Here is a 115,199-nt window from a genome sequence, read left to right as displayed (position 1 = left end):
TGTGCTATCCACTTCATACCAGGAGCTAAAAGGCCGAAATATTGTATGTTTAACCCCTTCCAGGGAGGGAGGCCTTGAAAGACTATATTCAGAAGAGTCCGGCTGAGGGCAGAGACAGACGGCCGTACTTCTCCTGCGAGGATCACATCATAAATCTCGTACTGGCCGACACCTCTCCTGACCTGAGCTTGACAGCTACATAGAAATACATCACGCTGTCATGTTCAGGTCAGGAGAGGTGCGGGCCAGTCCATTCAGTGCGATGCGATCCTCGCACAAGTTATATGGCCTTGTGTGTCTCTGCCCTAAGTGTCATATACGTCCATCCACCTCGCCGTGAGGGTTTGTCTTGTTAAAAAAAGGATGGAGAGTTGCATCCGTACTTGGATTTTAGAGAGATTAATAAAATCACGGCTCACAATTCCTATCATTTACCCCTTATACCGGACCTGTTTAAGCAATTATCTGGAGCTAAATGGTTTTCCAAACTTGACTTGAGAGGGGCATATAACCTTATACACATACATCAGGGTGACGAATGGAAGACCGCATTCATTACCCCTCAGTGCCATTTTGAAAATTTGGTGATGCCATTTGGGTTAACCAATGCACCTTCAGTCTTTTAAAATATCATAATATTTTTTGCTCACTAGTGGGTAGACTTGTGGTGATTTACCTGTATGACATATTGATTTATTCACATACTCTGGAGGAGCATCACGAGCATGTCAGAGAGTTTCTTCAGGCTCTACGTGACAACCATTTATTTGCAAAACTGGAGAAATGTCAATTTGAGGTCCAGCAGATAAGGTGACTGTCTTGACCGATCATAAGAACCTGTTGTATGTTGACGATGCTAAGTGCTTAACCCCTTAACCCCCGAGGGTGGTTTGCACGTTAATGACCAGGCCAATTTTTACAATTCTGACCACTGTCACTTTATGAGGTAATTACTCTGGAACGCTTCAACGGATCCCCCTGATTCTAAGAATGTTTTTTCGTGACATATTGTACTTCATGATTGTGGTAAAATTTCTTCGATATCATTTGCGTTTATTTGTGAAAAAAACAGAAATTTGGCAAAAATTTTGAAGATTTTGCAATTTTCAAAATTGGAATTTTTATGCTCTTAAATCAGAGAGATATGTCACACAAAAGAGTTAATAAATAACATTTCCCACATGTCTATTTTACATCAGCACAATTTTGGAACCAAAATTTTCTTTTGTTAGGGAGCTATAAGGGTTAAAAGTTGACCAGCGATTTCTCATTTTTCCAACAAAATTTACAAAACCATTTTTTTAGGGACCACATCATATTTGAAGTCACTTTGAGAGGTCTTTATGACAGAAAATACCAAAAAGTGACACCATTCTAAAAACTGCACCCCTCAAGGTGCTCAAAACCACATTCAAGAACTTTATTAACCCTTCAGGTGCTTCACAGGAATTTTTGGAATGTGGAAGAAAAAAATGAACATTTAACTTTTTTCACAAAAATGTTACTTTAGACCCAATTTTTTTTATTTTCACTGGGGTAACAAGAAAAAATAGACCCCAAAATTTGTTGTGCAATTTCCCCTGGGCACGCAGATACCCCATATGTGGGGAAAAAACACTGTTTGGGCGCACGGCAGGGCTCGGAAGGAGCGCCATTTGACTTTTTGATTGTAAAATTTGCTTGAATAATTAGCGGACGCCATGTTGAGTTTGGAGAGACCCTGTGTGCCCAAACATTGGAGCTCCCCCACAAGTGACCCCATTTTGGAAACTAGACCCCCCAAGGCACCTATCTAGATGCATAGTGCGCACTTGGAACCCCCAGGTGCTTCACAAATTGATTTGTAAAAATGAAAAAGTGAAAAAAAAAACACTTTTTCATTTTTATGAATCAATTTGTGAAGCACCTGGGGGTTCCAAGTGCTCACTATGCATCTAGATAGGTGACTTGGGGGGTCTAGTTTCCAAAATGTGGTCACTTGTGGGGGAGCTCCAATGTTTAGGCACACAGGGGCTCTCCAAACGCGACATGGTGTCCACTAACAAATTGAATGGAAAATCGGCTCAAATTGTTAGCGGACACCATGTTGCGTTTGGAGAGCCCCTGTATGCCCAAACATTGGAGCTCCCCCACAAGTGACCCCATTTTGGAAACTAGACCCCCCAATGCACCTATCTAGATGCATAGTGAGCACTTGGGACCCCCTGGTGCTTCACAAATTGATTTGTAAAAATGAAAAAGTGAAAAAAAAAAAAACACTTTTTCATTTTTATGAATCAATTTGTGAAGCACCTGGGGGTTCCACGTGCTCACTATGCATCTAAATAGGTGACTTGGGGGGTCTAGTTTCCAAAATGGGGTCACTTGTGGGGGAGCTCCAATGTTTGGGCACACAGGGACTCTTCAAATGCAACATGGTATCCGCTAACAAATTGTCAGCTCAAATTGTTAGCGGACACCATGTTGCGTTTGGAGAGCCCCTGTGTGCCCAAACATTGGAGCTCCACCACAAGTGACCCCATTTTGAAAACTAGACCCCACAAGGCACCTATCTAGATGCATAGTGAGCACTTGGAACCCTCAGGTGCTTCACAAATTGATTCATAAAAATGAAAAATGTTTTTTTTTTCACTTTTTCATTTTTACTAATCAATTTGTGAAGCACCTGGGGGTTCCAAGTGCTCACTATGCATCTAGATAGGTGCCTTGGGGGGTATAGTTTCCAAAATGGGGTCACTTGTGGGGGAGCTCCAATGTTTGGGCACACAGGGACTCTCCAAATGCAACATGGTATCCGCTAACAAATTGTCAGCTCAAATTGTTAGCGGACACCATGTCGCGTTTGGAGAGCCCCTGATGTACCTAAACAGTGGAACTCCCCCACAAGTGACCCCATTTTGGAAACTATACCCCTCAAGGATTTTATTAAGGTGTATAGTGAACATTTTGAACCCAGAGGTACGACACAGAATTTTCTAACATTTGGTCATCATATTGAATAAGTTGTCATTAGTCTTGAGCGCAAGTGCTCGCTACTTGAGTTTCCATTGGGTACTCAGGTATGCACCATGTACAGCGTGTGCTCGATTGACATGCTCGAGTCCCTGCTCCGCATGTTTCATGGTTATTAGACACCCAAAAAAAAACATGCGGGGATCGCTCGTGCATGGCAGGCAATCCCCGCAAAGTTTTTTTGGCCGCGAAGCATATGGGGCGGAGACTCGTGCATGTCACTCAAATACCCACGATACTCAATGCATACCAGAGCACCCGATGCAAACTCAAGTAGCGAGCACTTGCGCTCAACACTAGTCGCCATATCGTCATCTTTTTTTCTTACTTTTGAAAAAAATCCCAACCCCATCACAACCCTAACCCCAAACCCAGCCCTAACTCTAGGCCAACCCTAGCACAACCCTAACCTGAGAGTTTATTTTTTACGCCGTTCCTCATGCGGTATAAGTGATTAGACGACTTTATTCTTCTGGTCGGTGTGATTACAGCAATACCAGAATCATATGGGGTTTTTATGACTGACAGCTGTCACACACTAAAAGACGCATTTTTTGTAAAATCTAGTTTTTGCATAGCCATATTTTGAGAGCTATAATTTTTCCAGATTTTGGCAGACAGTCATGTGACGGCTTGTTTTTTGCGGGATGAGTTGACGTTGTTATTGGTGCCATTTTCAGGCACGTGACATTTTTTGATCGCTTTCTATTCTGATTTCTGGAAGGCAGAATAAACAAAAAACAACAATTCAGGAATTGTTTTTTTTGTTTTTTTTTATTCTGTTCCGCGTATGGTAAAATTGATAAGGCAGGTTTATTCTTCGGGTCAGTACGTTTACAGCGGTACCACATTTATATAGTTTTTCTATGTTTTGCACTTTTACATAATAAAAGCAATTTTATAGAAAAAATTATTTTTTAGCATAGCTTTATTCTGAGAGCTATAACTTTTTTATTTTTTGGCTGATGGAGCTGTATGGTGGCTTGTTTTTTGTGGGACGAGATGACGTTTTCAGCGGTACCATTTTTATTTATATTTGTCTTTTTGATTGCGTGTTATTCCATTTTTTGTTTGGCAGTATGGTGATAAAGCATTGCTTTTTGCTTCATTTTTTATTTTTATTTTTACCGTGTTCACTGAAGGGGTTAACTAGAGGGACAGTTTTATAGGTCAGGTTGTTCCGGATGTGGCAACACCAAATATGTGTACTTTTATTGTTTTTTTTTTTTTTTAATAATAATATATATTGATGGGTACATTATATTTTTATTTTTGGTGGATTATTTTTTTTATATTTTTGCAATATTTTTTTATATTTTTTTTCTCACTTTCTGATAGTTTTTATACTTTATTACTTTGTCCCACTCTGGGACTTTTTTTTCTCTGATCGCCTGCATGGCACAGGAATGCAGCACCATCCCTGTGCCATGCAGGCTTTCAGCGCTGGACAGGGAGAAGATTGTTTGGAGGTTCACTGCGCATGTCCAAAAAATCTTCCTGCTGTCTGGTGACCCGGATGTTGTCATGACGACATCGGGTCGTCATGGCAACATCCTGGAAGCCACGGCAGACAGCGCTGGAAGCCGGAAGAGGAGGTGAGTATCTGCGATCACCTCCCCTGGCCTCCGCAATGCTGCGATCGACTTCGATCGCAGCATCGCGGGGGTTAATGTGCTGGGAGCGGTGCGTGACCGCTCCCTGCACATAGTACCGGGTGTCAGCTGTGACAATCAGCTGACACCCGGCGGCGATCGCGCCCGCACAGCCTGTGTGCGCGTGCGATCGCCATGACGTACTAATACGGGTCTGGCTCTTAAGTCCCAGGGCACAGACGCGTATTAGTATGTCAATTGTTCTTAAGGGCTTAAACACCAGACGGGCTTGGTGGGCCTTGTATTTTTTGCCCGGTTTGATTTTGCCATTACTTATCTTCCCGGCTCTACGAATGTCAACACGAAATTCAAGTCAAGATTCTTAGTGAAGGGGTGGGGAAGATCTCAGGCAGCACATTCAGGATGCTCAGGACAGTGCGCAGGAAGGTTTACCTATAAATAAGCTTTATGTACTGCCCTCTTTAGTCATAGATCTTCTTAATGAAGTACATGATTCCTTTTTCGCTGGCCATGTGGGTTCTTCTGCCTCTTCAAGATCACTTTCTGGGTCTTTTTAGTGGCAGAATGCTCTTAAGGATATTGAAGAGTATGTCTGAAAATGCAAAGTCTGAAAGTCTGTGCCAGGGCTAAAGCCTCTAGTTGTCTCTTCCCTAACGATGTTCCATTACAAACCTGGACCCACTTGTCTATGGACTTTGTCACTGATTCGCTTAACTGGTGGTATTACTGTCATGTGGGTGGTGGTAGACCGTTTTAGCAAAATTGTTCTTTTGGTCCCACTTCAAAACATGTCAACTGCTAGGATCTTAGCAACTTTGTTAATTTCTCAAATCGTTAAATTTCATGGTGTTCCCAAAAACATAATTTTCGTTTGAGGAGTTAAATTTCTGGCTAGTTTTTGGCTTAGTTTTTGCTCCAGATTGGGTATCAATCTGTTTTTTCTCTTAGTGTATCATCCCGAGACTAACAGTCAAACAGAAAAGGATGAACCAGGAAATAGAGCAGTATTAGGGATGTTTTGTCTCCTCTAATCAGGAAGACCGGGTGGAATTTCTGTCCCATACCAAGTGTGCTCTAAATAACCATTCCTCTAAGACTACCGGGACCTTGCTTTTTTTAGCTGCTGTAGTTTGTAGTGTTTGGGAATTTTTCAGAATTACAATCCTCCATGTCAGAGGAAGAGAGATTTTGTCCCCAATTAATTAAGGTCTGGAGGGAGGTCAAAAGGGATCTTTTGGTAGCTAGTGACCAGGCCAAAAGTGGTGCTAACCACAGAGGTAGGAAGGCTTCTATCTTTAGGGAGGGAGATTTTGTGTGGTTGTCTTCAAAATATCTGCACTTAAAGATCACATCTAGAAAGTTTGTGCCTAAATTTGTAGGTCCTTATAAAATTATAAAAATTTTAAATCCTGCAAGTTAAGTTGCAACTTCCTATTGCCTGGAAAATCATAATTCTTTCTATTCTTCTCTTTTAAAAAAAAAATTGATGGGGCCTCAAGACATAATTGAGGTGGATTTGGAAGGGTGTAAGTAGTATGAGGTAGGGCGAGTGCTTTGTTCCATGTGGGTCAGGTGCCGTCCACATTGTCTCGTTAAGTGGAAAGATTATGGTCCTTAAGATAGCTCTTAAGTTAATTTGGGGATCTTCATGTGATCAGATAGACAGATTATTGGGTGGGGCTGGGGAAAATCCAGCAGTCATGGTACGCATGGGTACCAATGACAAAGTTAGAGGGAGGTGGAGGGTCTTTGAAAATGATTACAGGGAATTAGGAGAGAAGCTGAAGTACAGGGCCTCCAAGGAAGTATCTTCAGAAATACTTCAGATTCCACTATCATCACTAGAAAGTTAACTGGATCTTAAAGAGTTAAATAAGTGTCAGGAAGAAAGGGTTTGGATTCATGGAAAACTGGGCCAGCTTCTCTGTCAGCTACAGGCGCTACGATAGGGACAGGCTGCACCTTAACGGGGAGGGTGCAGCTGTGCTGCGGGAAAAAATGGTCAGATGGATGAAGGAGCTTTTAAACTAGGATCTGGGGGGAGGGAGGGTGCTTGTGCAAATAAGGGGATACAGTAGACAGAGAGACAGTAGGGGTCAATGAGGATTTTTGGGGGCTAGGACATTCAAGTAAATTAAGTAGGCGAGTAGGAGTAATAAATGTCTGCTGGCAAATGCAAGAGGTCTTGCAAACAAAATGAATGAATTAGAGGCTCTTGTGTCAGTCACAGATTACAATGTGGTGGGCATTAGGGAAACCTGGCTAGAAAGCCATGACTGGGTGACAAACAGAGGGTTACACTACACTTAAAAAGTTAGGAAAGAAACAAAAGATAGAGGGATGGGTATTTTCGTTAAATCCAATTTATAACCTGTGCTCAATGACGACAATGTAGAGCCAGTATGGGTAAATCTACATGGAAATGGCAATAATGGAAAGCTGCTAATTTGCGATTGCTACAAGCCTCCTAATATAGCTGAACATGAAAAGGATGATATGCTGCAACACATTTAAAAGGCAACAAAAACAAGTCATGGCCATAGTGTTGGCTCCCTTGAAATTGTTCCAGAAAATTATTACAATTACACATGTTTTGTTATACCCGTATATTTCCTTTGTGTGTATTGGAACAACACAATAAAAAAGAGAAAAAAAGGCAAATTGAACATAATTTCACATAAAACCACCAAAAATGCGCCGGACAAAATTGTTGTCACCTTGTCAAAATTGCATCTAGATAGGTGACTTGGGGGGTCTAGTTTCCAAAATGGGGTCACTTGTGGGGGAGCTCCAATGTTTGGGCACACAGGGACTCTCCAAATGCAACATGGTATCCGCTAACAAATTGTCGGCTCAATTTTGCATTTGAAGAGTCCCTGTGTGCCCAAACATTGGAGCTCCCCCACAAGTGACCCCATTTTGGAAACTAGACCCCACAAGGCACCTATCTAGATGCATAGTGAGCACTTGGAGCCCCCAGGTGCTTCACAAATTAATCCGTAAAAATAAAAAAGTGTTTTTTTTTCCACTTTTTCATTTTTACGGATTAATTTGTGAAGCACCTGGGGGTTCCAAGTGCTCACTATGCATCTAGATAGGTGCCTTGGGGGGTCTAGTTTCCAAAATGTGGTCACTTGTGGGGGAGCTCCAATGTTTAGGCACACAGGGGCTCTCCAAACGCGACATGGTGTCCACTAACAAATTGAATGGAAAATCGGCTCAAATTGTTAGCGGACACCATGTTGCGTTTGGAGAGCCCCTGTATGCCCAAACATTGGAGCTCCCCCACAAGTGACCCCATTTTGGAAACTAGACCCCCCAATGCACCTATCTAGATGCATAGTGAGCACTTGGAACCCCCTGGTGCTTCACAAATTGATTTGTAAAAATGAAAAAGTGAAAAAAAAAAAAACACTTTTTCATTTTTATGAATCAATTTGTGAAGCACCTGGGGGTTCCACGTGCTCACTATGCATCTAAATAGGTGACTTGGGGGGTCTAGTTTCCAAAATGGGGTCACTTGTGGGGGAGCTCCAATGTTTGGGCACACAGGGACTCTTCAAATGCAACATGGTATCCGCTAACAAATTGTCAGCTCAAATTGTTAGCGGACACCATGTTGCGTTTGGAGAGCCCCTGTGTGCCCAAACATTGGAGCTCCACCACAAGTGACCCCATTTTGAAAACTAGACCCCACAAGGCACCTATCTAGATGCATAGTGAGCACTTGGAACCCTCAGGTGCTTCACAAATTGATTCATAAAAATGAAAAATGTTTTTTTTTTCACTTTTTCATTTTTACTAATCAATTTGTGAAGCACCTGGGGGTTCCAAGTGCTCACTATGCATCTAGATAGGTGCCTTGGGGGGTATAGTTTCCAAAATGGGGTCACTTGTGGGGGAGCTCCAATGTTTGGGCACACAGGGACTCTCCAAATGCAACATGGTATCCGCTAACAAATTGTCAGCTCAAATTGTTAGCGGACACCATGTCGCGTTTGGAGAGCCCCTGATGTGCCTAAACAGTGGAACTCCCCCACAAGTGACCCCATTTTGGAAACTATACCCCTCAAGGATTTTATTAAGGTGTATAGTGAACATTTTGAACCCAGAGGTACGACACAGAATTTTCTAACATTTGGTCATCATATTGAATAAGTTGTCATTAGTCTTGAGCGCAAGTGCTCGCTACTTGAGTTTCCATTGGGTACTCAGGTATGCACCATGTACAGCGTGTGCTCGATTGACATGCTCGAGTCCCTGCTCCGCATGTTTCATGGTTATTAGACACCCAAAAAAAAAAATGCGGGGATCGCTCGTGCATGGCAGGCAATCCCCGCAAAGTTTTTTTGGCCGCGAAGCATATGGGGCGGAGACTCGTGCATGTCACTCAAATACCCACGATACTCAATGCATACCAGAGCACCCGATTCAAACTCAAGTAGCGAGCACTTGCGCTCAACACTAGTCGCCATATCGTCATCTTTTTTTCTTACTTTTGAAAAAAATCCCAACCCCATCACAACCCTAACCCCAAACCCAGCCCTAACTCTAGGCCAACCCTAGCACAACCCTAACCTGAGAGTTTATTTTTTACGCCGTTCCTCATGCGGTATAAGTGATTAGACGACTTTATTCTTCTGGTCGGTGTGATTACAGCAATACCAGAATCATATGGGGTTTTTATGACTGACAGCTGTCACACACTAAAAGACGCATTTTTTGTAAAATCTAGTTTTTGCATAGCCATATTTTGAGAGCTATAATTTTTCCAAATTTTGGCAGACAGTCATGTGACGGCTTGTTTTTTGCGGGATGAGTTGACGTTGTTATTGGTGCCATTTTCAGGCACGTGACATTTTTTGATCGCTTTCTATTCTGATTTCTGGAAGGCAGAATAAACAAAAAACAACAATTCAGGAATTGTTTTTTTTGTTTTTTTTTATTCTGTTCCGCGTATGGTAAAATTGATAAGGCAGGTTTATTCTTCGGGTCAGTACGTTTACAGCGGTACCACATTTATATAGTTTTTCTATGTTTTGCACTTTTACATAATAAAAGCAATTTTATAGAAAAAATTATTTTTTAGCATAGCTTTATTCTGAGAGCTATAACTTTTTTATTTTTTGGCTGATGGAGCTGTATGGTGGCTTGTTTTTTGTGGGACGAGATGACGTTTTCAGCGGTACCATTTTTATTTATATTTGTCTTTTTGATTGCGTGTTATTCCATTTTTTGTTTGGCAGTATGGTGATAAAGCATTGCTTTTTGCTTCATTTTTTATTTTTATTTTTACCGTGTTCACTGAAGGGGTTAACTAGAGGGACAGTTTTATAGGTCAGGTTGTTCCGGATGTGGCAACACCAAATATGTGTACTTTTATTATTTTTTTTTTTTTTTAATAATAATATATATTGATGGGTACATTATATTTTTATTTTTGGTGGATTATTTTTTTTATATTTTTGCAATATTTTTTTATATTTTTTTTCTCACTTTCTGATAGTTTTTATACTTTATTACTTTGTCCCACTCTGGGACTTTTTTTTCTCTGATCGCCTGCATGGCACAGGAATGCAGCACCATCCCTGTGCCATGCAGGCTTTCAGCGCTGGACAGGGAGAAGATTGTTTGGAGGTTCACTGCGCATGTCCAAAAAATCTTCCTGCTGTCTGGTGACCCGGATGTTGTCATGACGACATCGGGTCGTCATGGCAACATCCTGGAAGCCACGGCAGACAGCGCTGGAAGCCGGAAGAGGAGGTGAGTATCTGCGATCACCTCCCCTGGCCTCCGCAATGCTGCGATCGACTTCGATCGCAGCATCGCGGGGGTTAATGTGCTGGGAGCGGTGCGTGACCGCTCCCTGCACATAGTACCGGGTGTCAGCTGTGACAATCAGCTGACACCCGGCGGCGATCGCGCCCGCACAGCCTGTGTGCGCGTGCGATCGCCATGACGTACTAATACGGGTCTGGCTCTTAAGTCCCAGGGCACAGACGCGTATTAGTATGTCAATTGTTCTTAAGGGCTTAAACACCAGACGGGCTTGGTGGGCCTTGTATTTTTTGCCCGGTTTGATTTTGCCATTACTTATCTTCCCGGCTCTACGAATGTCAACACGAAATTCAAGTCAAGATTCTTAGTGAAGGGGTGGGGAAGATCTCAGGCAGCACATTCAGGATGCTCAGGACAGTGCGCAGGAAGGTTTACCTATAAATAAGCTTTATGTACTGCCCTCTTTAGTCATAGATCTTCTTAATGAAGTACATGATTCCTTTTTCGCTGGCCATGTGGGTTCTTCTGCCTCTTCAAGATCACTTTCTGGGTCTTTTTAGTGGCAGAATGCTCTTAAGGATATTGAAGAGTATGTCTGAAAATGCAAAGTCTGAAAGTCTGTGCCAGGGCTAAAGCCTCTAGTTGTCTCTTCCCTAACGATGTTCCATTACAAACCTGGACCCACTTGTCTATGGACTTTGTCACTGATTCGCTTAACTGGTGGTATTACTGTCATGTGGGTGGTGGTAGACCGTTTTAGCAAAATTGTTCTTTTGGTCCCACTTCAAAACATGTCAACTGCTAGGATCTTAGCAACTTTGTTAATTTCTCAAATCGTTAAATTTCATGGTGTTCCCAAAAACATAATTTTCGTTTGAGGAGTTAAATTTCTGGCTAGTTTTTGGCTTAGTTTTTGCTCCAGATTGGGTATCAATCTGTTTTTTCTCTTAGTGTATCATCCCGAGACTAACAGTCAAACAGAAAAGGATGAACCAGGAAATAGAGCAGTATTAGGGATGTTTTGTCTCCTCTAATCAGGAAGACCGGGTGGAATTTCTGTCCCATACCAAGTGTGCTCTAAATAACCATTCCTCTAAGACTACCGGGACCTTGCTTTTTTTAGCTGCTGTAGTTTGTAGTGTTTGGGAATTTTTCAGAATTACAATCCTCCATGTCAGAGGAAGAGAGATTTTGTCCCCAATTAATTAAGGTCTGGAGGGAGGTCAAAAGGGATCTTTTGGTAGCTAGTGACCAGGCCAAAAGTGGTGCTAACCACAGAGGTAGGAAGGCTTCTATCTTTAGGGAGGGAGATTTTGTGTGGTTGTCTTCAAAATATCTGCACTTAAAGATCACATCTAGAAAGTTTGTGCCTAAATTTGTAGGTCCTTATAAAATTATAAAAATTTTAAATCCTGCAAGTTAAGTTGCAACTTCCTATTGCCTGGAAAATCATAATTCTTTCTATTCTTCTCTTTTAAAAAAAAAATTGATGGGGCCTCAAGACATAATTGAGGTGGATTTGGAAGGGTGTAAGTAGTATGAGGTAGGGCGAGTGCTTTGTTCCATGTGGGTCAGGTGCCGTCCACATTGTCTCGTTAAGTGGAAAGATTATGGTCCTTAAGATAGCTCTTAAGTTAATTTGGGGATCTTCATGTGATCAGATAGACAGATTATTGGGTGGGGCTGGGGAAAATCCAGCAGTCATGGTACGCATGGGTACCAATGACAAAGTTAGAGGGAGGTGGAGGGTCTTTGAAAATGATTACAGGGAATTAGGAGAGAAGCTGAAGTACAGGGCCTCCAAGGAAGTATCTTCAGAAATACTTCAGATTCCACTATCATCACTAGAAAGTTAACTGGATCTTAAAGAGTTAAATAAGTGTCAGGAAGAAAGGGTTTGGATTCATGGAAAACTGGGCCAGCTTCTCTGTCAGCTACAGGCGCTACGATAGGGACAGGCTGCACCTTAACGGGGAGGGTGCAGCTGTGCTGCGGGAAAAAATGGTCAGATGGATGAAGGAGCTTTTAAACTAGGATCTGGGGGGAGGGAGGGTGCTTGTGCAAATAAGGGGATACAGTAGACAGAGAGACAGTAGGGGTCAATGAGGATTTTTGGGGGCTAGGACATTCAAGTAAATTAAGTAGGCGAGTAGGAGTAATAAATGTCTGCTGGCAAATGCAAGAGGTCTTGCAAACAAAATGAATGAATTAGAGGCTCTTGTGTCAGTCACAGATTACAATGTGGTGGGCATTAGGGAAACCTGGCTAGAAAGCCATGACTGGGTGACAAACAGAGGGTTACACTACACTTAAAAAGTTAGGAAAGAAACAAAAGATAGAGGGATGGGTATTTTCGTTAAATCCAATTTATAACCTGTGCTCAATGACGACAATGTAGAGCCAGTATGGGTAAATCTACATGGAAATGGCAATAATGGAAAGCTGCTAATTTGCGATTGCTACAAGCCTCCTAATATAGCTGAACATGAAAAGGATGATATGCTGCAACACATTTAAAAGGCAACAAAAACAAGTCATGGCCATAGTGTTGGCTCCCTTGAAATTGTTCCAGAAAATTATTACAATTACACATGTTTTGTTATACCCGTATATTTCCTTTGTGTGTATTGGAACAACACAATAAAAAAGAGAAAAAAAGGCAAATTGAACATAATTTCACATAAAACCACCAAAAATGCGCCGGACAACATTGTTGTCACCTTGTCAAAATTGTGGGGTGTGGGTAAACAACTTTATTTCAAGCACGTGAAGCTCGTTCAAACTCAATTGTGGCAACATGAAAATCACACCTGAAATCAGATAAAAAAGGGAGAAGTTCATTCAATCTTTGCATTGTGTGCATGTGTGTGCCACACTAAGTATGGAGAACGAAAGAGAAGAAGAGAACTGTTTGAGGACTTGAGAACCAAAATTGTTGTAACCTTGAAATTGTTGATATTTTTCAAGTCCATCTCCAGAGATCTGGATGTTCCTTTGTCCATGGTGCGCAACATAATCAACACATTTACAACCCATGGAACTGTAGCTAATCTCTCTGGATGTGGACAGAAGAGAGAAACTGACGAAAGGTTGCAACGCAGGATAGTCCAGATGGTGGATAAGCAGCCCCACTAAAGTTCCAAATAAATTCAAGCCATCTTGCATGCTCAGGGTGCATCAGTGCCAGTGTGAACTATCAGTCAACATTTGAATTAAATGAAACGCTATGGCAGGAGACCCAGGAGGACCTCACTGCTGACACAGAGGCATAAAGAAGCTACACTGCAGTTGGCCAAAATGTACATGAATAAGCCAAAATCCTTCTGGGGAAGCGTCTTGTGGACAGATGAGACCAATATAGAGTTTTTGGTAAAGCACATCATTCTACTGTTTAAACAAAATGAAGCCTACAAAGAAAAGAACAGAACACAGTAACTACAGTCAAATATGGTGGAGGTTCAAATATGTTTTTGAGTTCTTTTGCTGCCTCTGGCACTGGGTGCCTTGACTGTGTGCAAGGCATCCTGAAATCTGAAGATTAAGAAAGGATTTTGTGTGGCAATGTAGTGCCTAGTGTCAAAAAGCTGGGTTTATGTTCTAGGTAATGAGTCTTCCAGAATGACAATGACCCCAAGCATACATCAAGAAGCACCCAGAAATGGATGGAAACAAAGTGCTGTAGAGTTGTGAAGTGACCAGCAATGAGTCCGGATCTAAATCCCATTGAACACCTGTGTACAGATCTTAAAATTGCTGTTTGGAAAAAAATATTAAAATTTGAGAGTCTTCAGTGGTTGATACCTTTGTTTAACTGAAAAGATGGTAACAAATTACAAGCTTTCGAGACTACTCAGATCTCTTCAGTAGACATAGTATAACACAAAATCTGAAGAGTCACATATTTATACACAACAGGGCACAGGAATAATGCAATAGATAAGACAAGTGACGTGAAACAGAACTATCAGTATGGGAGAGGGAGAAGCAGTTGTGGCTGTGAATATTGGAACAGTTCATTGAGAAGGAGTATAAAAGTTTTATTGCCCTGTGATTGAGGTCTGGTCCATGATTGTGATGCCCCCAAACAGTCTGAGGAGCACATTCCTTAGTTGATGTAGAAAGACATATATCCATGCGACACATTCATTCCTGCTCTGTGAGTGTGTCAAAGATTGTCATAAGTTTGTAATTCCACATTTTTCCGTCTGAGATTTGAAGTTACCTTTTAAAACAAGTAATTTCATGTCCATGATGCTGTGATCAGGGATAAAAAAATGTTAGGCCACAGGTAGATCTAATCTTTTTTCTTTTATTGTGTGGCGATAAGAATTCATCCTTGTTCTAAGTTTTTGCCCTGTCTCCCCTACATACAGACCCCTATCTGGACATTTGGTACATATAATTAAGCACGCTACATTAGATGTGATGCAGCTGAAAGTACTTGGGATCTTGTGGTTGTCTCCTGATTTGAGTTGGGAATCTTTATCTTGTCTGTGTTCATTATAAATAGACAGATTTTACATTTGTTTCTGGTTGCAGGGAAAAGTTCCTGTAGCTGTTGGTGAGGACATGGAGCTTCTGAAATGATGCTTTTTAGTTTTGGGGGCTGCCTAAAACACAGAAGTGGGGGATCTGGAAATATAGATTGTAAGCGGGCATCTTTTTGTAATAATGGTTGTAATTTCCATGTAGCTCTACTTAGCACCCCCAGAATTGGATTTTAGGGGACTATTAGAGGCACCAGATTGCTTTCTTGTTTAGTTTTGTAATGTAGGAGATGATTCCTTGATATTCTGGTGGCTCTTGCAATCTGGTTTTCAATTCTTCTTGTATGGTATCCCTCGTTCAAAAAAGTCCTTCTGAGGCCACCAAGGTGTTGTCTCTGTCCATAGGGTTGGAACATATCCGATTGTATCTTGTCACGGGGTCCTTCTCCAACATCACACAATCAACAGAGCAAGAGAAGATTGAACAATTCCAAGACCTTTATTATAGGCAATACTGAAAGATCCATATACAATCCACCACACAGAGGATAAAAATAGTCCAGAAACATGAATGCAGTCCGGTAATGGTACTAACGCCCTGGGAGATGAGAGTCCAACAATCCAGCAGACAGAGGATAAAATAGTCCATATGTTTCTCCATATATATTCCTTCAAGAAATATTTCCAAAGTCATCCAGGCTTCTCCCATTCTCTCTGGCATGCTGTCCTCACATCCTCGTCCCATACAGAATCCCACCAGTGTCTCTCCTGGCTGTGATATTTAAAAGTCCCTTCTCCTCATTCACAGGTCAGGGAGGGAGGTCCCATTGCTGGTATTTCCATTACATTGCAAAATCAACAAGCTAGCCTGGTTCAATATGTCATTAGCATATTAGCAAACAGCATTATTCACTGACCCTGGGCAAAGATAACAGTATAATAAACTGTGGGAGCTGATATCAGATGATAAATACCAGCTATTCATCAATTAACAAATATCAACTCATCCTACAAGAGAAGTCAACATTAGAGGGACACAGAGCAACAAGAGAACACTATGAAAATCAGTAAAATATAACTATACACAAAAAGATACCCACATATCATATCACACCATCACATATCTAATGGGTTGGTTGTAGACAATAGAGTTTTATTATGTGTTTTGGATGGAGACTGACCCAAGTAGAGGGACAGGGACATCTCTATTTCATTGTTCAATAGCTTGAAGGTGTCTAAAAAGTTAAATTCAGTACAGGAGTGAATAGTTGCGTGATGAGTTGATGGTGGGATGAAATATATTAAAGTGTTGTGAGGAGTCTGCTCTGTGGTAGGCGCTGGTTCATACAGGGATGCAGTGCGCAGGTTCAAACAAACTGGTGGTTTATTAAATGTCCATAAACCAGGCGGGAAACAAAACATAACAGCCTATTTTAGGTTCCAAAAAGGTATAACAGAACAAAACACAAAATATCTAGTCCATACAGCGCGGCCTCAGTCGTTTAAATGCAGATGCCTTTCTCTGCCTTCAGCAAGGTCTGAGCAGCACATGCAAGGTCTGCTCACTTTGCACAACACACACACACAGACTGAGACAAGCTCAGCTGTCTTAAATCAGGCCTTCCAAGACCTGGACTGGAGGTAAGTGAGCAGCTGATCACCCCAGCTCTTTTAGATGCCCGTAAAACACGGCCCTATAATCCGAGCCCATTAAATACCTCTCAGCACTATGTGTGCTGCAGCCTACTTTTCCGAGTCCTACATTATTATTATTATTTATTATTATAGCTCTATTTATTCCATGGCGCTTTACATGTGAAAAAGGGGTATACATACATGAACTATTACAAAGATCTTTAACAAAACGTGACAACAACTGGTACAGGAGGAACGAGGACCCTGCCCGCGAGGGCTCACAATCTACAAGGGATATCAACAAAAAGCAAGGATCCAACAACAAACATCCAAATAGGAATCTGAATGTGTGTTAAAACTTCATGTTTATTAGAATTCCTTTAAAATCATGCTGTTAAAATTATAAATCCAGGGGATATCTACAAGGGATAGTTCAGCATACAGTAAGTGAGGGTAGAGCTAGTCGTGCACCAGTATGGTGGAGCAATGGTTACTGCAGATTGTAGGCTTGTCGGAAGAGGTGAGTCTTCAGGTTCCTTTTGAAGGTTTCCATGGTAGGTGAGAGTCTGATATGTTGGGGTAGAGAATTCCAGAGTAGGGGGGATGCACGGGAGAAATCTTGTACGCGATTGTGGGAAGAGGAGATAAGAGGGGAGTAGAGAAGGAGATCTTGTGAGGATCGGAGGTTGCGTGCGGGTATGTACCAGGAGACTAGGTCAGAGATATAAGGAGACAGGTTGTGGATGGCTTTGTAGGCCAGGGTTAGGGTTTTGAACTGGATTCTCTGGGCAACGGGGAGCCAGTGAAGGGATTGACAGAGGGGAGAGGCCAGGGAATAGCGTGGGGACAGGTGGATTAATCGGGCAGTGAGCTTGAGGGACTGGGTAGAGTGGGCAGCCATTGACGTTGATAGATAGGTCAGGCGGGGGGATGAATGAGATGGCGGAAAGACCATGAATTCTGTTTTATCCATGTTAAGTTTTAGAAATCTGTCAGAGAAGAAGGATGAGATGGCGGACAGACATTGTGGGATTTTGGTTAGTAGGGAGGAGATATCGGGTCCAGAGAGGTAGATCTGTGTGCCGTCAGCATAGAGGTGGTACTGAAAGCCATGAGACTCTATGAGTTGTCCTAGCCAATGGTGTAGATGGAGAAGAGCAGGGGTCTTAGGACTGAACCTTGGGGGACATCGACAGATAGGGGGTGAGATGAGGAGGTGGTGTGTTAGTGGGAGACACTGAATGTCCTGTCTGTTAAGTATGAGGAGATCCAAGATACGGCCAAGTCTTTGATGCCAAGAGATGAGAGAATTTGTAGTAAGAGGGTATGGTTCACTGTGTCGAAGGCAGATGACAGGTCTAGGAGGAGGAAGACAGAGTAGTGTCGCTTGGATTTGGTGGTTAGTTGGTTGTTGGTGACTTTAGTCAGGGCAGTCTCAGTAGAATGGTGCGGTCGAAAGCCAGATTGGAGGCGGTCAAAGAGAGAGCAGGAGAAGAGGTGGGAAGACAGTTCAGAATGGATGTGTTGTTCCAGTAGTTTTGAGACGTAAGGGAGAAGTGATATGGGGCAATAGCTAGTCAGAGAGGATGGGTCAAGGGAGGGCTTTTTGAGGATGGGTGTGATCGAGGCATGTTTGAAGCATGAGGGGAAAATACCAGTTGTTATTGACAGGTTGAAAAGGTGGGTAAGGGTTGGGATGAAGACTGTGGTAAGGTTGGGGATGAGATGGGACGGGATTGGGTCAAGTTCACAGGTGGTGAGGTGTGATTTGGAGAGTAAAGAGGAAAATTGGTCTTCCGTACATCACCAAGGCTTGGCACCTTGAGGACACTTACCTCCCGTCCACGACATGTCCAGCTGCAACCTTACAATCCCTCCCCCATCTGCCCACCTTTGGCACCTTCTGCCACCATACAAAGACCCTTGATAAGGTATCATCATTCCCATGTTTTTTCCCAGGCCTATGCTCCACCTGGAAACTAAAAATAAATAAAAAGGGAGCGCAAATTGCGCTGTTACCAGATTAAGTTGTGAGAAAACAGAAATTTCTCACCTTTCTGGGTTGTGAAATGCATAACACATGTGGTATGTATAATGGAGGGCTGCAGGCAGCACTGAATCCACAGAGGGATAAACAACAGAAAGCCAGAATAGTAATGATGCCAAATAAATCTGCACTCCTACACACATGGATAAGGAATCAAAGGTTCAATTAAAGTAAAAAATAAATAAACCCTTAAATAAAAGATGGACTTTAATTGAACCTTTGATTCTTTATCCATGTGTGGAGGAGTGCGGATTTAATTAGCACGACTCCTATCCTTTCTGGCTACCTGGAAACTAAAATCTTGTAGGGCTAGAAACCACCTAGTTACTCGGGCATTGTTTCCCTTCTTTTCTCGCATCCACCTGAACCTTCTACCTAACAGATAATACCTCAGAGAGTCTAAAGCCCACTTGATGGCTAAACATTCTTTTTCTACTATGGAGTAGTTCTTCTTACACATGCACAGTTTCCGACTGAGGTACATTATTGGGTGTTCCTCTTCATTAATATCCTGGGACAAGACTGCTCCCAGTCCGACATCCAATGCGTCTGTCTGGACCACAGACTCTTTGAAGAAGTTGGGCGCCACCAAGACTGGCTGTTTAAATCCTGGAAGGCCGCTTCAGCTTCCGGGGACCACTTAGCCATAGCCGACTTCATCCCTTACAGAAGATCCATCAGCAGGGCTGCTATCAGGGCAAAGTTATGAACAAATCTTCGATAGTCGCCACAATGCCTGACCTGCTTCTTCGTGAGGGGCTGTGGCCAGTTCAGAATCGCCTCAATGTTATTTATTTGTGGTTTTATTTCCCCTCTACCAACCACATAGTCCAGATACTTGGCTTCCTCCATCCCCATAGCACATTTCTTCAGGTTGATGGTAAAGCCCACCTTCCTTAGGGCGTCAAGTATTGCTTAAACTTTGCCAAGATTACTTTCCCAGTCCAGGCTGAATATGACGATGTCAACTATGAAGGCCGCTGCGTACTTATTATGGGGTGCTAAGATCCGGTCCATGGCTCTCTGGAAAGTGGCCGGATCTCCCTGCAACCCAAACGGCATCCTGACATACTGATAACATCCGTCTGGCGTCGAGAAGGCCGTCTTCTCCTTGGGCTCTTTGGACAGGGGAATTTGCCAGTATCCTTTGGTGAGGTCCAGGGTGGTGATGTACCGAGTGGGTCCTAGCCTTTTGATAAGCTCATCTACCCTAGGCATTGGGTAGGCGTCGAACTTCGAGACCTCGTTCAGCCTCCTATAGTCATTGCAAATATCTCATTATTTCTCTGTAGCACCCAGGCCAGCAGAATCTCTAGAGAATCCGTTCCTAAGTCTTATCTGCGCCAGGTGACCACCCGACACATGGGAATGAGCCATGTCAAGTACCTTGCGTCTATAGGGCCCTGGCACTAGCAACTGCTTTATTACCTCACCCCTTGGCTTGGTTACTATGTACAGCAATTCCCCATTCACAGCAAAATGAGGGAACCCACTGTCGGCCACTGGCTCCTGAGGCACTCCATTTAACAGGTAACATTTTTGAACGCCACTTTCAAAGTTAAATCCCTGAGTTGGGCAGTTCCAAAGTTTCCCTCAGACACCCCCAGCTCAGAGATTTTGGCCTCAGGGGATGCTACCTCATTCTCATCGCCCACATACACATGGGAAACTGGTCCATTACAGCCTGCGGCGAGGTGTCTTCGGGGATGATCTGGCTGACGTCCAAGCAACTAGGTGTCCCTGCTTTTCCCCACATATCCCAGAATAAAGCAAAGTCCCGTCTGATTGTTATCGGGTGCATCAAGTCTTTAACGACCCCCACTTCCTGATATGAGGTGCCACAGTCCATGTTTACATCCACCCAGGCCATAGGATACTTTTTAGCATCCCCATGGATACACCGGACACCCACCACCTTCCCAGAAACCAGCTGATGAGGGAGTTTGGCACTTATCAGGGTTACCAAACTTCCTGAGTCCAACAGTCCAGGCACTTGCACCCCGTTTATGGACACTGAGCACACCTGAGCGCCCTCGCCATGTTGAGGAACCGCGCTACAGGCGGGGTAGGCAAAATAAGAGCAACGCTGGCCTACGTTGCAGTCCATTTGCTCAGAGTTCATGGGACACCGAGTGGCTATATGGCCAGGGGCATGACACCTCCAGCAGAGGATGGAATGGGACTGATTACCCAGCTGCGATTCAGCTGCCTCCTGGGACTTTGGATGCCAACCCAGTGAAGATTTAGTCCTCTTCTTCTGGGAGCCCTAGAAAGGTGATCTAACCCCTGCTTGACCACCCAGGAAACCCTCTACCGCCTGGTACCTCTCTACTAGGCCCACTGGGTATTCTGCATTTTGGAGATCTCCCTGGGCAACCCAGGACTAAATCGGCTTGGGCAGTGAGTGGATAAAGCGATCCATGACCACTCTCTCGACCATCTGGGCTAGGGAACAAGTCTGCAGCCACTTCTGTACCAGGTGCAAAAGATCAAACATTTGTGACCAAGGAGGTTTGTCCCTGTAGAAGTTCCAGAGGTGAACTTGTTGTGCCCTGACTGCCAGGGTTACGCCCAGTTGCGCCAGGCTCTCAGACTTAAGCTTGCTATACTCCTTAGTGTCCTATAGGGCCAGATCAAAATACGCCTTCTGTAGTTTCACCCGTCAGATATGGAGCTAGAACCTCTGCCCACTGCTCCGGTAGTAGTCTCTCACAGTCCGCCTCCTTCTGAAACACGGCCAGGAACATCTCGACGTCATCCCCTTGAGTCATCTTTTGCAACACTCATGGTTTTCCTCACCTGGGTCTTGTCACTTCGGCCTGGAGGTGGTGCGGCTTCTCTGATATGGACGGCCTCCGCCAGGAGCGTCATGTGTTCCTGCTGCTGTCTCTGCTGCATCTGTTGCTATTGAAGCTGGAATTGCTGTATCAACAATTTGTTGGTCTCCTGCTGAGCTTGCTGCTGATGCATATTTGCCTGCACCAGTTGCTTAATCAGCTCCTCTATGCTGCCAGACGAAACTTGCTGGCTGGCAGCCTTCACCCAGGACATATGCAGTTTTCTATAGCAGTCACACTGCCCCCCTTGGGATTCATGCCCACACTTCTAGCACCAATTTGTGAGGGGTCAACTCTGTGGTAGGCGCTGGTTCACACAGGGATGCAGTCCACAGGTTCAAACAAACTGGTGGTTTATTAAATGTCCATAAACCAGGTAGGAAACAAAAATATCTCAGCCTCTTTCAGGTTCCAAACAGAACAAAACATAAAATAACCAGTCCCTACAGCACGCCCTCAATCGTTTAAATGCAGATGCCTTTCTCTGCCTTCAGCAAGATCTGAGCAGCACATGCAAGCCTGCTCACCTTGCACAACACACACAGACAGACAGACTGAGACAGGCGCAGCCGTCTTAAATCAGGCCTTCCAAGACCTGAACTGGAGGTAAGTGAGCAGCTGATCCCACCTAGCTCTTTCAGCTGTTCCGGGTACATTAAATACCTTTCAGCACTATGTGTGCTGGAGCCTGCTTTTCCGAGTCCTACATCACCAAGGCTTGGCACCTTGGGGACACATACCTCCCGTCCAAGACCTGTTCGGCTGCAACCTTACAGTATTCATGGAACGTCTTAAGCTGTTGCTCAGATTCCATCCAGATGATTAAAATATCGTCAATGTAATGGTAGTAGGCAAGAGGCCTGATGGTACATGAGGACAAGAAGTCACTTTCAAGCTTGGCCATGAAAAGATTTGCGCACTGTGGAGCCATTTTACTTCCCATTGCTGTACCAGTCTCCTGTAGATAAATGTTGTTATGAAATTCAAATAATTGTGAGTGAGGATGAATTTTGTAAGTTTCACCACAAAGGTGAAACAATCCTCCTTCTCTGTTTGCTTTCCCTCCCAGTACCTTTTCTTTCTACCACGGTTAGGTTTCTGGAAAGTTATACTTATTCCTTTTATTTTTGGTTCTCATTAGCTTGTCTTCTTTGCCCTATATGAATGGGTTTCTCACTCAGGGTTTTTCATATCTTACTTCACACTTTTCTTTCCCTTTATTGACAGTGTGTTGCGGCCTCCTCTCTGATACGAGAAACTCCTCAAATGCCTATTTAAGGGTTAGGTCCTAGGTTGTGTTTTTAGTTGTGCAGCTATGGCCTTTCTAATCTGTACAGAGACCAGTAGGGTGCAGTCGCGGCATTCTCCTCTGTGTGGGTTCTCCCGTGGCTATCAAGATGCACTTTCTAGTTAAAACATTTCCCACATTTTGAACCTGAAAAAAGCTTCTCCTCTGTGTGACTTTTCTGATGTTTCTTAAGAGATGATTCCCATGTAAAATATTTCCCACACTCTGAACATGAAAAAGTTTCACCCCTGTGTGACTTTTCTGATGTGTATTAAGAGTTGATTTCCGTGTAAAATAATGTGAGTCACAACACTGCTGGAACAGCACCAACACGGGACCCGAGTATGAGTTTTTTTATTTTATCAAGGCCAAACATGAAAAAAGGGTTGTCTTAGTAGTGAACAACCCCTTTAAGAAGATCCAATTTTCGGTTAAAACGTTTTCAACATTCTGAACATGAAAAAGGCTTCTCCTCTGTGTGATTTCTTTGAAGTTTATTAAGAATTGATTTCCAAGTAAAACATTTCCCACATTAAGAACAGGAAAAAAGCTTCTCACCTGTGTGACTGCTCAGTCTGGTGCTTAACAAAATTTGATTTCTGTATGAAATATTTCCTACATTCTGAACAATAACGGACGGACGGGCTTCAGCACATAACATTGATTCAGGTAATGCCATTCATTAGCTTTTATCCCTTTGTCCACGTGACATAGTGATTGCGCTTCATACTTTTTGACAGCTGTTTCTGTTCCCTATGGGCACCTTTCTACACTATTAACAATATTGGTTGTAGTTTTAAGTTCTCCATAAGGTGGCAGCATGGTCATTACACAGCACCATACAAATTAATAGTGACAATTGCTTCACAGACATAGGTATGTTTCAATGCTATTATTAGATTCATTTTTACTTTTACATGTCATGAGATAGCAATATAGTCACATTTGTGAATAACATTGTAAACTAGTGATTCATGATTTTTGGTGACATTGGGATATAAAAAGTTTACACATATACTGTTTAAATTGCATATTTATTAGCCCGTCCATATTTGTGAAGCACTGTGATTAGTTTTATGATGTTTTAAATAATGATTTTTTTCCAATAAAATTTGATTTTATGGTTCAAATACTCGTTTAAAGACTTTTCTTAAGGGGCTTACGTCCCGTCTGAGAAGAGGAAATGTATTCTGAACAATAAAAATATAATTTAAGAAAATAAAAAAGGCTTTTACCCTGTGTGACTTCTCTGGTGACTAAGAAGAGATGATTTATCTACAAAACATTTCCCACATTCTGAACATGAAAAAGACTTCTCCCCTGTGTGACGTCTCTGATGTTTCTTAAGAGATGATTTCCGTGTAAAATATATCCCACATTCTGAACATGAAAAAGGCTTCTCCCCTGTGTGAGTTCTCTGATGCATATTAAGATGTGATTTCTGTACAAAACTTTTCCCACAATCTGAACATGAAAAAGGCTTCTCCCCTGTGTGGGTTCTCTGGTGCTTAACAAAATCTGATTTCTGGCGAAAACATTTCCCACATTCTGAACATGAAAAAGGCTTCTCCCCTGTGTGGATTCTCTGGTGCTTAACAAAATCTGATTTCTGGTTAAAACATTTCCCACATTCTGAACATGAAAAAGGCTTCTCCCCTGTGTGAGTTCTTTGATGTGTAAAAAGAGTTGATTTATCTAGAAAACATTTTCCACATTCTGAACATGAAAAAGGCATCTTCCCTGTGTGAGTTATCTGATGTCTGATAAGCTTTGATTTCTCTATAAAACATTTTCCACATTCTGAACATGAAAATGGCTTCTCCCCTGTGTGAGTTCTCTGATGTGTATTAAGAGTTGATTTCTTTGCAAAACATTTCCCACATTCTGAACATGAAAAAGGCTTCTCCCCTGTGTGAGTTCTCTGATGTGTGATGAGATGTGTTTTCTCTGTAAAAGATTTCTCACATTCTGAACATGAAAATGGCTTCTCGCTTCTGTGGATTCTCTGGTGGCTATCAAGATTTGTTTTCCATTTAAAACATTTCCCACATTCTGAACATGAAAAAGGCTTTTCCCCTGTGTGGACTCTCTGGTGATTGAGAAGAGATATATTCTTCACAAAACATTTCCCACATTCTGAACATGAAAATGGCTTCTCCCCTGTGTGAACTCTCTGGTGACTAACAAGATCTGATTTCTGGTTAAAACAACTCCCACACGAAAATCTATTATCTGCTGTGTGAATTTTTTGATGTTTAAGAAAAGACGTTTCAAGCGGAAAATGATTTCCATATTCTGAATGTGAAAATGGCTTTTTTGCTTTAGAAGCAATTCGTTTTTTAATGCTTATTTTGTGACTTTGATTTTCCTTAGTAGTCGGTAATGAATCAGAAGATAGAACCTGTTTCAAAGGATCAGATGACAGATCTTTGCTGTGAAGGAATGATGGTATATCTGGAATAATGGCATTCGCTTCAATTGTATCCTGTGAGATCTCAAAATTATTTGATTTGAAAATTGAAGACGTCAGCTGTTCCTCTGATCTCCTGGTACAGTCATCTGCCAAGAAGAAAGCAAATTATTATTTTTTTTAATAAAGTATCCTTGAATTTTATATTTTTGAACATTTCTACTTAAACTGTCAGTAAAAATGGCAAGTTATGCAAAAAAATTGAATTATTCACCAAGACACTGATAGTTCACAGTGTAATAGAAAACCTCATAGCATGAAGCAGTAGACCGTGGTGTTCAACCGATTGTTCATTCTGCCTCCCAAATATGGAATAAAAAGCCACAAAAGAATATTATGCAGTCAAAAATAATACCAATAAAAACTTCTATTCATCCCACAAAAAACAAGTCCCCACTCAGGTCCATCATATGTCAATGGAAAACCAGAGGTTTCCACATTATTAGTGGCTCAAAGGCTTTTGAAAAGCAACATGGCATCCATAAACCAATCCAGCAATATCCACTCCCCCAAAGTCAGATCTCCCCCTCGCTTCTGAGCCTTGCAGTGCCCCCAAGCCACATTTAGCCTCCATGTATTTGACATTACTATAGTGAGAAGAACCCACTTAATTGATGTTGTGTGTCTCCTTTAGCACAATATGGGCACTATGTGTTGGGTAATGAAATTATATATTTGCAATTTTCAATCTACAACATCCAGTGTGTGTTAATCTCAGGAAAGTGCCTGTGGAGTCAAAATACTCACTACTCCTATAGATTATTTCACTGAGAATTATAATTTCCAAAATTGAGTCACTTTATGGGGATTTCTACTGCTCTGGTTTTCTGCCATTTTGTTATATTAGGGCTTCTGTAATTGTGTCCCATCTCCTCCGGGATCTGCTCCTGTGACGTCACTAGGAGCCGCCTTATTCATCCTGCAGGTGGCGCTGGTGATGGAGGAGACGTCAGAACCAGAAGTTCTGGGTGGTGCAGGCTCTGTCCAGCCAGTAAGATTAGGGTGCCTGGGACCAGTAGTACCATCCAGTCTAGCAGTATGGGTGTGTGTGCTGTCCAGCTGGAGTAATCTGCTCCCTGCTTCAGCCAACTGGAAAGCACCGCACCCTACTAAAGCTGGAAGCATATTGCTGGAAGCTGCCAGATACAGCCTTGTTCTCCTCTGGTTCAGTCCTCTGTGCTCAGCTCCCGGCTTGTGTATTTGTTTCTGTTGTGACCTCGGCCCGTTTACTGACTACTGGTGTCTTCTGATTTTGTATTTTCTCAGCCCTGCTGGTTCTGACCCGGCTACCTGACTATTCTTCTTGCCGTCTCACTCCACAGAACTGCAGGTAAGGCCACAGCCCCACTATCAGTATTTGTTCAGGATTCGGTCAGTATTTTCTCTCCGGAGTGGGAGCCAAAACCAGGTGAGGAACAATCAGAGAAAAAGGTATAATAGAAACAAGTCACCAATTCTGCATTTATCACCCACTCCTGGTTTTGGCTACCATTCCTGAGAAAATACTGACCAAATACTGATAGTGGGGCCGTGGCCTTACACCCTGGCCCAAGCCTTGAGGTCTCTGTGTAAGTCCAGATATATGTGTAGGGGTTAACTCCTTTACCCCCCCAAAGCCTGTTTTCACCTTCATGACCAGTCCAAATTTTACAATTCTGACAAGTATCACTTTATGAGGTAATATCTGTGGAACTGACAAATAAAAACTGGAAAATGCCACTGCTCCTTCACACGCGGCAAGTTCAGCCGCAGGCAAGCCACCGGCCGGGGCTCCCTGCGTGCTCATGCCGCCAGCTCCACATCCAAGTAATCAGCACTGACAGCTTCAAGCATCGGACATCAAAACGCCGACGCAACGAGTTATTGCGGACCTTCTCACATAGGTCCCGCTGCTCGTCTCTCGTGGACTGTCATTCAGGAATGTTAATGGACAGTAATTAACTTCTAACTTGCATACAAGCATCGGGCAATAAAACGCCGACACAGTGAGTTATTGGGGACCTTCTTACATAGGTCCCGCTGCTCGTCTCTCGTGGACTGTCAGTCAGGAATGTTACTGGACGGTAAGTAACTTCTAACTTGCATACAAGCTCTAAACACATGGTGTGTATGGTGTATATGCAAAATCGTGCAGGTCCATGTAAACCTCATTGGTTGTATATATATATATATATATATATTTTTTTTTATCGGTTTATATGCAAATTTTTCTTCATTTGTGCGGTCATTGGATTGATTATATATGATATAGCATAACCAGTGAGGTATTGTTTTTTGATATACAGATTGCTATTATATGGCTATTAAACTGCATTGATGTCATTTATACAGTCTAGATTGACCAATAAGGATCAGACTGCAGGATCCTCCACAACATATACAGTACAGACCAAAAGTTTGGACACACCTTCTCATTTAAAGATTTTTCTGTATTTTCATGATTATGAAAATTGTACATTCACACTGAAGGCATCAAAACTATGAATTAACACATGTGGAATTATATACTTAAAAAAAAAGTGTGAAACAACTGAAAATATGTCTTATATTCTAGGTTCTTCAAAGTAGCCACCTTTTGCTTTGATGACTGCTTTGCACACTCTTGGCATTCTCTTGATGAGCTTCAAGAGGTAGTCACCGGAAATGGTCTTCCAACAATCTTGGAGGAGTTCCCAGAGCTGCTTAGCACTTGTTGGCCCTTTTGCCTTCACTCTGCGGTCCAGCTCACACCAAACCATTCAGGTCTGGTGACTGTGGAGGCCAGGTCATCTGGCGTAGCACCCCATCACTCTCCTTCTTGGTCAAATAGCCCTTACACAGCCTGGAGGTGTGTTTGGGGTCATTGTCCTGTTGAAAAATAAATGATGGTCCAACTAAACGCAAACCGGATGGAATAGCATGTTGCTGCAAGATGCTGTGGTAGCCATGCTGGTTCAGTATGCCTTCAATTTTGAATAAATTCCCAACAGTGTCACCAGCAAAGCACCCCCACACCATCACACCTCCTCCTCCATGCTTCACGGTGGGAACCAGGCATGTAGAGTCCATCCGTTCACCTTTTCTGCGTCGCACAAAGACACGGTGGTTGGAACTAAAGATCTCAAATTTGGACTCATCAGACCAAAGCACAGATTTCCACTGGTCTAATGTCCATTCCTTGTGTTCTTTAGCCCAAACAAGTCTCTTCTGCTTGTTGCCTGTCCTTAGCAGTGGTTTCCTAGCAGCTATTTTACCATGAAGGCCTGCTGCACAAAGTCTCCTCTTAACAGTTGTTGTAGAGATGTGTCTGCTGCTAGAACTCTGTGTGGCATTGACCTGGTCTCTAATCTGAGCTGCTGTTGACCTGCGATTTCTGAGGCTGGTGACTCGGATAAACTTATCCTCAGAAGCAGAGGTGACTCTTGGTCTTCCTTTCCTGGGGTGGTCCTCATGTGAGCCAGTTTCTTTGTAGCGCTTGATGATTTTTGCAACTGCACTTGGGGACACATTCAAAGTTTTCCCAATTTTTCGCACTGACTGACCTTCATTTCTTAAAGTAATGATGGCCACTCGTTTTTCTTTACTTAGAATTTGTATTATGGCAAGAAAAAAGCAGCTAACAGTCTATTCAGTAGGACTATCAGCTGTGTATCCACCTGACTTCTGCACAACACAACTGATGGTCCCAACCCCATTTATAAGGCAAGAAATCCCACTTATTAAACCTGACAGGGCACACCTGTGAAGTGAAAACCATTTCCGGTGACTACCTATTGAAGCTCATCAAGAGAATGCCAAGAGCGTGCAAAGCAGTCATCAAAGCAAAAGGTGGCTACTTTGAAGAACCTAGAATATAAGACATATTTTCAGTTGTTTCACACTTTTTTGTTAAGTATATAATTCCACATGTGTTAATTCATAGTTTTGATGCCTTCAGTGTGAATGTACAATTTTCATAGTCATGAAAATACAGAAAAATCTTTAAATGAGGTGTGTCCAAACTTTTGGTTTGTACAAACTTTTGGTCTGTACTGTATACAGTGCCTACAAGTAGTATTCAACCCCCTGCAGATTTAGCTGGTTGACACATGCAGAATTAACTTGGCATTGTGATATTTGTACTGTAGATCAGCCTGGAAGTGGGAAATGCACTGCAGCAACTTTTTTTTTTTTTTTTAAATGTTAAAAGTTAATTCAGAGTGTCATTTATTATTCAACCCCTCAAACCACAAGAATTCTGTTTGGTCCCCCTAAAGTATTAAGAAGTAGTTCAGGCACCAAGAATAATGAGCTTCACATGTGTGGATTAAAGATATCTTTTGCCAGCCTTTTCTGACTATTTAAGACCCTCCCCAAACTTGTGAACAGCACTCAGACATGGTCAACATGGGAAAGCCAAAGGAGCATTCCAAGGCCATCAGAGACAAGATCGTGGAGGGTCACAAGGCAGGCAAGGGGTACAAAACCCTTTCCAAGGAGTTGGGCCTACCTGTCTCCACTGTTGGGAGCATCAGCCGTAAGTGGAAGGCTTATGAAACTACTGTTAGCCTTCCACGGCCTGGACAGCCTTTGAAAGTGTTCTCCCGTGCCGAGGCCAGGCTTGTCCGAAGAGTCAAGGCTAACTCAAGGACAACAAGGAAGGAGCTCCGGGAAGATCTCATGGCAGTGGGGACAATGGTTTCAGTCAATACCATAAGTAACGTACTCCACCGCAATGGTCTCCGTTCCAGACGAGCCCGTAAGGTACCTTTACTTTCAAAACGTCATGTCAAGGCTCGTCTACAGTTTGCTCATGATCACTTGGAGGACTCTGAGACAGACTGGTTCAAGGTTCTATGGTCTGATGAGACCAAGATCGAGATCTTTGGTGTCAACCACACACGTGACGTTTGGAGACTGGATGGCACTGCATACGACCCCAAGAATACCATCCCTACAGTCAAGCATGGTGGTGGCAGCATCATGCTGTGGGGCTGTTTCTCTGCCAAGGGGCCTGGCCATCTGGTCCGCATCCATGGGAAGATGGATAGCACGGCCTACCTGGAGATTTTGGCCAAGAACCTCCGCTCCTCCATCAAGGATCTTAAGATGGGTCGTAATTTCATCTTCCAACAAGACAACGACCCAAAGCACACAGCCAAGAAAACCAAGGCCTGGTTCAAGAGGGAAAAAGTCAAGGTGTTGGAGTGGCCTAGTCAGTCTCCTGACCTTAACCCAATTGAAAACTTGTGGAAGGAGCTCAAGAATAAAGTCCACATGAGACACCCAAAGAACCTAGATAACTTGGAGAAGATCTGCTTGGAGGAGTGGGCCAAGATAACTCCACAGACCTTTGCCGGCCTGATCAGGTCTTATAAAAGACGATTATTAGCTGTAATTGCAAACAAGGGTTATTCCACAAAATATTAAACATAGGGGTTGTATAATAATTGACCCACACTTTTATGTTTAAAATTTAATAAAATTCAACTGAGCAGCATAACTTTTTGGTTTGTAAGATTTATGCTTCTGTTCATAAAACCTACTCTCGTTTGCAGTTTGAAGGCTCTAACTTATTTGCATCTTATCAAACCAGCTAAATCTGCAGGGGGTTGAATACTACTTGTAGGCACTGTATATAGTGCATGTGGTTTACTTTGTTTTTTTCATAACAATATTTACGGGTACATATATATATATATATATATATATATATATACATACACACACACACACACACACACAGTGGGTGCGGAAAGTGTTCAGACCCTTTGCTCAGTATTGAGTAGAAGCCCCCTTTTGATGTAGTACAGCAATGAGTCTTCTCAGGAATGACGCAACAAGTTTTTCACACTTGGATTTGGGGATCCTCTGCCATTCTTCCTTGCAGATCTTCTCCAGTTCCGTCAGGTTGGATGGTGTACATTGGTGGACAGTCATTTTCAGGTCTCTCCAGGGATGCTCAATTGGATTTAGGTCAGGGCTCTGGCTGAGCCAGTCAAGAATGGTCACAGAGTTGTTCTGAAGCCACTCCTTTGTTATTTTAGCTGTGTACTTAGGGTAATTGTCTTGTTGGAAGGGGAACCTTCGGCCAAGTCTGGAAGAGGTTTTCATCCAGGATATCTCTGTACTTGGCCGCATTCATGTTTCCTTCAATTGCAACCAGTCGTCCTGTCCCTGCAGCTGGAAAAACACCCCCATAACATGATGCTGCGACCACCATGTTTCACTGTTGGGATTGTATTGGGCAGGTGATGAGCAGTGCCTGGTTTTCTCCACACATACCGCTTAGAATTATCACCAAAAAGTTCTACCTTCGCCTCATCAGACCATAGAATCTTATTTCTCATAGTCTGGGATTCCTTCATGTGTTTTTGAGCAAACTCAATGCAGGATTTCATGTCTTGCACTGAGGAGAGACTTACAGTGCCTACAAGTAGTATTCAACCCCCTGCAGATTTAGCTGGTTGACACATGCAGAATTAACTTGGCATTGTGACATTTGTACTGTAGATCAGCCTGGAAGTGGGAAATGCACTGCAGCAAATATTGCTTTTTTTTTTTTTTTTTTTTAACGTTAAAAGTTAATTCAGAGTGTCATTTATTATTCAACCCCTCAAACCACAAGAATTCTGTTTGGTCCCCCTAAAGTATTAAGAAGTAGTTCAGGCACCAAGAATAATGAGCTTCAAATGTGTAGATTAAAGATCTCTTTTGCCAGCCTTTTGTGACTATTTAAGACCCTCCCCAAACTTGTGAACAGCACTCAGACATGGTCAACATGGGAAAGACAAAGGAGCATTCCAAGGCCATCAGAGACAAGATCGTGGAGGGTCACAAGGCTGGCAAGGGGTACAAAACCCTTTCCAAGGAGTTGGGCCTACCTGTCTCCACTGTTGGGAGCATCATCCGTAAGTGGAAGGCTTATGGTACTACTGTTAGCCTTCCACGGCCTGGACAGCCTTTGAAAGTGTCCTCCCGTGCCGAGGCCAGGCTTGTCCAAAGAGTCAAGGCTAACCCAAGGACAACAAGGAAGGAGCTCCGGGAAGATCTCATGGCAGTGGGGACATTGGTTTCAGTCAATACCATAAGTAACGTACTCCACCGCAATGGTCTCCGTTCCAGACGAGCCCGTAAGGTACCTTTACTTTCAAAGCGTCATGTCAAGGCTCGTCTACAGTTTGCTCATGATCACTTGGAGGACTCTGAGACAGACTGGTTCAAGGTTCTATGGTCAGATGAGACCAAGATCGAGATCTTTGGTGCCAACCACACACGTGACGTTTGGAGACTGGATGGCACTGCATACGACCCCAAGAATACCATCCCTACAGTCAAGCATGGTGGTGGCAGCATCATGCTGTGGGGCTGTTTCTCAGCCAAGGGGCCTGGCCATCTGGTCCGCATCCATGGGAAGATGGATAGCACGGCCTACCTGGAGATTTTGGCCAAGAACCTCCGCTCCTCCATCAAGGATCTTAAGATGGGTCGTAATTTCATCTTCCAACAAGACAACGACCCAAAGCACACAGCCAAGAAAACCAAATCCTGGTTCAAGAGGGAAAAAGTCAAGGTGTTGGAGTGGCCTAGTCAGTCTCCTGACCTTAACCCAATTGAAAACTTGTGGAAGGAGCTCAAGAATAAAGTCCACATGAGACACCCAAAGAACCTAGATAACTTGGAGAAGATCTGCATGGAGGAGTGGGCCAAGATAACTCCACAGACCTGTGTCGGCCTGATCAGGTCTTATAAAAGACGATTATTAGCTGTAATTGCAAACAAGGGTTATTCCACAAAATATTAAACATAGGGGTTGTATAATAATTGACCCACACTTTTATGTTTAAAATTTAATAAAATTCAACTGAGCAACATAACTTTTTGGTTTGTAAGATTTATGCTTCTGTTCATAAATCCTACTCTCGTTTGCAGTTTGAAGGCTCTAACTTATTTGCATCTTATCAAACCAGCTAAATCTGCAGGGGGTTGAATACTACTTGTAGGCACTGTATGTCGGTCCACTGGTGGAAGACTGCAGTGACTTTGTGAAACTTTCTCCCATCTCCCTGCTGCATCTCTGGATCTCAGACACAGTGATCTTGGGGTTTTTCTTTACCTCTCTCACCAAGGTTCTTCTCCCACGATTGCTCAGTTTGGCTGGACGGTCAGGTCTAGGAAGGCTTCTGGTGGTCCCAAACTTCTTCCATTTAAGGATTATGGAGGACATTGTGCTCTTAAGAACCTTGAGTAATGCAGAAATTCTTTCGTAACCTTGGCCAGATCTGTGCCTGCCTTGCCACGCTTCAGTATAAACAACCAAAGGTTTAGCTTTGCTTAACATGAACATCACAGCTCCAGAGCTCGTGCCTCCAGGCCCTCTCCACACCAAATGCTCTGAAAGGCCGGGAGCCCACTAGCATAAGGTATCTGATCCGATATGCTAATGACATTCAGCTCATGCTCGCTGCGAGCGGGAGTCGAATGTCAGTGCTCTGATCCTCTAGCACAGAGAGGATCGCAGCACAGCTGCGGAGGGAATGGAGAAATCAATTTCTCCAACTCCTCTGTTGCTGGTGTCGAAGGGAATCGAACTGCGCTCGGGTGATATCCGAGTGCAGTGCGATGTTTCACACGCACCCAAAGTCTTATATATGTGTGTGTGATCTGAATCCAGCATGCTGCGATTTTTTTTCAGCGCGATCGTAATCTAATCGGTGCTGGAAAAAAAAACGCCACTGAGCCCACCACCGATTTTTGCAATCCGATCGGATGGCAGAGGGGGCTCTGTCCCTCTGCCTGTCTTCTAAATGCTGCGATGGATGTCAATCACAGTAATTCGGGGGTTAAAGTGCTGGGAGCGGTGCCCTGAGTGTTGGGTGTCAGCTATCATATCAGCTGACAGCCAGTGGCGATTGTGTGTGCATAGCTCCTGGGCACACAAAATCGCCTGGACGTATACATAAGTCAAGGTCATGAAGGTGTTAAAGGGTGATGAGCAAGACAATCCCTGGGATTTGGAAAACGGAATAGATAGAGCCAAGCCTGTTTGTGGTGGCCATCTTTTGAGCTGCCAGGTGACCACGAACAGTGACCCCAATACATTGTGTCTGCAAACTATTCCAGCAAGATCTGCATTCAAATAGCTAAATGGCGCTCCTTCCCTTCTTAACCTGCCATGTGCCAGACAGTAGGGTACAACCGTATATAAGGTATTGTCAGATTCAAGAGAAGTTGGAAAATAATTTGTAAGGTCCATTTGTTTCCTATTATCCTTTGTGAAGAATTCCAAAGTTATCACCACATAAAGTGACACATGTCAGATTTGAAAAATGGGGCCTAATTAGGAAAACAAAACTGGCTGCAGGAAGGGGTTAAATCAGAGTATTTTGGACACTAACTACTATAGTCAAAACTGTGAGTATAGACAACAACACATCTACTGAAATGATCAAACTCAACAGTCTTCATCAGTAATAAATAAGTAACTAGTGGTGAAACCTCTCTGGGGTAATTGGAGTATGGGGCTCAATGGCTCTTGGCAATCTAAAATTTCTATTTATTTTTCAATTGATTTTCTCACTTGTCAGCACGTTCTACGTACGCTGTCATTTGGCTTTGTAGTTTACAGATCTGGGCAGGTAATGGTCAGCGTCTTCTAATCCCAGGGGGTCAGTGGACCTCCCAGGTTGCAAGTTCTCTAGAAAAGGGCTTTCACTGCCCTAAGCCAAACCTGGGCAAAGTGCGGCCCGCACATCCGGCCCTCTGGCTGCTCGAGTCCAGCCCACGGACTGAAATGGCCGAGGGGCTGGAAAACAGTGGCCTACGGGACGCACCACGCCCTCCCCCACCGCCTGCTCGCCGGCCGTCTGCTGTCTCCAAACTCTCCATCCGCGCCGACTACATTGGTGGAGGAGGGGCCTTTGGCCCCTTCCTCCACAAATCAGTATGTGAAGCAGCGGAGAGGGCAACAGAGGCAGAGCGTCGGGTGAAGCGAGGTGAGCATGGGCTCTCATGCCGAGCATGGGGCAGGCCATTGGGCTCTCATGCCGAGCATGGGGAAGGCCATGGGGCTCTCATGCTGAGCATGGGGCAGGACATGGGGCTCTCATGCCGAGCATGGGGCAGGCCATGGGGCTCTCATGCCGAGCATGGGGCTCATGCTGCATATGGGCAGGCTGTGTGGAGCTCATGCTGTATATGGGGAGGCTGTGTGGGGCTCATGCTGAATATGGGCTGTGTGGGGGCTCATGCTGTATATGGGGAGGCTGTGTGGGGGCTCATGCTGTATATGGGGAGGCTGTGAGGGGGCTCATGCTGTATATGGGGAGGCTGTGAGGGGGCTCATGCTGTATATGGGGAGGCTGTGTGGGGGCTCATGTTGTATATGGGGAGGCTGTGTGGGGGCTCATGCTGTATATGGGGAGGCTGTGTGGGGGCTCATGCTGTATATGGGGAGGCTGTGTGGGGGCTCATGCTGTATATGGGGAGGCTGTGTGGGGCTCATGCCGTATATGGGGAGGTTGGGTGGGGGCTCATGCTGTATATGGGGAAGCTGTGCGGGGGCTCATGTTGTATATGGGGAGGCTGTGTTGAACTCATGCTGTGTATGGGGAGGCTGGGTGGGGGCTCATGCTGTATATGGGGAAGCTGTGTTGAACTCATGCTGTATATGGGGAGGCTGTGTGGGGCTCATACTGCATATGAGCAGGCTGTGTGGGGCTCATACTGCATATGAGCAGGCTGTGTGGGGCTCATGCTGTATATGGGGTGGCTGTGTGGGGCACATACTGCATATGAGCAGGCTGTGTGGGGCTCATGCTTTATTTGAGGAGGCTGTGTGGGGGCTCATGCTGTATATGGGGAGGCTGTGTGGGGGCTCATGCTGTATATGGGGAGGCTGTGTGGGGGCTCATGCTGTATATGGGGAGGCTGTGTGGGGGCTCATACGATATATAGAAGGGGCTGTATTCAGGTTTAAGTGGTATATAGTTAGAGGTCAGCATGCTTAATTCAGCTCCATATTAATGTAATTAATTGATGCAATTAATTATTAATTATATTAATATTATCATTAATATATTGATATTAATATTGAGCAGAATTAATTTCAGCCAATTGGTTCGGCCCTTCACAACAGTCACGATCTCTAATGTGGCCCCTCGGGAAAATGAATTGCCCACCCTTGCCCTAACAGTTTTTGGGTGGAGGAGAATGTTGTGGTCTAGCGGCAAAATGGTGATCACACGATTGTGATACGTCCGGACTACACCACCGATAAAGCAGCCACAGCCGCTGACTGAGAAGAATCTGTGACTTCTCTGCATTTATTGGTTACTACTCACCTGGGTAGTCATATGTAGGAATCTCCTCTTTACACCGCTCATCACCCCTCACATATGTCTCTGTAGTATTAATATGGCTCAGATCTTCACCCTGAAACAAATATTGTAAAAGTCACAGACAGATGGAGAAGTCACATCTATGATCGGCTCTAATCCTGCCATCTCCACCGTTCTCATTACACAAGTATAAAACATATAATACTGGTGGATAAAACAAGACTGAACACAAGACCTTCACAGCTGTCTACACATCATAGGGGAAATCTCATGACACCTTCTCTCCATCTACCTGATGATCCTGAGGAATATTGGGATCTTCTTGTTTACAGTCCTGTGGAAGAAGAGGACGGGGACATCTCTCTGGTGTTGTCCTCTTACTGGATAGATCTGGAGGAAACACATACAGGGACTGAATCCATTCTTTACATACAGATAATTATAGGCCGTGTGTATTTAGTCCTGTCTATTACCTGGAGATGTGAGGGGCTGAGGAACCGCCATCATGATGTCCTTGTACAGATCTTTGTGTCCTTCTAAATATTCCCACTCCTCCATGGAAAAATAGACAGCGACATCCTGACACCTTATAGGAACCTGACACATACAATGATACTGTCATCCCCCTGATACCTTCATAGCGTTACTGTATAATGTGCCAGCATTCCCAGCAGTGTCACCTCTCCAGTCAGCAGCTCAATCATCTTGTAGGTGAGTTCTAGGATCTTCTGGTCATTGATGTCTTCATGTATCAGGGGGTGAGGTGGAGGTCCCGTGATTGGGCTCAGGGGTCTTCCCCATCCCTCAGACACAGGGTCCTGACAGCGCTCACTAGAGGTCTTCTTCACTATTCTGTAATCCTGGTTATAGAGAGACACATTAATAAATCTCCCTCCAGACTTTTCCAGAGTCCTCACCTCTCAAGTTCTGTCCATCTGTTATTCCCATAGATAAGAATGATGTAATGTGACGTCATCAGAATCTCTCACCTCTCCAGTAACCCGGAAGAGGATCTCTAGGGTGAGGTGTAATATCCTCTCCGTCATCTTGTCTCTATCCATATCCATCCTTGATGAGTAAATCAGGAAATTCTCTTATATAGATCTTCACTGAGAGGATCTGATATTGTAGAGACCTGAATGAGAAGATGATGAGCCGATGTAACATCATAAAAATCCTGTGTAATAATACAATTACTGGAGATAATAAGGGAAACATATGAGGAGATTTATTATTTTACAGTATTTAGTTTTCTTCTTTACATCTACTAATAAAACCTATATATTTTAGGCCACAGACAACAAGCAGTTTCTTCCTTGGAGTTTGCATCTGAATACGTTTCTCATAGACTCATCTTCCATAAAGCTAAATGAAAAATAATTACTTCATGATGAGGACGACATCTTCATCTTCTACTATGTCTCTAGAGACATATTTAGCCAGAGTCGGTCACTGACTACATCTCCTCCGGTCGTCTATATGAATGTTTCCCGTCTTCACTGGACTGTAATTTTCTATCACGTTAGATCTCATGTTTGATTCACACTCAGAAGTTTGAGGCTTTTATAAAAGTTTGTTTGAAAAAGCATGGAGACAAGAGATATTTAATGCCAAATTCTCCATATGTATTTTTCTTTCTCTGGATATGATGGGATATTTTTTAACATTTTCATGCAGGTTTCCCTACATTGCATGAAAAACACCCCAAAAAAATAAAATTGGGGATGGAGGTACTGGGGGAACATTATACTGTGTGTGGGAACCAAGAAAGGGGCACTGTACTATGGGAGCAATACATGATTCCTGCACAAAAAATCACCTCACAATTTGTCTATCTTCAGGGTAAATCACTATCTAACCATGTGATTAGAGCTGATACTATTAAGCTAAAGTTTCTAAACAGACTTTCTTCAAATCCATAAAGTGGCACTTTTCCGTGTTTTTCATGCCAGAACTGTTGGAGGATTATTAAAGGTGATAGTTTTCCCACCAATTAGTCCCCAGCGCGACTTTTGATCACCCAGGGCAGCGCGCCGTCATCTGTGCGTCCTGCTCATCTCTTGTTGGGACCTGTAGATTATTTTTTTGCTCCTTCATTCACAGTCGGAGCCGGCAGAACTTTCTCATTTCTTTGTAGCTTCACTATACGACATCCGGCTTTTCTGTAAGGCCGTGTTCATACAGTGCAGAAATACTGTGTTTTTGGCTTTCTGCAAGATTCGCACCAAACTACAGAATAACAATCTTCTCTAATTAATGCCGCATTTTTTAGGCCTTTTCCTCCTTATTTATCACAAGGGGGCACAATTCTCATGAAATCACATCCACTTTGCTTGGACAGTTAGGCCGGTTTCACACGTCCGGATATTTCCGGTACAGGAAAAACCAGTACCGGAGATATCCGCAGCCGTGTGTGGCACACGTGTGGCAACCATGTGCTGCCCGTGTGCCGCATCAGGAGCACACATATCGGCGCTTAGGAATCAGTGTACAGTTAGCGCTGTTCCTCATCATTGTTTCCTGCTGGCGCTGTGATCAGCACCAGCAGGGACAATGATGAGAGTAGTAGCTGTAATCCATGGGACAGATCACTCGTGCAGCAAGCGGGCCCCAGAGCTGCCCTCAGCAAGTGACAGGAAACCGCTCATGAGCTCAGCGCAGCTCTGGGGCCCGCTCGCTGCAGGAGTCATTCTCTTCAGTTCCTCGGTGTGATCGGTCGCATGGATTACAGCAGGTGACACTTAGGTGAGAATATGGATTTTTTTTTTTCTATTTTTACAGGTGTAGAAACCGGGAGCAGACTACTACTCTCATCATTGTCCCTGCTGGTGTTGATCGCAGCGCCAGCAGGGACCAATGATGAGGGCAACGTCCAGCACCCCCTGGCGCTTGGGAACAGCGCTAACTGTACACTAATTCCCAACTGCCGGTATGTGTCACATGGATGGCATCCGGGTGCGTTATGTGTTTATATGGATCCTTTGACTTGAATGGAGCTGTGTGGTCCGTGCTGACGGCCAAAAACGGATATGTCTACACGTGGATCACACGGACACACGCTCCGGAATGTGATTCCATGAAATATCAGCCCTCTGTGGTCTGAAGACGCTGCAGAAATCTGCGGTTTTGGTGTATTTTTTCTCTATAGGCTTCTTCTGAAAAAAAAAAGCATGAAGAAAAAAACACTGTAGCATTTTTAAGTGCAGAATCAAAGCTTTTCTGTACTAATAAAAAAGCATTAAAAACGCATCTTCACATCTGCACCAAAATTGCATCAAATAAGCAGGAAAACGCATAAAAGAAACGCAGGAAATACCAATAGTCAGAGAAGATTGTTACTGCGTCGTGTGCTGCAGACATCTACAGAAAATGTGCAGAAAAGAAGCATTAAAGAAAACGCCGCACTTAATCTACATGTGAACACGGCCACAGCGTTACGCTGTTAATACATTTCTTATAAGTTTAATAGAGAAAAAATATCAATCACGGCATTTACAGATTCCCATAAAGTGAAGTGAATATTATAAGTGTAATTTATGCGCTTCACAGGGAGGAGCTACGAAGATGTCCGAGAGGGGAGTATGAGCCGGAGAACAGCGGAGACGGGACGGGACAGTGCCACAGAATACGGGACGGGACAGTCCCATAGAGTACGGGACGCTGGGAGCTGTGCCACAGAAACCGCTGAGAAATAATCATCTAATGCTGCGATTCCAGGATTATTCTAGAGGGAATCGGCTGCGATATCCCCTGTGCAATATATATCTAGTATTAATGCTCCAGTAATGGGGGATCTCCACATACCTCCACCTGCAGAGCCGCCACCACATATATGGCTGCTCTGTGCGCACAGGAGCTGTGATGAGGTCACAGGAGGGGAGGAGTCAGGGGTCACATGATCAGGGGCCTCAGTGGATGCAGGACTCTGCTGTGCTGGTTGTCATGGTGCTGGATGAGCTGAAGTTTATGTGTGGGGTCAGGAGGGGTTTACAGTGTGGATGTAGCAGAGCCGCGTGTGTACGAGGTGTATGGAGCGGAGCCGTGTGTGTACGAGGCGTACGGAGCAGAGCCGCGTGTGTACGAGGTGTACGGAGCGGAGCCGCGTGTGTACGAGGTGTACGGAGCGGAGCCGCGCGTGTACAAGGCGTACGGAGCGGAGCCGCGCGTGTACGAGGCGTACGGAGCGGAACCGCGCGTGTACGAGGCGTACGGAGCGGAGCCGCGCGTGTACGAGGCGTACGGAGCGGAGCCGCGCGTGTACGAGGCGTACGGAGTGGAGCCGCGCGTGTACGAGGCGTACGAAGCGGAGCCGCGCGTGTACGAGGCGTACGGAGCGGAGCCGCGCGTGTACGAGGCGTACGGAGCGGAACCGCGTGTGTACGATGCTTACAGAGCGGAACCGTGCGTATACGAGGAGTACGGAGCGGAACCGTGCGTGTACGAGGCGCACGGAGCGGAACCGTGTGTGTACGAGGCGTACGGAGCAGAGCCGCGTGTGTACGAGGTGTACGGAGCGGAGCCGCGTGTGTACGAGGTGTACGGAGCGGAGCCGCGCGTGTACAAGGCGTACGGAGCGGAGCCGCGCGTGTACGAGGCGTACGGAGCGGAACCGCGCGTGTACGAGGCGTACGGAGCGGAGCCGCGCGTGTACGAGGCGTACGGAGCGGAGCCGCGCGTGTACGAGGCGTACGGAGTGGAGCCGCGCGTGTACGAGGCGTACGAAGCGGAGCCGCGCGTGTACGAGGCGTACGGAGCGGAGCCGCGTGTGTACGAGGCGTACGGAGCGGAACCGCGTGTGTACGATGCTTACAGAGCGGAACCGTGCGTATACGAGGAGTACGGAGCGGAACCGTGCGTGTACGAGGCGCACGGAGCGGAACTGTGTGTGTACGAGGCATACGGAGCAGAACCGTGTGTGTACGAGGTGTTCAGAGCGGAACCGTGTGTGTACGAGGTGTACGGAGCGGAACCGTGTGTGTACGAGGTGTACTGAGCGGAACCGTGTGTGTACGAGGTGTACTGAGCGGAACCGTGTGTGTACGAGGTGTACTGAGCGAAGCCGGGCCTGTACGAGGTGTACTGAGCGGAGCAGCGCGTGTACGAGGTGTACTGAGCGGAGCCGCGCGTTTACGAGGTGTACTGAGCGGAGCCGCGCGTGTACGAGGCGTACGGAGAGGAGCCGAGTGTTCGAGGCATTCGGAGCGGAGCCGCGTGTGTACGAGGTGTACGGAGCGAAACTGCGTGTGTACGAGGCGTGCGGAGCGGAACCGTGTGCGTATGAGGTGTACGGAGCGGAGCCACGCGTGTCCCCGCTTTCCCCCACATTTCCCAGAATAATGCAAAGTCACGTCCAATTATTATGGGATTCAATAGGTCCTTAACGACCGCCACTTCATGAGATGTGGTGCCACAGTCCGTGTTTACATCCACCGGGGCCATTGGCCCAGGAATCAGTCCATGAGGGAGTGTGGCCCTTATCAGGGTCTCCAAACTTCCTGAGTCCAATAGTCCAGAGACTTGTGCCCCCTTTACTGACACTGAGCATGCCTGAGGGCCCTTGCCATGTTGAGAAAACGCGTCGCAGGCAGGGTAGGCAAAATAAGAGCAACGTCAGCCCATGTTGCAGTCCATTGGCTCAGAGTTTACGGAACACCGGGCGGCAGTATGGCCAGGGGTATGACATCTCCAACACACTATATTATGAGGTGGGACGTTGGGCAGCAACTCAGACCCCTCCTGAACTCTATGACGCCCCCCAGGTGTGGCGCTAGCTACCTTCTTTTGGTTGTCCGCTGCCTTTTGAGAACCCCAGTATTGAGAGACTACGACCCCTTGTTTTTCCAACGGACTCTCAACCGCCTGGTATCTTTCCACCAACCCCACCAAGTCATCGGCATTATGGGGATCTCCCTGAGCAACCCAGGATTTCACCAACTTCGGAAGAGAGTGTATAAAACTGTCTATAATGACCTTCTCCACCATCTGTGCTGGGGAAGAAGATTCAGGTTGCAACCACTTTTGGACCAGGTGTAGGAGGTCGAACATCTGGGACCGGGGAGGTTTGTCACTGCAATAGGCCCAGTAGTGCACCCATTGCGCCCTGACAGTCAGAGTCACTGCTAAGCGTGCCAAAATCTCAGTTTTCAACTTAGCGTACTCTTTCGCGTCCTGCAAGGCCAAGTCATAGGCCTTCTGCGGCTCACCTGTCAAATGTGGCGCCAGCACCTCCGCCTACTGCTCCGGAGACAATTTTTCCCGCTCTGCCACCCTCTCAAAGACAGTCAAGAACGCCTCAACGTCATCACCCGGGGTCTTCTTTTGTAATGCTCTTCTTACCGTCTTCCTGACGTATGAGTCATCACCTGGATCTGAGGATGTGGCGGTCGTCCTGCCATGGATCTGCTCTGCCAAGATTTTCATTTGTCTTTGCTGCTGTTGGATCTGCTGCATCAGAAGTTTATTTGTTTCCTGCTGCAGCATGCTCTGCTGGTACTGCTGCTGGTGTTGCGCTTGTTGCGCCTGCTGTGCCTGCAACAAATGTTTAAGCAGGTACTCCATTTTGTCTGGCGACACTTGCTGGCTTATGGCGGACTTCACCCAGGACATATACGTCTTCTTGCAGCAGTCACACTGCTGCTTGGGATCTGTGCCCGTGCTTCTAGCACCAATTGTAGGGATTTGTACTCACTGAGCCACGTTGGAGGTAGGCACAGATTCACACAGTGATGCAGTCCGCGGGTTCAAACAAACTGGTGGTTTATTTAGTCTCCATACAACAGTGAGGAAACAAAAGTAACAGCCTTTTCCTGGCACAAAAAGGAATAACAGAACAAAGCTCAAAATAACAAGTCCATGCAGCACGGCTTCAGCCGTTTAAACAAAGTGCCTTCCTCTGCCTCCTGCAGAGTCTAAGGAGCACATGCAAGGTCTGCTCACCTTGCCCAACACACACAGACTGATAGAGACAGGCGCCGTTGTCTTAAATCAGCCTTCCAAGACCTGGACTGGAGGTAAGTGAGCAGCTGTTTCCCCACCCCCCAGCTCTTTCAGCTGCTCGTAAAACCGGCCCTGTAATCCGGGCCAATTAAATTCCTCTCAGTACTATGTGTGCTGGAGCCGGCTTCTCCCAGTCCTATATCACCGAAGCTTGGTACTTCGGGGACACATACCTCCCGTCCACGACCTGTCCGGCAGCCACCTTACAATATATATATATATATATATATATATATATATATATATATATATATAGTACAGACCAAAAGTTTGAACACACCTTCTCTCTTAAAGATTATTCTGTATTTTCATGACTATGAAAATTATACATTCACCCTAAAGGCATCAAAACTATGAATTAACACATGTGGAATTATATACTTAACAAAAAAGTGTGAAACAACTGGTGCGGGGGTGCTTTGCTGGTGACACTGTTGGGGATTTATTCAAAATTGAAGGCATACTGAACCAGCATGGCTACCACAGCATCTTGCAGCGGCATGCTATTCCATACGGTTTGCGTTTAGCTGGATCATCATTTATTTTTCAACAGGACAATGACCCCAAACACACCTCCAGGCTGTTTAAGGGCTATTTGACCAAGAAGGAGAGTGATTGGGTGCTACGCCAGATGACCTGGCCTCCACAGTCACCAGACCTGAACCCAATCGAGATGGTTTGGGGTGAGCTGGACCGCAGAGTGAAGGCAAAAGGGCCAACAAGTGCTAAGCATCTCTGGGAACTCCTTCAAGATTGTTGGAAGGCAAGAAGTCCCACTTATTAAACCTGACAGGGCACACCTGTGAAGTGAAAACCATTTCTGGTGACTACCTCTTGAAGCTCATCAAGAGAATGCCAAGAGTTTTGCAAAGCAGTCATCAAAGCAAAAGGTGGCTCCTTTGAAGAACCTAGAATATAAGACATATTTTCAGTTGTTTCACACTTTTTTGTTAAGTATATAATTCCACATGTGTTAATTCATAGTTTTGATGCCTTCAGTGTGAATGTACAATTTTCAAAGTCATGAAAATACAGAAAAATCTTTAAATGAGAAGGTGTGTCCAAACTTTTGGTCTGTACTGTATGTGTATAGGGTCAGTATGTATATATTCTGTACTGCATGTGTAGATTTATAAAGATAAGTGATATAGTGATCGTACACCTCGTACACACACCGCTCTGCTCCGTACACCTTGTACACGCGTGGCTCCGCTCCGTACACCTCGTACAAACGCGGATCCGCTCCATACATCTCGTACACACGCGGCTCCGCTCCGTACACCTCGTACATGTGCGGCTCCGCTCCGTACACCTCGTACATGCACGGCTCCGCTCCGTGCACCTAGTACATGTGCGGCTCCGCTCCGTACACCTCGTACACTCGTGCCTCCGCTCCGTACATCTCGTACACACACGGATCTGCTCCGTACACCTCGTAAACACGCGGCTCCGCTCCATACATCTCGTAAACACGCGGCTCCGCTCCGTACTCCTCGTACACACGCGGCTCCGCCCCGTACATCTCGTACACACGTGCGGCTCCGCTCCGTACACCTCGTACACATGCGGCTCCGCTCTGTACACCTCGTACACACGCGGCTCCACTCCGTACACCTCGTACACACTCGGCTCCGCTCCGTACACCTCGTACACGCGCGGCTCCGCTCCGTACACCTCGTACACGCGTGGCTCCGTACACCTCGTACACGTGCGGCTCCGCTCCGTACACCTCGTACACGCGCGGCTCTGCTCCGTACACCTCGTACACGCGCGGCTCTGCTCCGTACACCTCGTACACACACGGCTCCGCTCCGTACACCTCGTACACACGCGGCTCTGCTCCGTACACCTCGTACACACACGGCTCCGCTCCGTACACCTCGTACACACGCGGCTCCGCTCCGTACACCTTGTACACACACGGCTCCGCTTCGTACACCTCGTACACACGCGGCTCTGCTCCGTACACCTCGTACACACGCGGCTCTGCTACATCCACACTGTAAACCCCTCCTGACCCCACACATAAACTTCAGCTCATCCAGCACCATGACAACCAGCACAGCAGAGTCCTGCATCCACTGAGGCCCCTGATCATGTGACCCCTGACTCCTCCCCTCCTGTGACCTCATCACAGCTCCTGTGCGCACAGAGCAGCCATATATGTGGTGGCGGCTCTGCAGGTGGAGGTATGTGGAGACCCCATTACTGGGCGCAGGGGGTATTAACCCCTTCAGCACCGAGACTCTTTTGGGGTCTTGTGTTGCCCCTTTATAAGAATCATAAGGTCTTTGTTCTGTTTCCTGTAATGGATACATACGACCCAACTATGGAGACAGGAAGGAAGGAAACGTATTGTTCTCATAGTACAGGACCCCTTTACTGGCCCCACAGTGTAATGCCCCCATTATACCCCTTATCCAGGATGTTGATGCCCCCACACAGTGTAATGCCCCCATTATGCCCCTTATGCAGGATGTATGATGCCCCCACACAGTGTAATGCCCCCATTATGCCCCTTATACAGGATGTATGATGCCCCCACACAGTATTATGCCCGTTATGCAGTTTGTATGATGCCCCCACACAGTGTAATGCCCCCATTATGCCCCTTATGCAGGATGTATGATGCCCCCACACAGTGTAATGCCCCTTATGCAGGATGTATGATGCCCCCACACAGTGTAATGTCCCCGTTATGTCCCTTATGCAGTATGTATGATGCCCCCCACACAGTGTAATGCCCCCATTATGCCCCTTATGCAGTGTGTATGATGCCCCCCACACAGTATAATGTTCCCATAGTACCACCTGAGGTTTTACAGTTGGAATAATCCCTCTGGAGTTGGTTTTCCCTTTGCCTGCTCCCCTACATGTAGACCCTCGAGCATGTATACATGCATGTAGGGGAGCAGGCCTTACTAGATATCGAGGCTTTGTACAGTAATATACCGCATGAGGATGGTATCAGAGGAGTAAGACGTTTCTTGAAATCGAGATCGATAGAGTGTAGCAGACATAATGACTTCATGGAGGATCTTCTAAAATTCACTCTTACTCATAACTCCTTTGTTTTTGACAGGAAGTACTTCCACCAGCTCAGGGGTACTGCGATGGGTAGCCTCTGTGCCCCCTCATATGCTAACTTATCCCTGGACTGGTGGGAGGAATCCACAATATTCAGGGATGATGATAAGTGATGGCATCCATATATTGGGGTATGGTACAAATATCTTGATGACATTTTTATCACCTGGTCAGGGACGAGTGAACAATCTTTTGAATTTGTCGGGGAACTCAACATCAATAGAGTGGGCCTGAGATTTACATCTGAATTTATTATAATAATAATTTTTATTTTTATAGCGACAACATATTCCACAGCACTTTACAATTTTAGGGGGGACTTATACAGACAATACAGACTTTACAGAATAAGCATAACTCAGAAATTAAAAGGAGTGAGGGCCCTGCTCGCAAGCTTACAGTCTGTAAGGAAATAGGGGAGACACAAAAGGTAAAATGTACATATATTGTATAATACAGCCTTAATATACTAAATAGGGTAAGTACATAACACCACATGAACTGGTCGCCAGCCAGTATGTGCCAGTATTTTTGAAGAAAATTTTAATATGGGCCAAACTGGGACAGTTAGATAAGTGTGTTGAGGTGATAGGCCAATCTAAAGAAATGGGTTTTTACGGCACGCTTAAAACTGTGAGTATTGGGAATTAATCAAATTGTCCTGGGTAATGCATTCCAAAGAATTGGTGCAGCATGCGAGAAAACTTGGAGACGGGAGTGAGAGGTTCAGATTATGGAAGATTTTAGTTTTAAGTCATTAGCAGAACGGAGGGCACGGGTAGGGTGATAGACTGACACGAGGGAGGTGATGTAGGGCGGTGCAGAATCGTCAAGAGCTTTGTGGGTAAGAGCAATAAGTTTATATTGAACTCTGTATTGGATGGGCAATCAGTGCAATGACTGGCACAGGGAAGAGGCATTGTTGTATCGGTTGGTGAGGAATATGACCCTGACTGCTGCGTTCAGGACGGATTGGAGAGGGGAATGTTTAGAAAGAGGGAGACCGATAAGTAAAGAGTTGCAATAGTCCAGACGAGAATGAATAAGAGCTACAGTAAGAGTTTTTACAGAGTCAAAGGTAAGAAAATTTCTGATTCTAGAGATGTTTTGGAGGTGTAGATGACACGAGCGAGCGATTTGATGTGAGGAGTGAAGGAAAGATCTGAATCAAGTATGACCCCAAGACAGCGGGCATTTTGCTGGCGAGTAATGATGGAGCCACAAACGGAGATGGCAATATTGGGCATAGGTAGGTTAGTGGAGGGAGGAAATACGAGTAGTTCAGTTTTTGACAGATTCAATTTTAGATAGAGGGAGGACATAGTGTTAGAGTCAGCGGAAAGACAATCACTGGTATTTTGTAATAATGCAGGGGTGATGTCCGAAGAAGAGGTGTATAATTGGGTGTCATCAGCATAGAGATGGTACTAAAAACCGAATCTGCTGATTGTTTGTCCAATAGGAGCGGAATATAAGGAGAAAAGAAGGGGGCCTAAGACTGATCATTGAGGAACCACGACAATAAGGGGAAGGGGAGAGGAAGAGGAGCCAGCAAAAGACACATTGAAGGAGCAGGCAGAGAGGTAGATCCACAGTGTCGAATGCTGCAGAGAGATCCAGGAGAATCAGCAGGGAGTAGCGACCATTAGATTTGGCTGTTAGTAGATCATTAGACATTTTAGTGAGTGCAGTTTCAGTAGAATGTAAAGAGCGGAAACCAGATTGTAAAGGGTCAAGAAGGGAGTTATCTGAGAGATAGCAGATTAGACAGCAGTGGATCAGTCATTCCAGGAGTTTAGAGATAAAGGGAAGATTGGAAATAGGTCTGTAGTTAGCAGCACAGTTCTGGTCGAGGGATGTTTATTTAAGTAATGGATGTATGCTGGCGTGTTTAACCCCTTTATGACCCAGGGCATATTAGTACGTATCTGTGCCCTGGGCCTGATGCGTATTAATACACCCTGGCGATTTCGCCCACACACAAGCGGTGCGGGCGAGATCGCCACCGGGTGTCAGCTGATTGTTACAGCTGACACCCAGTGCTATGTGCAGGGAGCAGCCCCGCACCGCTCCCGGCACATTAACCTCCGAAATGCGATCGAAATCAATCGCAGCATTCCGGTGGCAAGAGGAGGTAAGCTCGATACTTACCTTGTCTGCCGGCGTCCAGCAGCATCGGAGTCCGGTCCCGGATGTTGCCATGGTGACCCGACGTCATCATGACAACATCTGGGACACCAGGAGGCAGGAAGTTGCTTTGGTCATGCACAGTGCACGACCAAAGTAACTTCTCCCTGTGCAGCGCTGACAGACTGCATGGCATAGGGAGCTGCTGCTCTCTATGCCATGCAGCCGATCAGGCTGCAAAAAGTGAAAATCCCATAGTGGGACAATGTGTAAAAGTAATAAAAATGTCAGAAAAAAATAAATTAAAAATATATATATATATATTGTACCCATAAAAAAATAATCTTATGAAAAAAAAAATAAACCAATAAAAGTACACATATTTGGTATCGCCGCGTCTGGAACGACCTGACCTATAAAACTGTCCTGCTAGTTAACCCTTTTAGTGAACACGATAAAAAAAAAGCAAAAAAACGAAACATAAAACCATGCTTTATCATCATACCGCCAAACAAAAAATGGAATAAAACGCGATCAAAAAGACAAATGTAAATGACTGTCGGCCGAAATATGGAAAAATTATAGCTCTCAAAATATGGCGATGTAAAAACTAGTCTGCAAAAAAATGTGTCTTTTAAGTGTGTGACAGCTGTCAATCATAAAAACCCGTTATGAATCTGGCATCACTGTAATTGCACCGACCCGAATAATAAAGTCGTCTAATCACTTATACCACACGAGGAACGGTGTAAAAAATAAACTTTAGGGTTAGGGTTGTGCTAGGGTTAGGGTTGGGGTTGGGCTAGGGTTGGGGTTGGGCTAGGGTTAGGCTAGAGTTAGGGTTGGGCTAAGGTTAGGGTTAGGGTTGGGGCTGGGATTTTTTCAGAAGTAGAAAAAAAAAATGACGATAAGGTGACTAATGTTGAACGCAAGTGCTCGCTACTTGAGTTTGCATCGGGTGCTCGGGTGACATGCTCGAGTCTCCGTCCCAAATGTTTTGCAGCTGTTATACAGCCAAAAAAACCTTGCGGGGATTGCCATGCACCAGCGATCCCCGCATGTTTTTTTTTTGGTGTCTAATAACCGTGAAGCATGCGGGGCGGGGACACGAGCATGTCACTCGAGCACCCGCGATACATGGTGCATATCTGAGCACCCGATGCAAACTCAAATAGCGAGCACTTGCACTCAAGACTAATGACAACTTATTAATATGATGACCTAATGTTATCAAATTCTGTGTCGTACCTCTGGGTTCAAAATGTTCACTATACCCCTTGATAAAATCCTTGAGGTGTGTAGTTTCCAAAATGGGGTCACTTGTGGGGGGTTTCCACTACTTAGGCACATCAGGGGCTCTCCAAACGCAACATGGCATCCGCTCTCGATTCCAGACAATTTTGCATTCAAAAAGTCACACAGTGCTCCTTCCCTTCTGAACTCTGCCGTGCGCCCAAACACTGTATTTTCCCCACATATGGGGTATTGGCTTACTCAGGAAAAATTGCACAACAGTTTTTGGGGTCCATTTTCCCCTCTTACCCTTGTGAAAATAAAAAATTGGGGCTAAAACATAATTTTTGTGGTAAAAGTTAGATTTTTTTATTTTCACGGCTCCATGTTATAAACTTCTGTAAAACACTTTGGGGTTCAGGATGCTCACCACACATCTAGATAAGTTCCCTGAGGGGTCTAGTTTCCAAAATGGTGTCACTTGTGGGGGGTTTCCACTGTTTAGGCACATCAGGGGCTCTCCAAACACAACATGGTGTCTGCTAATTATTCAAGCAAATTTTACATTCAAAAAGTCAAATAGCGCTCCTTCCCTTCTGAACCCTGCCGCGCGCCCAAACAGTGGTTTTCCCGCACATATGGAGTATCGGCTTACTCAGGAGAAATTGCACAACAAATTGCATAGTGCAATTTCTCCTGTTACCCTTATGAAAATGCAAAATTGGGAGCTGAAAAACATTTTTGCTGAAAAAATGTGAACATTTTATTTTTACGGTTCAATGTTATAAACTTCTGTGAAGCACCTGGGTGTTCAAGTTGCTCACCACACATCTAGATAGGTTCCCTAAGGGGTATAGTTTCCAAAATGGGTTCACTTGTGGGGGGTTTCCACTGTTTAGGCACATCAGGAGCTCTCCAAACGTAACATGGTGTCCGCTAATTATTCAAGCAAATTTTACATTCAAAAAGTCAAATGGCGCTCCTTCCCTTCCGAGCCCTGCTGTGTTCTCAAACAGTGTTTTTTCCTCACTTATGGGGTATCTGCGTGCTCAGAGGAAATTTCACCACAAATTTTGGGGTCCATTTTTTTCTGTTACCCCTGCGAAAACAAAAAAATTTGGTTTTTTCTTCCACATTCCAAAAATTCCTGTGAAGAACCTGAAGGGTTTTTAAACTTCTTGAATGTGGTTTTGAGCACCTTGAGGGGTGCAGTTTTTAGAATGGTGTCACTCTTGGGTATTTTCTGTCATAAAAGCCCTTCAAAGTCACTTCAAATGTGATGTGGTCCCTAAAAAAAATGGTTTTGTAAATTTTGTTGTAAAAATGAGAAATCGCTGGTCAACTTTTAACCCTTATAGCTCCTTACTAGAAAAAAAATTTGGTTCCAAAATTGCGCTGATGTAAAGTAGACATGTGGGAAATTTTATTTATTAACTATTTTGTGTAACATATCCCTCTGATTTAAGGGCATAAAAATTAAAATTTTGAAAACTAGTTAGGTGAGTGGTGGCAGCTGGAGAAAGGGACTGAAGGAGATGTGAAGGAATAGGGTCACTGGTGCAGGTGGTAGAGCGAGAGGAAGCAAGGAGCCTTGTCACTTCTTCTTCCGTTACTGTTTCGAAGTCAGAAAATGAGCAAGATACAATGTGGGAGGGAGGAGCATGCATAACATGTGGGGATTGAGAAAAAAAATTCCTGTCGGATATGGTCAATTTTTTCTTTGAAATAATTGGCGAGATCGTCAGTGCTGAGGTCGGTGGTTGGGGCCTGTGCTTATTGATTAAGGAGAGAGTGAAAAGTGTCAAACAGGTGTTTAGGATTATTGGACCATGAGATGATTAGGTTGTCAAAGTAGGTTTGTTTGGATAGGTGAAGGGCGGCTTTATAGGTTTTAAGCATAAATTTATAATGGAGGAAATCTTCGGCCAGACAAGATTTTGTCCACAGCCGTTCGGCACACCTGGAGCACCACTGGAAAAAATGTGCTTGCAGCGTGTTCCAGGGTTGTCGCCGTCTGTGCCGAGTTGTTCTCTGTGTAGGAGGTGTGCCTTCATCCAGGGCGCATTGCAATGTTTCGTTATAATGCTTCAGTGCAGAGTCAGGGCATGAGAGGGAGGAGATTGGGGCCAATGATCATTGCAACGTTTTCATAAATTTCTGGGTGTTAATGGCATGTATATTTCTATAAGTGTGGAAAGTAGGGGTGTCTTGAGCAGGGTGACAGTTCTTGACAGAGAATGAGAGAAGGTTGTGATCAGAGAGTGGAAGAGGAGAGTTAGTAATGTCATGTATTGAACAGAGCTGGGCGAAGATCAGGTCAAAGAGTATTTCCATCTTTATGTGTAGGAGAATTAGTAAGCTGTGAAAGGCCGAAGGAGGAAGTTAGCGATAAAAGATGAGCGGCAGATAGGGAGAGGGAATCGCTAATTGGGATGTTAAAGTCTCCCATGATGGGGGTGGGGATGTCATAGGATAGAAAGTTTGGAAGTTAAGTGGCAAAGTGATCCACAAACTGACGGGAGGGGGCCGGAGGGCGATACACAACCGCCACTGGCAGGGAGAAGGGCCGGTAGAGTCTGACTGTGTGGACCTCAAAAGAAGGGATGAAAAGTGAGGGTACTGGGGGATAACCTGAAAAGTACATTTTGTTTAAAGGAGCAGACCAACACCAATTATTACCAGTTGCCTTTCCTGTATGTACTGATCAAGAAGGATTGTAATGGGACCATAGGGACACTCATCTACCATAAACCTTCAAGCACTAATAAACTATTGAAGTGGGATAACCACCACCCCCACCCCCATCCCCATAAAAAGAGGAAAACCCAAGGGCCAAATTTTACGGTTGAGAAGGTACTGCTAGAATGTCACAGATTTTAATATACAGGCAATAGACCTGAACACCAGATTAAGGGATGAAGGGTACTCATGGTACAGTTTAGATTCCGCATCATCGTTTGCAGAAAAATGGTCTTATCCATCAGCTTATCTTTTTCTCATTCAGATCTCTAAAATACCGGATCCTCTCAGTGAAAGTCGTCTATATAAGAACATTTTCCTGATTTATCCAGGAAAATGATGGACAAGATGGTGGAGAGGATATTACACCTCACCCTAGAGATCCTTTTCCGGCTTACTGGAGAGGTGAGAGATTCTGATGACATCACATTACATCATTCTTATCTATGGGAATAACAGATGGACAGAACTGGAGAGGTGAGGACTCTGGAAATGTCTGTAGTGAGATTTATTAATGTGTCTCTCCATAACCAGAGATTAATCACGAGGCCTCCACCTCACCCCCTGATACATGAGGACATCAATGACCAGAAGATCCTAGAACTCGTCTACAAGATGATTGAGCTGCTGACTGGAGAGGTGACACTGCTGGGAATGCTGGGAAATTATACAGTAATGATATGAAGGGATTGGCGGGATGACGGTATCATTGTATGTGCCAGGTTCCTATAAGGTGTCAGGATGTCGCCGTCTATTTCTCCATGGAGGAGTGGTAGTATTTAGAAGGACACAAAGATCTGTACAAGGACGTCATGATGGAGGTTCCCCAGCCCCTCACATCACCAGGTAATAGACAGGACTAAATGCACACGTCCTATAATAATCTGTATGTAAAGAATGAATTCAGTCCCTGTATGTGTTTCCTCCAGATCTATCCAGTAAGAGGACAACACCAGAGAGATGTCCTCGTCCTCTTCTTCCACAGGACTGTAAACAAGAAGATCCCAATGTTCCTCAGGATCATCAGGTAGATGGAGAGAAGGTGTCATGAGATTTCCCCTATGATGTCTGGACGGCTGTAAAGGTCATGTCTTCAGTTCTGTTTTATCCACCATTATTATGTTTTATACTTGTGTAATGAGAACGGTGGAGATGACAGGATTAGAGCTGATCATAGATGGGACTTCTCCATCTGTCTGTGACTTTTACAATATTTGTTTCAGGGTGAAGATCTGACCCATATTAATACTACAGAGACATATGTGAGGGGTGATGAGCGGTGTAAAGAGGAGATTCCTACATATGACCACCCAGGTGAGTAGTAACCACTAAATGCAGACAAGTCACAGATTCTTCTCAGTCCCCATCTGTGGCTGCTTTATCGGTTGTGTAGTCCGGCCATATCACAATCATGTGATCACCATTTTGCCGCTAGACCACAACATTCTCCTCCGTCTGAAAATATTCAAATTTCTTTGTGTAATTGTGAAAGCCCTTTTCTATAGACCTTACAACCTGGAGGATCCACCAACCCCCTGGGATTAGGAGATGCTGACCGTTACCTGCTCAGATCTGCAAACTATAAAGACAAATGATCGCGTATGTAGAATGTGCTGACAAGTTAGAAAATCACTTGAAGAAAAATATTATGATGGGCCTGTAAGAGAAAGCGGAGGGTAATGATGCTGTTGGCTTCCTAGATCCCTGATATCTTATTGGATGAATCTACCTTCTCTCCCTTCTGTGCTGCTGAATGTGCCCATATGGTCCCTACAAGACCAGGTCCAGTCTTTCTGACCAAAGATCACTTTTATTATCGACATTAAATGTGCGGTGAGGGCCAAGTGTGAATTTCTGTACAATAACAGCAGAGTTTCCCTTTATCCTGACTTTTCAATTTCTTTTAAAACCAACTAACTTCAAACAGGATTGTGATAAACTATACAGAAAACATTACACCTGTGCCATGATATATCTCTAAGCTGTGCGTGGCTGATGGCTGTAATATACATTTATTCACGCCTGCAGGAGATGTGTTGGCTCCAGCCCTGGTTTCATGGATTCACTCCACGTCATAAATTCCATTATGTTTTCAATCCTAAGGAATTCAGATTACTGCACAATCTCTCCTGAAATGGGGAGCACTAATACTTTCTCTACTCTTCTGGTCAGGACTCATAGTTGCTCCAATGGTCCACCATAAATGAGTGCAAGTCCAGTTTAGTGTTGGATTTCTCCCCTCATACATACGTTGTTGTTGGGGATGTTACATGTTTTTATATTCTTTCTTTTTTTTACAAGTTCATTCTGTATGATAGTTTCATTGTGGTTGGATCAGCCGGCCTCACTTATGTGACTCTATAACTCCCTGGTCGTCTTTCAAAAAGATCTCCATTATCTCTTCCAAATGCCCGAGATCTAAATTTAAGACGCCTCATCTCTGCAGTATTATATAAAAGTTCACTTTAAATGTCTAATATTTCTTCTTGACACTCATCTGACAGAAAATATTGTCCCTTACGATAGTTTAGATTGTAGTTACTCATTTTTCCCTGATGAAGACTGTTCAGTTTGATCATTTCAGTAGATGTTTTATTGTCTGTAGTCACAGTTTTTGACTTCAGTAATCCTCTGATTTAACCTCTTCCTGCAGCCAGTATTATGTTTCTAATCAGACCCATTTTTCAAATCTGACGTGTGTCACTTTATGTGGTGATAACTTTGGAATTCTTCACAAAGGATAATAGAAAACAAATGGACCTTACAAATTATTTTCCAACTTCTCTTGAATCTGACAATCCCCTATATACGGTTGTACACTACTATCTGGGCACATGGCAGGTTAAGAAGGGAAGAAGCGCCATTAAGCTATTAGGAATGCAGATTTTGCTGGAATAGTTTGCAGACACAATGTATTGGGGGAGCTGGTCTTGGTCACCTGGAAGCTCAAAAGATGGTTACCACGAACAGGCTTGTCACTATCTACCTTTTTTACAGATTTCACAAATTACTTTGCTCATCGCCGTTTAACCCCTCTACATGGATCTGGACTTACACAGAGACCCCTAGGCTTGGGCCACGGTGTTACCTGCTATTCTGTGGAGTGAGATGGGAAGAAGAACAGTCAGGTAGCCGGGTCAGAGCCAGGAGAGTAGAGAAAGTACAAAATCAGAAGACACAAGAGTAGTCAGTAAACGGGCCGGGGCCACAACAGGAAACAAATACACAAGCCGGGAGCTGAGCACAGATGACTGAACCAGAGGAGAACAAGGCTGTATCTGGCAGCTTCCGGCAATATGCTTCCAGCTTTAGTAGGGTGCGGTGCTCTCCAAATGGCTGAAGCAGGGAGCAGATTACTCCAGCTGGACAGCACGCACACCCATACTGACACCCTGGATGGTACTACTGGTCCCAGGCTCCCTAATCTTAGTGGCTGGACAGAGCCTGCACCTTTTACTCCATATTTGGGAGGCAGAATGAACAAACAGTTGAACACCACGCTCCACTGGTTCATCCTATGAGATTTTCTATTAGATGGTCATTGTCCTGGTGAATAAGTGAATTGTTTAATATAACTTGCCTTTTTTACAGTCAGTTTAAGTAGAAATGTTCAAATATATAAAATTCAAGGATTTTTTATTAAAAAATAATAATTGGTTTTCTTCTTGGCAGATGTCCGTACCAGGAGATCAGAGGGACAGCTGACACCTTCAATTTTCAAATCAGATAATTTTGAGATCTCACAGGATACAATTGAAATGAATGACATTACTCCAGATATACCATCATCCCTTCACAGCAGACCTCAATCATCTGATCCTATGAAACAGGTCCTGTCTTCTCATTCATTACCGACTACTAAGAAAAATCAAAGTCACAAAATAAGCATTAAAAAACAAACTGCTCCTAATGCAAAGAAGCCATTTTCACATTCAGGATATGGAAATAGTTTTCCTCTCAAAAAGTCTTTTCTTAAAAATCAAAAAATTCACACAGCAGAGAAAAGATTTTCTTGCTCCAAGTGTGGGAGATGTTTTAATCAGAAATCAAGTCTTGTTAGGCACCAGATAACTCACACAGGAGAGAAGCCATTTTCCTGTTCAGAATGTGGGAAATGTTTTACAGGGAAATCAACTCTTATCAAACATCAGAGAACTCACACAGGGGAGAAGCCTTTTCCATGTTCAGAATGTAGAAAATGTTTTAACCAAAAATCATATCTTAATATACATCAGAGAACTCACACAGTGGAGAAGCCATTTTCATGTGCAGAATCTGGGAAATGTTTTGCAAAGAAATCAAATCTTTTCCAACATCAGAGAACTCACACAGGGGAGAAGCCTTTTCCATGTTCAGAATGTGGAAAATGTTTTACAGAGAAATCAACTCTTATCAACCATCAGAGAACTCACACAGGAGAGAAGCCATTTTCATGTTCAGAATGTGGGAAATATTTTACTGTGAAATCAAATCTTATCAAACATCAGAAAACTCACACAGGGGAGAAGCCTTTTCCATGTTCAGAATGTGGAAAATGTTTTAACCAGAAATCTAGTTTTCTTAAGCACCAGAGAACCCACACGGGGGCAAAGGCTTTTTCATGTTCAGATTGTGGGAAATGTTTTGTACAGAAAGCGCATTTTGATAACCACCAGAGAACCCACACAGGGAAGAATGCCGCAGCTACGCCCAACTAGTCTCTGTACAGACAAGAAAGACCCTAGCTGCACAACTAGAAACGCCACCACAGACCTAACTCCCTAATAAGTCGTTGAGGAGTTTGTCATACCTCCTGAGGAACCAGAGGGGAGGCTGCAACACACTGTCAACAAGGGGAAAGGAAAGTATGAAGTAAAATACGAAGACCCTGAATGAGAAACAAAAACTCATTAATATAGGGCAAAGAAGGCAAGCTAAGGAGAACCAAAAATAAAAGGAACAAGTATAATCTCCCAGAAACCTAACATTGTTTGAATGAAAAGGTACTGGGAGGGAAAGCAAACTGACCGGGAGGATAGTTTCACCTTTGTGGTGAAACTTACAAAATTCATCCTCACCAACTGTATATGTAAAACCTGTCCATTTATAATGACCACGGACAAGATAAAGATTCCCAACTCACATCAGGACCACAAGATCCCAGGTACTTTCAGCTGCATCACAATGAACTTAATTATATGTTCCAAATGTCCAACTGGGGGTCTGTATGTAGGGGAGACAGGGCAAAAACTAAAAACAAGGATGAATTCTTATCGCCACACAAAAAAAGAAAAGAAAGAATAGACCTACTTGTGTCCACACATATTTACGGCCACAACTGCTTATCCCTTTCCCATACTGATAGTTCTGCTTCACTTCACTTGTCTTATCTATTGCATTATTCCTGTGCCCTGTTGTGCATAAATATGTGACTCTTCAGATTTTTGTGTTATACTATATCTGATGAAGGACCTGAGTAGTCTCGAAAGCTTACTGACTAATGGCTAACTGAAAAGATGGTATCAACCACTGAGGACTTGCAAATTTTAATATTTTTCTCCATACAGCAATTTTAAGATCTCTCCACAGGTGTTCAATGGGATTTAGATACGGATTCATTGCTGGTCAGAACTGTCCAGAACTTTGTTTCCATCCATTTTCTGGGTGCTTCTTGAAATATGTTTGGGGTCATTGTCATGCTGAAAGACCCATGACCTAGGACGCAAACCCAGCTTTCTGACACTAGGCACTACATTGTGCCCCAAAATCCTTTGCTAATCTTCAGATTTCATGATGCCTTGCACACAGTTAAGGTACCTAGTGCCAGAGGCAGCAAAACAACCCAAAACATCTTTGAAGGGCCACCATATTTGACTGTATGTGTTGTAAATTTATTGATTATGTTGCGCACCTTGGACAGAGGAACATCCGGATCTCTAAAGATGGACTTATAGCCTTGAAATTATTGATATTTTTCAACAATTTTGGTTTTCAAGTCCTCAGACTCATGCGAAGATTGAATCAACTTCTCCCTTTTTTATCTGGTTTTAGTTGTGATTTTCATATTGCCCACACCTACTATTTGCGACAATTGTGTTTGAACAAGCTTCACATGATTGAAACAAAGTTGTTTACCCACAATTTTGGCAAGGTGTCAACAATTTTGTCCGACCTATTTTATGTGGTTTTGTGTGAAATTATGTTCAAGTTGCCTTTTTTTTCTGTGTTTTCTTGTGTTGTTCCAATACACACAAAGGAAATAAGCGTGTATAACAAAACATGTAATTGCAATAATTTTCTGGGAGAATTACTTCATTTTCTGGAACAATTTCAAGGGATCCAACACTTTTCACCATGACTTGTTTTTGTTGCCTTTTTAATTTGTTGCAGCATATCATCCTTTTCATGTTCAGCTACAGTGGTGGCCAAAAGTATTGGCACCCCTGCAATTCTGTCAGATAATACTCAGTTTCTTCCTGAAAATGATTGCAATCACATTCTTTGGTCTTATTATCTTCATTTAATTTGCTTGCAAGGAAAAAACACAAAAGAGAATGAAGCAAAAATGAAATCATTGATCATTTCACACAAAACTCCAAAAATGGGCCGGACAAAAGTATTGGCACCCTCAGCCTAATACTTGGTTGCACAACCTTTAGCTAAAATAACTGCGAACAACCGCTTCCGGTAACCATCAATGAGTTTCTTACAATGCTCTGCTGGAATTGTAGACCATTCTTCTTTGGCAAACTGCTCCAGGTCCCTGATATTTGAAGGGTGCCTTCTCCAAACTGCCATTTTGAGATCTCTCCACAGGTGTTCTATGGGATTCAGGTCTGGACTCATTGCTGGCCACCTTAGAAGTCTCCAGTGCTTTCTCTCAAACCATTTTATAGTGCTTTTGGAAGTGTGTTTTGGGTCATTGTCCTGCTAGAAGACCCATGACCTCTGAGGGAGACCCAGCTTTCTCACACTGGCCCCTACATTATGCTGCAAAATTTGTTGGTAGTCTTCAGACTTCATAATGCCATGCACATGGTCAAGCAGTCCAGTGCCAGAGGCAGCAAAGCAACCCCAAAACATCAGGGAACCTCCGCCATGTTTGACTGTAGGGACCGTGTTCTTTTCTTTGAATGCCTCTTTTTTTTCCTTTACACTCTATGTTGATGCTTTTTCCCAAAAAGCTCGACTTTTGTCTCATCTGACCATAGAACATTCTTCCAAAACGTTTTAGGCTTTCTCAGGTAAGTTTTGGCAAACTCCAGCCTGGCTTTCTTATGTCTCGGGGTAAGAAGTGGGGTCTTCCTGGGTATCCTACCATACAGTCTCCCTTTTCATTCAGACGCCGACGGATAGTACGGGTTGACACTGTTGTACCCTCGGACTGCAGGGCAGCTTGAACTTGTTTGGATGTTAGTCGAGGTTCTTTATCCACCATCCGCACAATCTTGCGTTGAAATCTCTCGTCAATTTTTCTTTTCCATCCACATCTAGGGAGGTTAAATACTTGAAGAAAGAAATACGACCATATCAACCCAAAATAATAATAAAATTTAACTTTTATTCATAAATAGTATAAAAAGTTACTTCATAATCAATATAGGGCACAGTACAAGAATACATAAAAACACATATCATGTATGAAGACCATCTCATTGAAGGGACGATCCAGTCCATATGTAATAGGCTCCGAGGCACCACAGCAAAAAAGCATATATATAGTCCTTCATATAACAGACCAATAAAGAGGATTATCAAATGACCACAGTTCATAACCTATACTGTCAGGGTGCCATATACCTAGGCTAAGATATACCTTCATCATATCAAACGCCACATAAGGGACACTAGTAATAGCCACTATAGCACCATTATAATCGAGGTATAACAGCTAGAATGGTTCAGTTAATAGAGTTATGTTGACAGGGTGTATACCAAGCGAGTATAAAGATAGGTGAGTAAAAAACAAGTGCTGCGTTATGTAGGGGAGAATTACCTGGGCCACAAGCTGTGATGTCAGGGCACCCTCACGTGGACCGCTCGTCCACCCCAACGCACGTTTCGGCGTTTGCCTTCTTCAGGGGGTGTCAACTTCCTCTAGGGGCGTGTATATTTAAATGTTGTGTTGGCCAATCGAGTGAAGGGGGTGGACCCGCAGTAATGCGCGCAGCGTCCCCGCTACCAAGCAACCGGTGGCGCGGGCGTCATGCAAGGGATCACGTGATGGTCACATCTACCCAAGCGATACAGGTCCTTGCATAGAGACGCCAGGCGGCACGGGGTACTCAGAAAGCGGCGACGCTCGCGCGTAAGGTCCTTAAACCTCCCATAGTCGGGAACCATAGCAAGAGGTATAAGCTCAATTAAATGACATATATACTTCCACTACCACCACATAGATATATAGGTAGATCGTATAATAGAGACAGTATCCCAACCAAATGAATTAACAATATGGCAATCTGCATACAATATATCATCACATCAAGTAGTATATATAACAATATGACAAAATGCCTATACAGATCATGTTCAATCCCATATATATATAGAGAGAGGAATGTGGAAAAATCATATTGTCCTAGCATTAATATATAGTAGGTGGAATATCAAAAGATAACATCCTATATATCACCATGATTAAATCAAGGGGGACAATATCTAATGTAGGGGTAGCGAACTTCCCAGATATAACTTCCATTTAAACCAATTAACATATAAGGATCTTCAAACGCGAAAGGAAGATCCACAATATATATACACTGCAGTAGTCGTTCCCGGATGAAATAGATTATTTAGTATATTCTTATTCACATATTCATCCATATGATATCAGCCATAATGAAGAGACAACACGCCAGAGGAAGTAAACTGCAAACGGATGATGAAGAATACTAAAAATAATAATAAAAAAATGTTAAAATCATAAAAACCACAACAAAATATGTGACAGGGGAGAGATTAAAGAAAGGGAGCGAAGCTGAGATTCTCATTCAGTCCATTGGGATGTACAGTATTTAATCGCCAAATCCATCTAGATTCGAGCTGAGCCAAGCGTTGGCTCAGTTTACCTCCACGAATACCAACTCTTAACGCATCTATCCCACGAACCCTCAGGAGGGAGCTATCGCAGTCATGATGGAGTTTAAAATGTTTAGGTATAGTCCTGAGTGTGGAGGGATCCGCGCAGTCGATCGCCGCCAATATCTCCAATACATGTTCTCTTATTCTCACTTTGAGTTGGCGCGTTGTTAGGCCAACATAAATAAGCCCACAGGGGCAAGTAGCATAATAAATAACAAAGCGTGAGATACATGTAATGCGGCTCCTTATTTCATAGGTTTTCGTGCCAGCTGCATTGGAGAAAATATTGGTTCTATCCATATTGGGGCAAGCGACGCATCGACCGCACGGAAAACTACCACATTCAGGACCCGATGCACCAAAAATTGTAGACATGCCAGACACAGTTTGGTAGTGACTATGTACAAGATAGTCACGGAGATTCTTGGAGCGGCGTACAGTAATGGGTGAGCGATCAGGAAGGATTTTTGACAATACCGGATCTATCAGGAGGATGGGCCAAGCTTGAGTCAAGCATTTCCTCATCCGTCCGAATTGTCCATGGTAGTTTGTTATAAATCTAGGTTTGTCATTGATCTTAGGATTTCTTTGCAAATAAAGCAAATCGTACCTATTTGAATATTTAGCGCGATGGTACGCTCTTTTAACCACCCGTTTACTGTAGCCCCTCTCATAGAATCTCTTCTTCATGTCCTTGGACTGTCTAACAAGATCTTCATCACTGGAACAAAGTCTGCGGAGACCCAGAAATTGCCCAGTGGGTACAGATCGAACCATCCACGGGGGATGGGAGGACGATGCGTGGAGCAACATATTCTTGGAGGTATCCTTTCTATAGATGTTTGTTTGTATCAAATTATTATGATCCCTTGTAAGGGTAACATCAAGAAAGTTCACTGTGTCAATATCCCAATTGAAAGTAATATAGATATTCATCTCATTAGTGTTGAGGAGTTGCACAAATGTTTGCAAGTCCTCAACCGAACCCTGCCAGATCAGCAGGATATCGTCAATGTAGCGCGTCCAAAAAGGGACGCGATCCATTGACGCCCGCCGATCCGGCAGGGAGAGGCCCCTCTCCCACAGCCCCAGGAACAAATTAGCATAGGCCGGCGCAAAAGATGCACCCATTGCAGTACCCTGGAGCTGTAGGTAGAAGGACCCCTTAAAAGTGAAAAAGTTGTGGGTAAGGGAAAATTCCAAGAGGCACATCACCAAGTCGACAATATCTCTCGGTAGATTAGAGGTATTGAGGAAAAAAGCGCAAGCTCTTAGACCATCCACATGCTTGATATTAGTATAAAGTGATTCCACATCACCCGTCACAAGAATCATTTCTGGGTCCAAATACAATCCATCAACTTTCTTAAGTAGATCACATGTATCTAAAAGAAATTCTTTATTGGTCTGTTATATGAAGGACTATATATATGCTTTTTTGCTGTGGTACCTCGTACCCAATTACTTGTGGACTGGATCATCTCTTCAGTGAGATTGTCATCATACATGATATGTGTTTTCCTGTATTCTTGTACGGTGCCCTATATTGATTATGAAGTAACTTTTTATACTATTTATGAATAAAAGTTAAATTTTATTATTATTTTGGGTTGATATGGTCGTATTTATTTCTTCAAGTTATGTCGAACGACTTAACCTATATTCCTACCATTAGGTGCTAGCCATTGAGCAGTATATATATTATCTTTAATATGCACCAATTGAGAAACTTATATTGGATCTAGGGAGGTTAGCCACAGTGCCATGGGCTTTAAACTTCTTGATGACACTGCGCTTGGAAGACACAGGAACATTCAGGTCTTTGGAGATGGACTTGTAGCGTTGAGATTGCTCATGCTTCCTCACAATTTGGTTTCTCAAGTCCTCAGACAGTTCTTTGGTCTTCTTTCTTTTCTCCATGCTCAATGTGGTACACACAAGGACACAGGACAGACGTTGAGTCAACTTTAATCCATGTTAACTGGCTGCAAGTGTGATTTAGTTATTGCCAACACCTGTTAGGTGCCACAGGTAAGTTACAGGTGCTGTTAATTACACGAATTAGAGAAGCATCACATGATTTTTCAAACAGTGCCAATACTTTTGTCCACCCCCTTTTTTAGGTTTGGTGTGGAATTATATCCAATTTGGCTTTAGGACAATTCTTTTTGTGTTTTTTCATTGAAGACAAATTAAATGAAGATAATAATACCAAAGAATTTGTGATTTCAATCATTTTCAGGAAGAAACTGAGTATTATCTGACAGAATTGCAGGGGTGCCAATACTTTTGGCCACCACTGTATATTAGGAAGCTTGTAGCAAAGTCCAATTAGCAGCTTTCCATTATTGCCATTTCCATGTACATCTACCCATACTGGTTTTAAAATGCAGAGGGCCAAAATGAAAAACTTGGACAAAGTTGTGGACCAACCAGTATACAGAATAATGGGCCCCACGGTCGGCGGTCCCGCAGCCCTCAGGACCCCCAGGGTCCTGCAAGTGCTGCGGTTGCGGTTCAGAGCGACAGCTCTGACAGGGGACATCTTTGGGACCTGATTGGATCAGGTCCCAATGGTGTTAATTAACCCTTTGCTATCTTCTACAGTACAGACCAAAAGTTTGGACACACCTTCTCATTTAAAGATTTTTCTGTATTTTCATGACTTTGAAAATTGTACATTCACACTGAAGGCATCAAAACTATGAATTAACACATGTGGAATTATATACTTAACAAAAAAGTGTGAAACAGCTGAAAATATGTCTTATATTCTAGGTTCTTCAAAGTAGCCACCTTTTGCTTTGATGACTGCTTTGCACACTCTTGGCATTCTCTTGATGAGCTTCAAGAGGTAGTCACCGGAAATGGTTTTCACTTCACAGGTGTGCACTGTCAGGTTTTATAAGTGGGATTTCTTGCCTTATAAATGAGGTTGGGACCATCAGTTGTGTTGTGCAGAAGTCTGGTGGATACACAGCTGATAGTCCTACTGAATAGACTTAGCTGCTTTTTTCTTCCCATAATACAAATTCTAAGTAAATAAAAACGAGTGGCCATCATTACTTTAAGAAATGAAGGTCAGTCAGTGCGAAAAATTGGGCAAACTTTGAAAGTATCCCCAAGTGCAGTTGCAAAAATCATCAAGCACTACAAAGAAACTGGCTCACATGAGGACCGCCCCAGGAAAGGAAGACCAAGAGTCACCTCTGCTTCTGAGGATAAGTTTATCCAAGTCACTAGCCTCAGAAATAGCAGGTTAACAGCAGCTCAGATTGGAGACCAGGTCAATGCCACACAGAGTTCTAGCAGCAGACACATCTCTACAACAACTGTTAAGAGGAGACTTTGTGCAGCAGGCCTTCATGGTAAAATAGCTGCTAGGAAACCACTGCTAAGGACAGGCAACAAGCAGAAGAGACTTGTTTGGGCTAAAGAACACAAGGAATGGACATTAGACCAGTGAAAATCTGTGCTTTGGTCTGATGAGTCCAAATTTGAGATCTTTGGTTCCAACCACCATGTCTTTGTGTGACGCAGAAAAGGTGAACGGATGGACTCTACATGCCTGGTTCCCACTGTGAAGCATGGAGGAGGAGGTGTGGTGGTGTTGGGGGTGCTTTGCTGGTGACACTGTTGGGGATTTATGCAAAATTGAAGGTATACTGAACCAGCATGGCTACCACAGCATCTTGCAGCGGCATGCTATTCCATCCGGTTTGCGTTTAGTTGGACCATCATTTATTTTTCAACAGGACAATGACCCAAACACACCTCCAGGTTGTGTAAGGGCTATTTGACCAAGAGGGAGAGTGATGGGGGGCTACGCCAGATGACCTGGCCTCCACAGTCACCAGACCTGAACCCAATTGAGATGGTTTGGGGTGAGCTGGACCGCAGAGTGAAGGCAAAAGGGCCAACAAGTGCTAAGCATCTCTGGGAACTCCTTCAAGATTGTTGGAAGACCATTTCCGGTGACTACCTCTTGAAGCTCATCAAGAGAATGCCAAGTGTGTGCAAAGCAGTCATCAAAGCAAAAGGTGGCTACTTTGAAGAACCTAGAATATAAGACATATTTTCAGTTGTTTCACACTTTTTTGTTAAGTATATAATTCCACATGTGTTAATTCATAGTTTTGATGCCTTCAGTGTGAATTTACAATTTTCATAGTCATAAAAATACAGAAAAATCTTTAAATGAGAAGGTGTGTCCAAACTTTTGGTCTGTACTGTATATGCCGCGATTTTTAGCGATCGCGGCATATAGAAGATAGTGAGCGGAGAGGGAGTCGTCAACTTACCTCTCCGACGGCCCCCTGATGTCTTCCAGGACCTGCCGTTGTTATGGCAGCCGGAGGTCACATGACCACCTCCGGATCTGCCATATATGGTGTCCTGCTAGGCTCAGCCTGCAGCTGAACTCTAGCAGGAGACACTGACTGTGAAACAGTCAGCAAAGATCTCATGCAATGCAATACATGTCTATTGCATTGCATGAGATCAGTGATTAGAAAAATAAAAATTAATGTCCCATACAGGGACTAAGTAAAAATGTAAAAAAAACAGAGTCAAAAAATGTTTTCAAACTGTTAAAAATAAATCACAAAATAAATAAAAATAAATAAATAAAATATTAAACCAATAAATCCGTATATTTATGTAAAAACAAAAAAAGTACACATATTTGGTATCGCCGCGTCCGAAACAACCCGATCTATAAAATTGTCACACTAATTAACTCCTTCTGTGCACACCGTAATAACGGCCAAACAAAAAGTGGAAAAAAATGCGATCAAAAAGCAAAATGGAAATAAAAATGGTACCGCTGAAAACGTCATCTTGTTCCCCAAAAAAAGGCCGCCATACAGCTCCATCAGCTGAAAAATAAAAAAGTTATAGCTCTCAGAATAAAGCGATGCAAAAAAAATTTTTTTCTATAAAATAGTTTTATTGTGTAAAAGCGCCAAAACATAAAAAAATATACAGTAAGTGTAGTATCACTGTAAACGTACGGACCCAAAGAATAATGCTGCCTTATCACTTTTACCACATGCAGAACGGCATAAAAAAAAACTCAAAAAAGAAATCCTGAATTGTTGGTTTTTGTTAATTTTACCTCCCAAAAAAACGGAATAGAAAGCGATCAAAAAATATCACGTACCCAAAAATGGTACCAATAAAAATGTCAGCTCGTCCCGCAAAAAACAAGCCATCACATGACTCTGTCGGCCGAAATATGGAAAAATTATAGCTCTCAAAATATGGCGATGCAAAAACTAGATTTTGCAAAAAAAAGCGTCTTTTAGTTTGTGAGGGTATGTGCTCACGTAGCGTTTTACAAGCGTATATGCTGCGGAATTTCCGCAGCATAAACGCTTCAAAAACGCATGGTAATCTGCCCCCCATGGTCCTCAATGACAAGCCGCACTGTCAATGCCCATGCTGCGAATTTTTCAGCAGCGTTTATGCTGCGCTCAAAAATCCGCAGCATGTCTATTAATTTTGCGGACACGCAGCGTAATCGCCGCCATTGACTTGCATTGGACTGCGTGACATCCGCATCACTACATGTGCACAAGCAGATATCACACGGTTCAATGTGCGGATGGTACCCAAGTCTGGAGGAGAGGAGATTCTCATCCAGACCTGGGTACCATAGAAACTGTGAAAAAAAGAATTGAAAATAAAAAATAAAGTTTATACTCACCTTCCGATGTCCTCCCGGTGTTATCTCTGCTGCGTCCGCTCTCTTGCATTGCTCCCGCTGTTGTGAAGGACCTGCCATGACGTCACTGAGTCATGTGACCCATCACATGGCTCAATGATGTCACCGCAGGTCCTTCACACCATCGTGAGCCGCCCAACACACCTTACGCGGCGGAGAGAACACCGGGAGGACACTGGAAGGTGAGTATAAACTTTATTTTTTTATTTTTTACCATTTTATTCTTTTTTTTTTAACTAACTTGGTCACACTACTATAAATCCATGCCGGTTGCATGGATTTATATAATGTGAACAAGTTGTCAAGCACTTTTCCAAGTGATGCTAAAATCGCTTGGAAAAGCGCTTGATAACCCGCATGCAGAAATGCATGCAAAGACGCTTTACAAACGCTTCTACCTGGCGGGAAAAATGTATGTAAAATCCGCATGCGTTTTTCCTGCCAGGGAGAAGCGTGAAAAATATGCTTCATTTCCGCAACGTGGGCACATAGCCTGACAGCTGTCAGTCATAAAAACCCAATATAAATCTGGTATCTCAGTAATCGCACCGACCCGAAGAATAAAGTTACACAGTGTTCCAAATTATTATGCAAATAATATTTTCTCAGATTTTCCCAAATTACCTATATGAATTGCAGTCATTGTAATTTTCCAGTCAAATAACTATTAGAGTACAATTGAAAGGTTTTTATACAAACTGCCTATGATAACAGTATATTTTTAAAAAAATAAAAAACTCAAACTGCGCTCAAAATGCATGTTCCAAATTATTATGCACAGCAGAGTTTTCAACCTTTTCATTTTAATAAAGAACAAAAAAATGGTCATTTTTGAAATTATAAGCATTAGCAGGTTATTACAAACTGAAATCAAACAGTTTTCAACTCAAAACTTTATTCTAGGTGATGTTACATTTGCACATAGGACCCCTTGTTCGAAAGGAGCTTCTGAACTCTCTCGTCCATTGAATTTGTCAGGTTTTGGATGGTTTTTGCTTCAATTGTTTTGCATGAGGACAGAATACCCTCCCAGAGCTGTTGCTTAGATGTGAACTGCCTCCAGCCATCATAGACACTCCTTTTGATGATGCTCCAGAGGTTCTCAATGGGGTTGAGGTCAGGGGAGCATGGGGGCCACACCATAAGTTTGTCCCCTTTTATGCCTACAGCAGCCAGAGATGCAGGATGTGTTATGTGCAGCATGAGACGGGGCATTAATATTATTAATAGCCTAGGAAGGGTTCATGAATATTGGCCCCCTCCGAGGCTAGAAACAACAGCCCTCAGCCGCCCCAGAAGTGGCGCATCCATAGGATGCACCAATTCTGTCACTTAGCCTCCGCTCTGCCCACTGCCCTGTAGCGGTGGCAGTGGGGTTATAGGGCTGGGGTTGATGTCAGCTTATAAGGCCAGCTGACATCAAACCCAGCTTAGTAATGGAGAGGCGTCTATAAGACGTCCCCATTACTAACACCATAGTGAAAGTGATATGTGAAATAACTACACTGCTCAAAAAAATAAATCTTACCAGCTTCCGCCATCATCTTCACAAGGTCTTTTGCTTTGGTCCTTGGGTTGATATGTACATGTCGGACTAAAGCACGTTCATCTCTGGGACCCAGAATCCATCTCCTTTCTGAGCGGTATGATGGCTGGACATTCCCATCCTGTTTGTACTTGCGTATAATTGTTTGTATAGATGAACGAGGCACCTTCAGGTATCTTGAAATTGTACCCAAGGATGAGCCAGACAAGTGCAAGTCCACAATTCTCTTTCTGGTATCTTGGATGATTTCTTTAGACTTTCCCATGATGCTCCACAAAGAAGCAGTGTGTTTCAGGTGTGCATTAAAATACATCCACAGGTGTGTCTGAGAAGCTTCGAAACACATGACATTGTTACGGATCCAGGTGGTGGAACCTCTGTGCTGGGATGCAAGGAGGGACTAGAGGGGCGTAACTAAGTGCCTACTCTGACCGACCCTGGTCACACGGCGGCTTAGTTGACTCCGTGAACCAAGGAGGGATCGGACAGGTGGACTAGGTACCACACTGGGACCGACCTTGTGTGAGAACAGGCAACTCCCATGGGTCAGATGGCTGAAGCTGACAGGTACAGTGGGAGAGCACGGCAGGTAGCCTGACGGGTGATCCAGGTTGGCAAGCGGGCACGGCAGGTAGCCAGATGGGTGATCCAGGTTGGCAAGCGGGCACGGCAGGTAGCCAGATGGGTGATCCAGGTTGGCAAGCGGGCACGGCAGGTAGCCAGATGGGTGATCCAGGTTGGCAAGCAGGCGGGCACGGCAGGTGGCCTGACAGGTGATCTGGGTAGACAGGCTGGCGGGACACGGATGGCAGACAGGCTAGCAGGAACAGCTGACAGACAGGCTGGCGGGACACGGCTGACAGGCTGGCGGGCACGGCTGACAGGCTGGCATGCACGGCTGGCGGGCACGGGTGATAGACTGGCGGGCACGGCTAACAGACTGGCTGGCGGGCACTGGAACCTGAGGGCTGAGGAGAGTGTTAGTACACAAACGACAAACTTGCACAGGCATCCCTTCCAATCCACAAGAAAGAAAGTCTTTCCTCTTACCCTCTTGATGGCCAAAATGTTCTCTACCTCAAAGACGTCCTCAGTGGAGACTGGAGCTGGAGCGGTACCTGGATCGTCAGAGAATGAATTAAGGACAACAGGGTTGAGGAGAGACATGTGAAAGGAGTTGGGAATCCGTAAGGAGGCCGGGAGTTTCAGCTTGTAAGCCACTCGATTTATTTGGTTCTGAATCTCGACCGGACCGATGAACCGCGGACTCAACTTATATGATGGTATCTTGAGACGGACATATTTGGAGAAAAGCCAGACCTTGTCTCCCAGACAGAATTTTGGCGGATCCAGACGTCTCTTATCAGCATGCTTCTTCATCCGCTCAGAGGACTGAAAAAGCGCAGATCTAGTGTCCTCCCAAATCACAGAAAATTCACTGATGAGAGACTCCGTGGCAGGATTGTCCACTGCAGCGGAGACGGGAAACGGAATCCGGGGGTGTTGACCATAGACCACAAAAAATGGAGACTTAGCAGAGGACCCACTCACATGGTTGTTATAGGAAAACTAGGCCCAGGGCAGGAGCTCAACCCAATCGCTATGGTGAGCATTGACAAAGTGCCGAAGAAAGCTGGTAAGGATCTGATTGATACTTTCCACTTGACCATTGGACTGAGGATGATAGGCTGAAGAGAAATCCAAAGAGACATCCAGCAGCTTGCACGTGGCTCTCCAAAAGCGAGAAGTGAACTGAACTCCTCTGTCCGAGACAATGTGGAGGGGTAAGCCATGGAGACGGAAGATTTGACGGATGAAGTCCTTAGCCAGCACAGGTGCAAACGGAAGACCAGGCAGAGCGATGAAGTGAGCCATCTTGGAGAAGCGGTCGGCGACCACCCAAATGACTGTACAACCGGCCGATACAGGGAGATCTGTGATGAAATCGATTGCAATATGTTACCACGGAGCGGAAGGCATGGGAAGAGGAAGGAGGTGACCGGCTGTAAGGTGCCTAGGTATCTTGTTACGGGCACAAGAGGAACAAGTCGAGACAAAATCTGCAATGTCCTTGCGCAGGGTGGGCCACCAATAGTGTCGGGCAATGAGCAGAAGTGTCTTCCTCTGGCCGGCATGGCCAGCCAGTTTGGATGAATGGCCCCAGAGTAAGACCCTCTTCCGATCTTGAGCCGCTACAAAGGTCTTACCAGGAGGTAGATGAGACAGGTCAAACGGAGCAACAGTCATTATTCTGGAGGGATCAATGATGTGTAGAGGCTCCTCCTCCAGTTCGGAAGACAGAAAAGAGCGGGATAGAGCGTCGGCTTTAATGTTCTAGTCTGCTGGGCGGTAATGGAGATTGAAGCAGAATCGAGCAAAGAACAAAAACGATCTGGCCTGACGCGGGATAAGTCTCTGGGCGGTCTGCAAATACGTGAGGTTTTTATGGTTAGTGTAGATGACCACTGGGTGCAGAGCCCCCTCAAGCAAGTAGCGCCACTCCTCCAGCGCTAATTTAATGGCCAGCAGTTCTCGATCTCCTATGGAGTAATTATGCTCGGCCGGAGAGAAGAGTTTGGAGAAGAAGTCGCAGGTCACCATTCGCCCGGACGAGGATTTCTGGGTGAGCACTGCTCCGGCTCCGGAGGAAGAGGCATCAACCTCCAGGAAGAACTGTTTATTGCCATCAGGATGGTGTAGCAGAGGAGCTGAGGAAAAGTCTTGTTTAAGAGAGATAAAGGCATTCTCTGCCTCAGGAGACCACTCCCTGGGATTTGCTCCCTTACGGGTAAGAGCAGAGATGGGAGCTGTCCGGGAGGAGAAATGAGGAATGGAGAGGCGGTAATAGTGAATCCCAGACACCGCTGAATAGCCTTTAACCCCTCCGGTCGGGGCCACTTTAATACGGCAGACATGTTCTCTGGATCCATCCGCAGTCCGGTCTCCGAGTTGATATACCCCAGAAATGGCAGGAAGGTCTGCTCAAAGAGGCATTTCTCGTACTTAGCATACAGGTGATTCTTCCGGAGCCTCAGCAGTACCTGACGAACATCCCTCTGGTGAGAGGGCAGATCAGGGGAGAACACCAAGATATCGTCCAGGTACAGCACCACGCAGGAATACAGGAGGTCTCGAAAGATATAGTTTAGTAACTCCTGGAAGATGGCTGGAGCATTACAGAGACCGAAGGGCATCATGCAGTACTCGTAGTGACCATCCCGGGTGTTGAATGCAGTCTTCCACTCGTCTCCCTGGCAGATCCGGACCAGATTGTACGCCCCACGCAGATCGAGTTTAGTGAAGACCTTTGCGCCCTTTAGGCGGTCAAACAGCTCCAAGATGAGAGACAGGGGGTACTTATTCTTGATGGTAATCTGGTTGAGGCCCCTATAGTCGATACAAGGACGAAGAGAGCCGTTCTTCTTCTTGGCGAAGAAGAATCCTGCTCCAGCCGGAGAGGTGGATTTCTGGATAAATCCCCTAGCAAGATTTTCTTCAATATATTCAGACATGGCACGGGTCTCGGCCAGCGACAAGGGGTAGATTCGCCCGTGAGGAGGTGAAGCACCAGGTATTAGGTCGATGGGGCAATCATACGGCCTATGAGGTTGTAGTGTCTCTGCCTCCTTTTTATCAAAAACGTCCGCATAGGACCAGTAGGGTGCTGACAGGCCTGGTACGTTAGCCGGAGTAGACAGGGGTCGAGCAGGACGAACTGGAACCAGACAGGTCTTATGGCATTCCTGACCCCAACGGAGCACGTCTCCCGAGCTCCTGTTCAGGACAGGCTCATGTCTTTGTAACCAAGGCAGGCCTAGCAAGATGGAATGAGAGAGACCGGACAGTACGAAAAAGGAGAGTGCAGCATTCCCACCTGAAGAGTTACCGGCTCAGTGACCAGCAAGATGGTTGTTATGCACACGCCCGGACTGACTGGCGTGTGCGGGAGTAGTGGTTCCACTGGACCATGAACCGAAGAGTGCCTGGAGGGGCGTGACTAAGTATCTGGCCGATCCGACCAAGGTGGTACGACGGCATACGACGCCAGTGCACCAGGGAGAAACCGGGCAGAGGGACCAGGTGCTACTCCAGGTCAAACTCCGGACACGGGGGTTGACCCACACAGGGATTACTGGAACAGGCAGGTTAGGCTGGCACAGACTGGTGGATATAAGCGAACACGGCAGGTATGCAGACGGGTGGATACAGGCGAGTATGCAGGCGGGGAGGTACTGGCCGAAAGGACGGGCTGGAGCACAGAGAGGACAAGACCCAGTACAGACTGGGTCACAGAAACAGAACCGCAGATGCGGTAGCCAAACACAGCAGAGAGGGAACGCCCGAAGCGGTGGGCAAGAGCAGAGCAGGACGGGACTGCCGGAGCAGCGAGCACAAGCAGAGCAGGACAGGACTGCCGGAGCAGCGAGCAGATGCAGAGCAGGACGGGGCTGCCGGAGCAGCGAGCAGATGCAGAGCAGGACGGGGCTGCCGGAGCAGCGAGCAGAAGCAGAGCAGGACGGGACTGCCGGAGCAGCGGGCAGATGCAGAGCAGAAACCGCAGGAGTGGCAAGCAAGGCAAGAGCAGAGTGGAAACCGCAAGAGCGGCAAGCTAAGCAGGAGCAGAGCGGAAACCGCAGAGCGGTAAACAAGGCAGGAGCAGGGCGGAAACCGCAGAGCGGTAAACAAGGCAGGAGCAGAGCGGAAACCGCAGAGCGGTAAACAAGGCAGGAGCAGAGCGGAAACCGCAGAGCGGTAAACAAGGCAGGAGCAGAGCGGAAACCGCAGAGCGGTAAACAAGGCAGGAGCAGAGCGGAAACCGCAGAGCGGCAAACAAGGCAGGAGCAGAGCGGAAACCGCACAGCGGCAAACAAGGCAGAAGCAGAGCGGAAACCGCAGGAGCGGCAAGCAAGGCAAGAGCAGAGCAGAAACCGCAAGAGCGGCAAGCTAAGCAGGAGCAGAGCGGAAACCGCAGAGCGGTAAACAAGGCAGGAGCAGAGCGGAAACCGCAGAGCGGCTAAGAAGGCAGGAGCAGAGCGGAAACCGCAGAGCGGCAAACAAGGCAGGAGCCGAGCGGAAACCGCAGAGCGGCAAACAAGGCAGGAGCAGAGCGGAAACCGCAGAGCGGCTAAGAAGGCAGGAGCAGAGCGGAAACCGCAGAGCGGCTAAGAAGGCAGGAGCAGAGCGGAAACCGCAGAGCGGCTAAGAAGGCAGGAGCAGAGCGGAAACCGCAGAGCGGCAAACAAGGCTGGAGCAGAGCGGAAACCGCAGAGCGGCTAAGAAGGCAGGAGCAGAGCGGCAAACAAGGCAGGAGCCGAGCGGAAACCGCAGAGCGACAAACAAGGCAAGAGCAGAGCAGAAACCGCAAGAGCGGCAAGCTAAGCAGGAGCAGAGCGGAAACCGCAGAGCAGTAAACAAGGCAGGAGCAGAGCGGAAACCGCAGAGCGGCTAAGAAGGCAGGAGCAGAGCGGAAACCGCAGAGCGGCAAACAAGGCAGGAGCCGAGTGGAAACCGCAGAGCGACAAACAAGGCAGGAGCAGAGCGGAAACCGCCGGAGCGGCAAGCAAGGCAGAGCAAGGGGGACAGGGCTCTGTTCACACGTAACAGACAGGAAGAGAAAGGCAGAGCCAGATACCCACAGGGTACTTGCAGTGAAGTAGCGAGTGGACCAAAAACTCACAAACGGGAGTACAGAGACAACAAGCAGGAGTTAGGTACGAGTTCAGACTCTGCAGAAAAAGGAAGGGAACGGACATAGAGGGAAAACAGGTAAAGGATAGGAGAGAGTTCAGACTGGAACTGAGTGTACGGAGGAGACCGACACTGCAGCGGGATACAGGAGCGGGTCTGGGAATACGGCCCCCAGAGAGGCGGGACGAACAGGCAAGGAGCGTGTTCAGACAGGACAGACAAGATACTGGAGCGGGTCTAGGTAATCGGCCCCTAGAAGGCGGGAGGAACAGGCTAGGAGCGTGTTCAGACAGGCCTGGAAATACAGCCTCCAGGAGAGGCAGCAGGCAAGAGTACACAGACAGGACTCAGTTCAGACACGGGAACTGATACCGCAAGGCAGGAGACATAGACAGGACTCAGTTCAGACATGGGAAGCGATACCGCAAGGCAGGAGACAAAGAACGGGACCTGGCACCTTCAGAATGCAAGCACACACTGAATGAAACACTATGCTCAGGCAGGGATAGATGGGAGCAGCTGAGCTATATACCAGGTGACAGACAGCAATAGGCTGAGGACGCACAAGGGGTGTGACCCACAGCAGGTACAAAAAGCAGGAAGTGATCGGGCGCCGCCCTTAAGCAGCAGAAACAGACACAAACAGACAGCATGGAGGGAAGCCAGAGAGACATTCTGGACTGGAGACCAAGTGCGCGCTCTTGCACAGTGGGAGATGGACCACCATGCAAGGACGCCGCCAGGTATGTTACAGTACCCCCCCCTTACGCCCCCTCTTCTTCAGGCCTGCCAGAATCTTCCGCAGGGAATTCGAGGACCAGTCGTTCACTTCAAGGAGATCACTTCCACTGTCCACAGGAAAAATTGATCCCATCTGGTTAGCTAGGATGCTACCTCCTATCCAGCCATCCTCAGCAACAGACGAAACGGGTGGAGTACCAGGAACAGCACACAAGGAAGTCTCTCTCCACATATTTTCAGGTGGCACCCCAGAGGGTACAGGAGACAACTGGAAGTCCTTCACCGGGTTGGAAGGGGACAGAGACTTGGGGGTAATCTCTGCTTCGAGGTCCATCTTCGGGTTATCAGGTACATAATGAGAAAAAGTCACTGTCTCTTTGTGATCTGGTGGTACCCCGGAGAATTCAGGAAACAACTGGAGGTCCTCCGCTGGGTCAGAAGAGTGCAGAGGCTCAGAGAAAACATCTGCTTCAGAGTACACTAGGTCGGACTCACTGGAGGAAGCAAGCGAGGTATCAGATCCAGGATATAGGAAAGTCTCTATCCATTCACCACCAGGTGGCACCCCGAAGGGTTCTGGAGACAACTGGAGGTCCTCCGCCTGGTCAGAGGGGTGTAGAGACTCACGGGTAACCTCTGCTTCAGAGTACACTAGGTCGGACTCACTGGACGAAGCGAGCGAGGTATCAGGTACAGAGTATAGGAGAGTCTCTGTCCTTTCGCTACCAGGTAGCACCCCGAAGGGTTCTGGAGACAACTGGAGGTCCTCCGCCTGGTCGGAGGGATGTAGAGACTCGGGGGTAACTACCACTTTGGGGTACCCATCGTCAGGCTCACAGGACGAAGCGGACAAAGTATTGAGTACCGAGTGTAGAGAAGTCTCTCTCCATTTGTCATCGAGTGGTATCCCGGAGGATTCAGGAGGCAACAGGGGGTCCTCCGCCAGGTAGTAGAGGTGCACAGACTCAGAGGTAACCACAGCTTTGGAGCATCCTTGGACATGCACACCGGTTAAAGTGGGTGAAGCATCTGATGCCGGGTGCAGGAAGTTCTCCTGTGTGGAGTCTGGATGGGCAGAAGTCTCTTCTGGCAGGAGAACCGGTGCACTACCCACGTACATTACCCGTTGGGGCTTCTCCGGGATACAGGGAGATGAAGCTTCAGTAGGGACTTCAAGGTTGGGGTCAGGAGGTCTCAGGGAGGACAGACCCTGGCGTGACGGCTTGCCTCTACGTCTAGTACGTCTGGACTGCCTCTTGAGGTTGGGAGAAGTATTCCGGAAAGCGTAGTCACCCTGTGAGGATTCTGGGTGTGCAGTAGTCTCATTGGGCTGGAGGACTATTGCGCTACCCACACACATTACCCATCGGGGCTGCTCCGGGATATTGGGAGGTGAAGCTTCAGCAGGAGCCTCCGGGTTAGGATCATCGAAGACCATTAGAAAGGCCACCAGGAAGGCCATTAGGTCCAGGAGGATCGGATCCTGTGTTTCATATAGGGGGTTGATCCATTCCAAGGCATCACCCGCCAGGTAAGACATAATGAATGCCACCTTAACCCGATCGGTGGGAAAACATAGAGGGTAGAACTTGAAGTGTAGCATGCATTGCTCCACAAATGCATGACTTTGTCTTGGATCCCCATAGTAACGTGGCGGATCCGCAGGAACGAGAGCAGATAGATCCATCTGGACGGGTGCGTAATTCGCCTGGAACTCAGCTGAGAAAAAAAAAAATATATTTATTTATTTTTAATGCATGTATTCGCTGGAAAACTTCTCAGAGAGCGAAGGCCGTGGGGCTCAACGGGAACCATGGCCTGAGCATGCTGTTATGCACACGCCCGGACTGACTGGCGTGTGCGGGAGTAGTGGTTCCACTGGACCATGAACCGGAGAGTGCCTGGAGGGGCGTGACTAAGTATCTGGCCGATCCGACCAAGGTGGCACGACGGCATACGACGCCAGTGCACCAGGGAGAAACCGGGCAGAGGGACCAGGTGCTACTCCAGGTCAAACTCCGAACACGGGGGTTGACCCACACAGGGATTACTGGAACAGGCAGGTTAGGCTGGCACAGACTGGTGGATATAAGCGAACACGGCAGGTATGCAGACGGGTGGATACAGGCGAGTATGCAGGCGGGGAGGTACTGGCCGAAAGGACGGGCTGGAGCACAGAGAGGACAAGACCCAGTACAGACTGGGTCACAGAAACAGAACCGCAGATGCGGTAGCCAAACACAGCAGAGAGGGAACGCCCGAAGCGGTGGGCAAGAGCAGAGCAGGACGGGACTGCCGGAGCAGCGAGCACAAGCAGAGCAGGACAGGACTGCCGGAGCAGCGAGCAGATGCAGAGCAGGACGGGGCTGCCGGAGCAGCGAGCAGATGCAGAGCAGGACGGGGCTGCCGGAGCAGCGAGCAGAAGCAGAGCAGGACGGGACTGCCGGAGCAGTGGGCAGATGCAGAGCAGAAACCGCAGGAGCGGCAAGCAAGGCAAGAGCAGAGTGGAAACCGCAAGAGCGGCAAGCTAAGCAGGAGCAGAGCGGAAACCGCAGAGCGGTAAACAAGGCAGGAGCAGGGCGGAAACCGCAGAGCAGTAAACAAGGCAGGAGCAGAGCGGTAAACAAGGCAGGAGCAGAGCGGAAACCGCAGAGCGGTAAACAAGGCAGGAGCAGAGCGGAAACCACAGAGCGGCAAACAAGGCAGGAGCAGAGCGGAAACCGCAGAGCGGCAAACAAGGCAGGAGCAGAGCGGAAACCGCAGGAGCGGCAAGCAAGGCAAGAGCAGAGCAGAAACCGCAAGAGCGGCAAGCTAAGCAGGAGCAGAGCGGAAACCGCAGAGCGGTAAACAAGGCAGGAGCAGAGCGGAAACCGCAGAGCGGCTAAGAAGGCAGGAGCAGAGCGGAAACCGCAGAGCGGCAAACAAGGCAGGAGCCGAGCGGAAACCGCAGAGCGGCAAACAAGGCAGGAGCAGAGCGGAAACCGCAGAGCGGCTAAGAAGGCAGGAGCAGAGCGGAAACCGCAGAGCGGCTAAGAAGGCAGGAGCAGATCGGAAACCGCAGAGCGGCAAACAAGGCAGGAGCAGAGCGAAAACCGCAGAGCGGCTAAGAAGGCAGGAGCAGAGCGGAAACCGCAGAGCGGCAAACAAGGCAGGAGCCGAGCGGAAACCGCAGAGCGACAAACAAGGCAAGAACAGAGCAGAAATCGCAAGAGCGGCAAGCTAAGCAGGAGCAGAGCGGAAACCGCAGAGCGGTAAACAAGGCAGGAGCAGAGCGGAAACCGCAGAGCGGCTAACAAGGCAGGAGCAGAGCGGAAACCGCAGAGCGGCAAACAAGGCAGGAGCCGAGCGGAAACCGCAGAGCGACAAACAAGGCAGGAGCAGAGCGGAAACCTCCGGAGCGGCAAGCAAGGCAGAGCAGGGGGGACAGGGCTCTGTTCACACGGAACAGACAGGAAGAGAAAGGCAGAGCCAGATACCCACAGGGTACTTGCAGTGAAGTAGCGAATGGACCACAAACTCACAAACGGGAGTACAGAGACAACAAGCAGGAGTTAGGTACGAGTTCAGACTCTGCAGAAAAAGGAAGGGAACGGACATAGAGGCAAAACAGGTAAAGGATAGGAGAGAGTTCAGACTGGAACTGAGTGTACGGAGGAGACCGACACTGCAGCGGGATACAGGAGCGGGTCTGGGAATACGGCCCCCAGAGAGGCGGGACGAACAGGCAAGGAGCGTGTTCAGACAGGACAGACAAGATACTGGAGCGGGTCTAGGTAATCGGCCCCTAGAAGGCGGGAGGAACAGGCTAGGAGCGTGTTCAGACAGGCCTGGAAATACAGCCTCCAGGAGAGGCAGCAGGCAAGAGTACACAGACAGGACTCAGTTCAGACACGGGAACTGATACCGCAAGGCAGGAGACATAGACAGGACTCAGTTCAGACACGGGAACCGATACCGCAAGGCAGGAGACAAAGACAGGACTCAGTTCAGACACGGGAACTGATACCGCAAGGCAGGAGACAAAGAACGGGACCTGGCACCTTCAGAATGCAAGCACACACTGAATGAAACACTATGCTCAGGCAGGGATAGATGGGAGCAGCTGAGCTATATACCAGGTGACAGACAGCAATAGGCTGAGGACGCACAAGGGGTGTGACCCACAGCAGGTACAAAAAGCAGGAATTGATCGGGCGCCACCCTTAAGCAGCAGAAACAGACACAAACAGACAGCATGGAGGGAAGCCAGAGAGACATTCTGGACTGGAGACCAAGTGCGCGCTCTTGCACAGTGGGAGATGGACCACCATGCAAGGACGCCGCCAGGTATGTTACAATGGTTTCAGGGAGAAGCTTTCCATCCACAGAGGAGACTGCTAAAGGGTCCGCCAGACATATGGTAGGAATCTGAAAGTGCTCCGCAACGGCTTGTTGGATGAGATTCCCAGCGGCTCCGGAATCCAGATGGGTAGTCTCAAAAAAACGGGTCTCACCACTGGTAACGGAAACGGACAGAGTCAAGGGCAGAGAGGAAAAACTCTTGCCTAGGACGACCTCTCCGAGCGGTTCTAGACACTGGAGTTTCCCGGTCTCACCGGGCAAGAGCAGATAAGATGCTCATTATTGCCACAATAGAAGCAACTCCCCTCAGCATCTTGACTTGGTCAATTTGCATAGGCTCTGGAGAAGACACCCGGGGGAGTGCAGGTTGGCAGACTAGACTTTGGAGGACGGGAGCGAGGCGGGGAGGTTTCCTCTCACGGGTCATCTCCTTAGCGCGTTCCAGGAAACGAAGGTCAATCCGGGTAGCTAATGAAACCAGGTCGTCCAGGGAGGGAGGTATGTTACGTCCGGCTAGCTCATCCTTGATCCGTCCGGAAAGGCCCTCCCAAAAGGTGGACACCAGGGCCTCATTGCTCCAGGCAAGTTCAGATGCGAGGGTTCGGAAATGTACGGCATACTGGCCCACAGTGAGACTCCCTTGGCAGAGTCGGAGAAGTGAGGAGGCGGTAGAAGATTTTCGTCCGGGCTCATTGAACACCTTCCGGAAGGCCGCGAGGAAAGCCTGAAGATCGGACACCAGAGGATCCCCTCTCTCCCACAGAGGATTAAGCGACGCCAACGCCTCTCCGGTGAGGTGAGACATGATGAATGCCACCTTGGCCCTGTTGGAGGTGAACTGGTGTGCCAGGAGTTCAAAGTGCAGCGTGCACTGATTTATGAAGCCCCGACATAGTACGGGGTCACCACCAAAATGTGGATGCGCAGAGAGCCGGGGTCCAAAGCCGGGTGCCACAGCGCCGCAGGGTTGAGGTGCCGCTGGAGCAGGTGCCGCTTGGATAGAGGCGGACACAGTAGGGGTGGACAGCGCGTCCAGGTGGGAGTTGACTGTCCGCAGATAGGACAGGATAGTATCCTGTTGGGATCTCTGGTGAGAGACCTCTTGGTACAGGTCAGAGAGCGAAGGAGCCTGGGAGCCACTGGGTTCCATGGCCTGTGCAAACTGTTACGGATCCGGGTGGTGGAACCTCTATGCTGGGATGCAAGGAGGGACCAAAGGGGCGTAATTAAGTGCCTACTCGGACCGACCCTGGTCGCACGGAGGCTTAGTCAACTCCGTGAACCAAGGAGAGACCGGGCAGGTGGACCAGGTGCCACACTGGGACTGACCTTGTGTGAGAGCAGGCGACTCCCACGGGTCAGATGGCTGAAGCTGACAGATACAGCAGGAAAGCACGGCAGGTAGCCTGACGGGTGATCTGGGTTGGCAAGCAGGCGGGCTTGGCAGGTAGCCAGATGGGTGATCCGGGTTGGCGAGAAGGCGGGCACGGCAGGTGGCCTGACAGGTGATCCGGGTAGACAGGCTGGCGGGCACGGCTGCTAGACAGGCTGGCGGGCACGGCTGCTAGACAGGCTGGCGGGCACGGCTGACAGGCAGCGGGACCTGAGGGCTGAGGAAAGTGTTAGCACACAAACAACAACCTTGCACAGGCACCTCCATTTTGGAGGAGGTGCTTTATATAGGAGTGGTCCTCTGGCCATTGGCCGGGGACTCTTTAGGACGGCGCGCGCGGCCTAAGCACAGTGCCCGGGAAGCAACAGCAGGTGCAGGGGAGCTGGAGGACGCCGTACCAGGACCGCGGCGGTGAGGGAAACGGCATCTCTGCCCGGCAGGAGGCTCTGCTCCGTACACCTCGTACACATACGGCTTCGCTCCGTACACCTCGTACACCCGCGGCTCCGCTCTCTACACCTTGTACACACGCGGCTCCGCTCCGTACACCTCGTACACATACGGCTTCGCTCCGTACACCTCGTACACGCACGGCTCAGCTCTCTACACCTCGTACACATGCGGCTCTGCTCCGTACACCTTGTACACACGCGGCTTCGCTCCATACACCTCTTACATGCGCGGCTCCGCTCCGTACACCTCGTACACACGCGGCTCCGCTCCATACACCTCGTACACACGCTTCTCCGCTCCGTACACCTCATATACGCGCGGCTCCGCTCCGTACACCTCGTACACACGCGGCTCTGCTCTGTATGCCTCGTACACACGCGGCTCCGCTCCGTACACCTCGTACACACGCGGCTCTGCTCCGTACACCTCGTACACACACGGCTCCGCTCCGTACACCTCGTACACACGCGGCTCTGCTCCGTACACCTCGTACACACGCGGCTCTGCTCCGTACACCTCGTACACGCGTGGCTCTGCTCCGTACACCTTGTACACACGCGGCTCTGCTCCGTACACCTCGTACACACACGGCTCTGCTCCGTACGCCTCGTACACACACGGCTCTGCTACATCCACACTGTAAACCCCTCCTGACCCCACACATAAACTTCAGCTCATCCAGCACCATGACAACCAGCACAGCAGAGTCCTGCATCCACTGAGGCCCCTGATCATGTGACCCCTGACTCCTCCCCTCCTGTGACCTCATCACAGCTCCTGTGCACACAGAGCAGCCATATATGTGGTGGCGGCTCTGCAGGTGGAGGTATGTGGAGACCACCATTACTGGGCGCAGGGGGTATTAACCCCTTCAGCACCGAGACTCTTTTGGGGTCTTGTGTTGCCCCTTTATAAGAATCATAAGGTTTTTGTTCTGTTTCCTGTAATAGATACATACGACCCAACTATGGAGACAGGAAGGAGGAAACGTATTGTTCTCATAGTACAGGACCCCTTTACTGCCCCCACAGTGTAATGCCCCCATTATGCCCCTTATACAGGATGTATGATGCCCCCCACAGTGTAATGCCCCCATTATACCCCTTATGCAGGATGTATGATGCCCCCACACAGTGTTATGCACCCATTATGCCCCTTATGCAGTATGTATGATGACCCCACACAGTGTAATTCCCCATTATGCCCCTTATGCAGTATGTATGATGCCCCCACACAGTGTAATGCCCCAGTTATGCCCCTTATGCAATATGTATGATGCCACCACACAGTGTAATGCCCCCATTATGCCCCTTATGCAGTATGTATGATGCCCCCACACAGTGTAATTTCCCCATTTTGCACCTTATGCAGTATGTATGATGCCCCCACACAGTATAATGTTCCCCCAGTACCGCCTGAGGTCCTGCAGTTGGAATAAGTCCTGAGGTTTTACAGTTGGAATAATTCCTCTGGAAAATGGTTTTCCCTTTGCCTGCTCCCCTACATGTAGACCCTCGAGCATGTATACATTCATGTAGGGGAGCAGGCCTTACTAGATTTCGAGGCTTTGTACAGTAATATACCGCATGAGGATGGTATCAGAGGAGTAAGACATTTCTTGAAATCGAGATCAATAAGAGTGTAGCAGACATAATGAATTTATGGAGGATCTTCTAAAATTCACTCTTACTCATAACTTCTTTCTTTTTGACATGAATTACTTCAACCAGCTCAGGGGTACTGCGATGGGGAGCCTCTGTGCCCACTCGTATGCTAACCTATTCTCGGGCTGGTAGGAGGAAACCACAATATTCAGGGATGATCATAAGTGATGGCATTCATATATTGGGGCATGGTACAAATATATTGACGACTTTTTTATCATCTGGTCAGGGACGAGTGAACAATCTTGAAATTGTCAGGGAACGCAACATCAATACAGTGGGCCTGAGATTTACATCTAAATTTAATTAATACCAGTTGCCTTTCCTGGATGTACTAATCAAGAAAGAACTGGATGGAACCATATGGACTCTCATCTATCATAAACCTTCAAGCACTAATAAACTATTGAAGTGGGATAACCACCACCCCCATCCCCATAAAAAGAGGAATACCCAAGGACCAATTTTTATGGTTGAGAAGGTACTGCCATAATGTCACAGATTTTAATATACAGGCAATAGACCTGAACACCAGATTGAGGGAAAAAGGATACTCATGGTACATTTTGGATTCCACATCATCGTTTGCAGAAAAATGGGAGAGACAGACACTCCTCCATACCTAACCAAGAGACCAAGAAAAAGATGGGATAACACGAGTAAGAAAAACTTATGACAATCAGAGTGACCATATCTTTAATATACTCAGAAAACTCTAGGATGTACTTGTGGCTGACCCGGATCTGAGGGTGCTGTGTGATCTACTCCCACAATAACTTTCAGAAAGGGTCGATTAATTAGGGACCATTTAGTGCATAGTTTCTACAAAAAACCTTCACCCAAGGGGACTTGGCTAGATAGAAGAATCTGCGGTTTCTTTAGATGTGGAGAATGTTGTACATTTAGTTGGATGAGACCATGTAAATCTTTCTTGAGTTCCTCCACTAGTAAGTGGGATTATTCCAACTGTAAAACCTCAGAACCACATGCACCTGCCCCCTAGATTATGTAGGCAAGACCAAGAGAGAGTCTAGGAGGAGGGTGGGGGAGCATTTGGATGATATATGCCATCTTCGGGACACCCCATTAGTGAGACACATAAACAGTGTACATCGAGGTGAAACCGGAGACATCTCCTTTTGTATCATTGAGGTGGTTAAACCCAATGTGAGAGGAGGTGATCACAATACATGTATCCTCAAAAAGGAAAGTGAGTGGATTTTTAGACTGGATTCACTAGGCCCTAAGGGACTGAATGAACAAATTTTCTATGCCTGTTTTGTGGGAATACAGCCCCATTCTGGATTATATTTTTGGATTTTATACTCTACCCATTGCTACTCAGTTCCCTGTGAATGGGGTTCACATATTGTACTTCATCAAGATATCTGAGCTCCTATATCAGAATTTTTTCTTATCAGTTATCTCCTACATATACTATTTCTTAAATAACAAGTGTGGTGATCCTTGTGTATCTCTAATTATGCAATAGGGGTCAAATATGACCATTTAGAAATATACTGTGGGCCATCATCCCATATTTTATGTAGTGACAAAGTAGATCTACATGCCTATTGCATGATGGGAGGATGTGCAATGCTTGTTTTTAATCTCCCATGATGATCTCAGAGAGAGGATTTTTCTGATGATGGAATGCAATCCAATACCATATGCGCTCCGGCGTGGAACGCAGACATTCGAGCATGCGCATTCGCAGACAATGTTCCAGTGTGTTATGCATAACTATGGGAATGCGCACTCACGGGTACCAGTGGGGCGGTGGCAATCAGTTTATCTGAACATGCACACTAGAGGATGGAGATTATTGGACTTCTAGCGCATGAGAAGTAGCGCAGGCGCAGTACATTATTGTAGAAAGACTCCATTCTATATATCCTATGACAATTCACCTCTAGGAATGGGAATGGGTCTCCTAGTCTGGGGAGGGATTTTGGATGATGTGGGATATTTATACATGGAGACCTGGCTATTAGGCACACTATGCTGAACATCATGAATTAACATCCTTGTATCAAGCCTCCTGATGAAGCTGTTGGGGAAACGCGTTGAGGCAGATTACTGAAACATTCTCTGAGTACCATACCCTTCCCTTTATACATACCTTGATACATATCTGGTTTCATGACTGCCCCATGGCTGATTAAAGGGAATCTGTCACCCCTGGGGCTTATCTGACCTTTAAAATGGGCATACAGATGATAGAAATGTGAATCTATACTTATACTTATGTCCAGATCCTGCGCCTGTGCGCTTTTTACGGTAGTGATGCACTTGTACTGTGTACAATGCTGTCATTTCACTGCAGGGATCTTGTGCCCAGGTGCCGGGAAGTCACAGTGACTCGCCTGCGCACAAGATCACTGCAGTAAAAAGTGAAATACGTGGGACTTGGACATGGTGACTGCACGTCATAGCAGGGCTGTGGAGTCGGAGCCCATTTTGGTGGAGTCGGTATAAAACTGTCTCACTAGTTCACCCCTTTACTGAACATGGAAAAAATTTTTTTTAAAAAAAACTAAGCAAAAAATGATTCTTTATCATCATACCGCCAAACAAAAATTGTGATAAAACGCGATCTTAAAAGACGAGCTTAAATAAAAATGGTACCGCTGAAAACATCATCTTCTCCTGCAAAAAAACAAGCCGCCATACAGCTCCATCAGCCAAAAAATAAAAAAGTTATAGCTCTCAGAATAAAACAATACAAAAAATTTAATTTTTCTATAAAATAGTTTTTATTGTGTAAAAGCACCAAAACATAAAATAACAATATAAATATGGTACCGCTGTAAATGTACTGACGTTAAAAATGAAGCTACCTTATTAATTTTACCACACTCGGAATGGCATAAAAAAAAAATTCCGGAATTGTTAGTTTTTGTTTATTCTGTCTCCCAACAATCAGAATAGAAAGCGATCAAAAAAATGTCACGTGCCCTAAAATTGTACCAATAAAAATGTCAACTTGTCCCCCAAAAAACTAGCTGTCACATGACTCTGTCGGCCAAAATATGGAAAAATTATAGCTCTCAAAATATGGCAATGCAAAACTTAGTCTTTGAAAAAAAAATGTTTTTTTAGTGTGTGACATCTGTCAATCATAAAAACCCGATATGAGTCTGGCATCGCTGTAATTGCACCAACCCAAAGAATAAAGTCGTCTAATCACTTATACCACATGAGGAACAGCGTAAAAAAGAAACTATGGTTAGGGTTGTGCTAGTGTTAGGGTTAGGGTTAGAGTAAAGGTTGGGCTAGGGTTAGGGTTGTGTTAGAGTTAGGGTTGGGCTAGGGTTAGGGTTGTGCTAAGGTTACGGTTGGGCTAAGGTTAGGGTTGTGCTAGGGTTGGGTTTGTATTAAGATTGGGGTTAGGGTTGTGTTGGGGTTGGTATTTTTTCAAAAGTAAAGAAAAAAAATGACGATATGGCGACTAGTGTTGAGTACAAGTGCTCGCTACTTGAGTTTGCATCGGATGCTTGGGCATGCACCGAGTATCGCAGTGACATGCTTGAGTCTCCACCCCATATATTTTGCAGCTGTTATACAGCCAAAAAAAACTTGCGGTGATTGTTTGCCATGCACGAGCGATAACCGCATGTTTTTTTTTGGGTGTCTAATAACAGTGAAAGATGCGGGGCGGGGACTCGAGCATGTCACTTGAGGACCCGCGATACTTGGTGCATGCCCGAGTACCCTATGCAAACTCAAGTAGCGAGCACTTGCGCTCAAGACTAATGACAACTTATTCAATATGATGACCTAATGTTATCAAAATTCTGTGTCGTACGTCTGGGTTCAAAATGTTCACTATACACCTTAATAAAATCCTTGAATGGTGTAGTTTCTAAAATGGGGTCACTTGTGGGGGGTTTCTACTGTTTAGGCACATCAGGGGCTCCTCAAATGCAACATGACGTCCGCTAATTATTCAAGCAAATTTTACATTCAAAAAGTCAAATGGCGCTCCTTCTCTTCCGAACCCTGCCATGCCCCCAAACAGTGGTTTTCTCCCACATATGGGGTATCTGCTTACTCAGGAGAAATTGAACAACAAACTGCATGGTGCAATTTCTCCTGCTTCCCTTATGAAAATGCAAGATTGGAGGCTGAAAAACATTTTTGTTGGAAAAATGTGAACATTTTATTTTTATGGCTCAATAAACTTCTGTAAAGCACCTGTGGGTTCAAGGTGCTCACCACACATCTAGATAAGTTCCCTGAGGGAAGCACAAAGGACGAAAAAAACACAGAGATCAAGAATCCAAAGTAAGCCATCAAAATCTTAATTTTATTGGGTCAAGTTGTAACATATCAGGGTGCGAGAAAAAAGGACACAATTCCAGGTGGCAATCCGGAAAAAAAATCACTTATACACAAAAGTATAAGTTTGCAGGAAGCACCATAGCATGAAAACTCAGAAAAATGCACAGACACAAAATATATATGTATGATATGTACCAGCCGCAGATGATAAAGTACAAGTGAATAAATAAATAAGTTAAAAAGGCACCCCAAAAGAGTGGAATAAAGTGCTAGTGATTGAATGCCTAAAATGGGATATACAATATATATTCGATAAATGTCCCATATAGGTAGGTAGAAATACTTATAATTAGATCCCTATATGGAATATATATAGAGGGTGAAAAGGCCACTGTGTCTATCAAAATACTGATACTTACTGTGTTTTACCGAGGACCATTCCTCTTTCCATGCGCACATTCTGTGGTAGTGGGGAATTTTCCTTATATTTATTTATGTGAATTATCTTATACACTGCCCAAACACACTCAAATAACACATCCTAGATCTGAATGAATGAATGAAATATTCTCATTGAATACTTTGTTCTGTACAAAGTTGAATGTGCTGACAACAAAATCACATAAAAATCATCAATGGAAATCAAATTTATTAACCAATGGAGGCCTGGATTTGGAGTCACTCCCAAAATTAAAGTGGAAAAACACACTACAGGCTGATCCAACTTTGATGTAATGTCCTTTAAACAAGTCAAAATGAGGCTCAGTATTGTGTGTGGCCTCCACGTGCCTGTATGACCTCCCTACAACACCTGGGCATGCTCCTGATGAGGTTGCGGATGGTCTCCTGTGGGATTTCCTAGACCTGGACTAAAGCATCTGCCAACTCCTGGACAGTCTGTGGTGCAACGTGACGGTGGATGGAGCGAGACATGATGTTCCAGATGTGCTCAATCGGATTCAGGTCTGGGGAACGGACGGGCCAGTCCATAGCTTCAATGGCTTCATCTTGCAGGAACTGCTGACACATTCCAGCCACATGAGGTTTGGCATTGTCCTGCATTAGGAGGAACCCAGGGCCAACCGCACCAGCATATGGTCTCACAAGGGGTCTGAGGATCTCATCTCGACTACCTAATGGCAGTCAGGCTAACTCTGGCGAGCACATGGAGGGCTGTGCGGCCCTCAAAAGAAATGCCACCCCGCACTATTACTGACCCACTGCCAAGCCTGTCATGCTGAAGGATGTTGCAGGCAGCACATCGCTCTCCACGGCGTCTCCAGACTCTGTCATGTCTGTCACATGTGCTCAGTGTGAACCTGCTTTCATCTGTGAAGAGCACAGGATGCCAGTGGTGACTTTGCCAATCCTGGTGTTCTGTGGCAAATGCCAAGCGTCCTGCACGGTGTTGGGCTGTGAGCACAACCCCTATCTGTGGATGTCGGGCCCTCATACCACCCTCATGGAGTCGGTTTCTAACTTTGTGCAGACACATGCACATTTGTGGCCTGCTGGAGGTCATTTTGCAGGGCTCTGGCAGTGCTCCTCCTGTTCCTCCTTGCACAAAGGCGGAGGTAGCGTTCCTGCTGCTGGGTTGTTTCCCTCCTACGGCCTCCTCCATGTCTCCTGGTGTACTGGCCTGTCTCCTGATAGCGCCTCCAGCCTCTGGACACTACGCTGACAGACACAGCAAACCTTCTTGCCACAGCTTGCATTGATGTGCCGTCCTGGATGAGCTGCACTACCTGAGCAACTTCTGTTGGTTGGAGAGTCCATCTCGTGCTACCGCGAGTGTGAAAGCACAACCAACATTCAAAAGTGACCAAAACATCAGCCATAAAGCATTGGTACTGAGATGTGGTCTGTGGTCCCCACCTGCAGAACCACTCCTTTATTGAGTGTGTCTTGATAATTACCAATAATTATCATCTATTGTCTATTCTACACTGTGTTCCAAATTAGTATGCAAATAATATTTTCTCAGATTTTCCCAAATTACCTATATGAATTGCAGTCATTATAATTTTCCAGTCAAATAACTATTAGAGTACAATTTAAAGGTTTTTGTACAAACTGCCTATGATAACAGTATATTTTAAAAAATAAAACACTCAAACTGCACTCGAAATGCATGTTCCAAATTATTATGCACAGCAGAGTTTTCAACCTTTTCATTTTAATAAAGAACAAAAAAATGGTCATTTTTGAAATTATAAGCATTAGTAGGTTATTACAAACTGAAATCAAACAGTTTTCAACTCAAAACTTTATTCTAGGTGATGTTACATTTGCACATAGGACCCCTTGTTCGAAAGGAGCTTCTGAACTCTCTCGTCCATTGAATTTGTCAGGTTTTGGATGGTTTCTGCTTCAATTGTTTTGCATGAGGACAGAATACCCTCCCAGAGCTGTTGCTTAGATGTGAGCTGCCTCCCGCCATCATAGACACTCCTTTTGATGATGCTCCAGAGGTTCTCAATGGGGTAGAGGTCAGGGGAGCATGGGGGCCACACCATAAGTTTGCCCCCTTTTAGGCCCACAGCAGCCAGAGATGCAGATGTGTTATGTGCAGCATTTGCTGATGCTGGCCTGGCAGGTGATGCAAATGGCCTTTTTGGGGTTATCGGCAGAGTCTTTAAAAAACAACCAGACTCGGGAAGACCTAACAGTTGTACTGGCAACTTCCTTTGTGTTGGTGTTATGGGGAACGGTTGCCTGCTTCTGTCTGCGGCCACCACACTGCTTCTTCTTGCCTGTTGGGGTACTCTGCCTCCCCCCCCCTCCCTGTGTGCTGCTGGCCTCGCTCTGCATGTACTCCTACCAGGTTGAGTCATTTACTAATTCATCCACAGCCTCGTCTTCCACTTCCGCACCCTGGTCCTCCTCCTGACTTTCTGACAAATGTGTCTCATCATCGTCCACCTCTTGTGACATTTTCCCACCGTCGCCTTTGTGTGACTGTGGCTGTTCAAATATTTGGGCATCGCTACATGCGATCTCCTCTTGCCTTTAAGTCCTCTATATCTGTGTGGATAAAGTCCTCTGTATCTGTGTGGATAAAGTCCTCTGTATCTGTGTGGATACAGTCCTCTGTATCTGTGTGGATAAAGTCCTCTGTATTGTGTGGATAAAGTCCTCTGTATCTATGTGGATAAAGTCCTCTGTATCTGTGTGGATACAGTCCTTTGTATCTGTGTGGATACAGTCCTCTGTATCTGTGTGGATAAAGTCCTCTGTATCTGTGTGAATAAAGTCCTTTGTATCTGTGTGAATACAGTCCTCTGTATCTCTGTGGATAAAGTCCTCTGTATCTTTGTGGATACAGCCCTCTGTATCTGTGTGGATACAGTCCTCTGTATCTGTGTGGATACAGTCCTCTGTATCTGTGTGGATAAAGTCCTCTGTATCTTTGTGGATACAGTCCTCTGTATCTGTGTGGATACAGTCTTCTGTATCTGTGTGGATACAGTCCTCTGTATCTGTGTGGATAAAGTCCTCTGTATCTGTGTGGATACAGTCCTCTGTATCTGTGTGGATAAAGTCCTCTGTATCTGTGTGAATAAAGTCCTCTGTATCTGTGTGGATACAGTCCTTTGTATCTGTGTGGATACAGTCCTCTGTATCTGTGTGGATAAAGTCCTCTGTATCTGTGTGAATAAAGTCCTTTGTATCTGTGTGAATACAGTCCTCTGTATCTCTGTGGATAAAGTCCTCTGTATCTGTGTGGATACAGTCCTCTGTATCTTTGTGGATAAAGTCCTCTGTATCTGTGTGAATAAAGTCCTCTGTATCTGTGTGGATACAGTCCTCTGTATCTGTGTGGATAAAGTCCTCTGTATCTGTGTGGATACAGTCCTCTGTATCTGTGTGGATAAAGTCCTCTGTATTGTGTGGATAAAGTCCTCTGTATCTGTGTGGATAAAGTCCTCTGTATCTGTGTGGATACAGCCCTCTGTGTCTGTGTGGATAAAGTCCTCTGTATCTGTGTGAATAAAGTCCTCTGTATCTTTGTGGATACCATCCTCTGTATCTGTGTGGATACAGTCCTCTGTATCTGTGTGGATACAGTCCTCTGTATCTGTGTGGATACAGTCCTCTATATCTGTGTGAATAAAGTCCTCTGTATCTGTGTGGATACAGCCCTCTGTATCTGTGTGGATACAGTCCTCTGTATCTGTGTGGATACAGTCCTCTGTGTCTGTGTGGATACAGTCCTCTGTATCTGTGTGGATACAGTCCTCTGTGTCTGTGTGGATACAGTCCTCTGTATCTGTGTGGATACTGTCCTCTGTATCTGTGTGGATACAGTCCTCTGTATCTGTGTGGATACAGTCCTCTATATCTGTGTGAATAAAGTCCTCTGTATCTGTGTGGATACAGCCCTCTGTATCTGTGTGGATACAGTCCTCTATATCTGTGTGAATAAAGTCCTCTGTATCTGTGTGGATACAGTCCTCTGTATCTGTGTGAATAAAGTCCTCTGTATCTGTGTGGATAAAGTCCTCTGTATCTGTGTGGATACAGTCCTCTGTATCTGTGTGGATACAGTCCTCTGTATCTGTGTGGATAAAGTCCTCTGTATCTGTGTGAATAAAGTCCTCTATCTGTGTGGATACAGTCCTTTGTATCTGTGTGGATACAGTCCTCTGTAGCTGTGTGGATAAAGTCCTCTGTATCTGTGTGAATAAAGTCCTTTGTATCTGTGTGAATACAGTCCTCTGTATCTCTGTGGATAAAGTCCTCTGTATCTTTGTGGATACAGCCCTCTGTATCTGTGTGGATACAGTCCTCTGTATCTGTGTGGATACAGTCCTCTGTATCTGTGTGGATAAAGTCCTCTGTATCTGTGTGGATAAAGTCCTCTGTATCTTTGTGGATACAGTCCTCTGTATCTGTGTGGATACAGTCCTCTGTATCTGTGTGGATACAGTCCTCTGTATCTGTGTGGATAAAGTCCTCTGTATCTGTGTGAATAAAGTCCTCTGTATCTGTGTGGATACAGTCCTTTGTATCTGTGTGGATACAGTCCTCTGTATCTGTGTGGATAAAGTCCTCTGTATCTGTGTGAATAAAGTCCTTTGTATCTGTGTGAATACAGTCCTCTGTATCTCTGTGGATAAAGTCCTCTGTATCTTTGTGGATACAGCCCTCTGTATCTGTGTGGATACAGTCCTCTGTATCTGTGTGGATAAAGTCCTCTGTATCTGTGTGGATAAAGTCCTCTGTATCTGTGTGGATACAGTCCTCTGTATCTGTGTGGATAAAGTCCTCTGTATTGTGTGGATAAAGTCCTCTGTATCTGTGTGGATAAAGTCCTCTGTATCTGTGTGGATACAGTCCTCTGTATCTGTGTGGATAAAGTCCTCTGTATTGTGTGAATAAAGTCCTCTGTATCTGTGTGGATACAGTCCTCTGTATCTGTGTGGATAAAGTCCTCTGTATCTGTGTGGATAAAGTCCTCTGTATCTGTGTGAATATAGTCCTCTGTATCTGTGTGGATACAGTCCTCTGTATCTGTGTGAATACAGTCCTCTGTATCTGTGTGGATACAGTCCTCTGTATCTGTGTGGATAAAGTCCTCTGTATTGTGTGGATAAAGTCCTCTCTATCTATGTGGATAAAGTCCTCTGTATCTGTGTGGATACAGCCCTCTGTGTCTGTGTGGATAAAGTCCTCTGTATCTGTGTGAATAAAGTCCTCTGTATCTTTGTGGATACCATCCTCTGTATCTGTGTGGATACAGTCCTCTGTATCTGTGTGGATACAGTCCTCTGTATCTGTGTGGATACAGTCCTCTATATCTGTGTTAATAAAGTCCTCTGTATCTGTGTGGATACAGCCCTCTGTATCTGTGTGGATACAGTCCTCTGTATCTGTGTGGATACAGTCCTCTGTGTCTGTGTGGATACAGTCCTCTGTATCTGTGTGGATACAGTCCTCTGTGTCTGTGTGGATACAGTCCTCTGTATCTGTGTGGATACTGTCCTCTGTATCTGTGTGGATACAGTCCTCTGTATCTGTGTGGATACAGTCCTCTATATCTGTGTGAATAAAGTCCTCTGTATCTGTGTGGATACAGCCCTCTGTATCTGTGTGGATACAGTCCTCTGTATCTGTGTGGATACAGTCCTCTGTATCTGTGTGGATACAGTCCTCTGTATCTGTGTGGATAAAGTCCTCTGTATCTGTGTGAATAAAGTCCTCTGTATCTGTGTGGATACAGTCCTTTGTATCTGTGTGGATACAGTCCTCTGTATCTGTGTGGATACAGTCCTCTGTATCTGTGTGGATACAGTCCTCTGTATCTGTGTGGATACAGTCCTTTGTATCTGTGTGGATACAGTCCTCTGTATCTGTGTGGATACAGTCCTCTGTATCTGTGTGGATACAGTCCTCTGTATCTCTGTGGATAAAGTCCTCTGTATCTGTGTGGATACAGTCCTCTGTATCTTTGTGGATAAAGTCCTCTGTATCTGTGTGGATACAGTCCTCTGTATCTGTGTGAATAAAGTCCTCTGTATCTGTGTGGATACAGTCCTCTGTATCTGTGTGGATAAAGTCCTCTGTATCTGTGTGGATACAGTCCTCTGTATCTGTGTGGATAAAGTCCTCTGTATTGTGTGGATAAAGTCCTCTGTATCTGTGTGGATAAAGTCCTCTGTATCTGTGTGGATACAGCCCTCTGTGTCTGTGTGGATAAAGTCCTCTGTATCTGTGTGAATAAAGTCCTCTGTATCTTTGTGGATACCATCCTCTGTATCTGTGTGGATACAGTCCTCTGTATCTGTGTGGATACAGTCCTCTGTATCTGTGTGGATACTGTCCTCTATATCTGTGTGAATAAAGTCCTCTGTATCTGTGTGGATACAGCCCTCTGTATCTGTGTGGATACAGTCCTCTGTATCTGTGTGGATACAGTCCTCTGTGTCTGTGTGGATACAGTCCTCTGTATCTGTGTGGATACAGTCCTCTGTGTCTGTGTGGATACAGTCCTCTGTATCTGTGTGGATACAGTCCTCTGTATCTGTGTGGATACAGTCCTCTGTATCTGTGTGGATACTGTCCTCTGTATCTGTGTGGATACAGTCCTCTGTATCTGTGTGGATACAGTCCTCTATATCTGTGTGAATAAAGTCCTCTGTTTCTGTGTGGATTCATCCCTCTGTATCTGTGTGGATACAGTCCTCTGTATCTGTTTGGATACAGTCCTCTGTATCTGTGTGGATACAGTCCTCTGTATCTGTGTGGATAAAGTCCTCTGTATCTGTGTGAATAAAGTCCTCTGTATCTGTGTGGATACAGTCCTTTGTATCTGTGTGGATACAGTCCTCTGTATCTGTGTGGATAAAGTCCTCTGTATCTGTGTGAATAAAGTCCTTTGTATCTGTGTGAATACAGTCCTCTGTATCTGTGTGGATAAAGTCCTCTGTATCTGTGTGGATACAGTCCTCTGTATCTGTGTGGATAAAGTCCTCTGTATCTGTGTGAATAAAGTCCTCTGTATCTGTTTGGATACAGTCCTCTGTATCTGTGTGGATACAGTCCTCTGTATCTGTGTGGATACAGTCCTCTATATCTGTGTGGATAAAGTCCTCTGTATCTCTGTGGATAAAGTCCTCTGTATCTTTGTGGATACATCCCTCTGTATCTGTGTGGATACAGTCCTCTGTATCTGTGTGGATACAGTCCTCTGTGTCTGTGTGGATACAGTCCTCTGTATCTGTGTGGATAAAGTCCTCTGTATCTGTGTGGATAAAGTCCTCTGTATCTTTGTGGATACAGTCCTCTGTATCTGTGTGGATACAGTCCTCTGTATCTGTGTGGATACAGTCCTCTCTATCTGTGTGGATAAAGTCCTCTGTATCTGTGTGGATAAAGTCCTCTGTATCTGTGTGGATACAGTCCTCTGTATCTGTGTGGATAAAGTCCTCTGTATCTGTGTGAATAAAGTCCTCTGTATCTGTGTGGATACAGTCCTTTGTATCTGTGTGGATACAGTCCTCTGTATCTGTGTGGATAAAGTCCTCTGTATCTGTGTGAATAAAGTCCTTTGTATCTGTGTGAATACAGTCCTCTGTATCTCTGTGGATAAAGTCCTCTGTATCTTTGTGGATAAAGTCCTCTGTATCTGTGTGGATACAGTTCTCTGTATCTGTGTGAATAAAGTCCTCTGTATCTGTGTGGATACAGTCCTCTGTATCTGTGTGGATACAGTCCTCTGTATCTGTGTGGATAAAGTCCTCTGTATTGTGTGGATAAAGTCCTCTGTATCTGTGTGGATAAAGTCCTCTGTATCTGTGTGGATACAGTCCTCTGTATCTGTGTGGATAAAGTCCTCTGTATTGTGTGGATAAAGTCCTCTGTATCTGTGTGGATAAAGTCCTCTGTATCTGTGTGGTACAGCCCTCTGTGTCTGTGTGGATAAAGTCCTCTGTATCTGTGTGAATAAAGTCCTCTGTATCTTTGTGGATACAGTCCTCTGTATCTGTGTGGATAAAGTCCTCTGTATTGTGTGGATAAAGTCCTCTGTATCTGTGTGGATAAAGTCCTCTGTATCTGTGTGGATACAGCCCTCTGTGTCTGTGTGGATAAAGTCCTCTGTATCTGTGTGAATAAAGTCCTCTGTATCTGTGTGGATACAGTCCTCTGTGTCTGTGTGGATAAAGTCCTCTGTATCTGTGTGGATAAAGTCCTCTGTATATTTGTGGATACAGTCCTCTGTATCTGTGTGGATACAGTCCTCTGTATCTGTGTGGATACAGTCCTCTGTATCTGTGTGGATAAAGTCCTCTGTATCTGTGTGGATAAAGTCCTCTGTATCTGTGTGGATACAGTCCTCTGTATCTGTGTGGATAAAGTCCTCTGTATCTGTGTGAATAAAGTCCTCTGTATCTGTGTGGATACAGTCCTTTGTATCTGTGTGGATACAGTCCTCTGTATCTGTGTGGATAAAGTCCTCTGTATCTGTGTGAATAAAGTCCTTTGTATCTGTGTGAATACAGTCCTCTGTATCTCTGTGGATAAAGTCCTCTGTATCTTTGTGGATAAAGTCCTCTGTATCTGTGTGGATACAGTCCTCTGTATCTGTGTGAATAAAGTCCTCTGTATCTGTGTGGATACAGTCCTCTGTATCTGTGTGGATAAAGTCCTCTGTATCTGTGTGGATACAGTCCTCTGTATCTGTGTGGATAAAGTCCTCTGTATTGTGTGGATAAAGTTCTCTGTATCTGTGTGGATAAAGTGCTCTGTATCTGTGTGGTACAGCCCTCTGTGTCTGTGTGGATAAAGTCCTCTGTATCTGTGTGAATAAAGTCCTCTGTATCTTTGTGGATACAGTCCTCTGTATCTGTGTGGATAAAGTCCTCTGTATTGTGTGGATAAAGTCCTCTGTATCTGTGTGGATAAAGTCCTCTGTATCTGTGTGGATACAGCCCTCTGTGTCTGTGTGGATAAAGTCCTCTGTATCTGTGTGAATACAGTCCTCTGTATCTGTGTGGATACAGTCCTCTGTATCTGTGTGGATACAGTCCTCTGTATCTGTGTGGATAAAGTCCTCTGTATCTTTGTGGATAAAGTCCTCTGTATCTTTGTGGATAAAGTCCTCTGTATCTTTGTGGATAAAGTCCTCTGTATCTGTGTGGATACAGTCCTCTGTATCTTTGTGGATAAAGTCCTCTGTATCTGTGTGGATAAAGTCCTCTGTATCTGTGTGGATAAAGTCCTCTGTATCTTTGTGGATAAAGTCCTCTGTATCTGTGTGGATAAAGTCCTCTGTATCTTTGTGGATAAAGTCCTCTGTGTCCGTGTGGATACAGTCCTCTATATCTGTGTGGATACAGTCCTCTGTATCTGTGTGGATACAGTCCTCTGTATCTGTGTGGATAAAGTCCTCTGTATCTGTGTGGATACAGTCCTCTGTATCTGTGTGGATACAGTCCTCTGTATCTGTGTGGATACAGTCCTCTATATCTGTGTGGATACAGTCCTCTGTATCTGTGTGGATACTGTCCTCTGTATCTGTGTGGATACAGTCCTCTGTATCTGTGTGGATACAGTCCTCTGTATCTGTGTGGATACAGTCCTCTGTATCTGTGTGGATACAGTCCTCTATATCTGTGTGGATACAGTCCTCTGTATCTGTGTGAATACAGTCCTCTGTATCTGTGTGGATACAGTCCTCTATATCTGTGTGGATACAGTCCTCTGTGTCTGTGTGGATACAGTCCTCTGTATCTGTGTGGATACAGTCCTCTGTATCTGTGTGGATACAGTCCTCTGTATCTGTGTGGATACAGTCCTCTATATCTGTGTGGATACAGTCCTCTGTGTCTGTGTGGATACAGTCCTCTGTATCTGTGTGGATACTGTCCTCTGTATCTTTGTGGATACAGTCCTCTGTATCTGTGTGGATACAGTCCTCTATATCTGTGTGGATACAGTCCTCTGTATCTGTGTGGATACAGTCCTCTGTATCTGTGTGGATACAGTCCTCTATATCTGTGTGGATACAGTCCTCTGTATCTGTGTGAATACAGTCCTCTGTATCTGTGTGGATACAGTCCTCTATATCTGTGTGGATACAGTCCTCTGTGTCTGTGTGGATAAAGTCCTCTGTATCTGTGTGGATACAGTCCTCTGTATCTGTGTGGATACAGTCCTCTGTATCTGTGTGGATACAGTCCTCTGTATCTGTGTGGATAAAGTCCTCTATATCTGTGTGGATACAGTCCTCTGTATCTGTGTGGATACAGTCCTCTGTATCTGTGTGGATACAGTCCTCTGTATCTGTGTGGATACAGTCCTCTGTATCTGTGTGGATAAAGTCCTCTATATCTGTGTGGATACAGTCCTCTGTATCTGTGTGGATACAGTCCTCTGTATCTTTGTGGATACAGTCCTCTGTATCTGTGTGGATACAGTCCTCTATATCTGTGTGGATACAGTCCTCTATATCTGTGTGGATACAGTCCTCTGTATCTGTGTGGATACAGTCCTCTGTATCTGTGTGGATACAGTCCTCTCCTCTCTACATTCTGTGAATAAGTCAATTAGACCAAGGGTTACATGTGCAAGAGACACATGCACATCGCGCAAAGTAAGTAGTATTATAACTCCATTACCTTGGGCCATGCTGGGAAGGTTAGTGGCGGCGTGAAAGAAGTTCTGGGGATATGTATCTGCTACCCATTTTTAGACTATAGTCCATCACTATATCTTTAAATCTTTATCATTGGATTGTACACTGTCTATAGGGAGAGCTATCATATGATATATCACTCCAGTGCCCATTGATGGAATACTTTCTCTGTGACCTCCTGATGAAGGGACGTCTGTTTGGGTGTATATTTGGATTTTTATATTAATAGCCATGAGACATATACATATGTCATCGCAGACTTTCTTTAATTAATTTTCTTATATTTTGTGGCTGGCTGAAAAGGTTAACAATCATTATTTATTGATTGTTACATAGGGGATATAAGTCTCTTTGCAGGGTTCTTCCATGCTACCCTGTTTTTCTTCTCTAGCTGCCCTCCCCCTCCCTGTAACTCCTCCCCCATCATTTACTTATTCATATTTGAGAGTAATTAATTTTTTGTATAATCAATATTTTTCAATAAAGTTAATATTTTTACGATTAAATCCCATTTGGTGTTGTTTTGGAGATAACCTATAGGTATATGGAGGGATTTGTAACCCAACTCAGTGGTCCTCCTTTTTGTACATAAACAGCATGAGACCCCCATAGCCTCCCCATGTTCAGCATGAGTTCCCTATAGCCTGCCCATGTCCAGAATGAGACCCCCACAGCCTCCCTATATACAGTATGAACCCCCATAGCTTCCCCATGTCCAGCATGAGACCCCCATAGCCTCCCCATGTCCTGCATGAGATCCCCATAGCATTCCCATGTTCAGCATGAGACCCCCATAGCCTCCCCATATCCAGCATGAGATCCCCATAGCCTCTGTATTTCCAGCATGAGACCCCCATAGCCTCCCCATGTCTAGCACGAGACCCCCATAGCCTCTGCATTTCCAGCATGAGTCCCCTATAGCCTCCCCATGTCCAGAATGAAACCCCCATAGCCTCCCTATATACAGTATGAACCCCTCATAACTTCCCCATGTCCAGCATGAGACCCCCATAGCCTCTCCATGTCCAGTATGAGACCCCCATAGCATCCCCAAGTCCAGCATGAGACCCCCCATAGCCTTCCCATGTCCAGCACGAGATCCCCATAGCCTCCCCATGTCCAACATGAGATCCCCATATCCTCCCCATGTCCAGAATGAAACCCCCATAGCCTCCCTATATACTGTATGAACCCCTCATAACTTCCCCATGTCCAGCATGAGACCCCCATAGCCTCTCCATGTCCAGTATGAGACCCCCATAGCCTTCTCATGTCAAGCACGAGACCCCCATAGCATCCCCATGTTCAGCATGAGACCCCCAAAGCCTTCCCATGTCCAGCACGAGACCCCATAGCCTCACCTTGTCCAGCATGAGACCCCCATATCCTCCCCATGTCCAGCGCTCTGCTCTTGTCTCCGATGCATTAACTCTCCACAATGTACAGCTGACGCGATGAAATGACATCATCACATCAGCTGTTTCTCATGCTGATCGGTGGAAGAAGGGGCTGGCGGCCCCTCCTCCACCAGTGCATTCACCGCGGATGGAGATTCACCGCGGATGGAGTCGACGGTTGGGTGGAATAGGGCACGGTGCGGCCCGTGGACCACTGTTATCAGCCCCTATGCTGTCTTGGACCAGAAGGGAACAGCCAGAGGGCCGAGTGAGGCCCGGGGCCCACACTTTGCCCAGGTCTGCATTATAATATTAACCTGCAGGTAATTGATAGATAGATAATTGATTGAGAGATAATAGATAAATAGAGATATAGATAATATGGGATAGATAGAAAGATAGATAATAGATAGATAATACATATATGATAAATACATGGATGATAGACAGATGATAAATAGATAGATTTAGATAATAGATATATGATAGGTAATAGATAGATGATAAATAGATAGATGATATATAATAGATAGATGATAGATTATAGATAGATAGATAATACATATACAGTGCCTACAAGTAGTATTCAACCCCCTGCAGATTTAGCTGGTTTGATAAGATGCAAATAAGTTAGAGCCTTCAAACTGCAAACGAGAGTAGGATTTATGAACAGAAGCATAAATCTTACAAACCAAAAAGTTATGTTGCTCAGTTGAATTTTAATAAATTTTAAACATAAAAGTGTGGGTCAATTATTATACAACCCCTATGTTTAATATTTTGTGGAATAACCCTTGTTTGCAATTACAGCTAATAATCGTCTTTTATAAGACCTGATCAGGCCGGCACAGGTCTGTGGAGTTATCTTGGCCCACTCCTCCATGCAGATCTTCTCCAAGTTATCTAGGTTCTTTGGGTGTCTCATGTGGACTTTATTCTTGAGCTCCTTCCACAAGATTTCAATTGGGTTAAGGTCAGGAGACTGACTAGGCCACTCCAACACCTTGACTTTTTCCCTCTTGAACCAGGCCTTGGTTTTCTTGGCTGTGTGCTTTGGGTCATTGTCTTGTTGGAAGATGAAATTACGACCCATCTTAAGATCCTTGATGGAGGAGTGGAGGTTCTTTGCCAAAATCTCCAGGTAGGCCGTGCTATCCATCTTCCCATGGATGCGGACCAGATGGCCAGGCCCCTTGGCTGAGAAACAGCCCCACAGCATGATGCTGCCACCACCATGCTTGACTGTAGGGATGGTATTCTTGGGGTCGTATGCAGTGCCACCCAGTCTCCAAACGTCACGTGTGTGGATGGCACCAAAGATCTCGATCTTGGTCTCATCAGACCATAGAACCTTGAACCAGTCTGTCTCAGAGTCCTCCAAGTGATCATGAGCAAACTGTAGACGAGCCTTGACATGACGCTTTGAAAGTAAAGGTACCTTACGGGCTCGTCTGGAACGGAGACCATTGCGGTGGAGTACGTTACTTATGGTATTGACTGAAACCAATGTCCCCACTGCCATGAGATCTTCCCGGAGCTCCTTCCTTGTTGTCCTTTGGTTAGCCTTGACTCTTCGGACAAGCCTGGCCTCGGCACGGGAGGAGACTTTCAAAGGCTGTCCAGGCCGTGGAAGGCTAACAGTAGTTCCATAAGCCTTCCACTTACGGATGATGCTTCCAACAGTGGAGACAGGTAAGCCCAACTCCTTGGAAAGGGTTTTGTACCCCTTGCCAGCCTTGTGACCCTCCACGATCTTGTCTCTGATGGCCTTGGAATGCTCCTTTGTCATTCCCATGTTGACCATGTCTGAGTGCTGTTCACAAGTTTGGGGAGGGTCTTAAATAGTCAGAAAAGGCTGGCAAAAGAGATCTTTAATCCACACATGTGAAGCTCATTATTCTTGGTGCCTGAACTACTTCTTACTACTTTAGGGGGACCAAACAGAATTCTTGTGGTTTGAGGGGTTGAATAATAAATGACACTCTGAATTAACTTTTAACGTTTTAAAAAAAAAAAAAAAAAAAATTTGCTGCAGTGCATTTCCCACTTCCAGGCTGATCTACAGTACAAATGTCACAATGCCAAGTTAATTCCGCATGTGTCAACCAGCTAAATCTGCAGGGGGTTGAATACTACTTGTAGGCACTGTATATATATATATATATATATATATATATATGGGGTCCAATAATGAGCATGACATTTTGGAATCCATAAATAAAAAACCTTTATTACAAAATGGTTACAATGGCACAACAAGCACAAGAATGCCCACATTCAGAATGGTAAATCAAGAACTAGTACATCAAACACCAAATATGCATAAAAACAATATCTATACAACGAATGAGAAAAATAGAGGCGAGGACCGCCAACCCATATGTAATATAATGACCTATCATTACAACATCATAGCGAAAGATATGAACAAATATTATGTGTAGATGAAAGGAGGCGCCAATTAAGATGCACACTATCTAGTGCAATGTGCCCACCAGTTATGCAAGAAATATATAATATAACAATAACATATAATGTAAAGCATGTGCTGGTGTTAGAGGACATGCACACCAGACGGACACAGAAAATAATGTTGCTATGTTGCTGAATGTAAAAGCACCTAAAGAGGGGCCACCACAAATGTAAAGGGGAGTAGTTGTAAAGGTCTCATAATGGGAGAAAAAGGAAGTAAAGCGGCATAATATACCTGATAGGCAGTCCAGGAACTGAATGTGGAGCGCTCCCCGACGCGCGTTTCGGACGCAAAGTCCTTCGTCAGGGGGTAATGATAGGTCATTATATTACATATGGGTTGGCGGTCCTCGCCTCTATTTTTCTCATTCGTTGTATAGATATTGTTTTTATGCATATTTGGTATTTGATATACTGGTTCTTGATTTACCATTCTGAATGTGGGCATTCTTGTGCTTGTTGTGCCATTGTAACCATTTTTGTAATAAAGGTTTTTTATTTATGGATTCCAAAATGTCATGCTCATTATTGGACCCCACGTTCGGTGATTCTCTCGGTTGCTGTGTGTTTTAACCGAATGGTCTGCCATTCATATTGCATGTCCATATAGCACACAACTTGTGATACTATGGGTATTTTACACTGACCAACTGGTCCTTGCTGAAAAACCCTTATATATATGTGGCTATATCCTTGGTGTCTTTTGCATATATATATACAGTTATATGAAAAAGTTTGGGCACCCCTATTAATCTTAAGCTTATTGTTTTATAAAAATTGGTGTTTTTGCAACAGCTATTTCAGTTTGATATATGTAATAACTGTTGGACACAGTAATGTTTCTGCCTTGAAATGAGGTTTATTGTACTAACAGAAAATGTGCAATCTGCATTCAAACAAAATTTGACAGGTGCATAAGTATGGGCACCTCACCAGAAAAGTGACATTAATATTTAGTAGATCCTCCTTTTGCAAAAATAACAGCCTCTAGTCGATTCCTGTAGCTTTTAATGAGTTCCTGGATCCTGGATGAAGGTATTTTTGACCATTCCTCTTTACAAAACAATTCCAGTTCAGTTAAGTTTGATGGTCGCCGAGCATGGACAGCCCTCTTCAAATGATCCCACAGATGTTCAATGATATTCAGGTCGGGGGACTGGGATGGCCATTGCAGAACATTGTAATTGTTCCTCTGCATGGATGCCTGAGTAGATTTGGAGCGGTGTTTTGGATCATTGTCTTGCTGAAAGATCCATCCCCTGCGTAACTTCAACTTTATCACTGATTCTTGAACATTATTGTAAAGAATCTGCTGATACTGAGTGGAATCCATGCGTCCCTCAACTTTAACAAGATTCCCGGTGCCGGCATTGGCCATACAGCCCCAAAGCATGATGGAACCTCCACCAAATTTTACTGTGGGTAGCAAGTGTTTTTCTTGGAATGCTGTGTTTTTTTGTCGCCATGCATAACGCCTTTTTGTATGACCAAACAACTCAATCTTGGTTTCATCAGTCCACAGGACCTTCTTCCAAAAAGAAATTGGCTTCTCCAAATGTGCTTTCGCATACCTCAGCCGACTCTGTTTGTGGCGTGCTTGCAGAAACGGCTTCTTTCGCATCACTCTCCCATACAGCTTCTCCTTGTGCAAAGTAGGTTGTATAGTTGACCGATGCACAGTGACACCATCTGCAGCAAGTTGATGCTGCAGCTCTCTGGAGGTGGTCTGAGGATTGTCCTTGACTGATCTCACCATTCTTCTTCTCTGCCTTTCTGATGTTTTTCTTGGCCTGCCACTTCTGGCCTTAACAAGAACTGTCCCTGTGTTCTTCCATTTCCTTACTATGTTCCTCACAGTGGAAACTGACAGGTTAAATCTCTGAGACAGCTTTTTGTATCCTTCCCCTGAACAACTATGTTGAATAATCTTTGTTTTCAGATCATTTGACAGTTGTTTTGAGGAGCCCATGATGCCACTCTTCAGAGGAGATTCAAACAGGAGAACAACTTGCAAGTGGCCACTTTAAGTAGCTTTTGTCATGACTGCATACACCTGGCTATGAAGTTCAAAGCTCAATGAGGTTACAAAACCAAAAATAGTGCTTTAGTAAGTCAGTAAAAAGTAGGTAGGAGTATTTAAAACTAGAAAATGATAAGGGTGCCCATACTTATGCACCTGTCAAATTTTGTTTGAATGCAGATTGCACATTTTCTGTTAGTACAATAAACCTCATTTCAAGACTGAAACATTACTGTGTCCAACAGTTATTACATATATCAAACTGAAATAGCTATTGCAAAAACACAAATTTTTATAAAACATTAAGCTTAAGATTAATAGGGGTGCCCAAACTTTTTCATATGACTGTATATATATATATATATATATGTAGATATATATGTGTAGATATATGATAGATAGATAGATAGATAGATAGATAGATAATACATATATTATATATATGGATAGATAGATAATAGATAGAAAATAGATATATAATATATAGATGATAGATAATAGATAGATAATAGATATATGATAAATACATAGATGATAGATAATAGAGAGATGATAGATAGATGATAGATTATAGATAGATATATGGATAGATAGATGATAGATGATAAATAGATAGATGATAGATAATTGATAGATAGAGAATAGATAGATGATATAGATAGATAGATAATAGATAGATAAATAATATGATAGATATTAGATAGATAATAGATAGATAGATAATAGATGGATGATAGATAATAGATAGATAATAGGTAAATGGATAGATAATAGATAGTTAAATAGATGATAGAGATATAGATAATAGATAGATAGATGATATATAGATAATAGATCGACGGTAGATAATAGATAGATAATAGATAGATAATAGATGATAGATAGATGATAGATAATATATACAGTATACAAATAAACCATTAACATATTTTATTGGCTGTAAAAAGACTGTTACGTTCTTTGTATTGTTAAATTACCTGAATTATTTTATAACTTCCGTAATCCCAACTGATAGCACATAGGTATCTCTGTGTGACCTGAAGATGTATGAAGAGCTCTACCACATTATTGCTTTATACCGGCATCACAATGCTATTAATGTTTTTGGGCGATACACACAGATGCCGCTCTGCCGCAGACTGGGATCCACTAGACACCAGACACCTTGAGAAAGGCCTATGATAGGCCGAAACGTTGGAAATATCTGATTTCATTAGGGGTCTATCAAAATTAAGAAAACTTTCTTTGCTTCATTGCATAATAAAAAAATCATTTTCATGATAATTTGTTTGCTGGAATATATATATATTTTTTGACTGTTTCACTATTTTACTCCTGAGCACCACAAGCAGTGAGCGCCCATTATTCACTTACTATTAATTTTATTATTACACAGAATTGTAAATATTTTACACCAACTCATCTTCAATCCACTCAGATTCCCACAATATGAGATACTAATAATTTATCTATATAATTTTCCTAGAGAAGAATGGATAGAGACAGAAAGAAGATGGCGGAGAGGATAATGCATCTCACCATAGAGATCCTCTTCCGGCTTACTGGAGAGGTGAGAGATTCTGATGACGTCACATTACATCATTCTTATCTATGGGAATAACAGATGGACAGAACTGGAGAGGTGAGGACTCTGGAAATGTCTGGAGGGAGATTTATTACTGTGTCTCTCCATAACCAGGATTACACAGTAGTGAAGAAGACCTCTAGTGGGCGCTGTCAGGACCCTGTGTCTGAGGGATGGGGAAGACCCCTGAGCCCAATCACGGGGCCTCCACCTCACCCCCTGATACATGAGGACATCAATGACCAGAAGATCCTAGAACTCGCCTACAAGATGATTGAGCTGCTGACTGGAGAGGTGACACTGCTGGGAATGCTGGGACATTATACAGTAACTCTATGAAGGGATCGGGGGGATGACGGTATCATTGTATATGTCAGGTTCCTATAAGGTGTCAGGATGCCGCTGTCTATTTCTCCATGGAGGAGTGGGAGTATTTAGAAGGACACAAAGATCTGTACAAAGACGTCATGATGGAGGTTCCCCAGCCCCTCACATCACCAGGTAATAGGACTAAATACACACGGCCTATAATTATCTGTATGTAAAGAATGAATTCAGTCCCTGTATGTGTTTCCTCCAGATCTATCCAGTAAGAGGACAACACCAGAGAGATGTCCCCGTCCTCTTCTTCCACAGGACTGTAAACAAGAAGATCCCAATGTTCCTCAGGATCATCAGGTAGATGGAGAGAAGGTGTCATGAGATCTCCCCTATGATGTATAGACGGCTGTGAAGGTCTTGTGCTCAGTCTTGTTTTATCCACCATTATTATATGTTTTATACTTGTGTAATGAGAACGGTGGAGATGACAGGATTAGAGCTGATCATAGATGTGACTTCTCCATCTGTCTGTGACTTTTACAATATTTGTTTCAGGGTGAAGATCTGACCCATATTAATACTACAGAGACATATGTGAGGGGTGGTGAGCGGTGTAAAGAGGAGATTCCTACATATGACCACCCAGGTGAGTAGTAACCACTAAATGCAGAGAAGTCACAGATTCTTCTCAGTCACCGGCTGTGGCTGCTTTATCGGTGGTGTAGTCTGGTTGTGTCACAATTGTGTGATCACAATTTTACCTCTAGACCACAACATTCTCCTCCATCCAAAAATGTTCACATTACTTTGTGTAATTGTGAAAGACCTTTTCTGTAGAATTTACAACCTGGAGGATCCACCTACCCCCTGGGATTAGGAGACGCTGACCCTTACCTGTCCAGATTTGTAAAATACAAAACCAAATGGCAGCGTACTTAGAATGTGCTGACAAGTTAGAAAATCAGTTGAAGAGAAAGTGGAGGGTAATGATGCTGTTGGCTTCCTAGATCTCTGATATCTTATTGGATGAATCTACCTTCTCTCCCTTCTTTGCTGCTGAATGTCCTCATATGGTCCCTACAAGACCAGGTCCAGCCTTTCTGGCCAAACTTCACTTTTATGATCGACAACATTAATTGTGCAGTGAGGGCCAAGTGTGAATTTCTGTACAATAACAGCAGAGTTTCCCTTTATCCTGACTTTTCAATTTCTTTTTAAACCAACTAACTTCAAACAGGATTGTGATAAACTATACAGAAAACATTACACCTGTGCCATGATATATCTCTAAGCTGTGCGTGGCTGATGGCTGTAATATACATTTATTCACGCCTGCAGGAGATGTGTTGGCTCCGGCCCTGGTTTCATGGATTCACTCAACGTCATAAATTACATTATTTTTCAATCCTAAGGAATTCAGATTACTGCACAATCTCTCCTGAAATGGGGGCGCTAATACTTTCTCTACTCTTGTGCTCAGGAGTCATAGTAGCTCCAATGGTCCACCATAAATGAGTGTGACTCTGGTTTAGATTTGAAGTTCTCTTCCCTGATACATATATTGTTGTTGAGGATGTAACATATCTTTTATTCTGTATTTTTTAACAGGTTCATTTTGTATGATAGCTTTATTGTGGTGGGATCGGCCTGACTCAGTTATGTGACTCTGTAACTCTCTAGTCTTTAAAAGAAGGTCTCCATTACCTCTTCCCAATGCCCGAGGTCTAAATTTAAGACACCTCAGCTCTGCACTATTATACAAAGTTCTCTTTCAATGTCTACTATTTCTTCTTGAAACTCATCTCACAGAAAATATTGGCCCTTATCATTGTTTAGACCTCAGAGAGGTTTCACCACTAGTTACTCACTACTTACTGATGGAGACTGTTGAGTTTGATAATTTCAGTAGATGTGTTATTGTCTATAGTCACAGTTTTTGACTACAGTAGTTAGTGCCCAAAATACTCTGATTTAACCCCTTCCTGCGGCCAGTTTTGTGTTCCTATCAGGCACCATTTTCTTAATCTGATGTGTGTCACTTTATATGGTGATAACTTTGGAATTCTTCACAAAGGATAATAGGAAACAAATGGACCTTACAAATTATTTTCCAACTTCTCTTGAATCCGACAATCCCCTATATACGGTTGTACACTACTGTCTGGGCACATGGCAGGTTAAGAAGGGAAGGAGCGACATTTAGCTATTTGAATGCAGATCTTGCTAGAATAGTTTGCAGACACAATGTGTTGGGGACACTGTTCATGGTCACCTGGCAGCTCAAAAGATGGCTACCACAAACAAGCTTGGCACTATCTACTCCATTTTCCAGATACCAGGGTTTGCCTTGCTCATCACCCTTTAATCCCAAGAAGAATAGTCAGGTAACCGGGTCAAAACAAGGGGGACAGAGAAAATACAAGATCAGAAGACACAAGAGTAGTCAGTAAACGGGCCGAGGTCACAACAAGAAACAAATCCACAAGCCGGGAGCTGAGCACAGAGGACTGAACCAGAGGAGAACAAGGCTGGATCTGGCAGCTTCCGGCAATATGCTTCCAGCTTTAGTAGGGTGCGGTGCTTTCCAATTGGAATAAGCAGATTACTCCAGCTGGACAGCACACACACCCATACTGCCAGACTGGATGGTACTACAGGTCCCAGGCTACCTAATCTTAGTGGCTGGACACAGCCTGTGCCGTCCAGAGCTTCTGGTTCCGACATCTCCTCCATCACCAGTGCCACCTGCAGAATGATAAAGGTGGCGCCTGGTGACAGATGGAGACGTTGGGGCAGCAGGTCCCAAAGGAGATGGGACACACTATTTACAGAAACCTTAAAGAAGTTGTCCAGTACTTTTTATAATTGCCCCAATGTCCCCCAATGTATTTACCCTGTGCCCATAAGTCTTTTTGTAATTACCTTCTGCTGTCCTTCTTGCCTGTAAGTGACGCTATCACTGGCCGCCTACAGACATCACGTGAGGCGTGACATCAGTGACATGGTCCCCGCGGTGAATGCTAGGCTGTGGGCGGGGTTACCCCACGCGTCACACCCAGCATCCACCACGCACTTTCCCTCTCCTCATTCATTGTGAAAGCGCGCGGTGGATTCTGGGTGTGACGCGCGGGGTAACTCTGCCCACAGCCCAGCATCCACCGTGGGGACCACGTCACTGATGCCACGCCTCACTTAACGTGATATCAGTGGAAGAAAGAGCCGGCTGCAGCCGGGGGTCATGTAATGCTTGTAGGCGGCCAGCGATATTGCCGCTCACAGGCAAGAAGGACAGCAGAAGGTAATTACAAAAAGATTTATGGGCACAGGTTAAATACATTGGCGAAATTGAAAAAAAGTGCTGGACTACTTCTTTAATATAACAAAATGGCAGAAAACCAGAGTAGTAGAAATCACCATAAAGTGACTCCATTTTGGAAATTATAACCCGCAGTGAATTAATCTATAGGAGTAGTGACTATTTTGACTCCACAGGCACTTTCCGGAAATTAGCACACAATGAATGGTGGAGAGTGAAAATTGCCCATTGGCCATTTTATTGCCCAACACATAGTGCCCAGATTCTGCTCCAGGAGACACATCATAAATTAAGTGGGTTCTTCTCACTATAGTAATGCCAAATACATGGAGGCTAAATGTGGTTTGGGCGCACTGCAAGGCTCAGAAGTGAGGGGGAGATCTGACTTTGGGAAAGCGGATTTTGCTGCATTGGTTTATGGATGAGAAGAAGTTTTTATTGGTATCATTTTTGCCTACATAACATTGTTTGATGGCTTCTTATTCCATATTTTGGAGGCAGAATGAGCAAACAGTTGAACACCACGCTCCACTGGTTCATCCTATGAGGTTTTCTATTAGACTGTGAATTGTCATTCTGTCAATAACTTGTCATTTCTACAGATGTTTTAAGTAGAAATGTTCAAAAATATAAATTTCAAAGATATTTTATTCAAAATATAATAATTTGTTTTTTTCTTGGCAGATGACTGTACCAGGAGATCAGAGGGACAGCCGACATCTTCAATTTTTAAATTGGATGATCTTGAAATCCCACAGGATACAATTGAAGTGAATGCCATTACTCCAGATATACCATCTTCCCTTCACAGCAAAGATCTGTCATCTGATCCTATGAAACAGGTCCTGTCTTCTGATTCATTACCGACTACTAAGGAAAATCAAAATAAAAAAATAAGCATTACAAAACAAACTGCTCATAAAGGAAAGAAGTCATTTTCACGTTCAGAAAATGGAAATAGTTGTACCCTCGAAAAGTCTATTCTTAAACATCAAAAAATACACACAGCGGACAATAGATTTTTTTGTTCAAAATGTGGGAAATGTTTTAACCACAAATCAGATTTTGTCAAGCACCAGAGACTTCACATAGGGGAGAAGCCTTTTTCATGTTCAGAATGTGGGAAATGTTTTAACCGGAAAGCGCATCTTTATAACCACCAGAGAACCCACACAGGGGAGAAGCCCTTTTCCTGTTCAGAATGTGAGAAATGTTTTAACCATAAATCAGCTTTGGTTAATCACAAGAGAATTCACACAGGGGAGAAGCCTTTTACCTGTTCAGAATGTGAAAAATTTTTCAACCACAAAGCACATCTTAATATCCACCAGAGAACCCACACAGGAGAGAAGCCTTTTTCATGTTCAAAATGCGGGAAATGTTTTGTACAGCAATCAAGTCTTATCAAACATGAGAGAACTCACACAGGGGAGAAGCATTTTTCATGTTCAGAATGTGGGAAATGTTTTTACGATAAATCTGCTTTGGTTACGCACCAGATAATTCACACAGGGGAGAAGCCTTTTTCATGTTCCGAATGTGGGAAATGTTTTAACACTAAATCTGCTTTGGTTAAGCACCAGAGAATTCACACAGGGGAGAAGCCTTTTTCATGTTCAGAATGTGCGAAATGTTTTCGTGACAAATCAGCTTTGGTTAAGCACCACAGAACTCACACAGGGGAGAAGCCTTTTTCATGTTCAGAATGTGGGAAATGTTTTAATGATAAATCAGCTTTGGTTACGCATCAGAGAACTCACACAGGGGAGAAACCTTTTTCATGTTCAGAATGTGGAAAATGTTTTTGTGATAAATCAGCTTTGGTTAAGCACCAGAGAACTCACACAGGGGAGAAGCCTTTTTCATGTTCAGCATGTGGGAAATGTTTTAATGATAAATCAACTTTGGTTACGCATCAGAGAACTCACACAGGGGAGAAGCCTTTTTCATGTTCAGAATGTGGGAAATGTTTTAATGATAAATCAGCTTTGATTACGCATCAGAGAACTCACACAGGGGAGAAGCCTTTTTCATGTTCAGAATGTGGGAAATGTTTTAATGATAAATCAGCTTTGGTTAAGCACCAGAGAACTCACACAGGGGAGAAGCCTTTTTCATGTTCAGAATGTGGGAAATGTTTTAACCATAAATCAGCTTTGGTTAAGCACCAGAGAACCCACACAGTGGAGAAGCCTTTTTCCTAATCTTTTTTTTTTAATCCAATATATTTTTGAGATTTTTTTTCATAATCTTTTTTTTTGACAAAACAAGAAACCAGTACATATAATAATAAAATAACATACCATAGGGATGACATACATGCATCTCTCCTATATATGCTTTCAGCTTGCCCATTACCATCTGATAACTTGCAGTTACTATATCTTACACTTAACATTCCACATTCTTGAAATCTTTTATATAACTATAATATTGTAATAAACATTATAATCCTATACACATATAGGTGTGCTATATTACCCATACCACATTTAAGGAATTCCAATACACATTACAATGAAACATTAGACCTCGCCAATACCCCCCTCCCCCATAAGTCATGGTCTCTCCAACAATAACCCCCTTGATGTCATTCCAGGTGTATCCGACCATAAACATTAAATCTTGTTTTTTATATACCCCTTTTTCTAATCTGATAATATGATTTATCCTATTTTTTAGTTCACTAATTTCTGGAGGTGAGGGGTTAATCCATTTGGATGCAATATGTTTCCTAGCTTGAAATAAAATACGTGAAATCCCTATTGAAATTGGGTCAAATTCCATATCATCCTTTAATACAGGGGTCCTCAAACTACGGCCCGCGGGCCACATGCGGCCCGCCGAGGAGGTTTATCCGGCCTGCCGGGTGTTTTTGCCGCCGCTGCCTGTCCTGCTTAGCAGACGACAGTTCAATGCCGGCGGGCCCTGTAATCGTGGGCGGAACGACGATGCCGCGAGTAAAGGCGATGCGCTGCCACTCCGGAAGACTTGCTGCCCTCCGTATACAGCACAGACGACGTGATGACGTCACGCGCCTGTGCCAGAAGTAGACAGAATCGAGCAGGCGCCTATTCAGAGCAGTGGGATACATGGGTGAGTACTGGTATTTTTTTTTATTTTTAACACTGGATCCGGTCTGACATGCTTATTGGGGACATTTACCTGCCTATTGGGGACATGTACCTGCCTATTAGGGACCTATGCTGCCTATTGGGGACCTATGCTGCCTATTGGGGATATTTACCTGCCTATTGGGGACCTATGCTGCCTGTTGGATATATTTACCTGCCTATTGGGGACCTATGCTGCCAATTTGGGATATTTACCTGCCTATTGGGGACCTATCCTGCCTATTGGGAACATTTACCTGCCTATTAGGGACCTATGTTGCCTATTGGGGACATTTACCTGCCTATTGGGGACACTTACCTGCCTATTGGTGACACTTACCTGCCTATTGGGGACCTATGCTGCCTATTAGGGACATTTACCTGCCAATTGGGGACCTATCCTGCCTATTGGGGATATTTACCTGCCTATTGGGGACCTATGCTGCCTATGGGGACACTTACCTGCCTATTGGTGACACTTACCTGCCTATTGGGGACCTATGCTGCCTGTTAGGGACATTTACCTGCCTATTGGGGACATTTACCTGCCTATTGCGGCCCTATGCTGCCTATTGGGGACATTTACCTGCCTATTGGGGACATTTACCTGCCTATTGGAGACACTTACCTGCCTATTGGGAACATTTACCTGCCTATTGGGGACATATAACCTGCCTATTGGGGACATATAACCTGCCTATTGGGGACATTTACCTGCCTATTAGGAACCTATGCTGTCTATTGGGGACATTTACCTGCCTATTGGGGACATTTACCTGCCTATTGGGGAAATTTACCTGCCTGTTGGGGACCTATGCTGCCTATTTGGGATATTTACCTGCCTATTGGGGACCTATGTTGCCTATTGGGGACATTTACCTGCCCATTGGGGACCTATGCTGCCTATTGGGGACATTTAGCTGCCTATTGAGGACCTATGCTGCCTATTGGGGATATTTACCTGCCTATTGGGGACCTATGCTGCCTATTGGGGATATTTACCTGCCTATTGGGGACCTATGCTGCCTATTGGGGACATTCACCTGCCTATTGGGGACCTATGCTGCCTATGGGAACATTTACCTGCCTATTGGGGACATTTACCTGCCTATTGGGGACCTATGCTGCCTATTGGGGACATTTACCTGCCTATTGGGGACCTATGCTGCCTATTGGGGACATTTACCTGCCTATGGGAACATTTACCTGCCTATTGGGGACATTTACCTGCCTATTGGGGACCTATGCTGCCTATTGGGGACATTTACCTGCCTATTGGGGGCTTTTACCTGCCTATTGGGGACCTATGCTGCCTATAGGGGACATTTACCTGCCTATTGGGGACCTATGCTGCCTACCTGCCTATTAGGAACCTATGCTGCCTATTGGGGAGATTTACCTGCCTATTGGGGAGATTTACTTGACTATTGGGGACATTTACCTGCCTATTGGGAACATTTACCTGCCCATTGGGGACATTTACTTGCCTATTGGGGACCTATGCTGCCTATTGGGAACATTTACTTGCCTATTAGGAACCTATGCTGCCTATTGGGGACATTTACCTGCCTATTGGGGACCTATGCTGCCTATTGGGAACATTTACCTACGTATTAGGAACCTATGCTGCCTATTGGGGACATTTACTTGCCTATTGGGGACATTTACCTGCCTATTGGGGACCTTTACCTGCCTATTAGGAACCTATGCTGCCTATTGGGGACATTTACTTGCCTATTGGGGACTCTCACACCACACCAGTCTGAGCCTGAGGTAAAAGCGGAGTTCCACCAATATGGGCACTGGTGAGGCTGAAATTATATAGACTGGCAAGGCTTCATTGATGGGCAGTGCAGTCTGTATGTCTCTATGTGGGCAATTTTATTTTTGGTATTATTGTCTACCTGCAATTGGGGACATTTACCTGTCTATGGGGGACCTATGCTGCCTATTGGGAACATTTACCTGCCTATTGGGGACCTATGCTGCCTATTGGGGACATTTACTTGCCTATTGGGGACATTTACCTGCCTATTGGGGACACTTACCTGCCTATTGGGGACATATAACCTGCCTACTGGGGACCTATGCTGCCTATTGGGGACCTACAGTGGTGGCCAAAAGTATTGGCACCCCTGCAATTCTGTCTGATAATACTCAGTTTCTTCCTGAAAATGATTGCAATCACAAATTCTTTGGTATTATTATCTTCATTTAATTTGTCTTCAATGAAAAAAACACAAAAAGAATTGTCCTAAAGCCAAATTGGATACAATTCCACACCAAACCTAAAG

The 115,199-nt window shown here is 44.9% G+C and overlaps 3 protein-coding genes across 3 annotated transcripts; 2 read left to right on the top strand and 1 right to left on the bottom strand.

Moving 5' to 3' along the window:
- Nucleotides 1-23,629: 23,629 nt before the first annotated feature.
- Nucleotides 23,630-40,335, bottom strand: LOC141182665 (uncharacterized). The gene is made up of 7 exons (XM_073660821.1): nt 40,269-40,335; nt 37,454-37,599; nt 37,145-37,324; nt 36,938-37,061; nt 36,757-36,854; nt 36,468-36,558; nt 23,630-25,256 (listed from the first exon to the last, which is right to left on the bottom strand). The coding sequence occupies exons 2-7, from the start codon at nt 37,529-37,531 to the stop codon at nt 23,929-23,931; spliced, it is 1,899 nt and encodes a 632-aa protein (XP_073516922.1). The 5' UTR covers nt 37,532-37,599; nt 40,269-40,335; the 3' UTR covers nt 23,630-23,928.
- A 5,228-nt stretch (nt 40,336-45,563) lies between these two features.
- On the top strand, nt 45,564-60,232 carry LOC141182580 (uncharacterized). Its single transcript, XM_073660732.1, has 7 exons — nt 45,564-45,649; nt 52,912-53,051; nt 53,181-53,285; nt 53,369-53,492; nt 53,576-53,673; nt 53,870-53,960; nt 56,319-60,232. The coding sequence occupies exons 4-7, from the start codon at nt 53,459-53,461 to the stop codon at nt 57,341-57,343; spliced, it is 1,248 nt and encodes a 415-aa protein (XP_073516833.1). The 5' UTR covers nt 45,564-45,649; nt 52,912-53,051; nt 53,181-53,285; nt 53,369-53,458; the 3' UTR covers nt 57,344-60,232.
- Nucleotides 60,233-62,339: 2,107 nt separating this feature from the next.
- On the top strand, nt 62,340-112,485 carry LOC141182690 (uncharacterized). Its single transcript, XM_073660840.1, has 4 exons — nt 62,340-62,470; nt 62,654-62,723; nt 107,032-107,122; nt 110,477-112,485. The coding sequence occupies exons 1-4, from the start codon at nt 62,340-62,342 to the stop codon at nt 111,994-111,996; spliced, it is 1,812 nt and encodes a 603-aa protein (XP_073516941.1). The 3' UTR covers nt 111,997-112,485.
- The last annotated feature ends 2,714 nt before the right edge of the window (nt 112,486-115,199 follow it).

Source organism: Phyllobates terribilis, unplaced genomic scaffold, assembly GCF_046119375.1.
Source record: "Phyllobates terribilis strain yellow unplaced genomic scaffold, ASM4611937v1 Scaffold_35__1_contigs__length_13245226, whole genome shotgun sequence".
NCBI classification, from domain to species: domain Eukaryota; kingdom Metazoa; phylum Chordata; class Amphibia; order Anura; family Dendrobatidae; genus Phyllobates; species Phyllobates terribilis.
The sequence above is the reverse complement of the archived record's forward strand: the minus strand, read 5'-3'. Positions and strand labels throughout refer to the sequence as shown.

Coding starts and splice junctions, on each gene's coding strand:
- LOC141182665 (XM_073660821.1), bottom strand. CDS start 37,531: ATGGATATGGATAGAGACAAGATGACGGAGAGGATATTACACCTCACC. Junction 37,325..37,453: donor TCTTCCGGGTTACTGGAGAG/GTGAGAGATTCT, acceptor CTCTATAACCAG/GATTACAGAATAGTGAAGAA. Junction 37,062..37,144: donor TTGAGCTGCTGACTGGAGAG/GTGACACTGCTG, acceptor TGTATGTGTCAG/GTTCCTATAAGGTGTCAGGA.
- LOC141182580 (XM_073660732.1), top strand. CDS start 53,459: ATGATGGAGGTTCCCCAGCCCCTCACATCACCAG. Junction 53,493..53,575: donor CCAGCCCCTCACATCACCAG/GTAATAGACAGG, acceptor TGTTTCCTCCAG/ATCTATCCAGTAAGAGGACA. Junction 53,961..56,318: donor TCCTACATATGACCACCCAG/GTGAGTAGTAAC, acceptor TCTTCTTGGCAG/ATGTCCGTACCAGGAGATCA.
- LOC141182690 (XM_073660840.1), top strand. CDS start 62,340: ATGGTACGCTCTTTTAACCACCCGTTTACTGTAGCCCCTCTCATAGAA. Junction 62,471..62,653: donor ACCCAGAAATTGCCCAGTGG/GTACAGATCGAA, acceptor TCATCTCATTAG/TGTTGAGGAGTTGCACAAAT. Junction 107,123..110,476: donor TCCTACATATGACCACCCAG/GTGAGTAGTAAC, acceptor TTTTCTTGGCAG/ATGACTGTACCAGGAGATCA.